At 39.6% G+C, this 130,054-nt stretch overlaps 4 protein-coding genes across 4 annotated transcripts; 2 read left to right on the top strand and 2 right to left on the bottom strand.

Moving 5' to 3' along the window:
• Positions 1 to 19,231: 19,231 nt before the first annotated feature.
• Positions 19,232 to 51,001, bottom strand: ppp4r1.S (protein phosphatase 4 regulatory subunit 1 S homeolog; the record flags this gene model as incomplete). The annotated part of the gene is given in 20 exon segments (NM_001093600.1): positions 19,232 to 20,290; positions 21,069 to 21,210; positions 22,955 to 23,089; positions 23,581 to 23,701; positions 26,098 to 26,198; positions 28,709 to 28,870; positions 28,993 to 29,178; positions 29,264 to 29,350; positions 29,667 to 29,845; positions 31,753 to 32,264; positions 33,088 to 33,215; positions 34,728 to 34,886; positions 35,390 to 35,455; positions 37,321 to 37,428; positions 38,425 to 38,571; positions 39,192 to 39,334; positions 39,442 to 39,548; positions 43,419 to 43,554; positions 49,721 to 49,765; positions 50,771 to 51,001. Coding segments are annotated over 20 exon segments (2,835 nt in total). The 3' UTR covers positions 19,232 to 20,126.
• A 4,710-nt stretch (positions 51,002 to 55,711) lies between these two features.
• Positions 55,712 to 56,489, bottom strand: LOC121395149 (extended synaptotagmin-1-like). Its single transcript, XM_041567808.1, has 3 exons — positions 56,308 to 56,489; positions 56,060 to 56,146; positions 55,712 to 55,963 (listed from the first exon to the last, which is right to left on the bottom strand). Exons 1-3 carry the CDS (start codon positions 56,392 to 56,394, stop codon positions 55,775 to 55,777), a joined length of 363 nt encoding a protein of 120 aa, XP_041423742.1. The 5' UTR covers positions 56,395 to 56,489; the 3' UTR covers positions 55,712 to 55,774.
• Positions 56,490 to 60,279: 3,790 nt separating this feature from the next.
• On the top strand, positions 60,280 to 82,515 carry rab31.S (RAB31, member RAS oncogene family S homeolog). The gene is made up of 7 exons (XM_018223642.2): positions 60,280 to 60,643; positions 67,434 to 67,513; positions 69,139 to 69,220; positions 78,708 to 78,779; positions 79,025 to 79,131; positions 80,549 to 80,658; positions 81,913 to 82,515. The coding sequence occupies exons 1-7, from the start codon at positions 60,608 to 60,610 to the stop codon at positions 82,008 to 82,010; spliced, it is 585 nt and encodes a 194-aa protein (XP_018079131.1). The 5' UTR covers positions 60,280 to 60,607; the 3' UTR covers positions 82,011 to 82,515.
• A 14,832-nt stretch (positions 82,516 to 97,347) lies between these two features.
• LOC108695252 (vesicle-associated membrane protein-associated protein A) lies at positions 97,348 to 113,661 on the top strand. The gene is made up of 6 exons (XM_018223641.2): positions 97,348 to 97,748; positions 107,531 to 107,683; positions 109,077 to 109,180; positions 110,115 to 110,195; positions 112,052 to 112,201; positions 112,733 to 113,661. The coding sequence occupies exons 1-6, from the start codon at positions 97,667 to 97,669 to the stop codon at positions 112,868 to 112,870; spliced, it is 708 nt and encodes a 235-aa protein (XP_018079130.1). The 5' UTR covers positions 97,348 to 97,666; the 3' UTR covers positions 112,871 to 113,661.
• Positions 113,662 to 130,054: the final 16,393 nt, after the last annotated feature.

The raw sequence follows: 130,054 nt of genomic DNA, 5'->3' as shown, positions 1-130,054 counted from the left end.
TCAAAATCTGAAAAGTTCTCACTATTTTCTAAACACTACTCAAACCAAATCTGCACTGACCTTTTCCCTCTATTTATCAATACATTTTCATGAATTTTTCTTGTGCTGAATAAAAAGTAAAAAAAAAATTTCTGGATTTGGCACATGATTTTTTTCCGTAAAATTGGCCAAAAGCTACTTTTTTTTTAGAAACCAATCACAACTCAGAAAATCTTCCAGTTGTTAAAGGGACATCTGCTATTGCCTTTAACATGTTGTCGGCAGGTCTGAGTTGGAATACTTTTTCCATCTGACTTAACACTAGACTTTAATAAATCCCGGAAAAAAAATAAATAAAGTTTGTTTTTTTTTCCTGAAAAAATTGTATTTTCCCCTTTTAAAAGTCCAACGAAAAAATAAGGATCTTAAAAAATAACCCCTTTAGAGTAGAACTGACTTAGGTTTTTCTTTAAATGCTCTGGGTTTTGCAAAGGGACAGTAAGGGGGTCATTTATCCCAATTCAAGATGTTAGTGTAATTAGAGTTTCAATTGCAAAGAGCGTGAAAACTCGAATATAAAAATTCTGCATCAGTTTATGTAGAAGTCATTTGGCGTGTGTTCCAAGCTCTTTAAAGTTTGCTGCACCATGAATTGAGGTAAAAGTGCTTAAGATCTCTCATGTTGAGGTCCCTAGATTACAGGAATGGTACTTTGTTGTACCCAGACCAAGCCATACTGGCAGAATAATATAGGGAATAATGTAACCCTGTTGCAAAATATAAGAGTAGAAGTCCTATAAATGACACAAGGTTGCTAAGTTTTTTAATACAGGTCATAGAACTCTGAGATACGTTAAAATATCCTCACATTCTAATGTAGGCTGTGCAATATATATTTAAATATATATTTATAAACAGTTGTGTTCAGAATTATAGCAGTCCAACATCACTAACTGATAAATCACTGTATTTGGAAGAAATTATATTTCTACATGGCAAATAATTTACTAGTAGGTGTAGTAGAGTAATAGAAACCCAACAGCCATGACATGCATGCTGCTGATTCTGTGTAATTGAATCATTAATTGAGGCTTGTTCAAAATAATAGCAGAGTTCAAAATCATAATAGCTTGTTCCCAATAATAGCAGTGTGGAGTTTAATTAGTGAGTCATTCATTCTGTGAAAAAAACAGGTGTCAATTAAGGCAGTAGATGTTGTTCATGCTTGTTATAGTGCATTTCTGTCTGAAAAATGGCTCGTTCCAGACATTGTTCAGGAGAACAGAGTACTTAGATTAAAACTTTTACTGGAGAGGAGAAAACATATAAAGAAGTACAGAAAATGATAGGCTGCTCAGCTAAAATGATCTTAAATTCTTTAAAATGGCAACCAAAACCTGAAAGACATGATACTGTTACAATTAGAAGATGTCTATGTGAAGCCAAGCTATTGGCAAGAAGCCCCCACAAAGTACCATTTGTTGAAAAAAAGACGTGCTGAAGAGGCTACTATTTGCCAAAGAACACATTGACTGGCCTAAAGAGAAATGGTGCAACATTTTGTGGACTGATGAAAGCAAGATTGTTTGTCAGACGACCCCCAAACACTTAATTCAAGCCATAGTGCACTGTGAAGACCATAAAGCATGGTGGCACAAGCATCATGATATGAGGATATTTCACTTACTGTGGGGTTGGGCCTATTTATCACATACTAGGGATCATGGATCAGTTTCAATACTTGGTCATGTTTCCTTATATTGAAGAGGAAATGCCCTTGAAATGGATGTTTCAACAAGACAACAACCCCAAACACACCAGTAAACACACAACATCTTGGTTCCAGACCAACAAGATTGACGTTATGGAGTGGCCAGTCCAATCCCTGGACCTTCATCCAATAGAAAACTTGTGGGGTGACATAAAAAATGCTGAGGCAAAACCAAGAAATTCAGAAGAATTGTGACAAGTAATTCAGAAGAATTGTGCAATGTAACAAGTGCTAGAAGTTGCTCAACTCCATGTAACACAGATGTGCAGCATTTCTCAGAAACACTGATTATACAACTAAATTAGTTCAATGATTCAAAGGAAAGCAAAATCTTGAGACATTTTTCAGTTTATACAGTGAATGTTTGAGTTTGTAAAGAAGAATGCAGGCACTGCTATTTTTAAAAGCCTAATATTTTATTTTCTTCTTTCTGGAAAGGATACATTTTTCTTCGTGTTATGATTTAGAATAGAATGTGCAGGGTTCGTAATGCATTGTGTGTAAGGAAATAAAAGCTAATATGCGGATTTTGAGCTTTATTCACTTTTTTAAGCACTGCTATTATTCTGAACACAACTGTATAGTTTCAGTGTGCAGAGTGACATAATGTAGCACCAATTATAAAGGTACAATATACATATTCTTTAAATTGTATCCTTATAAAGAGCGCTTATTAATGTCATCAGTTATAATTGGTTCCAAGTAGGGATGGGCTAATCTGTGAAGAAGTTGCCAAATGCATTGAAGTTTGTGGGTGGCAAATATTTTTGGCGTAACTATTTTTTCACCTGTTGGATTTTATGGGCGTCTTTTCATGGCAAAACCTGTTGAAAGATTGTGCACATCACTAGAGCAAATTCATGTAATGTGCATCACATGAGTCACTGAAATATGTGTATTATAACAAATAATGTGCCCCATGTTGTAAAATATGAGGATATTAGAAGTCACCTTGGATTCCCATGATCTGTATAAAAACACTTGGCCTTCGGTTTTGTGACTTTTCAGGGTCGTGGAATTCTTTGGTGATAATACCCTTATAGTTTACAGGAGGGAGTACATTATCCTTTTTATTATAATCCTTCCCATAAACCAATATTTTTCTATGTAACCCATTTAGTGTCACTTGATTGAGAGGTACCATAGTGCCAAAACAATAGATTTTACGGTTTCAAGCTTCTCTTTGGTCTGTGCTGCGCCACATTTCTGCGGCTCCATTGTAATAAGAGGAGGCTCGCTGCAGGCACTGCATATTTTTTTCTTTTCTTGCTGATTAAAATAGGATTACAGATATGGGATCCATTATCTGCTTCAATTTGCAGAATGGTTGTCTCCCATAGACTCCATTTTTTCTAAATAATCAATTTTTTTTAAGTTGATTACCTTTTTCTGTAATAATAAAACAGTAGCTTGTACTTGATCCAAACGAAGATATAATTAATTCTTATTGGAGGCAAAACCAGCCTATAGGGTTTATTTAATAGATTTTCTAGTAGACTTAAGGTACAAAGATCCAAATTACAGAAAAAAACGTTATTCAGGTCCTGAGCATTCTGTAGTAGATTTTTACCAGTTCTGTGACAAGTAGAGCATATCACTTAATTCAATCAATATTAAATCCTTTCTTTTCAGTTTTACAATGTATTTCTTCTCCTCAGATAAGTAACCGTGTCCTGTATGTGTTTTTTACACACGTCCAAGAGCTCTTTGGGGGAGTTCAGATAAAGCGAGTGATTAAGCCTTTGCGCTGGTCTAACATGGCTACAATGCCGGCATTGCCTGAAACACAGGAAACCATCAAGGAAGAAATTCGGCGGCAGGTTTGTCCCCTGTATTTTAGAATCATGCCATAATCATTAAGTCTGCAGTTCCATGTTATTGGACATAGATTTAATAAACAAAGCACAAGATATACGCAAACAAAACTACAGTGTAAAAAAGTGTCCAAATAGGGAAAGCAATGCTGACTCTAGATAAATAGGAAAGTTCTTGCTTATATGTTAGTCTGAGGCTGACCTGCTGGATGATCAGCAGAGACTGATATAGCTATCCACAGACATTTTTATGACCACCTAGTTTGTTAAAGGGCTTTAGTTTTTTTTTTTTAAATAAACATGAGGTATAACAAATAATTGTCTCACTACATGTTAAAAGTCAAACAGCAGTGTACTCAATTTTTTTCATGTACTGTTCCTAATGCAGCTATATACACCATTGCTCCCATGAGCAAAATGTGCTCAATTATGTCTTCCTATTCTTAAAATTTACAACAAGTGTCTTCATGTTTAATTATAAAGTGCTAAGGCATCATACTTCTTACTACTTCCCTCTTCCTCTCTGTGTAATCAGAGAGTTATTGTACTCTGTATAAAGGAGCCCTTTCTTTTCCCATTTGGCATGATGGGGGCTTACAGATAAATAAGGATCAGTTATTTAGCTTTTTATTCAGCAGCTCATCAGTTGCATCTGAAGCAATCTTGTTGCTAGGGTCCAAATTACCATAACAACCATGCATTGATATTAATAAGAGACTGGAATATTAATAGGAGAGACCTGAATAGAAAGATGCGTAACAAAAAGTATCAATAGCAGTTCATCTGTCGCCTTACAGAGTATTTGTTGTTTTTAGATGCGGTCAGCAACGCCCATTTGAAAGCTGGAAAGAGTCAGAAGAAGGCAAATAAATCAAAAACTGTATAAAATAAATAATAAAGAACAATTGAAAATTTGCTTAGAATTCTATAACAAACTAAAGTTAACTTAAATCAGTGTAATGGGCAACTCTTCAAAAAATTTAACTTTCTGTTTTAAGTAATTAATAAAAAGTCCAGTGTAATCTTTCTAGTTTCCTATAATCATGTTTTCATATGTTTCGTATGTTTGTCGCCCGAAATCCTCAAACCTCATTGTCAAACAGCGCAAAACCCTCAAATGAAATAAGGAGAAATCTGCCATTGACTTTTACACAACTTTGATAGGTTTTAGCTGGAGTAACTTTTGAATTTGGATTTATAGCAGCTTTGGAGCATAATAAATAAAATGAAGTTTTGCCCTTACAAAATTGAGGGTCAATAAATCGGCTCCTAGGTGTCTAATTAATTGGGGCAGCTGGGAAACTGACAATATGTCTAGCCCCATGTCAGATTTCAAAATTGAATATAAAAAATCTGTTTGCTCTTTTGAGAAATGGATTTCAGTGCAGAATTCTGCTGGAGCAGCACTATTAACTGATGCGTTTTGAAAAAAAAAATTTTCCCATGACAGTATCCCTTTAATGAAGAGAAACTCTACATTATTTTATTTTTTTTAATATCACTGAAACCTCCACCTAAACCTGTCATTAGACACCGTGCACAGAAAAACAAGAATCTCCATGTTTTTTCTAAACAGAGTTGCGATTCTACTGACTAATGTAAAGTCTGATATATTTTCTGTGTGTGTGTCTCTTTCTGTATTCTTACCCATACATAGCATTATTTTCTATTGCACAGGAGTTTCTTTTAAACTGTTTACATCGGGAACTCCAGGCTGGAGTAAAGGACCTGTCCAAAGAAGAGCGCCTCTGGGAGGTGCAGAGGATTCTGACTGCTCTGAAACGGAAGCTCAGAGAGGCCAAAAGACAGGTGTGTGTCAGGTCAATATTCCTCTCCTGCCAGGACAGCATCTCTATAGCATGAATGTGGCTTGTGTGGCTATTGGACAAGTACCAGAATACAGGATATATGTCCAATATTATTCAATATCAATATTATTTTCTTGATTACTTTTGAACAAATTCTAAACCCTTCCCTGCTTCTACTTCTTCCCTCAAAAGAGAAAGCTGCTGTAGTTAGTGTTCACAAAAGAACTGACTTGTGACAGTCTGTTTAGTTGTTATATAAATACAACCGTAGTATTTAGCTTGACTGGGAGAAACAGGATAGGCAGGGGTGGAGGAATAAAGCACAAAGGGAAATTATATAATACTATGACATAAAATAGTTAATTTAGTATGGATGTAAGGCCCACTATCTTTCTACCAATATTTCAGTAATCAGTGACCATAACTGCAAACTGCAACTGAAATGTGAAATGACCTTGAAGCGGTTTATATATGTAATGGTTACAGAAGCAGAATCTCTGTTCTCTTCTATTCTCTGCACCACTGCTTCTGACTCCTGCAACAATGTATCACAAGAGAACTGATTGACTGTGTTTTAAAGGAGAAGCAAAGCTACTGAAGCAGTTTAATGCCAATAGATTAGCCACAATAGTGCAAGTTATAATACTATATTTATTCTGTAGAATGCTTTAGCATACCTAAATAAACAGCTCTAGACATTCGCTCTGTTTGTTTGGGTTATCAGCTGCCATATTAGCTTGGTGTGACATCACTTCCTACCTGAGGCTCTCCCTGCTTGCTCATAGCTCTGGGCTCAGATTACAGCGAAGGAAGGAGGGAGAGAGGAGCAAACTGAGCATGCTCAAGCCCAAGTCCTGGACAGGACCGGACTGGCAATCTGTGGGTTCGGCAAATGCCAGAGGGGCTGCTGTATGGCTCCATAGAAAGTTACCATATTGTGGGCTGGTAGGGGTCTGTTTGGGCTGGTAGGAGGCTGTTTGGGCCTCTGTGTACTTGGAATGACAGGGCCTATTTTGACTCCCAGTCCAGGCCTGGTCCTGGAGGTTTAAGATTAAAACATGAAGTCTGATACAGAAGTCCATGTGTACACAATAGAAGGAAAGAAATGTGAGGTTTCTTTTGACAGACTCAGAGCAGCATTATGTTGAGGGTTTACTGGTGTATTTATATAGACCTTTCGGATAGAGCTTACTTAGTTTTAACCTTCCCTTCTCCTTTAAGAGTCAGAACCAGGAGCCTGATTTGCCCAAGGCTTGAGGGGAGGTGGTGGTGCCAGTGAACCAGACCAGAAGGTTAATTGGCATATTGACGGCCCAAAATGAATCTTTGCATGGTTGAGAGAATCAGCATTTTTGCCTTCTGCTTTACTGCTGCAAATATAAGCCTATAGTGTGCTGGGTATTATTGAGAGTAACAGACCATGTTCCTTCTTGTCAAAACTTATTGGAGTTGTGCTCCCTTAACAGTGCAGCTGCCACATATGTGGACTCTTTGCCATAATGTGTACACTGAGTGAAGATTTCATTATTTTGCCAGGACTGTGAAACAAAGATTGCACAGGAGATTGCCAGCCTCTCCAAAGAGGATGTTTCAAAAGAAGAAATGACCGAAAATGAAGAAGAGGTTCTCAATATACTACTTGCACAGGTATATTCAGTGTATGGAAGAGTTCAGCAGCAGATCTTTATGTAGCATTTGCCATTCACTATGTCTATTTCACTAACTGCTCTGCTGACTCGTCCCGTATAGGACTGTGCATAAAGGGACATTTTCTGCAGATGTATAAGTTACCCCTAGTTATGTTGTAAAATATATAAATGTTTATTTTTGAATATAGAGTCACTGCTGGCCAGAACTAGGGTAGAAGGAAAAAAAGACAAACAGTGGGAACATCACACTTAAGACATTCACATTCAGTGAATATGAAATACGTTTACATTAAAAACCCCTGTAACTCTATATGTGATAAATAGCAGAAAGTTTGCCCGAGTGCAGTAACCAATGGCAACCAATCAGAAGTTTGCTTTTTGGGCCATTAAATCATGTAATCATTGTAGCATTTCTTGTAGCTTTTTATATGTGTTAGGCATGCCTTATACTAGACATGACAGAGGATCTAATGTTTTCCAGGAGAATGAGATTCTAACAGAACAGGAGGAACTTGTGGCAATGGAGCAGTATCTTCGCAGACAAATTGCTACAGAAAAAGAAGAAATAGACCGCCTCAGGGCAGAAATTTCTGAAATTCAGAGGTATTGCACACTCACACTAGAAACAGCATTTTCTAAACACAGAATACTGGCATTTAATTAGTATCTAGACTATACACATGACCATGTAAAAGCTTTTATACAGGTCATATAACTCCGAGGTGACTTCTAATATCCTCATATTTTCCAACAAGGGGAACTTTATTTATTATAATGCACAAGTTTTAGTGAGTCATGTGACAAAAATGACATCACTACTCACCGTTTATAACTTCACTAGTCACTGTTTATAAGGATATGATTTACAAGATATAAATGGCTTTTGTGTATTATATAGTGAATAAAGTACCCCCTCTTGTAAAATATAAGGATATTATTAGTAACTTCTAATATCCTCATATTTTACAACTGGGGGTACTTTATTTATTATAATACACAAATTTTAGTGAGTCATGTGACAGAAATGACATCACTACTCACCGTTTATAACTGATGACATCACTACTCACCGTTTATAAGGATATAATTTACAGGATATTCATGGCTTTTGTGTATTATATTTAAATAAACAGCTCCTATAGTTACTTTATTGCTCTTGGTCCAAGCAAAACTAGAAATAACAAAACTGCCAAATATCTTCCAGCCGCCAACAACACGGTCGAAGTGAGACAGAAGAGTATTCCTCAGAGAGTGAGAGTGAAAGTGAGGATGAAGAGGAACTACAGTACATTTTAGAAGATTTGCAGAGGCAGAATGAAGAGCTGGAGGTAATGTTAAATAGGCTTTACTGTGCTTATATATGTTCCTAGTTCATATATTTTCTGGGTAAAATAAATATTGCAGTTATTGGTGCACTTTTAGCATACACATTCCATAGAAGCTTGCTCTGTGTCTCCTTAGTTTTTGAAATACTGTAGTAAGAGCTGTCACATTTGAGTAACCGGTCACCTCTCCAGTCCATAATGAACATTGCCGCCAGGCTTATACACCTCAGCAACCGCTCCTCCTCTGCCGATCCCCGCACTGGCTTCCACTACCTTTCAGAATAAAACTCAAATTAATGACCCTGACATTCAAAACACTTCATAACTCTGCCCCACCCTACAGCTCGTAACCCTATATACTCACCTAAACGCTTACTACGCTCCTCTACTGACCTGCTCCTCAACTCTTTCATTACCTCCTCACATGCTCGCATTCAAGACTTTGCAAGGGCTGCACCCCTACTCTGGAATTCTCCCCCACAATTTGTCCAACTTTCTCCCAACCTTTCTGCTTTCAAAAGATCTCTTAAAACATTTATTTAGAGAAGCCTACCCTCATTCAGTTTAGCTACCAAATGTAATACTAAATGTTACATCCCTCACCTGCTTATTTCTGATCTTGCCCATTCCCACACCTTGTGTCTCATTCCCTTCCCCTTTAGATTGTAAGCTCTTTTGCTCAGGGCCTTCCTCACCTTTTGTACCAGTATTGGTCATGATGTATGTAACTCTGTATGTTCTATGTATGTAATTCATGTGACTTCTTTGTATAAACACATTCATTTTACAGCTCTGCACAATAAGTTGGCACTCTAAAAATATATAATAATAATAAGAGCTATATTGTATTCTCAGTGTACAGTAGGTAGTCTCTATAGACATGGCTCAGTACTGTAGCATGTTCCTGTACAAATGGAAGTTGAAAGAATCACTGGGCAGAACTAAAAAACTTATAACATCTTTTTACATTTCTCTCCAAGAAAAGACTGTACTCTTTATAAATCATCGAGTGTGATCATTCCTGTCCTTGGATTTCACATTCATTAAGAACGCTGAGTTATAGTCAGGATCTGTACTGGGATCAGTGACTTATGTTGTGTACTTTCTCTTTCATCAGATCAAGAATACCCATTTAAACCAAGCAATTCATGAAGAAAGAGAAGCCATCATTGAGTTGCGGGTGCAGCTCCGGTTGTTACAGAAGCAGCGTGTGAAATCCGAGCAGCTGCAGGAGGAAGAAGAACTTGGCAAACAAAATGTCCCATCCCAGCTGCCCAGAGACAACCTCCCCGAAACAAAAGCCCCAAAAGATCAGCCAAAAGCATTGATGGAGCAGATGAAACCATCGCCAATTAAAAAGACTGGAAAGAAACTCTCCTCTGAAACTCTCATCTGAAGCTTATTCTCCTTACTAACCCATTGATTTACTTTCTGTGCTTTGCAACACTTGTGCCCTTGTTTGTGGGGAGACTTTCACACACACAATATCCTCCACCACTGCATGGGATTAGGCTCCTACTAAACTAAATACAGAATGAATACAAACTATATAGGGCAGTGGTGGGGAACAAAAGGGAGCGTCTATTTTCCTTAAGGAGAACTTGTATCTATACTCACTGGGCCGTGTGGTTATGAAAATAAAATTGCTTTGTTTTTACTATTGCTGATTTTATATCTACTGTTTTATGATCTAAACAAATGGGGCATCGGTTATTTATTCAGGGCATCTATCTTTGTAGCAGGTAACCTAATGGGTTTTTATTTATTTGAATCTTTTATTTTCTGATGAAAGCAGGGACTTTGCAGCTGTGAGTGCAGCAACTGGAGACTACTATTAATTTATACTCACACTTTTGCCTTTATTTTAGGCTGACACTTTATTGGTCTGGTGATGGCCCTTTTCCCCTAGACTCCCCTCTGTTGTACAACTGGCACTGAGCTGTACTAGTGTTTGTACTAGTGTTTGGGAGACATCACAACACCAGCAAAAGTGCTTATCCTTTGTGCTAATATTCTTTTACATGGAAAATAAACAAACATTTTGTTTTCATGCTCACATATTCTATCACAGAGTATTGAGAGTGAGTTCTCCTTAAGGCATAGTTTGCTATTACAACCATCCTGCTCTCAGACCTTCTCTCTTGTGGAGAGACTCACAACAGCAGTGTGTTACCCTTCTAAACCCCTTTTGGTGTATGTAGGCAGCAGCTAGGCTCAATGCGTTTTATCTTTCAGCTTTGAAACGGCAAAACCAGTCGCCTCACTCACCCACTTTTCTCTGCATTTTGGCTCTGCAGATTTCAAGCGATTACATTTTATTGCAAAGCCTTAGTCATCTCATATGGGGGTGATCTACCAAGAAATGTTACATTGCACCAGTGCAGCTGCCCATGGCAACCAATCACATCTTTGCTTCCATTTTCTAACTGCCAGTAGCCTCTTCACAACAAATTGCTGATTGGTCGCTATGGACAGCTGTATGATGTTCATCAAGATCTCAGCTGACAAGATGTTAAAGGGATTCTGTCATGATTTTTATGATGTAAGTTTTATTTCTAAATTACACTGTTTACACTGCAAATAATTTCCTCTACAATATAAAATGTAATTCCTGAACCAGCAAGTGTATTCTTTTTTAGTTGTAATATTGGTGTGGAGGCACCATCTCAGGTCATATTGCCTGGTCATGTGCTTTCAGAAAGAGCCAGCACTTTAGGATGGAACTGCTTTCTGGCAGGCTGTTGTTTCTCCTACTCAATGTAACTGAATGTGTCACAGTGGGACCTGGATTTTACTATTGAGTGCTGTTCTTATATCTACCAGGGAACTTTTATTTTGTGTCAGGGAGGTGATATCTGGTTACATTCCATATTTTCTGTTGTTAGGCTGCTGGGGGGGGGGGAGGGGAGGGAGGGGGGTGATAACACTCAAACTTGCAGTGCAGCAGTAAAGAGTGGCTGAAGTTTATCAGAGCACAAGTCTCATGACTGGGGGCACCTGGAAAACTGACAATATGTCTAGCCCCATGTCAGATTTCAAAATGAAATCTAAAAAAATCTGTTTGCTCTTTTGAGAAACTAATTACAGTGCAGAATTCTGCTGGAGCAGCACTAGTAATGATGCGTTTTGGAAAGAAGGAGATTGTATACTCACTGTAAAATCTCTTTCTCTCTGGTCACTTGGGGGACACAGGGAACCATGGGGTATAGCTAATAAACCAAAACATTTAATATACATAACCGTATAACATTATCACACGTAGTCACACATGTATCACACAAGCCCTGTGTCCCCCAAGTGACCAGAGAGAAAGAGATTTTACAGTGAGTACACAAAATCTCCTTTTTTCTAATGTCTGCTTGGAGGACACGAGACCATGGGGACGTACCAAAGTAGCCCCTTGATATATATGGCGGGAAGGAGGCCCTAAGTGGAAGAACCCACTGCAGCTTGAAGCATCTTTCTGCGGAAGCATGTCATGTGCTGCATATGTGTCGAAATGGTAGAACTTTGCGAAAGACTGGATTGAGGTCCACGTCGTTTGCTTCTTTAATCTGGGCTGCCCAATTGGAAAGTTCCTGGTGTGGAGCTCCTGAAAGTATGGCTTGGATAAGGGACTCCGACCAGGATTGTACTGCCCTGCTAACCCAGGCTGTGGCCAGGATTGGGCGAAGGAATGTGCCTGAAACAGAGAATAAAGACTGCAGTAGTCCGTCCATCATTTTGTCCATGTGATCCTTAAATGAGGAGGTGTCTGGTACTGGAAGAGCTGTGTGGTCTTGACGCTTGAGCATCCACTGAGGGTGGTGATGACCATATTTAGGTGATTTCTGAAGAAAAAGGGTAAAGCACGAGGAATCTTCGGTTTGGTTGAAAACGACCTTCGGGCTTGTCCCATTCTTGTTGAATTATTTGCTCCATTTGGGAGTGAGCAGGAAAATTGGGTGAAGATCTGTTGTTGCTCTTAAACAGGGTCTTTTTCCTGGAGCCTCTAGCCCTAGGGTTGTCTAGGTGTAAAAGAAGTTTGTTGAGTGACAGTGCTAGCTTGCGTATACCATCGGCCAATTGTGCTGCCCTGTCTGGAATGGCTGGGCCTACTGCTGCTAGAGAGTCTCCTTGAGTGGATGCTGCTTGGCTGTGGGTGGCCTGGTCAGCATGAGTAGGAGCAGGACCTGGGATCTCAGTGTCGGGCTCAGCTGGTTTACATCTAATGTATAATGGCTCTTTGTGCCCTGAGGGCAATCTTTTACGGCACTTGGCACACGCTAAGGGCTATTCCACACGGGGAGATAGCGCCGCGTTTGCGGTCGCGGCGACGAAGCGCCGCGACAGTCGCCGCGACAGTCGCCGCGACCGGCGCAGGCCTCGCCAGGCTTTTTCAGGCGACTGTTGAAAAGCGCATCGCCTCGTGTGGTTAGCACAGGCGTTTTTACATAGGCGCCCATACAAAACTGTCGCCTGCGCCGGTCGCGGCGACTGTCGCGGCGCTTCGTCGCCGCGACCGCAAACGCGTCGCTATCTCCCCGTGTGGAATAGCCCTAAAAACTTGACAGAGGTGACTGGTGTCCCTCTGGTAAAAAGGGCTTCTGTGTTCCCCTCAGACATGTTGGCATGCGCCGACCGGTATCTCACCTCTCTTCTGGTGCAAATTGAAAAAAGTCTATGTAGCACAGATAACACCATTGTGTTCTACAGAGCTTATCTGCTGTGTAACCTGAGCCTTTTCTCCTTTAAATAGCTGCCCTTATGGCTCCACAGCAGCTTATTTATATAAACTTGTGTTTCTGAAGCAAACACACCAGTTTTACCAGTGCAGGGCAACACTGCATTGTATTTTTATCACTTTAATTTTTTGATGTTACTGTTCCTTTAATCTTTGTAAATCCACTCAGTTGTTTTTCAGCTATTTTGTCTTGGAATAAATTGTTATTACTGTATTGAAGAGGCTGCAATTTCCAGCTATAGGGAGCGGTGATTCATGCTGAGGTTCATTGGATCCCACTATGAACGGCATTTGGCAGCATGTTGTCCTGAAAGAGACAAATCTCACTGTTGTTGTAGGACCATACGAGTTGTGATTCCAACTCTCCCAGGAGCTTCTATATATGGATGTACATGTTCTGTATTTAGATCAACACTGAAAGGGGCAACACGTTTTTATTCCTATCAACTGGAATGCACTGCTCGAAGAAATAGATCTACTTATTCAAGTGCAGGAATGAGGATTTGAATGAAGCCTTTCCACGTTACCTGCCTCATAATGATCTTCTACTTCACTGGTCGGTCAACTCCATAAAATTAATTGATCAACATTTTCCAACTACTCATCTCATTCTGACGTTGATTCCTAAGCAAGACGTGTTTTCTGCTTCCCAACTTTTTTTTGTAGGACTTTTAGTTCATGTTTCTTAAGACATCGTTCAACAAAGCAAATAAAGCCTCCGTATTAAACTGTAGATTGTGTTGGTGTCTAATTTGGAATGGTATTTTTCTGGGAACCTAATCTCTGTAAACCCCATACAGCAGTTGCTCCCCAACTGGAGGGCTGGTCATTGAGGGGGTTTAGATCAGTAGTGGTGTTTTAGCCTGAAGGTCAGTTAGGGTAAGAATTAGGGTGAGTGGCCTTTGGCCCCATAGACACCTGAAATCTCAGTTTAAAGGCCAGTTGGTGTGAGATTTGGGGTAAATCTGATTTTGGTGTCTAAAGATGGCTATAAACGTTAAGACTCTCTCCCAACGACCAATTAAAGAGCAATCTGATAAATCCATCAAATTTTCGTGTGGTTAGCGGGCACTGAATGACCGTGTGTCTAACGATTTTTCGTCCGACACCGGTCACAAAATCAACCTGTCATATTAGAAAATGTTCACAGTGAAATGTGTCCAATTGTTTGCAGGGCTTTAACTAGACAATATCACTTGAAATGGTCTTTTTAGTTGATGGACAAATGGTACTTTAAAAAAAAAATTTCAGGATAACATTGGTACTACGACAACGAAAAGATCTTTAAAAATCTATGGCCACCTTTAGATATTCTCAAAGCTATGGCTGAATAGCTTACACTGGTATGTTCCTAAACAGTGTCGGACAGGGACACCAGGGACCCACCAAAAAACCTTAGACCAGAGGCCCACCTACTCTCAGTGCTATTATTCTTCCTCTCCTCACTCAACCTCTATTCTCTTAGTCTCTTTTCTTTACATACTATAACCTATTATTCCATCTATTTAGCATCTTTTTCTCATAGAAATAGGGAATGACCATGAAATAAACCAAATGTTTAGCAGCATGAGGGGCCACTGACACCTGGGCCCCCCGGGAGTTTTCCTGGTATCCCGGCAGGCCAGTCCGACACTGTTCTTATATTTTTTATGCGCTAACAGGAGCCCTGACCAAAGGCTGAGCCCTCCCAACCCGAATCCAGCCCGGCAAGGCAACTGTTTATTGATCTGAGCCCAAGGATGGCAGGACAGGCCGAGCTCACACCAATAAATAGAGGCTGGCAGAGTAAGGTTGCGGGCAGGGAGACTGGAAGGAAGAGCTCAACCCGAACCTCCCCGAGACCCAGCAAACTTGTGCAAACAGTAAACTGCGAGGAAACTCCACGAGGGAGAACGCAACGCCGGCTAAAAAGTTTTTTTCCGCCAAGAACAAGAACTGGTGATATCTGCCAAAGACTTACTTATGTGACAGACTGAAAAAAATGTCAGTGGAATATTTTAAAATTATTTTTAACCTTTTAGAAATAAAACAGTGTGACACTGAGATTTCTGTATCTTTATATTGGAGCCTCACAGTGGTCCGTGGAGATCATTGGTGATTTTTACTACATGTGTTAATCTTACTACAATCTTGTAAGTGGGCACTTTAGCCAAACTTGGTGAAGGTCTTTGAAAAAACTGATTTAACTATATACATAACCAGAACAAAAAGGAAAGTCTCTTTTAAAGGGGAACTCACACTAGTGATTTCTATACTTCCAGCACAGGGTGCTCCAAAAAGAACAAAATACTACACCATATTTTTGCTTCTGTTTTTTGCTTTTTCCCGTTTGCTTTAGGCGCTGATCCAACATTTTTTTATGTGACATTTTTATGCAGCTGAGAGACTGAAAAGGAACAGCAGGAGAAAGCCAATCAAAGGGATAACTATTCTTTATTCGTATTTAGTGATGGGCGAATCTATTTCCACGTTTCGCCACCGGCATAAAAATTCACCGGCGTCAAAGTTGTTTTGGCGCCGGAATCGATGGCGGTGTCAATTTCGATGCCAGCGTCGATTAACAGACGCCTATTGACTTTAATGGGCTCCGGTGTTTCACAAACTTTTAGCCCATTTTGCGAATTTTGTGGGAAATTCGTGGCCAAGCGAAATAGGACAACAACACTATTCGTATTGGTTTATTGGTAAACTTGTGCAGAAGTCAAGCCCAACTCATCCTACCTGCAAGTTTCAGGCAAGCACACATATCACTAGTAGGGGTAATGACAACCTCCCCCCCAATGTAGTGAGTTAAACCCGTCTCAGTAACATCTGATTTAACACAAATTCAAAGTATTATTTTTACCTGACAAGGGGGCTTTTTGTTACATTTACCCAAACAAAAAAAGCATTTTTATGAAAAGACACTTCCTCTGGGATGCCCTTAAATGAATCCCCGCTGAAGCAGATAACTCATCATTTCAAGTAACTGTTCCACAGTATGAAAAGGAACACAGTGTGAGTATTTAGAACATTCCATTAGGACATGAAGAATAAGTGAGGGGTCAGCCTGGACCTCATGTACAGTCACTACAAAACAACAGTGTTTTATTTTGGGGGTTATTTGTCCCTTGTGTTGAAAGCTGGACCCTTTAGCTGTTGATATTTGTGAATTCACAACTGTCTGACATATCAAATAATTGGTCTAGAAATGTTGGACAGATCCATCAGAACTCATGATTCTTTAACTGCTCGGCCCTTACAATTTAGCTCATGTCCATAACTCTTCCCAGCAAGTGACATCTTCATTCCCTCAAAGCCTTTGGCAACTGATCCTTATCAATAATGTGGATGGGGGGTTAGTTTCATCGCCAGACCAAGCTGGCAATTTATTGGACCAGAAATGGGAGCCTTCCAGTGAGCAGGATTGAAAACCTGTCAGTATGTTCATGCTGTCCTTGACAAGGACTCTCCATAGGCCAGCTAAAGGTCAACCTGTAGATCATGATCTAGCTGATATGTACTGTACTTGGGAGCTGTTGATTAGTATTAAACTAGAGAACAATCCACATCTGTATTCATCATCATATTTATCTTGCAGCCAGATGCCCATACAAGACAGAGCAATGGCAACACTCACTAGAGCATCTTCAGTGTAAAGGCTCCAGTACCAGCACCATCACTTACTCCACATTAAAGGAAAAAGTTACCCCCAAAATGAAGTTAGGAACTTTTTAAATATAATCAATTAAATATTCTGCATTGTTTCTAAAATAATCACACTTATATTCACTATCCCTCTGTCAGCATCTGTTTCTCTTCATTCTGTCTTCATGCAGCAGTTGGGTGTCAGATGAATGATCCAATATATCTCATAAGGGGGCTCCCTTTCCTAGCAGATGTATTAGAGCTCACTCAAATAACTGATTCCAGTACAAACAAAATCTAACAAAATAACTGCCCTTTGCACAAATTCTGCATGTAGAGAGACAGTATTTCTGGCGATTTTAATAGAGTGAGCTCTAATACATCTTCTAGGCAAAAGGAGCCCCCCTATAAGATATATTGGATCATTCATCCGACACCCAACTCCTGCAACAAGAGAGAATGAGGAGAAACAGATGCTGAAAAAGGGATAGTGCAGATAAATTGATTATTTCAGAAATAATACAGAATATTTAATTGATTATATTTAGAAAGTTTCTCATTTCAGCATGAGGAAGCTTATGTTAAATGTTCATTTTTGCAATAGTTCCCCTTTAAGCAACAGTTTACATCATATTAAGTGGCATATTAAAGAATCTTACCAAACTAGAACTAGAACTTGCCCTTTTACATCTCTTGCCTTGAACCACCATTTCGTGATGGTCTGTGTGCTGCCTCAGAGATCACCTGACCAGAAATACTACAACTCTAACAGGAAGAAGTGTGGAAGCAAAAGACACAACTCTGTCTGTTAATTGGCTCATGTGACCTAACATGTTAGGTATGTTTGTGTGCACCGTGAATGGTACAATCCCAGGGGGGGGGGGGTAGCCCTTGTTTTTTAAAATCGCAATTGTCTATTTATGATTGGCCAATGGCACATACTACAAAAAAAGTATATTATTATGAAAATGGTTTATTTACATGAAGCAGGGTTTTACATTTGAGCTGTTTTATGCAATATCTTTTTATAGAGACCTACATTGTTCGGGGGTATACTTCTCCTCAGGCTGAAATGTGCCACCTCCCCGTTAGCCAGAAAGCAACCCAAACATGGAAAACAAACTAAAGGATGCACCGAATCCAGTATTTGGTTCGGGATTCAGCCTTTTTCAGCAGGATTCGGATTCAGCCGAATCCTTATGCCTGGCTGAACCAAATTCTAAATTGCATATGTAAATTAGGGGTGGGTTGGGAAATCACATGACTGTCACAAATTTTTACTTTCCTGCCCCTAATTTGCATATGCAAATTAGGATTTGGCTCGGTATTCAGCCGAATCTTTCACCAAGGATTCGGTGCATCCCTAAAACGAACCTCCGCTGAAGTAATAATCTGTTTCAGGGTTCTCAACCCAAGGGAAATGTTGTCCCAGTCGTATTAACCAAAGCAAGCGAATGGGTTCACTAGAACAGGAAATAGCGGCATAGTGAAAGGTTTCTATGGGTTGTGCACAAACACAGGAAGAGTTGTCCTTGAACTCAGACCCTTACGTACTTTATTATACACATACACATATACACACACATATACACACATACACAGGAACTCGCCAGATCCTCTGCCACAGACACAGGTGGGGGGGGGGGGGCTGGTTGAGTCTTCAGTAACAACAGCAAACATATTGCAACACTCTGTTGTACGAACACCATATTTATACCTCCCTCTTTATTATTACAAGTGATCTCGATTGTAGGGAAACCATCGGCATCCTTTCCATTGGAATTCTGAAAAGCTGAAGGGGTTAAAGAGATACTCTGACCCATTACTGGCATCGCCATATTTAATCCCATCCTACAGTTACTCACATTTAGGCAAGTATAATGGTTTTTAATTATTTGCTTCTTTATGGCAAACTTATACGTGCTGTTGTGTCTATATGGGTGCAGTGAAGCAGTGGCCAAGCTGTGTGGGCTAGCTATAGTCAGTGTGGCCTGTCTGTGCATTTATTGCCTTGTATTGAGGTTTCCCTGCAGAAGATTTCATGTCCCACATCTTACAGCCATTGAATCTCCAGTCAGTGAAATGTAAGATGTATGAATGCAGCCCAGCGTACTGATCCATTGATCCTCAGAGAATGGGTGTGCACAGTATATAAAACATCACTGAAGTAGCCTTATCTACCAATATATTGCCATTGAGAATGTGGCTTAATAAAAGATACTAGACCAGTGATCCCCAACCAGTGGCTGGCAAGGAACATGTTGCTCACCAGTAGCCTCAAGGCAGGTGCTTGTTTTTGAATTGTGGGCTTGGAAGGAAAGTATGTAGCAATAAAAAAAAGTATACTGTCAAACAAAGCCTCCTATTGGCTGCTAGGGGCTAACAAATAGCCAATCACAGCCCTTATTTGCAACCCTTGGAACTTTTTTTTTTTCATGCTTGTGTTGCTCCCCAACTCTTTTTACATTTCAATATGGCTCACTGGTATATAAGGTTGGGGGCCCCCATACTAGGGAAAAAGATGAAGAAAATGTGTATTGAAACGTATTACATTTTATTCAGACAAGCAAATCTACTTGTATTCCAACATGATTAAAGACTGCAGCACTCCAGGGAGCACAGGCAGATATGTACATGAACACTGCAAGTGAACGGGATCAAGTTAAAAAAACCTGACTTGAAGCGCTTGAACGAATACATTTCCTTGAAGTCGTGACCAGCGTGAAAACGAATTAGAGCAGAGGCGCTTCGCAGCAACGTTGCCTGCCAATAAGTACAGCAATATGCTGCATTAAAGAATTAAAACCAGTTTGTAATGTAGTGTTAGCACTGAGCCCTTAAGGAAAATACTACTCCCGTCTTCTCATGTCTGTTTACACACATACCCCAAAAAAAAAATAATAATAATAATATTCACACGTTAAGAAACATAGGGGGAATAATAGCTCTAATAAAACTCCAATTGCACCCAATACTGGAAATTCTTTACAATGGTTTGGAGGAAGATTATAGGGAGAGTCACTGCAGTTTGAGGCTTTTTTACTGGGCAATAATGTGCCATACAACAAAATGCTTGTAGCCCATCTTTAACATCTGCCAGTGCCAAAACATATCCCCTGCTAATCGGCACAGCAATGTAAACTATATTCCTATACTGGCCATGCCTTTAGCATTGATTTCAGCATTCAGAATTGTAGACGAATAGGAATAACTTCCTTCCTCCCTAGCAAATTTAAATGAACCCATCCACCAATTCAAGTTTCACGATATCTCAGGAAGACAGAAGAATTAAGGCTTTGGTGGTTATCCTCTGAGAGTCTGTAGTTACTCTTCCCTCCTAACATACAGTAGGGAAAGAAAGAAAAAGGACAGTGATAATGCTGCCGTGTGTTTAAAGTTTAAGAAAGTCTTTTGTAGAAAGGGAAGCGGTTTAGTACGTGGAAGAGGCTGTGCTCAGGGCATCGTCGGTGTGTTTGGTGCTAGCAGGGTGTATACTGGCAAAGTATTTCACATCACTGTCAGGATCCATCTGTAGAGCCATAATGGTCTGTTCCACTGCTTCCTGGTGAGAGTTGGCAGAGGTCAGGAAGTATTCTAAACACAGAGAAAAGAGCATAGAACATTAAAGGCATTCTGTTGTTGGAAAAACATTTTTTTTTCAAAATGCATCAGTTAATAGTGCTGCTCCAGCAGAATTCTGCACTGAAATCAGTTTCTCAAAAGACCAAACCATTTTTTTATATTCAATTTTGTAATCTGACATGGGGCTAGACAGTCATTTTCCCAGCTGCCCCCAGTCATGTGACTTGTGCTCTGATAAACTTCAGTCACTCTTTACAATCACCCCCCTCCCTTTCCCCCCCAGCAGCCTAACAGAACAATGGGAAGGTAACCAGATAACAGCTCCCTAACACAAGATAACAGCTGCCTGGTAGATCTAAGAACAACACTCAATAGTAAAATCCAGGTCCCACTGCATCACATTCAGTTACATTGAGTAGGAGAAACAACAGCCTGCCAGAAAGCAGTTCCATCCTAAAGTGCTGGCTCTTCCTGAAAGCACATGACCAAGGCAAAATGACCTGAGATGGCACCTACACACCAATATTACAACCAAAACAAAAAATACACTTGCTGGTTCAGGAATGAAATTTTATATTGTACAGTGAATTATTTGCAGTGTAAACAGTGTAATTTAGAAATAAAAATTAAATCATGAAAATCATGACAAAATCCCTTTAAACAACATACTAGTTGTGGATCTCTGAAATATTACAGGGAATATAATTACACAGCAGTTGCTTCAGACTGAAGGCAGAGTAAACATTTTTATAAACAGGACAAAGCCTGAGACAGGTACTATGGCACACACCTTTTTCCAGAAGGGTCTGCTTCAAGGTCTTTGCAAGGAGGACTCTCACGTTGGGAACTCTGTCTGAAGCTAAATGCAGCAGATGAGGCATGACATGAATGGCAAACTGGTCCATAGGAAGGCAATCATCTTCAATAAGAGCCTGAAAATGGAAGCAAACAAAACACAATTACAGTATGTACTCATTATAACATTGGACATTTAGAGCAAAAGAAAAAATTGACCACAGGGATGTAACAGCATATTTTATATGTCTGTCTGCAATTCCTTAAAGTGATTCTGATTTTTATGATGTGGTTTTTTTATTCCTAAATTACACTGTTTACACTGCAATTAATTCACTCTACAATATAAAATTTAATTCCTGAACCAGCAAGTGCATTTTTTTTAGCTGTAATATTGGTGTGTAGGCAGCCATCTCATTTTGCCTGGTCATGTGCTTTCAGAAAGAGCCAGCACTTTAGGATGGAACTGCTTTCTGGCAGGCTGTTTCTCCTACTCAATGTAACTGAAAATGTCACAGTGGGACCTGGATTTTACTATTGAGTGCTGTTCTTATTTCTTATATTATTGTTCTGCTGACGGGCTGCTGGGGGATAAGGGAGGGGGTGATATCACTCCAACTTGCAGTACAGCAGTAAATAGCACAATTCACATGACTGGGGGTAGCTGGGAAACTGACAATATGTCTAGCCCCATGTCAGATTTCAAAATTAAATATAAAAAAAATCTGTTCGCTCTTTTGAGAAACGGATTTCAGTGCAGAATTCTGCTGGAGAAGAACTATTAACCGATGCATTTGAAAAAAAAAATGTGACAGTATCCCTTTAAAGTGAGGGTTAAAATCGTCCAAGTTTTGTTTGTAGGGCAACGCAAAAGAATATGGGGCAGTATCCTTTTTTATCCTTTCAAAAGCAGTCTGTAGCGGTGATCATGATCAGACAGGGAGGGGGTGATTTTTCACCCCATCGGTGCTATGAAACGGTAACATCTGAGTATGTATATTCTCCAGATACTGAAGAGATTTAACATACAAGCCAGGGGTCCCCAAACTTTATATGCGTTATGAGTCAAATCTAAATTTAAAGAGAGTTGGGGAGCAACACAGAAATTTAAAAAAAGGTTTCTAGGGATGCCAAATAAGGGCTGTGATTGGTTATTTGGCACAGTCTACGTGGACTGGCAGACAACAGGAGGCTCTGTTTGGCAGTACATTGCCTCCAAGCAAAATTCAGAAATAAGCACCTGCTTTGAGGCCACTGAGAGCAACATACAAGGGGCCTGTGAGCAATATTATGTTAGTAAGCATCTGGTTTGGGATAGGGATATAAGCAATGCACTGGGGACATCCTACTGTTAAAGTGGTCAAAATGACATCCATACATCCCAAATCTAAAGAGCAGAAAAAGGCCAAGATTGCGCCCAGTCCCAGATGCAGTAATGACCTTGAAGCAGACCCTTCTGGAAAAAGGTGTGTGCCATAGTACCTGTCTCAGGCTCTGTCCTTGGTATAAATGGGAGTTTCATTATTCCCAACTGAAATTATTCTTTTTTTTTTTCAAATTTGTTTTTATTGAGTTTTAACAATCCCACATACAAACAGACAAAAATAAAAACAAAAAATAAAACACAGATACAAAGTCACACAGGTGTATATAACAGTCAGCATAGAATTCAGGTGTCGTGTATCATTGAGACGCTGTCCTGTTACCAAGACAGTAAACAGGAACTGAAATTATTCTTAGAAGGAAACACCATGAAATGTTAATTTATCATCTACAAATTCAGCTGGACCAGAGCAGAACGTATGATAAGACAGATCCACACACGTACAATTCACACCTGAGAATTCGGGCAGTACATGGAGAACAATAAAGTCAGCTCACCTGGCAAATGAAAACAAATGTCTGCCGTCCGGACCATTTAAGACTTTGACAAAACTGCTCCACGAGTTTATTCAAAAGGTCTAGAAGTAGTACAGTGCTGGAAGCTTGGTACAATGTCTTCACCATTTCACTCACCTTCAAGGAAAATGAATTAATAATAGCACCACGGTCTTTATGGGTAGTTCGCTCTCACAATAAAAGCATAACAACAAAGGTATATATTAATATATATAACAATATACATACTCCCAATTTATACCCATTTCATACATTTCAATAGAAATTACCTACTTATAGATTATTACGAAGAGTTATAAAACTTGAAACAGCTACTGGGCAAAATGAAAACATGGGAATATTGTTGGTAAAATACCACTAGTTGATGTTGCGTAAACCCCTCCATATATTTTCACAGAGCTGAAAGATTAAGGCAAGTATGTTCACTCCCTTTTCCCTCAATATAAAATAGTGGTATTTATAAAAGAACAGCAATAGCATTTTAAGTGAGGCAGCATTTAATAGACTATTATTTCAGCAAAGCTGAAGGAGTTCATCAGCATAGCTGCGGGTAGAAAAAGTAGCACTAATAGGAAGTATTCAAATAAATGAACAAAAATGGTTCTTACCAGCTTATAGGAAATCCAACGAACAGAAGAGATTTTATCTCCACACAGATTAACAGCAATTGGCAGTAAGTAATCATAAATATCTCTAGCACTGTACAGTTCAAGAAGCAGAATGAGCTGCCTGGTAAATGAAATGAGAAATCAGTCATACAAACAAGAAGGGGTTTGACACAAGCGATCTGTATTCATATAGCAGGTTGTATCCAAGGACAAACTTTGGTTTCCCCACAGTTCAGCACTTGCAGGTCCTCCTCCACCTGTTTGAGACGATCTCCAAGTACAGAAAATAAAGTGCTAGAATCCTCAAAAATTTATTGAGGAGGGGGATTTAACAGAAAGAATAAAATATAGTGTAGTATTTTTTCAAAAAAAATTTTTTTTGTTATTTGTTTTTTTTTTAAGGAATTTCTTAAACACCCACCGTGATTATTGACAGTGATGATAGTGTTCTTTTATTTAGCTTAGAAAAAGAGAGCCCAAACTGTGATAGTTGTGAAATAACAAGTGAAAAAAATAAAAAATGAAAAATAAAAAATAAAAATAAAAATAAAAAATAAAAAATAGAAAAGAGTGAAAAAGTGAATTTGTTCAGTGAATTGATAAATACCAACGATTTCTTTCCAAGTGATAATAAATGCAGTGTTATTCATTACTTAAAACACATTCAGTGCAGTAGGTGAATATTAATCTGATTAGTGAATATTTAGTGTGGGTTAAACTTCCCCTTAGATTTTTCTCGTTTGAGATCCACACTCTATGGATTAGAGGAAAGGTAACGTAAAATACTTTGCCACAATTCCGGTACAACCGGTTGTGCAGCTCACTCACCAAATGTGAGTTAAGGGAGAGCGTCTGATAGGTCCTGTTCGCGCTGTTTCCACTCTTTTTCTGCTATCCAGGTTTTTGTAAGAGGGATAAAAATGGAGAGGGGCATGTGCAGGGATCACTTTAAAACAGTTTAATAGAATAAAAAATACACTCACAAACACGATCGGTAAAACTGCAAAAGGATTGGTAAAAGTCCCGCGAAAGTCGCTGTGTTTCCTTGGCGTCCCTCGGAAGGTACAGACGTCTCTCTGGGTCGGGTACTCCTGCAAAAGGTTAGCGTGGTCTTTTTCGCTTACGCGTTTCGCTGGAACACTTGTAAATAAAGTTGTTGGAAGTTTGGTTGAGAGCGCACAGAGAATAAAGGGGCAAGAAAGTATGTGGACGTCATCGCTCAGGAAGAAGCCAGCCAGGCGAAACGCGTAAGCGAAAAAGACCACGCTAACCTTTTGCAGGAGTACCCGACCCAGAGAGACGTCTGTACCTTCCGAGGGACGCCAAGGAAACACAGCGACTTTCGCGGGACTTTTACCAATCCTTTTGCAGTTTTACCGATCGTGTTTGTGAGTGTATTTTTTATTCTATTAAACTGTTTTAAAGTGATCCCTGCACATGCCCCTCTCCATTTTTATCCCTCTTACAAAAACCTGGATAGCAGAAAAAGAGTGGAAACAGCGCGAACAGGACCTATCAGACGCTCTCCCTTAACTCACATTTGGTGAGTGAGCTGCACAACCGGTTGTACCGGAATTGTGGCAAAGTATTTTACGTTACCTTTCCTCTAATCCATAGAGTGTGGATCTCAAACGAGAAAAATCTAAGGGGAAGTTTAACCCACACTAAATATTCACTAATCAGATTAATATTCACCTACTGCACTGAATGTGTTTTAAGTAATGAATAACACTGCATTTATTATCACTTGGAAAGAAATCGTTGGTATTTATTAATTCACTGAACAAATTCACTTTTTCACTCTTTTCTATTTTTTATTTTTATTTTTATTTTTATTTTTTATTTTTTATTTTTCATTTTTTATTTTTTCACTTGTTATTTCACAACTATCACAGTTTGGGCTCTCTTTTTCTAAGCTAAATAAAAGAACACTATCATCACTGTCAATAATCACGGTGGGTGTTTAAGAAATTCCTTAAAAAAAAACAAATAACAAAAAAAATTTTTTTTGAAAAAATACTACACTATATTTTATTCTTTCTGTTAAATCCCCCTCCTCAATAAATTTTTGAGGATTCTAGCACTTTATTTTCTGTATTCATATAGGCCAGGGATCCCCAACCTTTTGAACCCGTGAGCAACATTCAGAAGTAAAAGGAGTTGAGGAGCAACACAAGCATGAAAACTGTTCTTGGGGTGCCAAATAAGTGCTGTGATTGGCCATTTGGTAGCCTCTATGTGATTTGTCAGCCTACATTGAGGCTCTGTTTGGCAATACATCTTGTTTTTATACAACCAAAACCAAGCCTGGAATTCAAAAATAAATATCTGCTTTGAGGCCACTGGGAGCAACATCCAAGGGGCTGAAGAGCAACATGTTACTCACGAGCTACTGGTTGGAGATCACGAGTATAGACGTTACCAGCTCTAGTCCAGATATTATGATTGTATGAACAGTCTTTTTGCCTAAGAACAATTTGATAGAGAATTAATACATTTAAACAAGAAAACACGTACTCTGCTAGTTCTGCTCTAAAGCGCCAATTCCTAACATTATCCGTGACCAGGAACTCTTGTAGTTGATAAAGATACTCTCTCCTTCTGTCCTGTTGGAGAAGCTGCAAATAAAAGTAAAACGCGTTACATGGACAATAATAAAATCTCTGGTAGAATTAAAATAGTGCATGCAGGATGCTCAAATTTGATATAACCAATGGCTTGTGCTGATCCGAGCTTCTTTACAGAAAAACAGATTAATGTAGGGCACTCTTATATAGCTCAAAAAGTTTAAAGGGATACTGTCATGGGAAAACATGTTTTTCAAAAAACATCAGTTAATGTTGCTACTCCAGCAGAATTCTGCACTGAAATCCATTTCTCAAAAGAGCAAACAGATTTTGAAATCGGACATGAGGCTAGACATAGTTAGTTTCCCAGGTGCCCCAGTCACTTATGCCTGCACTTTAGGATGGAACTACTTTCTGGCAGGCTGTTATCTCTCCTACTTAATGTAACTGAATCGGTCTCTGTGGGATTTGGCTTTTACTATTGAGTGCTGTTCTTAGATCTTCCAGGGAGTTGTGATCTTGTGTTAGGGAGCTGCTATCTGGTTACCTTCCCATTGTTCTTTTGTTTGGCTGCTGGGGGGAAAGGGAGGGGGATGATATCACTCCAACTTGCAGTACAGCAGTAAAGAGTGACTGAAGTTTATCAGAGCACAAGTCATGGGGGCAGCTGGGAAACTGACAATATGTCTAGCCCCAAGTCAGATTTCAAAATTGAATATAACAAAATCTTTTGAGAAATGGATTTCAGTGCAGAATTCTGCTGGAGCAGCGCTATTAACTGATGCGTTTTGAAAAAAAAAACATGTTTTGCCATGACGGTATCCCTTTAAGTAAGGTGTATTAAGCCCCAACAACACCCTCATAAGGTAGTTCAAAAGTACTATTTCAAATTAAGGGCTTGCACACAAAGAGATATAGAGGAAACAGACTAAGGTTGTAAAAATCTTTATATATAGGTCGTACATTTAATAGTGCAGCAAAAGTTTTACATACAATACATGTATATAAAGAAAAAGAGTCAAATCAATAATAGTATCAAATAGGGATGCAACGAATCCAGGATTCGGCCTTTGTCAGCAGGATTCGGATTCGGCCGGATCCTTCTGCCGGTGGAACCGAATCCTAATATGCAAATTAAGGGCGGGGGAGGGAAATCGTGTGACTTTTTGTCACAAAACAAGTAATGTTTTTCCCTTCCCACCCCTAATTTGCATATGCAAATTAGGATTTGTCTATATCTTTCGTGAAGGATTCCAGGGTTCAGCCAAATCCAAAAGAGTGGATTCGGTGCATCCCTAGTATCAAAGTACATACCACCAAGTCATAACCAAAGGGAAAAGCTCTACAAGGAAGCGGATACCCTTGCTTGAAAATGAGAATTACCCAGACTTTTCATTGTGTAACCTTTATCAAGGATATTGTACCACCTCAGTCTCTTTCCTCTTTTTTTCTTAAGTGTGCAAGCCCTTAATATGAAATACTACGGTGGTTCTTTCCAGGACAAATATTCCTTATCTTATTCCGTATCTGTTCAAGGATGATCCCATTATACAGAACTAGGTGTACGGTCAATTAAAGCTACTGTTATTGAAACTGAATACTCTCTTCTAATTGGTTTTTGTGGGAAATCTAATCCACCTTAAAGCATAATCATTAACTAATTCTGTATGTTCTTGACCTATAAATGAAGGGTCTGTTCGCCTATATGGTGAAACAGAACAAAGAGATACCGTATATACCCGAGTATAAGCCGAGTTTTTCAGCATCCAAAATGTGCTGAAAAAGTCTACCTCGGCTTATACTCGGGTCAGCGGTACCCGACCCGAGTAGCTGAGATTGCAGTCACTTTCAATCATTCCTATACCAACAGTTCACTTGGGAAGAGATTGCAATATCCCACAATGCCCTCTGTTGGTTATATGAAAGAATAACAGTGCACCCTCTGTTGGTTATATGAAAGAATAACAGTAACTGCAATATCACACAGCGCCATCTGTTGGTTATAAGAATAACAGTGCGCCCTCTGTTGGTTATATGAAAGAATAACAGTGACTGCAAAATCACACAGCACCATCTGTTGGTTATATGAAAGAATAACAGTGACTGCAATATCACACAGCGCCCTCTGTTGGTTATACAAAAGATTAACAGTGATGGCAATATCACACAGCACCCTCTGCACATGGTAGTGGGACAGTGGGACAATGCACACAGTGATCCATTTGGCAATTCTCTGTCACCATCAACTTTGCAAAGAAGTCCGTTTGATCGCTGGGGGGGGGTCGCTTTGGCAGAATGTGCGCTGCTGGGAGACAGGGCTGTAGTTGTGTCTAGGCTTATACTAGAGTCAATAAGTTTTCCCAGTTTTCGTAGGTAAAATTAGGTACCTCGGCTTATACTCGGGTCGGCTTATACTCGAGTATTGAGTCTGGTCTCTGCAATATTGCATTCACATTCCTGCAGCTTGACAATCCATTTTCATACTTGGCAACGACTTTCCCCCAAATTTAATTGGGAGTATATTGCAGCATGTAGACTCAAAACTACTACCACATACATACCTTCAGAAAGTCATACAAATGCTTTAGGATGCCTATTCTAACTTCATCCAGATCTTTCAGGAATCCATTGAAGATGGGTAACAAGTCAGCAGCAGTCAGAGAATCACCAAGTATCAATGCAAGTTCATGAATTGAGAAAGCAAGAGTTCTCCGCACTTTCCACTAGCAGATGACAAATGCAAAAGAGCAGGATACTGGGTCATTCCCAACACATTACAATATGATTAAAGGCTTAACAACAAGTACAGCTTTGACTTGTAACTTCTTCAGAATTGTATTTATACCTGCATGTCAGCTGCCAGCGTCTCATAAGTGTCTCTGAGGCAGTGCCAGTTGTGTCTGCCTAATGTGAGAGCTACCCCTGGAATGCTATAGGCACAATGTTTGGCAATCTCTGTATCAACAGTCTGTGCACGAGATGGGTCAGTCATGGATAAATACTGATCCAGTATGGCTTGAGGTACAACATCCTGAGGTGAGGGAAAAAATTCAGTCATGCTCTTACATTGAATCTTTTAATGAAATATACCTGGTAGCGAAACAATTTGTTCTTACTTGTAGTTTTGACTTTTTCTCCTCATCTGGGCTGAAGGTGCTTAAATCAGAATCGTTATGGATGAAGCGCAATGTGGACTGTATACACTGCAAATAAAACACATGCACTGGCTTTGTTACATTAGTTAACTACAATAAAAATGGAAATTATCTATATAGCGCAGACACATTTATGCAGCACTTTACAGAAATGATACACATTCACATCACTGCTCCCTATCACATACACCAAGTAGGTCAGTTTCGTTTGGAAACATTTAACCTGTCTGTATGTTTTTGGAATGTGGTAGAGAATGAGACAAGGCACGGGGAAACATACAAACATCTTGCAGATTGATCAGGTTTGGCCCTTACAGTCACAATTCTAGTCATAAATAAAATAAATAAAAAGTAGTATGTTTACCTCAACAGAATCACTTATAAGAGGAGCACAGTCATTCCGGGAGATCTTACAGTTGAACTTTCCTGGCTCAGACAGATCATGGTGATAACCTATTTCCATGTTTAAGAAAGACAGTTTCGATTCTTCCCGAGTTCCCAGGCTGGATGCTTTTAGGGCTGCAGTAAGGACATCAACTTGTGCTATAACAAAACAAAGTAAACGTGTAAAGCAAATGCAAAGCCTTTTTAATCACTATCGATGCTGTGAGAATTTAAGCAATACATAAGATTGATGCATCTGGTGAGAAGAGAGCTAGAGAATGCAGCGAGAGGTATTGTCTGTGGGTGTGGTAAGCATTTGATACGACATCTCCTAAACACCAGTATCTGGCTTTATTGTGTATGAAGATGCTGTTAACCAACCAATGTTGCTGGCACAACCTAATGTGGATGAATACTGGTTGGCTTAGCTTCTGATCAAAAATGCTGGTCGGAGCTTTAGTCATTCTTTAATGAATTACAACGTGGTCTATAAACCTTGAGACGTAATTTCCGGAACAGCAATTGCTTCCACACTAATCAATAGCTGCTAATGGTTAATAGGCACGCTTATTACATCTCATAGAAAATGGTTTCTCTTAGGTGCATCTTCCCCTGCATAATAGCTTGCAAATCAGAGATAGTGGTAAATAAATAATTTTTTCTTATTCCAGATAAACTAGTTGAAATTTTACTGGGCTTTCCATTTTTTCCCCAGTGGTCTCCCAACAGGATATTTACATGGCTTTCAGTAGACATACTGTTCTTACGAAACTTCTTACCTCCAAGATGTTGCTCTTTATGTTAATTATTTAAAAATTTTCCTACCTAAGGATCAATCTTGCGACTGTTGGTCATGTTATGCAAGTTTGGCCAGTTTAACACAGGAGCACACAGAGAAAATGGAGGGCCCTACTATCGGATTGACATCAGTATCTCTCATGGTTACTGTAAGAGGTGATGGGTACACTCACACAATAAGATACACAATTTTCCAAGGGGATATCGGAATGAAAAACAAAGGGGCATCTTTTGGCCTAAAAAAATATGGTACTGGATCTCAAAAACATATAAACAAACTAGTTCTAGCAAAATTAACTGTGATTTTTAATGACGACTCCTCAAAACTGTGAAAAAATAATTAATTTCTGTTTGTGCAGTGGAGTAATGCCAAATAGGAACAAATGAAGATATCTTAATTCACAAATACTCCTCCTGCTATTCACCTTTGCTACAGAGTCAAATAGAACTGGTATGTTGGGGTCATTAGATGACCCTACAGAGCAGAGAAAAGCTTTATTATGTGCCTTCAACCTTTGCATGACAGCTTCCAGCATCCCTCAACAGGGTTTTTGAGCTCTTGTTCACTCTCAGAATGAATAATGAAAGTTCGACAAAGGCTCATTAGAATTTAAAATGCTCATTATAATTCTCTGCATTCTTTGGCTGCACATACATTCCCCCCCCCTCCAACGCTACTCTCATTCATTAAAGCATATACATTGTTTTCGGTCAAAATATAGAATTATTTTTGATGTTAGTTTCTGCATAAAAGACAAAAAAAGTTGCCGGATTTTCAGCCTTTACAAAAGCTGGACTTGTAGGTGTTATGTTAACAGCAAACGTTAAAAGAAACACAAACCCTTGCATGCCAACAAAGTTTCAAATTTCCTCTGCTCTTACTCTGCAGTTTGAGTATATGACATAGTGGCCATTGCTCAATGGGAGTTTAATGCATAGGGCTTGTGCCCCCATACTATTTTAACAACAAACAAGTGAACACACTTTGAATATTGGGAAAAAAGGTCCAGGTGCATCCAAGAGAAATGAACATCCACAATAAAAAAAAAATTGAGAAATCACCAGACTTATGAACGAGTTAAAAAATGTATGTTCTGTCGGTTTTTTGGTCCTGCTAAAAGGAGGTCTCTCAAGACGTCTTGAAAAAGGTCCTCTTAGCTGGACTGGAATTTTATAAGAAATTCCAGACAATGAGTGTTTTCACATTTACAGCCTATTAATGGGGGCATTACTAACCCAATGTTTATGTAATAATTCTCTTGAAGTACCTTTAACATCAGGATCATCTATATGTGGTTCCAGATTTTCTATCATCTCCTCCAGCTCCTTCCTAGTAGCCATTGTGATATTGGGAGACCCTAAGGAGGATTCTTTGTGAACTTGTCTTTCAGTGCTGCATGCTTTACTTTCGGACTGTCGCAACTCCAAATCGATATCAATATCAGGGATGGGAGTCCTCCAGTAATGGAATGAGTTGTATAACTCTTGCTCACTCATAGCACGGTTTGCAGTCTCTACCTCTGGCAATATATGTGCCTGTGTGCCAGGACAGTTCTGCTCCAATATTTCAGAGTCAACTGTAGACTCCAAAGTGCAAAGTGAAAGAATGTTATGCTGGTGAACAGTGTCCTTCGAAGCTCTATCGGATTCCTCTTCATTGTCTGCTTCTAACTGCACACTAAAGTTAACAAGGCTATCACTTGCAGTACAGTCTTCTGTTGCAATGTCAGCATCCACAAACACTTTCTCATCAGTTGTATTTATGGCCTTTTTGGAATTACTGCAGAAGAGAAAAAGAAAAAATTTTACATCAAAATTCATACTTTTAACCCTCGACATTGGGCAGGCTGACAAAATGGGTTGAGTTTTAATTTTACTAAACTTATACTACTTGTTCTTATTATTTACATTATCATAGAGATTACCCTATGCAGATATTTTTAAACTAAACTTCAGTATTTTTTTTCGTTACAGCGCCCTTAAACTCCTTAGGATACGCGGTTGCTACTCTTCTCTACTCCTGATGAAGTAAGAGAAGTGTATGAGCTTAGCGGCACTTCCAGTATCTGCATTTAAAATAACAGTAGCAGCGTGTGTGTGGATACAGAAAGCAGAGATTGGCCTGAAAAATGTGAAAAAAAAAGGCAATATAATCCGATCTCTCCTCAGCTCTGTGTAGTGGCACACAAGTGGAAACCATTCTTTTAAATGCAACGCTGATTTTAGCACATCTGTTTGTCAGCCTAATTAATATTCATTAGGCGGAGAGAAGCGCCCAATGAATGCCCTCAGCCCAACACCTACTACCTGGGTTCCACCAGGGAAGCCCTTTCTACAAACGCAAGACTTTCTCAGGCTGCAGTGTACTGAATGTGCATGTATTGGCATGCTGCACCCACCACTTCATCTTAGAAAAAGGATTTCAAAAGGCAATCATTATCAAAATGGTCACATATTCCATATAAAGTGTTAATTTGCACCACTACTTTTGAGTCCTTGCTGGTGTGCAACAAACAATAGTGCTACTGTGCCATGCAATGGCAAATTGCAGCATTTTCTTTTAGATTTACTTAAAACTGTATAACCCTGCTACATGTACAAACCTCTCATCTGTTTCATTTGATTTTTCATTCATGGTGTTCGTACATTCTTCTTCTTTGAAAAACTGTGCAGATGGGTTTGCAAATGTGGATATAAAGGGTCCTAGGGACTGAAAGGCAGCTTGGCGGACCTGGCAGAAAAAAATATTAATACTTAGTTCATAGGGCTACTAAATAATTTTCATATTCACTTTCATAACGCTCGCCTTTTAGAAACCTGACACTGAATATACAGGATTTAAAACCCAAGGCTTCAAAGTCCAATAAAGTTCACGGTGTAACACCAACAGACACATAGTCGGAGACCATAGTTCTCAAGTCTCATATATTATACCATTTTTTCTCCATATTGTAATTCTAATGGGTTCTACTTTCAGTTCTCCTTTACTAAACTTCTCTATTGTATACCTAATAAGTGACCTGTGTTCAGTAAATTGGGTTTAAAATATACGATTGTTTTTCTCGTTTTATAATATACAGTATGTAGTCCGACAGTTAAAATTGCCCTGAATATTATATCTCTCTCCTGTATGGAGGTGTACAATACACTTGCACTCTGTGTTATAACATACACAACTATAGCATTGACAACATCCTAATCTCTGAACAGGTCTCTCCATTGTAGTATTTGTGGACACAGAGGCCACTCATACCAACAGGTCCTTCCTGGTGTAGGGTCATTTTTACTTTGTTACACAATAATGATTACTCACGATGACCCTTCAATTAGTGTTAACCAGCTGATGAACCAATCCTGAGCTTGTCATATCTTTCAACAAGAGGTATCATTTTTTGTTTATGTTTTTATCTACTCCTGTAAAACCCTGTTTAAAATCTTCGCGGAACCCGTTTTCTAAACCATACTTTGTTGCAACCCGCAAAATCTGGTGCTGTTACATGACAAGATTTTGTGGGTCTGATAAAGTCGAAACAATATCTGATGAAAATCTTCAGAGTAGTTTAGCTCGTACATGAAAACCACAAAGGCGTACATATTATAACAAACAAGGTTGGAGAACGTTCTTCAGAGCTGTAAGGGAGATGGCATATAGGAACAATTAAAAACAAAAGTACCACTAATATTACTGTAGCCTCCCAATACTGATAATAAGAATCTTTGAGCAGCATAGACCCGGAGTATATTGTCTGGGGAAAACACAATGTTTCAGGCCGTCAACAATTTCGGCTTTCGGCTTTCTAAGCTACCCACATCATTACCAACACAAATCAGATATTAACCACAGCACACCAATCACCACTATCTGATGCAGAAATCATAACATTTCATGTGCAATGACCCCAAGTCTCACAAAATAATTACCAAAATTTAAAAAAAAAACCACACACACACGAGACACTTTCAGGAACATTATTCTGTTGGAAAAACACAGAAGAAAGACTAAAAATAATTGAAGGGGGTGTTTATGTGTCAATGACCATTATTAAGTAGACATACCAGCCTTACACATCAGATACAGAAACGGCCATCTCCCCAAGCAGTTTATACATTGATGAGACCAAATGCATTTTCCAACGACTTTCAAGTGTGTACACAAAATTGTGTGCATTGCATTATAAACAACAAAACAAAAATTAGATCTTCAAAACATGCATTTATAAATGACTGTATCCAACAAGCATACCCATCTAGAAGGGTCACTAATTAGGTTAATAAAGAGAGCAGACAACTTGGTTTGACGGAGTTCTTGAGAAGTTGCACAGGATACAGCCATGAAGCATTCAGCACAGGCTTTCCGGACGCCCCAAACATTATCGGAACACAGCTGGAAAAACCGCGGTAACTAAATGGAAAGAGAATTTGAAAGCAGGATATTATTCATGTAAATAAACAGTATATGCTAACTCAAGGTAATTTGGCAACTGTTAGCTGTATTTAAAATCAGCTGTTAGAAATTCGATAGTTGGTTACATATAGATGCTGCTGAGAAATGTATTAACTAATGCAACACAGTGAAACAGTTCAGAAAAATGTTAAATACAAAAAATTAAAGCATCGGTCTTTAAACTACACAAGTGAGCTGCAAAAAAAAAAAAAAAAAATTAAAAAAAAAGTGTTCGCTGGGTGACCTACCACTTTAAATCTTAAGCCTAATAATATTTTTTTGCAGGTAAATGACAAGTTACAAGATGCACATCAGTAAAATTTTAAAGCTAAAACGTATTTGTATGCCTTGTTTTCTAGATGCAGTTTGTCACATTTGGAGAAAAAAAAAAATTCTAATAGCCTCAAATTTTGAATTTGCAGCATCATTTCATAACTAGCTCGACCTCTTTTTTTACTTACCAGCATTTTTTCTGTTGCTTCTTGCCCGACAACACTGCAAATATCGCCAAAATTGGCTGCACAAACCTAGGACAAAAAGATAAAAATATTCAATCTAGGTTAAGAAGTATTCAGCAATCATGACACTACCTAGTTTGCAATGATTTGTTTAGGGTGAGTTGGTGAGAAGTTATACAGGTAGAGGACCTATTTTCCAAAATGCTCTGGACTTGGGGTTTTCCGTATAAGGGGTCTTTCCGTAATTTGAATTTCCATACCTTAAGTCTACTAAAAATAATTTAAACATTAGAGAAACCCAATAGCATAGTTAAGCCACCAATATGGATTAATTATATCTTAGTTGGGATCAAGCACAAGGTACTGTTTTATTATTACAGAGAAAAAGGAAATAGTTTTTAAAAATATGAATTATTTGATTAAAATGAAGTCTGTGGGAGATGTCATTCGGAACTTTCTGGATAATGGGTTTCAGGATAACAGATCCCATATGTGTATTGCAAAAACTACGGTTAAGGCTACAGTGGTAACAAGGTCGCCCTGATTTGCCAAACTGTTGCAGTTAACGGATCTACAGCTTGAAGGGACCACAGAAGTAATCATCGTTTGTTCTGTAATTCTACCTAGTGCAAGTGTGATTGGTATTCAGTGCTGGAAACTGAATGCAGAAAGAATAGAGTTCAAAATGTCTTATTCTGTGTTTCTTTCATTTTGAACATACACAGCTCCCACTGAGAGCAAGAAACTGAAAGATTCTGCCTCATTTCATCTAAGAAAACATAGCTTTTGCTGACCAGACAGATTTAATACATTCTTAATATTTAAAACATTCTTTAAAGGAGAAGGAAAGGCTAAAATTAAGTAAGCTTTATCAGAAAGGTCTATATAAATACACCAGTAACCCCTCAAAGTAATGCTTTTCTGAGTCATCTGTCAAAAGAAACACAGCATTTCTTTTCTTTTATTGTGTATACATGGGCTTCTGTATCAGACTTCCTGTTTTAAGCATAAACCTCCAGGGGAGGGCTTGAGCATGCTCAGTTTACTCCTCTCCTCCTCCCATCCCTGCTGTAATCTGAACTCAGAGCTGCAAGTGAGCAGGGAGAGACTCAGGCAGGAAGTGATGTCACACCAAGCTTATATGGCAGCTTCTATCCTAAACAAACAGAGACAGTGTCTAGAGCTGTTTATTCAGGTATGGTAAAGCACTCTGCAGAATAAATATAGCGTTCTAGCTTGCACTATTGTGGATAATCTGTTGACAATATATTGTCTTGGAGCTTTCCTCCTCCTTTAATTAAGAAAATGCTCCCAATAGGCACTATTGGGATGGTTAAAATGAACACTTATTTGGAAAGTCTGCTGAAATATTAAAAGAAATTATTCTAAAATAATCTGGCTTTCCAAGATATCCCTTAAAGTAGAACATGAAAACTAGCCTAAATCTTTGCAATTGGTTTAACCAGCCTATTATACATATTATAACCATCCCACCCCAAAAGTTTTAGAGTTTATTTGTCATTTGACAGCCCATCCTAAAACTAAGTTTAATAAATTCTAAGATGCAATGGGCACTTGTAAGCACATATAGGGCAGCTTTTTATAGCTGAACAGAGGTGAAGAAATAAAGAGGAGTCAGCATCTTGGGAGAGCCCACCCCAAAAAAAAAAAAAGTTGAAATAGAGGGAGGCCCCTTCAGGTGTCACATGGCATGACCTGGGGTGTCTTATTCAGACATTGGTAAATTTTATAGCCATTCCTGCACTATGAATATCAGTTTTGGAAAGGAGAGAATTATGCAAAAAGGTTTATACAATTTTATATTCAAACTCACCAAATTTTTCAATTAGCCTATTACCCTTGCTGAAACAGAAAAGTATTAGAGGATAAAGGACTTTCTTACAAGAGATTAGGATAGAAACATTTTTCTGTACCTTTCGAACATGAAACATTCGGCAGTCACAACACATTTCACAGAATCTCGGGAGGATTAGCCTCTCTGTGATATCTTTTCCCACCATTGGTGCCATTTTACACATAATCTAAAGGGGGGAAAAAAATAACCTAATAAATAAAGCATATAGAGTTATATAGCAATATTGATATATGTTGGTCTTAAAGGTACTATAGCAAGGCTTTTGCTTGAAAAAACAAACAAAAAACATTCAGGTCAATAGAATACAGGTATGGGACCGGTTATCCAGAACGCTTGGGTCCTGGGGTTTTCTGGGTAGCAGGTCTTTCCGTAATTTGGATCTTCATACATTAAGTCTACTAGGAAATCATGTAAACATTAAATAAACCCAGTAGGCTGGTTTTGCTTCCAATAAGTATTAATTATATCAGTCTGGATCATGTACAAGGTAGTGTTTTATTACAGAGAAAAAGGAAATCATTTTTTAAAATTTGGATTATTTGGATAAAATGGAGTCTATGGGAGACGGCCTCTCCAAAGTTTCAGAGCTTTATAAATAACGGGTTTCTGGATAACGTGTCCCATACCTGTATGGTGAAACTTGGAAGCCATTGTCAAATTACTAATAACTAACAAATATGCGTGCTATTGAAAAAAAAACAAGTAAAGCACAGACTGGTGGGAGCTCTAGTAGCTAGCCTGTAAGCCTTAGCACCAGCTTCTTTAAATACCTTGCTAGCCCTGGCAGATTTCTTTGGAGGCACAGTGGGGCTAATCTTACTTATTCCTATGGCTTCAACTCTGCACATGTGCAATAATTCTGCTGAACTTGCTCATGCACAGTACTGCTCCCTTCTAAACGCACTCTACTGTGTATGTGCCTCAAGAAACCACTACTAGAGGAGTCAAAATATTGCCTCTGAAAACTGGAGCAGTGGGGTATTTAAAACAGGTGCCTTTCAGCAAAATCTATAGCAAATTGAAACATTATTTGTCATCATTTTTGGAAAACAAAAAGCCAGTGGCATATCATCAGAAAATACAACATTGCTGTTCTAACACTCTCCTGATTGATTTAGCCTATCATGTATGCAGAAATTAGAAAGAAAGTCATTTAACTCACTGCCACAGCTTCAGTCTTGACATCATCGTTGCTATCAGGGGCAGTGAGATCAATTAGGACAGGGCACACTTTACTTTCAACATCAGACCTCTCTATAATCTCCTGTTCAAGTAACACAAGCAAAGCTGCTTGGCTAGTCTTTCGAACCTAGAGGAATGTGAACAACATAAATGTAAACAAACTTCACAGCCTTTCATTTTTATAATTCAATAAGATCCAACATTAAAAATCTAAGCAAATTAAAAGGGAAGCATTAGTGTAATTTATATAATTATATATTATAATGGCCTGACATTTTAAGGTGGTGACTCATTATATCATAATCGTAAATAAATAGTTATGTTGAATTGCTGAAAGTCAGTCTTATCCACAGGCAGCATAACCTATAAGATGCAAATAATTTGATGTGTAATACAATAAAAGTAGAATTATTTAGAAACAGTGCTGCTCATTTTTCATTCAGCAGGAGTAACTATAAATTATACATTTGAGTTAAGAATATCTGGTACAAAACCATTAAATATAACTAGGAATGGATAGGCAAATCCAGCTGTTACAGAATAACATTTGCCTAATAGAAGTAGACAAGTAGTAGGGAGAATAATGTTGACAATTAAGTTCTCAAGTTGTAAATCTTGCCATTTCTACATATAATTTCCATACACAGGTGATCCCTTAGCCTACGCGAAGACATTTCATGGCAGGTAAATGACTCATTTATTTCCATTTAAAATGTGGGAGGGGGGGGGTGAAACAAAATACTGAACCTGGTTATTCTGGTCAGCAAGGTATCGAACTACAATAGGCAGAAGGTATTTGGAGAAAGCATGTGGAATAGGTGGTCGGTTTTCTTGGCAAAACATTGCAAGATGAGGCACTTGTTCCATAAGTTCAGCACGCACGGTGGGCTCTGTTTAAAAATATTCCCAGTGAAAAGCACTTTGATAAAAAAAAAAAAAAACTTTCTAAATGTCAAAAAATACGCATTTTTCTAATTACTTGCTACATAATGCATACCTGAATCCTCAGACAACCTTGTTACTCTTTCTAAAACAGCAATACAATCCTTCTCATCCTCACAGACTTCTTTTAATGTATCCAGCAGACTTCGGGCAACCATTTGTCTAATAAAGCAAAAGGAGGTTTAAAAAACAAGAGCAATAATAATGTACTTCAAGCAGAGAACATACACAAACATGAGAATAAATGAAGGGAGTAAATAATTGAAATCAGTTGCTTAAGTCTACTATATGAACATGAAAATGTATACAGATGAATTCCTTTTTGTGTATCTACTTAAATATAAGAAAAAACCTTCAAGCGGGATTTTTAAATAGAAATGACATATGCAGTTTATATTGCTTTTGCATATCAGCAACACACATTTCCTCTTCTTTCAGGACTACAGTTTCTAGAGAGCTCTAAACATTTGTGCATATTTAAAAGAAGAGGAACGCTGCCAAGAATGTTTAGTCAAGGACAAAGCACTAAGGACACGACGGATACATGGTCAACTCTCTGGGTGCTTTGCTCTAAATGTGCCATTTCCCTTTGATCACACTAATCAATTTTTATGCAGAAGGAGCTAGAGGATGAAATCAGGTAAATTTGTGACATCCACCAGGAGGCATAGGGTCTGTTTGGGAAATGTTATGTATTAATATTTAAAAGGGTTGATTGTACCTCCGGTTTCCAACACCTGCACTTGGAAAAAAAACATGAATAGCGCATCACTATCATTCACATTACTCCTCCTACTCCTCTGGTGTAACTATTTTAATAAGGAAAGGAATTCCAATTTCATATACCCTAGAAGCAATACAATCAGACCCAAATGGCCATTTCCTTAGAATACATTGCATACCAGCGCACTGCCCCTTAACCATTGTTTGCATATATATACCGCCCCCATCAACCTAGACCTGCTACATCAGATCTCCTTTAAACCGACTAGTTTCGATCCTAGACCCATCCTTATAGCAGGTGACCAATCATTACACAGAAATCTGGTCAATTAACTTCGGAAACCAGAAATAACATGGGATTCATACAAAGCCTCACTAGAGGAGCATACATCTTTATCATCAAAGCCCACAGATCACGCAATAGACAATATAGCGAAAACAGAGGCCGATACCCTTAAACACCCCACTTCTAACAATCAAGCCCACCTGTAAACAACAACAAAAATAAGTTTTTTTTATTCCTAGATACCACAAGAAAGTACTTAAAACAGTAGGGCTCACCAACTATACGAGCACGGAGACAAAATGCAAAACATATGTCCTTTTTGACTGAAGAATTACACCCCTCCACTTTAAAGGAATTGTTCAGTACAAAAATAAATACTGTGTAAATAGATAGGCTGTGCAAAATAAAAAATGTTTCTAATATAGTTAGTTAGCCAAAAATGTAATGTATAAAGGCTGGAGTGATTTGATGTATAACATGTCAGTCAGACACTACTTCCTGCTTTTCAGCTCTCTTGGTTTACACTGACTGTTACCTTGGTTACCAGGCAGTAACCAATCTGAGCTGAATGCTGAGGATCAATTACAAACTCACTGAACAGTTATGTACCATGTGGCCCCCCTTCAAGTCGCTGACTTACTCAGAGTTATAGAGCTGAAAAGCAGGAAGTTGGATTCTGGCTGTTTTATTAGACATCTGTTCACTCCAGCGTTTATACAGAACATTTTTGGCTAACTAACTATATTAGAAACATTTTTTATTTTGCACAGCCTATCTATTTACACAGATTTTGTTTTCACACTGAACTGTTCCTTTAATACCCTTTGTAACAATGGCACCAATGTCACGGACCCTCTGGAGATTTGCACAATATTTGCAGAATATTACACTTGGTTATACACCTCCAAGCTAAACAAAACAGAAGCAAATGTTAAACAATATCAGTAACTCTTCCTACCATAATAAACCAATAAAGATATCACAAAGCTCCAGCACATCATACATGGTAATAACCTTAAAGAGATTCTGTCATGATTTTTATTATGTCGTTTTTATTTCTAAATTACACTACAAATAATTCACTGTACAATAGAAAATTTCATTCCTGTAGTCAGCCATCTCAGGTCATTTTGCCTGGTCACGTGCTTTCAGAAAGAGCCAGCACTTTAGGATGGGACAATTGAGTATTGTTCTTAGATCTACCAGGAGCTGTTATCTTGTGTTAGGGAGCTGCTATCTGGTTACCTTCCCATTGTTCTGTTGTTAGGCTGCTGACGGGAAAGGGAGAGGGGTGATTGTAAGGGTAAGGTCACACCTGGAGATTTGGGGAGATTTAGTCGCCCGGCGACCAATTGCCTCATCTTTGGGGCAACCAATCTACCCAAACTGCTTCACCGTCTTCCGCCTGCTACAATGAAAAACGCCTGCGGCACGGCAGTCACCCTAAGTTGCCTCACGAGGAAACTTTGGGCAACTTTGGAAAACGAAGTGCCACGAGTGCCATGCCGCAGGCGTTTTTTCATTGTAGCAGGCGGAAGACAGGAGGAAGCAGTTTGAGAAGATTAGTCGCCCCAAAGAAGAGGCGATTAGTCGCCGGGCGACTAAATCTCCCCGAACCTCAAGGAGTGACATTACCCTAAAGAGTGACTGAAGTTTATCAGAGCACAAGTCACATGACTCTGGGCAGCTGGGAAACTGACAATATGTCTAGCCCAATGTCAGATTTCAAAGTTTAATATAAAATTATCTGTTTGTGCTTTTGAGAAACGTATTTCAGTGCTAGAACAGCACTATTAACTGATGCATTTTGGAATAAAAATTCCCATGACAGTATCCCATACCTGTACTTCCAACTGAAGCATGTCTTTTTATCACAATTCAGAACTCAAACTATCCAACCCAGAGAATCCTTGCTGGGAAAACTACTTAAAGTGATATTGACACTAAAAAATCTCTTTTCAAGATATTAATCTACATTAAAAGTTACCTATAGCTTACGTTGATCGTTTTTCACCGATATTTTTGCTTTTGTAAGTAATTGTTGCATGAAATTCCTAAACCCGACTGTTTTGCCAACCTGACTGTCCCTTCTAAACCTGTCAGTTAGAGTTTCTAATGTTAACGGACTACTGCTGCACAGATATAGCAGCCCTCTCATAGATGAGCAGGGTAGTAGTAAGAAAGATAATGCATCAGGCAAATACTTTTATGGCAAAATTCTAAATAGCATTCAAAGACAATGTTATGACCGATAATAAAAAAGGTTATTTACTGATGTCAGTATCTCTTTAAGACACAGGGACTACATCACCTTTACAGTGGCTTAATGGACCTAGCGCCAGACCCCCTGGAAAAAGTCAAAGCTCAAAGGAACCGTGATATGTGAAACATTGACCAGGACACATTGAAAAAAATACTCTGTTAAATAAAAATATCCATCCCTGCCGAAGACAGACTAATACAAATAAATTTCAGCCGCATTTACTACACCCCAGAAAGACTAGTCAAAATCTACCCAACAGACTATTGCTTACTCAACAGTTATTCTTTGCCAAAAATCTAATTCTACTCCACTGGAAAGACACCAAGCCTCCTTCAATCGGAGCATGGAAACAGCTTGTCAGTAATAATTTAATTCACATTAAAGGAACAGTAACACCAAAAAATGTAAATGTTTTAAAGTAATGAAAAAATAATGTACTGTTGCTCTGCACTGGCAAAATCAGTGTGTTTAGCCCAGAAACTCTAATGCAGTTCAAATATTTATCTTCCCCTTCCATATACAAAATTGCAAATCCTTTTTAACAAATCCTTCCTGAATGATTAGGGATTCAACTGGAAACCGAAATTATGGATTTGGTACATCCTTAATTGATTTACCATGTATTTTTGTTTTAGTGAGCGTAATCCTGCGGTGTGTGCCCTCCCATGACAATTATTAGCTCTGCACCCCTAAGCCTGACATCACTCACACAACCACACTATAAAGTAGTGTTGCTGACTGATAAATTATAAAAACATACCTGTTAAATATGTTCTCGCTTGAAGCGTACTTGTCCAGTCTTCCAAGAGGGGTCAACATTTCATCTTGCGAGATAAAGTCCAGGGCTGAAGGTATAATAATCACATCAGACTCTGAGCTGTAGTCATCCACACCAACTATCAGAGACATCAGAAACATGGCTTGTAAATCAAATTATTTTTCAGAACAAAATCCTGGGGCGAATAAGTACAGATATCTTCCAATAGGTATCTAGAGGCAAAGGTTACCAGGGAAAGGTAGATGTGACTGCATATACTTAGAGGACTATTTGATTAAAATTTACTTTTTCTCAAAAAATATTTTGACTAAACTCCCAAAACTGAATTCCCTTAATTGACCAATATTTATTCTCTTAAAAAATAAAAATTGGTGCAACAGAAAGCTACAGCCAAATAGAGCGTCGTTTTGAATCATGCATCATCAAACATCATTAACCAAACAAGCCTCCTGCAGCCTTAACCTTTCAATATATTTTCATCGGCAAACATAATTACCATAAACAATGTGAGTGGTATATTTAGATACCTCATTAACGGACACAGGTCCTACTAGCTATGGTAATCTTATGGTGTATAAAAGATGTTAAACTACTAATAAATGTTTATTTTAATAAAAATACCTTTTTTTAGCAATTTGATTTGTGTATACTGTTACTTTATCACCACTGATAAAAATGTAGGAACTTGCAGATAATGTAGGAACTTGCAGATAAGATGGAAACAAAGTAACAGATCAAATAAAAGGGATGGTGGGATGGCATTTGCGTTGATATGTTTTCCAAAATCACCAGAAGTTTCCATATGAGGCGACTTCGGAAAACTGAAGCGACGCGAATGCCATCCCAACGGCGATTCACATTCTTGCCGGTGGGAAGGCATTTCGCGGAGATTACTTGCCTGCAATAGTGATGATTTATTGCTTGGCGACTAATCTCCCAGTGTGCCACCAGCCTAAAGAAAAGGAAAATGGCGGAGACAGTGGCAGAACCTAGATTAGTTATGTAATGGTGATAGGTTCATTAGGTTAATGCGGTATGTACTACTCACATTTTTTATGGTAATGTTTTCTGATGTCATGACCTGTGTCTCACGTTTCCTTCCCAATACTGTGTGTTTATTCTAGCACGATTTGTTGGGTTTATACAGTTTGATTAAGGCTGGAGCATAAGCAGAAATACCCAGTCTCCACATTAAAAAATTTTAAGATATTTCACGCTAAGACCCGATTCACTTGCTCTGCTGGATACGTACTCTATAGACAGCACCCAGGCAACATTATAATATACTTTATGCGAGTGCCTGCCATTTTCCAAATTAAATAGAATATATATATATATATATATATATATATATATATATATATATATATATATATATATATATATATATATATATATATATATATATATATATATATAAAAAATGTATTTATTTATTAGGGATGCACCGAATCCACAAATCCTTTGTGAAATATTTGTGAAATCTTTCAAAAATCCTTTGTGAAAGATTCGGGCGAACCAAATCCAAATTTGCATATGTAAATTATGGGCGGGAAAGGAAAAGGTGGGAAAAATTTTTTTTTCTTCCTTGTTTTGTGACAATTCGCTTACCACAACTAATTTACAAATGCAAATAAGGATTAGGTTCGGCCAAGCACAAGGATTTGGCCGAGACAGCTGTCCCATAAATTCACCACAGATATGGTACAGTGTATACTAATATGGGAAATGTATAGCCAATTCCATACAATACTGCTTTATATAGTATCCTTTCAATCACCACTAACCCCCTAATCTGCATTAGATAAGCCAGGGAAAAGAGCTATATCAGTCCTGTTACAGTTTATTTAAAAACTGCAAAGCTTGAATATGTTACATCTCTACCTTCCTTTAAACTATATTATGATAAGCTAAATACACTAGGTGCTTGCCTATTCAGCAACAACCTTATGCAAGGACAATTGCACACAATTATCAAATTTGTGGAAGGAAACATTAATTTATGTGAACTTGCAAATGCATTTTACATAAAAAAAATGCAAAACTTTTTACAAAAATAAAATAATTTACACAAGAAGCACATTTGCAAGGACTGACTGCATTCTTTTTGTCATTCATTGCTTAATAAGGTAAACCCACAAAAAGATTGTTTACTTGACCCTATCACAGCCAGCTAGCCATTCAACACTGGCATAAAGCCCAAAGCCAGATTTTGATAGGAAACCATCTGTTTCCTTATTGGAAAAGAGAGCTTTTCCTTAGCTCTACAAAATAATATGCTGTGTAAGCAATGAGTTTCAGCAGGGTGCCCAGGTAATGCAATGGAGTAGCAGACTGTTGATTGAAAGCAAAACTTTAAATTATTTTCAACTCTCCCTCTGTTCAAATGCCTGTCATGAGTTTTATAGAAAAGAAAATTGTAAACATTTGCATTTTCAGACAAATCACCAGACACCAGTGCACTGGAACGAGCACATTCAGCTGTCCGAATGCAACGGAGGGTGTTTGGAACTCTGTAATTGGGCTACTAAAACGAATGTAATACCTCATTTAATAATTTTTATGAGTTAACACTTTTATGATGTTGGCAAAGATGGCAGCTAATTTTTCTCTGCAGTTTGGGCAGTTCCCAAATATGCAGCTTAGTATTCAGGGTGCTTGAAATCTTTGGTAAACCTGGAGCTATGCGGCCCTGAATGGTAAGATATAATTTGTTATTCTTAAAAATGTTTAAAGGACAAACATGAAAATTTCACTGAATGTGTTCTGCTACCTTAAGTAGGAATATATGCTGTTCTCAAGAACAGACATGTTTCAATCCTGAAGCATGAGTCAGACAACAACATTAAATTACAGGACAGCTGAGCAGACTACTGCAAGTTTAATACAAAACAGGCGATGCAATGACTAGTTCGGGCAAATCTTGAAAACTGTTGCATCCAGGGGGAACTTCTTGAACAACTTTTTATAAACTTCAACTTACTCCAAAAATACATAAATTACTGATTGAGCGGAGGCTCTATTATAGTATACGGCTGCTGCTGCTGGGAAGAGGCATAAGTCATTTGCCATTAAAAAAAAAATTCAGTGTAAAAATAAAAACTGGGTATATGGATAGGCTGTGTAAAATAATAAATGTTACTAAAATAGTTAAGACAAAAATGTAATAAATGTTTCTAAAATAGTTAGACAAAAATGTAATGTATAAAGGCTGGAGTGACTGGATGTCTAACATAATAGCCAGAACACTACTTTCAGCTCTTTCCACTGATTGGTTATCAGTGACTTGAGGGGGGGGGGCACATGGGTCATAACATTTGCTTTTGAATCTGAGCTGAATGCGGAGGATCAATTACAAACTGACTGAACAGTTATGTCCCATGTGCCCCCCTTAAAGTCACAGACTAACTCAGAGTTAGAGAGCTGAAAAGCAGAAAATGGTGTTCTGGCTATTATGTTAAGACATCCAGCCACTCCAGCCTTGATAAATTAAAGGGATACTGTCATGGGAAAAAAAATTTTTTCAAAATGAATCAGTTAATAGTGCTGCTCCAGCAGAATTCTGCACTGAAATCCATTTCTCAAAAGAGCAAACAGATTTTTTTATATTCAATTTTGAAATCTGACATGGGGCTAGACATTTTGTCAATTTCCCAGCTGCCCCATGTCATGTGACTTGTGCTCTGATAAACTTTAATCACTCTTTACTGCTGTACTGCAAGTTGGAGTGATATCACCCCCTCCCTTTTCCCCCCCAGCAGCCAAACAAAGAACAATGGGAAGGTAACCAGATAACAGCTCCCTAACACAAGATAACAGCTGCCTGGTAGATCTAAGAACAACACTCAATCGTAAAAACCCATGTCCCACTGAGACTCCTTCAGTTACATTGAGAAGGAGAAACAGCAGCCTGCCAAAAAGCATTACTCTCCTGAAGTGCAGGCACAAGTCACATGACATGGGGCAGCTGGGAAATTGACAAAATGTCTAGCCCCGTGTCAGATTTCAAAATTGAATATAAAAAAATCTGTTTGCTCTTTTGAGAAATGGATTTCAGTGCAGAATTCTGCTGGAGCAGCACTATTAACTGATTCATTTTGAAAAAAAATTTTTTTCCCATGACAGTATCCCTTTAAATGTTTGCCTAACTTTAATAGAATTTTTTTTTTTTGAACAGCCAATTTAACCAGTTTCTATTTTTTACACTGAACTGTTCATTTAAAGAGATACTATCAGAAAATGTCATAAGGAATAATGCATCACCATTGTACATAGAGATAGATATTAGACCTATTGGGACACCAGAAGACCATATAAAGAACAGGCTGCAGACCAGGTGCTTTTACACAGATAACTATGGTTAATTCAAGAACATATTTTATAAGAGAGTAGCTTTTTACATTTTATTTTTTCAATGAGCCCATTGGCACTAGTGAAAACACTATGTCCCTGTTTTTATATCAGTTATTCATTGCTCTTGTTTCATAAAATGCTAATTCAGATACAAACGTGTTTTACTTGTTCTGGATTGCCTATCTGGATTGTAATATGGGTGGGGTGAGCAATAGGGTGAATGTGATAAAATACTTTTTTAGCCTTGATAGTTAGTTTACTTACCAAACCAACCAGCATGGCATCCTCCATGCATTTAATTAAATCATAATTTGTAGATTAACACAGTATCATTTATGCAAAAGTTTATCTAAACCCTTAGATAAATATGCTATTAGAGCAAAAGGAACATCACTACCATTCTCCTCATATCCAACAGTTCATATTTCTTGAGATACACATCTCACTCTATGTGAACCAATAACTAGCAGGATGGATGAAAACAATGCGCAGGTTTAGAATCCATTGATAATCCATCAAAAGGTATTGTGGAGGCATACCCAGTAAACATGTACATACACCTTCAAAAGCAAATTCTGTGTTTTAAAATGTAAATAAGCATTTATGCAACATCAGTATATCATTTACATTGTAACTATTCATAGAAAATGAGGCATTACAAAAACTTACAACATTGGGTGCACTGAGACACACAGATTTCTGGAATATTTGGTTGTGAGGGTCAGGATTCAAGACACGCTTGATATAACCGTTTCACCGTGTAAGTTTTCCATCCCCATGGCCTGTGCAATTAATGAATTAACCAGCCAATGTTCAAAAATATCCAAAATATGTCTAAGCGCATAATTCTACTCTGTATATAGAACAAAGTAATATAGGTTGAAGACGTCCATCGAGTTAAGCCTTTTAGTCTAATACATCTGCCTAACTGCTGCCTGATGCAGAGGAGGAGAAAAAATAAACCCCTTTGAAGCCTTTCCATTTTACCTCAAAGGGAAAGAAAAGCCTTCTGAAAACAGCAGGTATTTTCATGCCTTGTGCCAAATACATAGCACTGCCTTAATACCCAAAATGAGATTTTAACGTTTACACAAAGTATTATGGGTGGAGACATCCAAACCACTCCTTTATGTTTCTATAGGACAGACACAACCTAATAGTTTAGAGCAAATATCCAAACTTGCAGATTGCCTTTTGTTAAATCTCATCAGTGCAAGATATTGGATCATGGTTTTTGAGAGCTGTATCTGTGCTTTAAAATCAGTGTTTCTGGATCATAGTTGGCCACAGGGACATAAAGGAGCGATTTGCATGTCTCTACTCATAATGCTTTATGTGAGAGTCAAAATCTCATATTGGGTAGAAAGGCAGTGCTATGTGTATAGCATGAGGGATGTAAATACCTTTTGTTTTCAGAAGTCTTTACACTGCATGTCTTGCATGTGAAGGGCTTTTTGGCTCATCTCTGTGCTAGGTTCTCGGTCTCAAAGGGTATAAATTCCTTCCTAAATGCAGAACGGCAATCAGGCCAGCACCTGGATTAACTTTTTAAAACTCTGTAAAGTGCATTCAATGAATAAAAACTGCTCAGTTTCTGACTGTCTCAATTAGAACCACTTATGCAAACAAACCAACGATTGAGCCACATTGCCACAAATCTGCATCTTATTAGAAAAAAAAAAAATGTTATTATTGGTGAAAAACCAAAGCACCTCAAATTAATTAGCACTTTGGTTACATAATGTGCCAACAGTTATACTGACATAGTTGGTGTGAATGATTTACATGCTTGGCTAATTCTGAAATTAAAACAGTAAGTTGTCACCAAAGACAAACAAAAAATATTTGAAAACAAAAAGTGTGTGTTTTTAACCACAACCAACCCCCCCCCCCCCCCAAAATGCTTATGTAAAAACCAAAGTGTGACTTACATCCATCTATTTCCTCCTGTACATCCTCCTGGAACAATGACAGATCTGAAAAGATGCAAAGAATAAAATGAAAGTGTGACCAGCAAACAGCTAGTAATCCTCATCAATAAACAAAGTTTGCAATACCTAAAACCTTTCCTCCATTCTATGTCCTTGGGTTTATGATCAAGACCATTTTACAGTAACTTCGGCTTACAATTGAGCACATAAAATGTAACAATCACTTGATTTTTCCCAATGGATAGATCTTACCATTTGGTTAATAAACACAACCAGGTCCAATGTTTACATTTTAAAACATGTGGAACAAACTCTGCAGAGTGAAGTGTTGAATTATCACAAGCTACGTCCTGACAAATATGCATAAAGTTTCTACTTTGCTTTGGAGAGAAAGGAAAAAAAAATGAAAATGTGCCAACTTGGCTCAGTCATTGCTACTAATGTATGTTAGCAAGCTGCTGATATTATTATTATTATTATTATTATCGCAGATATTTAGCTGTAAAGCAGGCATGTAAAACCTGTGACCCCTGAACAACTGGAAATCAAACTACAATTCCCATAAAGCCAAGAGATGATCTGCTGCACCGCACACTCACATTACTGTAAACACTTCATACCATCTGACTGGGCAAACCAATGTTAGAATGAAATAGCTGCATCTTCAATGTATCCTGTGGTTAGAAGTACACATGGGACTGCAGTACAGAGAATGGGGCCCAGGGTACAAATACATAAATCAGTATGGCCGAAATCAACAACCCCCCCTAAAATGTGTCTGCACTGCTATCACCAAACAGCCCACAAAGCCACAGCAGTACGGGGGGGGGCATGTGATTGTACAGGTTGAAGCAGTCGGACAATCCCAGCTGCACAGTACAATGTGTTACAGACACTTTTATTTACTTGTCCCCTGTTAAGGCACTTCCTGTTGTTGAAGTCCCAGAAGAGATTCCTGCACCTACATCACACGTCCAGCAGCCGCTAGGAAAAGAACACACTTCACGCCAAAACAAACCCCACGCTCACACACTGAGCCCTATCTCTCACCCGCCATCTTGTGCCTGGGGCCGCGCCGCTACATGGAGTCTCCAGCCAGTGCAGCGCCCACCTTGCCAGCGTGAGATGTCCCGGCGCGGAATGGGCTACAGGCTACAATATCTTGGCCTTGTTGCAGCTTTCAGGCGGCTCCCCCCTGATCACACATCACACATTTCAGTCGAACATAGCGCGCCACCTCTTCCTGTGTGCAGAACACTCACACACACACACACTGAGTACATCCTCTTCCCGGAACTAACCTTGTGACACGCAGCGCCTCCTCTTCCTGTCACATTCTCTCTTCCCTGCCTTATGTGCTTCTGTGGCACCTCACAGTCGGCCACTCATTCTCTCCTCACGGCTCAGTTAACTTATGTTCACGTGTCTCCTTAATAAACTATATGTACATTAACGTTGTGCCCTAGTCCAAATGAATGCAGGGTTGCTTTTAGAGTAATGAACATCATAGTGGGCCCATCTTTGTGTGGGTGTAAATAACTATGAGAAATTGTATTGGGTCAGTGTAGAGTCGCAGTTCCACAGCAGTTGCAGGGTAGTCGGTTGAGCATCCAAAGTGATTTCTCCTTAAAGGGGCTTTGCGTTAACTTCTAGTATGCAGTAGAGAGTAAAATTCTGATACAATTTGCAATTGGTTATAATTTTTTATTATTGGTGATTTTTGAGTTTCTGGGCTTTTTATCCAGCAGCTCTCCAGTTTGCAATTTCAGCATGGGTGGACTTTAATGAAGGCTTGGGAGGCTAAGCCTCTCCAAATTATCAGCATGGAAATTGCTTATTGCAGAGGAGGAGATGCAGCTAAAACACTTTAGTTATACAGGGGAAGACGCCTGCAGTTTAAGCTGGGCAAGAGGAGTTGGTAGATATGACTGACAGTTTACCAGTTCGCCAATCAGAAATAAAAGCAGCAGTTCTAGTCTTGTTTGTGTATGTTGTGTAACATGGAGTACAAAAGAATGAGCAGGAGGAATGCAGGAAGCACACTGGTGTCAGGGAAGAGCAATCTATGGGCAGAGATAAACTTTCTGCTAGTCACTGCCTATACACTGTAGTTAGTTTTGTCAAAGTTTCTAGCTAAACCACATTCGGGAACTAGACTGTCAGCACTAGCAATTAATGCTGCAATGACCTTCCCTTATTGAAGACGACTGCAGCATAATATCTCATATATCTCCTATCAGGAGAAAATGACACAGGCCAGGAGTTCTTCCAGTGAGCACCACGGATCGATCGTCTTCCTGCTTCTTCTCATGGCTGCGCATGCATAGTAGAGTGAAAAGCCAAACTTTAATAAACAAGTCGGCTATGTCGTTCTACTGCGCATGCATCTGCCCTGGGAAATTTGAAGAAAGAAGAAGCAGAAAAAATGGCTACTTCATGGTGCTCGCTGGAATAACCCCAGTTTTCTCCTGATAGGTGCACCAGCCTGGGGTGTCAGTTAAGTAAATGCGATACTTGGGGGTGCCTAACTTTTGGCACCCCAAGTAAAAAAACTTTCCTTCTCCTTTAACCTCATTTGCTAGTTTGATGCCCAATTATCCAATGTATTCAACACCCTGCTTGGAGCTCATACTTTGGCACCATTTGGCATCATCAGAGATATATAAAGAGAGCAATTACAGGGCCCACCACAAGGTCAGTTATGAGCAAATTTAAAAAGCAAAGTATCTGTTGAACCAATAGTCAAGATACCTTAATAAGAAACAAATAGCTTGTGAAGAATAATGTAATCTGGTATTCAGCACAAGATGCAGCAATTTAGAAATAGCTCCAAGATAAGAAGCAATACCATGTGCACACCTAGGCCTCTGTACCATGTGCTTGGTGCTCAGTATTCTGGGAGATGGCACTCCCTCTATAGAATCATTCAGAAGAAAAAACCACTGGCACACAAAGCCAATGCAAAAGGTGACTAGCCCCTAACATGCCAAAAGCACTTCCAGAATTGTTGTATGGTTTTGGAATAACAAAAAGTTAGGAGCTAGTCCCTTTGGATAAGCTTTGTGTGCCAATGGTTCTTTCTCCAGACTGAAGGAATAGGAATAGTTATTTTGTGCTTATGTTTTGAAAATGGGATTTTGTGGTTAGATGCATGGCCCGATTGTTAGAACTGAAATAACTGCTATGGGATTAGGCAGGTTAAGAAAAAGTAAAAAAAAAAAAGGAATTGTTATGCAACATGAAGCAAAGTCCCACCCATGCTTTGTGCTATCTAAAGAGGTTGGAATTCTGTGATTTCTGGAAGCCACAGAATGCCATTTTCTCAGCTCTTCTTTACCCTGCACAAGTGGAAGTTCCCCATATCAAACTGCTACAGGGTTGCAGGGGAAATTTGCAGAGCTTTCCTGGTAAAACACTGTCTGTGTACTTGGCTGATTGTAAGATGAAATCATGAGAAACATATAAACCTGGCCTTTTACATTAACCCTGTCATTGCATTGCAATTGTGCAGAATAGATACGTTTTAAGGACTGATGTCTTGGAAGAATTAAGAAGTGAGGATGCAAATTGCTTCAATATTATTTGGTTGCTGCAGTACAAAAAACTGAAAAAGTTAAAGTCCTGGAAAACAGCTATAGGACATAAAATGCAGTATCTGCAAACTTGAAGTTTCACTGCTTCCATACGGCTCTTCAAGTGTCTCAAGTGCAATCACCACAATAAAGAAGACATACAATACACAGAAAGAGACAAAGAATATGTACCCTGCCATCACCCAGCAATGGTCACAATGCAACAATATGTACTAACCAAAGTAAAAAGAGTAATAGCAATAATGTTGTGGTATAAGGGTTGCCACCTTTTCTGGAAAAAAAATGCCGGCCTTCCTAAATTCTTGCCATATTTTCCTATTAATAACATTGGCATCAATCATAATTAATACTAGCCAAGTGGCAACCTTATGTTGTGGTATATAGCAAACAAGTGCCTAAATAAAGAGTTTACAGAATAAATAATCGTTATATATGTGCCATTTGTTTATATATATATATATATATATATATATATATATATATATATATATATATATATATATATATATACAGTATATATCTCATGGGAAGAACCAACACTCCAGATTTGTGTTTCAATGTGCTAAGTCTTTATTTTACTTTGTGTTGCATTGGATGTAGAAAAACCAGCCTAATAAAAACTAAAACAAATAGTTAAAAGCAAACATTAACTATAGATATGGCAAGCTGCGGAAAATCATTTGGAAGTTTTGCAAGATTATTTATACCAAATGTAGGGACTTGTGGGGTTAATGAGCCCTACACTTACTGATCTCCCTTGTTGCTGGGCAGATGCCCATGTAGCTAGTTGCAATTTACATATCACAGTTATTGGCCAAGAGGTGTTGTGACCACATCCTGCAACACTTTGATATAGTGAGTGTGAAGGGGTGGATCTTCCTTTTTGGCTTCTGGATGCTGTTCCAGCAGCATGTTTACAGGGAGCCTGGGTACAACAAGGCCCAGTAAAGCCATTTTGCCATAGAGGGACCAGGGGGACTAGTACCTCTAGAGAGTAAAGTTGGGCAGCAGGGACCCTGTGAATGAGGCCAGTTAGAGATAGGATACTACATGTAATCTTTGGGAGATTAGATAGGTAGGTTAAATAGAAAGAGCAGCTTGGATCCAACTAGGAGGGATAGCAAGGCGGTAGTCCTCCCCTCAGGCAAGACTGGCCTGTAGTACAGCAACATAGCCTAATAGGAAGTTAGGGCTAAGGATCAGGGTGCTGAGATCCTCAGGGTTTATCTATCCAGGTGTTACGCTATCACCTTGGGGAGTTCCACTGTGCTGTGTCTGAGGGACATGTTGTAGCCATGTCATGTCTGCTGGAGCCTCTGTGTATTGTAAGTAATAAACATGTGGATCAGTTGTCTTGGACAAATAAACTGTACTAACCTGGTGCCCTTGTATTTTGTTTTTCATGCACAGTAGAATGTGGGAGTTGTAGCCTTCACTACTTCCACATAGCAAAGGCCCATCCTGAAAGTAACACAGGCTCAATGCCTATAGCTGGACATTAACTCATTTGGTCTTAAATAGCCCAAAAACCCATTACACAAAATAAACTGTAACAAATTATCTAGTCTAGTCCATTTGGGGATAATCAACGAAAAAAGTGAGGCATATAAAGTTATCTAGATAAAGCATAGCAGGTTGAGGATTGTTGTCCAGGCACTGTGTCAGCCACCAGAGGTCAGGTTTCTTGAGTACAACAAAGGGAAAAGGGGAGGTAGAACTATACCTCTCTACACTATTGGTATAAAAATATTGCAAAAATTGATGCAGTGTATATATATAAAGGGGGAAGCTTAATCCCAAAAGTGCAGCATGTGCTACATGATGATTTTTTGCTTCACATCATGTTTGAGGTTGGACATGATGCACTCTTGTCCCTATCTTTGTCCCTATGCTTTGATAAGCAAATGTTACCGACTGGCTACAATCTAAAATGTTAAAATTCAATCCTGTAGGTTGGGCACCCAAGAGAAAAGGGAACCTGTCTTACATTCAATTTCTCTCCTTCTCCCTCCTACCGCACCCTCCTTCCTACTTAAATAATGAGACATAGGCCAAGGAAATTGTTAGCAACCATTTGTTTATTTGATAAATACACTCAAAATATCCCGACTCTGCTTTCACTGACAAAGATGCTCCAGTCTTCCTAGATGTTCTGTTATCTGTCTGGTTGCCTGGTGTCCTAGCTCTTGGTTTATATCTAAATGTCTATAAACAGATCAACTGCAATGGTAATCATCTGGAAAAGAACTTTCCTTTCCTACACTATGTGGCAAACTCCACCTGCTTACTGCCTGCAGTTCTTCTTTAAGATGGTATAATAGAGTCTTAAGTCTACAGTGCTGTTTTTAGGAGCTGGGAGCCATTAAAGACTCTCCGGGTGGGACCGGGTGGGAATCTATTAAGGAATAAAAAGAAATAATCAGCACTAGATATGTATTTAGGGAGAACCCGCAAAACAATATTACTGTGCATCTGATTTGATAAGGGAACATCTTTTACTTACCCTCAACTCAAATCTTATCCAAATAGTGCCCTGTGGGAAAGGTGCTTCCAACTGATGCCAGCCTTGAATAGTTAGATTTTCGGCCGATAGGAGGTCAGAGATGTGGAGAGTGAAAGATCCCAGGATGCCATGGCCCTTTCCTTTCACCTGTAAAAACACTGCGTAAGAAAGGCAAACCCCACACAGGGCAGCGAGCCCCTAACTAATCTACAGATACAGATGGGACTGGCCTGTTATACTCACCTTTATCTTCACAATCTCTGTATGGGGCTTCTCCAATAGGAAGGACGACTTTGCCCTCCATTGTGGCGATGCAGTATTTGAGCATTCCTGGGAAATGGAAAGAGAGCAGGAATAAATAAATAAATAAATAAATATATATATATATATATATATATATATATATACACACACACATATATAGACCCCCCCACATTTTTTCTGCATCCATATATGTATATACAAAACATAACGTGATCTCCAAGCAGTACCTTGCCGCTGTGTGAATGTTTTCCAACCTTCGTCACTACATGGGATGTGGGCATCTTAGCATTATCCTTCACCTGTTGGAAGAACATAGAATCAATAAGTGAATATTCGGGGAATGAGACTGATGAATGATACAATAGGCTGTCAGTGTATAATGAGGAGTGTAAGTCTGTAAATGTGTTTGCTCTATTGCAACGTGGACACAGAACACACCGGCACAACATGGGTACTACTAGCAGGTATAACCTTGCTCGTTTATTGCGGATTGCGGAATATTAGGCACCCTGTTGTAACCATAGAGAGTTCTTGCAATGTAAATTAACATGCCCACTGAAGTACATTTAGTTAAAAAAGGATGTGCACCAAAGTCATTTGTACAGGATTGGGACCATTGTCTGGTAAGATAGTTCAATCAATGGTCAGGTGTTTTAAAAAAAGAGGCATAGCACCTCAACCACAGTAATAGATGCAACAGGTGTTAGAAAACATGAATTTTAGCAAAAACAAAACTGAATGTGCACCTACTGTATATTAGTAAATGAAGTTTAGCTCCATATGTCCCATCTCCTAAATCACCTGCATTACCTGTATATACTCCCCTCTCAAGAACCCACCACAAGCTCACTGCTCTGTAAACATACCCTCAGGCCCAGACTGGCAATGTGTGGATTCTGGCAAATGCCGCTGCTGTATAATGCCATAGCCAGTAACTATTTGGTGGGCTGGTTGAGGGCTCTTTGGGCATCTGTGCAGTTGAAATACCAGGGCCTATTTTGAATCTCAGTCAAGGCCTGCATATCCTTTCGCAACAGCAAACAAGAAACGGATCCGCACACACGCTATGATCAGCAGTTGGGGGGACACCCCTCTTTATTATATCACCTTGTGATCAACGTTTCGGGGGGATAAACCTCCCTTCATCCTGATGAAGGGAGGTTTATCCCCCCGAAACGTTGATCACGAGGTGATATAATAAAGAGGGGTGTCCCCCCAACTGCTGATCATAGCGTGTGTGCGGATCCGTTTCTTGTTTGCTGTTGCTAAGGGACCTGGCCGGGGTCGACGGAGAACCAGCACCACCAACGCAGTGAGAGGAAAGGCGAGTGTGCGGTAGGAACACATATAACTGCATATCCTTTCCACATGTCCAATAACATCACTGCAGTGGGTCCCACCAAACCAGATTTGTTTGGGAAATCTTAGGGCTACTATGTTTCTACTCATTACAGTGAGATAACATTTGCATGTACTTGAAGTGCTGGTGTGCAATTTCCTTCTGTTACTAAACAAATGTCTCAGATGATTGGTTTCATTCTTTCACAAATGGTAAAGTAAAATGTTATAGTGGCTCTTTTTGTACTTAATAATAATAAAAGCAAGTTCACTGTCCTAAAACAGTCCTAAAAATAAAGCTGATTTTCTGTGATTTTTATACTATTAGTTATACTTTAGGTCATTGTCACTTAGATATAATAATTTCTAAATCATTTTTATTGGTAGTCATTTTTTCTGTCAGATATATTCTACAGCAAGAAGTCAGAATTGGATCAGTCATAAAGAATGCCCTCAAATAACTGAAGGCTGCACACTGTGCACAGGGACACTATATGCCTGCAGACTAGAGTTACCAGATCATTTAGAACATGGATCCACAAGTTTTTTTTATTTTTTATTTTTACCAGTGAGCCACATTCATATCTAAAAAAAGAGTTGGAGAGCAACGCAAGTACAAAATAAAGGCCAAATATGGGAACTGATTGGCTATTTGGTAGCTCCATGTCTACTGGCAGCCTGCAGAAGGCTCTGTTTAGGAGTGTACTTGGCTTTTGTGCCTTAAACACTTGCCTAGAAGCCAGTAATTAAAAAATAAGCACCTGATTTGAGATCCCAAATATGGACACTGATTGGCTATTTGGTAGCTCCATGTCTACTGGCAGCCAGCAGAAGGCTCTATTTGGGAGTGCAATTGGCTTTTATGCCTTAAACACTTACCTAAAAGCCAGTTATTAAAAAATAAGCACCTGATTTTAGATCCCTGGGATCAACATTGAATTGGTCAGTGAGTAAAATGTTTCTCACAAGCCACTGGTTGGGGATCACTGATTTAAAACATTCAGGGAAATGTCTAAAAAGTCCAGTAAGAAGGATTGCATTCATTGCAATATAATTTAGATGCAATCCTTACAGCTCCACACCATGCATTTAGTAGATGTGCCTGCATTTCTATAACCATTCTGCAGACACTTGAACAGCTTGGAATATATTGAACTGTTCTGTTAGTAAAAAAATTAGATTCAAGTGCCAGTGAGCAGTAAGCGGTCTCAGCCAAACCCCCTGCAAAATAAAAAAGTTTGGGGGATTTATCTAACTCTAATAAATGCATACTAGTTGGATTTTGTAGACGTGTCCAAGAATTTTCAAGTGTTGTAGTAACTCTAGTGGTAACACATGCCATGGTGCAAGAACTATTCCTGGCCCCCAAATCAATCAAAAATAATAATGTTTTTTTTTTCTAAATTAGCAATGCTGTATTTCAGAGCTTTCTGGATAACCAATTTCTGTATAATAGATCTCATACCTGTAATTAAAGGATTGAGCTTAATCATCAAGCAGAATATAAGGTTGCCACCTGTGTGATTTCGAAAAGGGCATCAAAACTTTAAAACATTGGATTGAAATCCAGCCAGTTGCATCTAAGTGATGCAATAACCTTGCCCTGGTGTCATAACCACCATCATTGTGCCCACCTCTGATGTCATCATGCCTGTTCCTACATCACTGCCTCACCCCCGATGTTATCTGCCCTGCCCCCCATGTTCGGGTTTAGCCATCAGCAAAGGTGGCCACCCTAACATAAACCTTAAGGTGGCCATAAACTATAAGATCCGCTCGTTTGGCAAGGTCGACAAACGAGCGGATGTTAACCCGATATGCCCACTAACGGTTGGGCGATATCGGATGAATCCGAACGCTCGGCCCTCGGATTACTACAAATGGGCTCCGACGGGTCGCAGGACCGCATCAACTAGCCGATGCGTTCCTCGATCATACAAAAAAAAAAAATCAAACTTGACCGATCGATAGATGGCCGATTTTTGGCCTGATATCGATCGGGAGGACCCGTCGGGAGCCCCCACACATGGCCAGATAAGCTGCTGAATCAGTCTAAAGGACCGATATCAGCAGCTTTAATCTGCCTGTGTATGGCCACCTTTAAGATCCCCATAGACGAAAAGATTTCTCTTGCCGAATGACCAATTTTAGCAAAGTCCCACTAATCCTTCGAAATTATTGTGCGGTTAGTGGGATTCGAATGATCGAACATCTTACGATTTTTTGGCCGACATCTGTCAGGAAATTGATTGGCCAGGTTAAAAAATCTTTGCCGGTCCCAGTGCAATCTCTCTATGTTTGCAGGGCCAAGCAGGCAGCTCCCCTTTGTTTTCCTGGCAAAATGGTCTTTTTAGTTGATGGACAATTCGTACGATCGTTCCGAGATAATCGTGGTCTCACGATGATGATCAGATCTTTTTTTTTTTTAAATTTGTTTTTATTAACTTTTTTCAAAAAAGACATACAAAAGTACAGAAAGAAACATAAGAATGTCTTACAGTTGTCTACCTAGATTAATCCAAGGGTTACGATTAGGCGCGATGATTGGATCTTTTAAAAATCTCAACATATGGCCATCTTAACTCGTACAAGACAGCAGTTCCACATCTGCTGCCTGTTTTTCTTGAAGTGCCAATGGCATGCAGCAATGTATTACATTTATTATATATATAGGTTTAACATAATTAAAGTTCAGGTATTCCAGCAAAGCTTACAGTTATGTAGGAAAGCATTTTTTCTCTGCACTCATCATTTCCTGTTTTGTAGAGGTAGTTCTGGAGAATGTTAATGTGTGGGAATATAAGTGCTGTGTTTGTGCCAGGGCTGCATATTAGGGAAGTAGTGTAGTTTAGCTAGAGGAGTGCATATAAACACACTGCTGCCTGTGATGGGGAAACATCCCTAAACCCTGGATCCCCCTGCAGATTTTCCTACAGATGCTGCTGCTGCATTTCTGAGGGATTACGAAATGATTCCTAGTCTGCGCGCCATGTGACAAACTGCCCATAAAAATCCCAGACTGGTTTCCGTTTGTTTTGGAGGAATTAAATCCTCCTCTTTTTTCTCTCCCCCCCCCCCTGTGGTCAGGAAATGATTGCATGCGATCTGCGGCAGAAAAGTGGAGCTGTGTTTTGTGGAATCCTATTGTGCTGCTGCCTGGGATGGAATGTTAAAGAGACACACTAAAGAATGGCCATCCGAGAACTGAAAGTTTGCCTTCTGGGGGTGAGTGTGCTTGTCTTTCTTCAGGGTGGGAGGGAGCGGATATAAAGGGACAATAATAGGATTGGGGTGGAGGACTGATGTCCTATAGAAGTGTATACAGAAGCTAACTATTGGGAAATGTGAGGTCTAATCTAAAACATTTCCTACTGTGTGACACACAAAGAGGAACTACAACTCCCAGCTAGGACTGCATTACCAACCACTAACCTTAACACATACTTTCTAGCTTAGCTACTTTTTGGATTTTTTACTACCATGAAATGTATAAAAAAAGTTAACCCCTTTATCCCTAGCTGACCAATGTCATTGAGTTCTAACACTCACATGCAAAAGGCTGAAGTTATTGATTTTATGGTATTGTGACAGAATTGCAAGAACAAGTCCTTTGTCAGAGATTAGGGAAACAGCACCAAAACAATTAGAGGAACAACACCAAAACAGGTTTTTTTTTAATATACAAAATACTTTCCAATGTACATCAATTAAATATTTTGAAAGTTTTTTGCTTTTTTAAAGTGACTGGACTCCCCCTCCATTGTTCCGGTGTGTACCCACCATTTCATATACATTTTCTACAGCATTTTCTTTGTATGTTATATTAATCGATGCAACACTTAAAGTGGCAGGCAGCGCAAAACAAATAAAGGAATCATGCACACATGTAATCATAAGCAACACTCAAGAACTGCTTCTAAACATACTGCATGTCATTGCACTGTGCCGGGATGGGTGCAGATGGCGTTTAGAAGTAGTTGTTGCCTTTACATTACTCTTACTTCCCCCCTCAATTGCAAATGTGCACACATCTGCAAGTCTTTGTCTAGAAGGAAACTGGAAATTGTGCTGTAACTTTATCCCAAGTCGGAGTTGGATCACCTTCTGCAAACTCTCAACCAACTTCAAAACCACTAAATTGGAAGCAAGTTTTACTGTACTGAGCCGAGCAAAAAAGATATAGTGTGCTCAAGACCATTCTGATGGCACCTGGAATTGAAGGCTTAAGGGCCAGGGCATATCGCAGATCAACTGAGCTGGGTCACGGAGATGATCCGATTCTCTCAGCCTACAAATAAAAAACAGGCTGAGAGTAGCAGAGTCAACACTCCATGTGTTGTGCTCTGGGTTTAGCTACACTCTGAACATAATAAATAAAAACAAAACTGGTGCGAGGTGCAGAGCAAAGAAACCTGCTGCAATATATTTAAAGCTGGAAGGCAGGGTGTAAAGTGTAAAAAAATGGCTGATTGCACCCTTTTTTTGCACTTTGCACCAGTTTGTAAATAAGTACTTTATTCTGTTTGTAATACAATAACTGAGAACAGATAGGCCCCAACTAGGGTTACCACCTGTCCGTTTTTGACACAAACAGCCTTGTTTTATCAAGGGTTGTTAGGGTCTAAATTAGGAAAACCGGGCAGGATTTCCTGGGATTTTCATAGCCCCACCGCAGACATTACAGTCCCGCCCCCACTATGTCATGGCCCTGGCCCGCCATATCACTGCCCTGCCCCCCACTGCATCACGGCCCCACTTCCTTCTGGAGTTCGTCGGGGGGAAAGATGACAACCCTAGCCACAACGTATAACATAAGTAAAAAATTTTAAAAGGAACTTGAGCAATATTTTGTTGATTCAGTTCTGATTCATATAGGGTTTACTGTAAGTTGGTGTCTGTTTTCGCCTATATTACAAGCCTATCAGGAGAAATATTTTGTTAATTCAGTGCTGATTCATATATGTATATGATTTACTGTAAGTTGGAATGTGGTGTCTGTTTTCACCTGTATTACAAGCCTATCAGTCTTGTAATTAAATTTTGTTGTGTACACATTTGAAATAACTAAAGCTTATAAGGGATCATTTACCAATGTTTTGGCTGGAACATGCCTGGTCCTTACAAGTCCTATACCTAATATTTGCCATAGACAGGTAGTAAGTAAATGGTGCAAAATTTGGAGCAACTCTTTGCTCTTGTCACGATCAGCACCCAAAATGCTAGGCTCCCTGATCTCAGCTCTTGCTTCCGCCTTTAACAGCTGCCTTTCACCTCGGGTGGAGCCCTCGGCTAATTGCATGCTGCCCGGTCTTAAAAAGAGAGGAGCCAAGCTAAGGGCTCTGGACGAGCAGAGGGGCACTATCATTAGATTGTGGGCAGAAGGTCACAGTTCAAGAGCAGACAGAAAAAGTATTCACAACAGGCCGTGTCGGTGCGGCAGAATACAAGTGGAGTCAAACAGGCAGAGGTCAAATCCGGGAGATCAATCAAGAATGGTCAAACAGGCAAGGGTCGGAATACATATATCAGAGTAGACGGTTTACCAGGCAGGGGTCGGGATCACAGTTAGTCAGGCAGGCAGGGGTCAAAACAGGTATCAGATATCAGGAACAGACAAAATAGCACCCAGGAACTCAAAGAGATAAACCTATAACGGGCAATGAATCAATTACCGAAGTCCCTTTAAATACCCTTTGAATTTCGTGCCATTGCAGCTCTCTATCTTGAAGTACAAAGAGTTGCATTGCAGAGTGCAAAAAGTAGAATAGGATGCACATTACAATAAATATAATACTGTGCAACTTTAAACCTTATCTTACTATAATCTCCAGTAAGATGACAAAGGGGACATTTTAAAGGTTTCACAGCACTGATATAGTTAATGAGTCAATTACCCAATTTACCAAATATTTGGAGGCCTAAATTAGAATGTTAATGTGAAAATAGGGTCTGTGCAGTTCATATCCAGTGCACTAATATACACAGTGTACAATAATGGCCTTTCTTTCAACAAATGTGCTGTTTTGCATACAACTTTCTGCTTTGGAATATATAAACTTTACATGAAAAAGATTTCTTGCAGCTGCTGGGCTGAGTGGAGGTGCTTATAAGGCTGTGAGTTGGTGAATGCACATGTAATAGGAGCAAACAACTCAGCTGGCTTATTGAAAGCAGACCATGGAAAGAGAAGCTCCTTGGGCATTTTGCCCTATTCTCAGTGTATATAGCCAGTAGGATATTTGTCCCATGGTGCACTGCTGTGAAAGCAACTTGCAATAATACACAATGCAAATATTGATGCTATTGAAACAGACTATCGCAGAGGCCACCAAATGCAAAATGCTTGTAGATTTAAAAAAATGACCTTTTTATGATATATATTAAATTTTCATAATGTAAACAGCATGCTTGCCCTCAAGGGGACCCCGCATTCACAGACATAAAGGTATGTGTGTATATGATACACAAGATCCATTAATATCCTGCAAATGTTGTTAAGTGCAAACATTGCTAAGTGATGTTAAGAGTTGGTGATTAGTGATATACAATATCTGTCACATGACTGAAGCTTCTACCCACTGTCAAAAATGTGACGATATTAGAAATCCGTTCAATGGTCTATATAAAAGTACTCACCATTACCTTCTCATGCCTTCTAATATCCTTATAATACACAAAAGCCATGAATATCTTGTAAATTATATCCTTATAAACGGTGAGTACTGATGTTATCAGTTATAAACGGTGAGTAGTGATGTAATTTCTGTCACATGATTTACTGAAACGTGTGTATTAGAATAAATAAAGTACCCCCTGTTGCAAAATATGAGGATATTATAAGTTACCGAGGAGTTCCATGGCCTGTATAAAAACACTGACACTCTTATTTATATAAATTATATCTGCAATGCCCAGCTCTCTCCAGTGACTTCAGAGGTGGGCATGTCAGACGTGTATATAAATTATCGTGGTGGCTCGGATGTTGGTACTTTGGGGTCGGCATGGGCTGAAAACAGCATCAGTAAAGCACAACTTTGTACAATACTCAACCTACATTTGGCTTAAATTATCCTGCATTAGCATTATCCTGCCTAAATATAGACCACTAGGAAGATTGTAATGTCATTCCTCTCTTTGCAAGGTGTTCTTTCTCTTGCTGTGAGGAGCTTGCTATGGAAAACTGGTATGGTGCATATTCTCTCCATATAAAAGCCTCTATTTTGTTTTAACTAACAGTGAGATATCACACAAAGCATTAACTTCTTACAGATAGAGCCATGCACTTTGTCTCTCTTTTCATTGTGAGACACCTACATTGTGTGAGTAATTTATTTCTGATAGACAAGGAGGAATGCAGATCTGGACTCAGTGCTGCCACAATCACTTCCTTAGAGACAATTGAATCAGGTTCAGACTTCTCTTGAGGGCATCAGCTTTAGCATTTCTTTCCCCAGGTCTGTAGGTTATGATGAAATTGAATCGTGTAAATAATAATGCCCATCTGGCCTGTCTATGATTTAATCGCTTAGCAGACTAAATATGCACAAGATTTTTGTGATCAAAAAACACTGTAAATACATTTCAAGCACCCTCCAAAAGATGTCTCCACTCCTCCAAGGCCTAGTCATTCCCTGTTACCAATATCATAATTCAGCTCTGCAGGAGAGAACTTCCTAGAAAGAAAGCACAGGGATTAATTTTATTGGTAACAGGGTATCTCTGAGACAAAACTGCTCCCACTCCAATCTCAGAGACATCTACTTTCTACCAAGAAAGGAAGGGTAGAGTCTGGACGCTGAAGCACCGGAGCTGAAATAAATGCCTCTTTCATTAGGCCTTTACCGCCTCTTCTGGCCAAATATTAGTAAGGGCAGTGATAGGAGCAACTAGCATAGAAAAATTCTTGATAAATTGCCTGTAATATTTGGCAAACCTTTGAACGGCTCACAGAGACAGGGGTTACAACCAATCTACAATGGCCTAAACCATGCCTTCATCTCTATGCCCTTTTGAGAAAAGATATAACCCAGAAATTAAACAGAGGGTACTTCAAAAATTCAATTTTCAATCTTCAATATAACTGATTTTGCCTTAACCTGAACATGGGCACGGTGATCAGCTACATTAAAATAATCATCAGAATATCATCTAGGCACACCACTAAAAAAGAAGTCGACACCTTATAGACTCTCTTTCCGGTTTTTCTTTATATACTCTTCCATGGCCTGAGATCCTGGAAGTGAAAGAGTATGTCCTTCCCTTAGGGGGAGAGGAGCCTGGAGTTAAATCAATAGAACAGGCCTTATGACTGTGCTATTGATTTAAACCCAGAACAGATGCCAAGGTTCGCGTCATGCTTCTGCCTATAACCACCACCTTTTGCTACAGGAGGAGCCCTCCGCTACTTATATGCTGCCAGGTCTTAGAGTGAGAGAACCAAGGCAAGAGTTCTGGGCAGACAAGTGAACCGGAACGTGACAGAAGGAACAGGGAACAGGAAGTCAAGGGGCAGGTCGAGGTCAATACCAATCAGTGCAGTCCGAAAACAGGAGCCAGGGACATAGTAGTCGAGACACAGGCCAGGCCGAAACCAATCCGTAACACGGTACAAAGTCAGGATCTGAGAGAACGGTCAGTAACAGGAGAATGTCGGTACAAGCAGCGAGTTAGCAGAGGTCAGGGACAGGCAAGTGTTAAAGAACAGTTAATCAGACTTGAATCACAACCAGGAACTACCATAACATAAACCTACGTTGTGCAATGAGAATAAGGTTGTGGTGCCTTTAAATATTTGAATTTCACGCCAGCGCAATGACATTGCATGCTTTGATGCATGCGGCAAAAAAATTACACGGATAGTGACGAGCACCCCCGCCACCCCATGGACCACCAGGTATCCTTACATATACGATGATCTGATTCTCAATACCACACCCCACATAGTGGCGATTATGATCCAATCATTGTCTTAAGGGTCTTAAGATCAGATCAGCCTGATATTGCCCAACTTAACATGGCCATATCGGTGAAAGATCCACTCATTTGGTGACCTCAATTATAATATAGGGTAGAAGGTATTTACTTGCCTCATGTTACACACATAGCACTGCCTTCACACCAAAACATGATTTTTTTTGGCATAAGGCATTATGGGAATAGAAATGCAAATCACTCCTTTATGTCCCTGTGACCAACTATGCATCCAGAATCGTTGGTTTTATAGCACAGACACAGGCTAATAGTTCAGAGCTAAATAAGAGTTAAAATCCCATTTTGGTATGATGGTAAATACCTTCTGCTTTCAGAAGGCTTTACGCTGCATGTCTTCTGTCTACTTTGCTAGTATACAGGTATGAAATCTGTTATCCAGAATGTTTGGGACTTTAGGATTTTTGAGAGTAAACCCTCAAAGTAGTGCTGCTCTGAGTCCCCTGTCAAAAGAAACACTGCATTTCCTTCCTTCTATTATGTACACATGGGCTTCTGTATCAGACTTCCTGCCTTCAGCTTAAACCTTCTTGCGCCGTGCGTGAGCATGCTCAGTTTGCTCTTCTTCCCCTCCTCCCTTCTCAGCTGTAATCTGAGCCCAGAGCTATAAGTGAGCAGGGAGAGACTCAGGCAGGAAGTGATGTCACACCAAGCTAATACTGCAGCTGCTATCCTAAACAAACAGAGAGCTTCTAGAGCTTTTTACTCAGGTATGTTAAAACATTCTACAGTATAAATATAGCATTCTAGCTTGCACTAATGCAGCTAATCTATTGGCAATAAAATGCCTCCGTAGCTTTCCTTCTCCTTTAAGGTCTTTTTTTCCATAATATGGATCACATACCTTAGAAAACATTTCTGTCGGCTATTGCTTGTAATATTAACCAGGGCAAAGCACCCTGTCTGATGGACATGGAGCAGGGATAGGTGGACCTATGTGTGTGTCAGGCAATGTGTTTTACATCAAACATTTTATTAAATATGAAAGACTTTTGTGTTCATGTGTGTATAACTTTATTTTTCACAGGATACAGGAGTTGGAAAGTCAAGTATTGTTAGCAGATTTGTCCAAGATCATTTTGACCACAATATCAGTCCAACCATTGGGTAAGTCGGCTACAAATCTTTATGATTAAATGTGTAATTTTCTTTGCAGGATTATGTACATTCATCTGTTCTTGCCTCACAACTGACTTACAGGTACTCAAGAAACACATGGGGAGTTATTTACTAAAATCTGATTAATTAATAAAAAAAATCTGACCAAACTAGAATCCACGATTTACCCTTATTTATCATTAAAAAAGCAAGAAAGGGCCAGTGCCAACTGACGCAAATTGCCTATTTGCAGACTAATACGACATTGTTCCCTAGACCTTGATTTTTGGGTTTTAATAAAGCATAAGGTTCACTGCAGAAAACCCCACAGGCTTAAATGTGCAGTAGATGGATTCTAAGGTTCTTTAGGCTCTTGCATTAGTAAATGAGTCCTACAGCTTTTAAAGGGAACCTGTCACCCAGACAAAAAAAGTTGTATAATAAAAGTCCTTTTCAAATTAAACATTATTAAATCCTAATTAAAACATCCATACCTTATATAAACTTGTTTAAAAGTCACAGTTGTCACGTCTTAGCCGTAGAGGAGGGCAGGCAATTACTTTCACTTTCCATTCTGCACTCCCTAGATGTAACTACACTCGCCACATTCCTCCTTCCAAATCACCATCTAATTATATAACCAGTACCTGGGCATGAGGTCCCTTATCCTGGCACATAAACAAGATTTTGCATGATGTGAAGCTTGCCTAAATAACAGAGTCCACAAAATTGTGCCTTCCTGCTTTCTGTGATTGTGAATTCCGAGAATAAAAAAACAAAATTTAAATACAGGTATGGGAACTGTTATTCGGAAACTTCTAAATATGGAAAGGCCGTCTTTCATAGACTCCATCATAATCAAATAATCAAAAAGTTTTAAAATGATTTACTTTTTCTCTGTAATAATAAAACAGTACCTTGTACTTGATCCAAACTATATAATTAATCCTTATCAGAAGCAAAACCAGCCTCTTAGGTTTATTTAATGTTTACATGATTTTTTAGTAGACTTAAGACATGAAAATCCAAATTACAGAAAAGAACCCTTCTCTGGAAACCCAGAAGTCCCGAGCATTCTGAATAACAGATCCCATACCTATATATATTATTGTGTGAAGTTTATTTTTTTCTTGACTATAGTATGATGTCGATAGTATCCCTTGGGTCCCTTGTCTGTAATAGAGTCCAGAGGGTTTTATTCTAAGAGATATACAACTGAGGAAGTATAGTAGCAATGGGGAAAAAGTTAAAGTGAGCTAAAGATTAATCTGTTGTACAAATAATAATGTGTAAGACTCTCTCCTTCTGCCCATATTTCACTGAAATAGGCAACCTTCCACCTGCTTTCTGATGTGCCAAAATGTAACTATTTCCCATTGAATATCAGTAAGACAGTAAGGTTCATTTACCACCCTGAACAAATTTGTACATGGACAGTAATCTATGGCAATCAATTCACTGTTCTACCAGTAGTCTGAATAAAGCTACGGTTTACTCCCCATGTGCATATTTGCCCAGTTTTGGTAAATAAGCATCATTCTTGCTCTAGACTGTTAAGCTGATATTTGCCCCCTTGTTATGTACAACCACTATATTTTGTCCACTATAAAACGGATTATTTTTCTCTTACATAGGGCTTCGTTTATGACTAAGACTGTTCCTTCTGGGAACGAGCTACATAAATTTTTGATTTGGGATACTGCTGGTCAAGAACGTGTAAGTATGTAAATGTTTGTAAGGTATTTTAATGGAATAACATATTTTTTTTACAAAATGCTTCAGTTAATAGAACTCCTTAACCAGAATCTTGCATTGAAATCTGTTTTTCAAAACAGCAAACAGATTTTCTTACATTATATTTAATTTTAAAATATGTCATGGGGCTAGACAAGTTGTCTTCCAGGTGCCCGCGGTTATGTGACTTGTGTTCTGAAACTTCAGTCACTCTTTATTGCTGCACTGCAAGTTGCAGTGATATCACGCTTATCCCTTTCTCACTCCCTAGCAGCCCATCAATAGAACAGTGGGATGGTAACCAGATAAAATCTGCATTGCTAAAAATGCTCCCATGCCCCACCTATTGCTAGATATCAGAACAGCACTCAATAGTAAATATCCAAGTCCAGCCAAGTCATGACTCCTCCAGTTACACTGAGATTAGAAACAATAGCTTGTTGGAAAGCAGTTCCATTGTGGAGTGCTGGCTCTTTCTGAAAGCACATGACCAGGCAAATGACCTGAGATGGCTGCCTACACACCAATATGACAACTAAAAAATACATTCATTGATTCAAGAATACAATTTAAATGGTAGAATGATTTATTTGCAATGTACACAGTATAACTGTAAGGCCAAAGGCCTCAGGAGTAGTGAGGACCAAGGGAGGAAATAACAATGTCCAAGTTCGCAGTACAGATAAGGATGAATCAGAAGAATGGTCAAACAGGCAACAAGATCAGTCCAGGCAGAAGAGGTTCAAGGTCGAAGTTTTCAGGCAAAGGTCGGTACACAAATATCAAGAAGTTTCACAATGAATCACACCCAGGAGTAGTAAACTAAACCTATAATTGGGCATTGAGGGAATCCCAGAGTTGCTTTAAATAGGCCAGGTTTCGGCGCCAATTTTGGACGCGCTGACGTCATGACGCCGACGCTGACGCACTGACGCCAGTGTCCTGACGTTGACGCACGTTCTGACGCCGGCGTCCGTTCTGACGCCGGCGACCAATCCGGGGACGGAAAGACGCTGACGTCATCGTGCTGCGACCAGCAGGATCCAGGGGGCTGCCATCTTGGACGCCATCTTGGGAAGGACTTACGGTTTTCCTTACAGTACCCCCCTCCTCAGGGGGGGCCTCAGGACCACCTGGTCTGGACGGGAATCTCCGATGAAATTTTTGGACCAAGAGAGGAGCATGGACATCGGAGCTTTTTACCCAGGAGCACTCCTCAGGACCGAATCCTTTCCATTCAATAAGATACTGCAGGGTGCCTCTAGAAATTCGAGAATCCAAAATCTTCTTTACCTCGAACTCTTGATGCCCATCCACAACGACAGGAGCTGGGGAAGAAGCAGAAGAAGAAGACGAAACTGCAGGTTTAAGTAAAGAAACATGGAAGGCATTGGGGATCCGCATCTCAGGAGGAAGTTGCAGGCGCACAGCCACAGGGTTGATGATCTCGGTGATAGGGAAGGGACCAATAAACTTGGGACCAAGTTTAGGTGAGGGAACTTTGAGGCGGATATTGCGGGTAGACAGCCAGACCTTGTCACCAGGAACATACGGAGGGGAAGAAACCCTTCTCTTGTCAGCGAACTTCTTCTGTGCAAGCGAGCTCTTCTCCAGGTTGACAGTAGTAGCCTGCCAGATGGCCAGCATGTGGGCAGCCTGATCGTTGGCGGCAGGGACATTTGTGAGCAGTAGATCTTGAGGAAAGGCTAGGGGGTTAAGACCATAAACACAAAAAAAAGGAGACTTTTCAGAGGAAGAGTGTATGGCATTATTATGTGCAAATTCGGCCCAAGGGAGGAGGTCAGCCCAATCATCCTGACACAGGGACACATGACACCGAAGGAACTGTTCCAGAGCCTGGTTAACTCTTTCTGCCGCTCCATTAGACTGGGGATGATAAGAAGAAGAAAATTGGAGAGAAATGTCCAGGGCTTTACAAAGAGACCTCCAAAACTTTGAAACAAATTGGGACCCCAGAGACAATCTCAGCAGGAAAACCATGGAGACGGAAAATGTGTTTAATAAATAACGAAGAAAGTTCTGGAGCTGAAGGGAGTTTCCGGAGAGGGATAAAGTGTGCCATCTTACTAAACCTGTCAATCACCACCCAGATAACGGTGTAGCCAGAGGAAGCAGGAAGATCCACGATGAAATCCATTGCCAAATGGGTCCAAGGGCGGGATGGAACAGGCAAAGGTAAAAGTAGGCCTTTAGGGGGAGAATGTCCTGATTTGGATACAGCACAAGTGGAGCAGGAAGAAACAAAATCTTTAACATCCTTTCTTAAGGAAGGCCACCAGACGAGACGAGATAAAAGTTCAGTCGTCTTTTTAATTCCCGGATGACCGGCCTGCTTAGAACTGTGAGACTGGATCAAAATGGACTGACGAAGCTCAGGAGGAACAAAGGCTACGCCCACAGGAGTTTCCACAGGAGCAGAAGATTGAATGGACAAGAGATGCGAAGCAAGGGAAGGGAACAGGGCAGCAATGATCTTTGTAGGAGGCAAAATGGATTCTGGGTCTTCGGAGATGGGATCTTCAGGGATAAAACTTCTGGAAAGAGCATCCGCTTTCTTGTTTCTTGAACCAGGACGAAAAGTTAAGATGAAGTTAAAACGTGAGAAGAACAATGCCCATCTGGCTTGTCGGGGGTTGAGGCGCTTAAGGGTCTGGATATATTCTAGGTTTTTTTTTTTTTTTTCACAAATGTTTTTATTTATTTTCTCAACATATTAATAAGATGAGTTAAACAAAATCCTAACAAGAAAAATAAAATTAAATAACAATGTCAGTGTCAAGTGCAGAGTAAAATGGTATCAACATTTTTAGTTTTTGTCAAGTGACCATAGGAAAAGGGCCGGAAAGATATTTCTCCATCCACAAAAGCTAGAAACAATTCGTTGTTCTATCTGTATACAAAATGGAAAGTCTGCAAAGTATTATACTCACGTTAAGTGCTTGTTAGTATTCGATTAAGGATGTGACTCCTGGGGGGTCCTGTCGGAATTAGTTGTGGTGAATTACCCATACTCATCAGCTGCAGCCCCGCCTCACGGACTAGATCGGTTCCCGTCAGCAGTTCTCTTTCATACCATGCGGTGTTTTGAAAAGTTTGAATGGTTAGTAATTTTGTAGGTTGTGCGAGGGTATGTATGTATGTCAGCCAGGTGTCGAAAAAGAATCCCGTATTTTTCTCTTTGTTTGTTAAAGTTTCAATCCAGTCTAGATGAAATATGTGTTGCAATTTTTGTTGTACCATGTGTATTGGCGGGGGGAGTCGGGACAGCCAGGTGTGTAAAATGGTCTTCCTGGCTGCCGCCGCCACCCTTTCCGCCAGGGCCTTCTCTGGTTTGGAGAGGTGTGAGGTGAATTGCAGTTTGCTGAACACGGCCCATGAGGCGTGAATGTTCAGTGTCTTTCCCGATAGATTTCCCCAGTAACTGGCGACCTCCTTCCAGAATTGTTGTATGATTGGGCATAGCCATAAGCAATGTATCAGGTCAGCTCTAGACTCCCCGCATTTGAGACAACAGTCTGAGTTTGTCGTGCCAATGTGAGATCTCTTTAAAGGTGTCAGATAAGTATGGTGCAGTATTTGTAGGGACATTTCCTGGTACATGCTAGCTGGCAGTCTAGGTTTTTGTGGTCGGTGAAGATGGTCACAGGGACCAAAGACCCTTCAAGAAAGTGTCTCCACTCGTCTAGAGCAAGCTTGACGGCCAGTAACTCACGGTTCCCAACGTCATAATTCCTTTCGGAGGAGGAAAACTTTTTGGAAAAGAAGGCACACGGATGCAGTTTACCATCAGAAGAGGATCTTTGGGATAATATTGCTCCTGCTCCAATGTCCGAGGCATCTACTTCGATGAAGAAAGGTTGGAGAGGTTCAGGGTGCCTGAGGATTGGGGCAGATGAAAAGGATTCTTTAAGAGACTTGAAGGCTTCCAAGGCTAGAGGAGGCCAATGCTGTGGTTTACCCCCTTTTTGTATAAGAGCAAGAATTGGAGCAATTTTTGACGAAAAACCTTTAATAAACTGTCTATAATAGTTAGCAAAGCCGATGAATCTTTGAACAGCCTTGACACTGGTGGGGAGAGGCCAATCTTGAATTGCCGAAACCTTGGCTGGGTCCATCTTGAAGCCTTGTTGGGAAATGATGTATCCTAGGAAGGAGATGGATGATACTTCAAAGGAACATTTCTCCAACTTGGCAAACAGGTTGTTCTTTCGAAGACGAGAAAGTACTTCTTGAACTTGAAGACGATGCTCAGCAAGATTCTTGGAAAAAATAAGGATATCGTCCAAGTACACCACCACATACTGGCCCAGTAAATCCCTGAAAATGTCATTCACAAATTCTTGGAAGACCGCGGGGGCGTTACAGAGACCGAAAGGCATGACAAGGTATTCATAATGCCCGTCCCGTGTGTTGAAAGCGGTCTTCCATTCATCTCCCTCTCTGACCCGGATTAAATTATAAGCCCCACGAAGATCCAACTTGGTGAAAAGACAAGCCCCTTTGAGTTGGTCGAACAGTTCGGAGATGAGAGGAAGGGGATAACGGTTTTTAATTGTGATTTTATTTAAACCTCTATAATCAATGCAGGGCCGCAAACCTCCATCTTTCTTCTCAACAAAGAAGAAGCCGGCTCCAGCCGGGGAAGAGGAAGGACGAATAAAACCTCTTTGCAGGTTCTCTTGAATGTACTCCTTCATGGCACAGGTTTCAGAAGGAGAAAGCGGATAGGTGCGACCCCTGGGAGGCATGGTTCCAGGAAGAAGTTCGATGGGGCAGTCATAGGGTCGATGGGGAGGCAGGACTTCGGCAGACTTTTTATTGAAGACGTCAGAGAAGGCTTGATAAACAAAGGGCAAAGAAGAATTGGAAGACACAGATGAAGCTTTAATGATGGATTTGGTGGGTAAACAATTTTGTTGGCAGAAGGAACTCCATCGGGAGATCTGAAACGAAGCCCAACAGATTACTGGGTTGTGAATATTCAACCAGGGCAAACCAAGTACAATGGGGGTAGAAGGACAATCAATTAAAAGGAAGGACAATCTTTCAAGGTGCATGGATCCCACAATAACGGAAAGTTCATCGGTGGAGTGGGAAATTGTAGCAATTGCAATTGCCAATGCACGAAGAGGAACAGCCAGAGGTCGCAGGGGAATAGAGTGGCTTTCAGCGAAGACTTTATCCATGAAATTCCCAGCTGCGCCGGAGTCAAGGAAAGCTTCAGAAGAAATCGTCCGGGTTCCAAAACGAATCTGCACAGGAAGGAGGAAGCGTTGAGCAGAAGAATGGGGAGAGGGACCAATTCCACCCAGGTAAGTCTCCCCAGTCTTACCTAGGTGTTGGCGTTTCCCGGCTTCACTGGGCACTCATAGGCGAAGTGGGATTTTCCACCACAATAGAGGCAAAGTCCAGCAGCCCTTCTCCCAAACTTTTCCTGTTCGGTCAGACGAGCCCGTCCGATCTGCATTGGTTCTTCCGAAGGCAGGGAAGAAAAAGCAGGAGCCGCAGGATTTGGAGAAGACAAGGTGGAAGCCGGGTTGAGAAGAAAGGGTCTTTGAAAACGAGGAGCCAGAGTAGGTTGGAACCTGTGGAATCTTTTGGTTGGGGAGCGCTCTCTGTCGAGTTCAGCTTGAAACTCCCTCTGCCGAGTATCTACCTTTATGGCCAGGGCGACTAGATCTTCCCAACGGGATGGAATTTCCCTGGACACCAGATCAGTCTTTATACGTATCGCCAGGCCGTTGTAAAAGGCAGCGTGATACCCGTCATTGTTCCACGAAGTCTCTGCAACCAGGGTGCGGAATTCAATGGCGTACTCCGAGACTGAGCGAGTTCCCTGTTGAAGATGGAACAGGCGTGCGGAGGAAGCAGTGGCATGACCCGGAGCATCAAAGACCACTCGAAGTTCTCGAACAAAGGCTCTAGCATCATCGATAATGGGATCCTCCTTCTCCCATAGAGGCGAAGCCCATTCCAGTGCCTTCCCTTGCAAACGGGAGAATATGAAGCCCACCTTGGCACGTTCAGACACGAACTGGCTGGGTGCGAGTGCAAAGTGGACCTCGCACTGGTTGATAAACCCACGGCAGGCTGTAGGATCACCACTGTAGAGTGGAGGGGCCGGAATGCGGGGCTCGGAGACGTGAAGCGGGGCCGCAGGTACAGGTGCAGGAATAGGATCGGCGGGTGTTAAAGCCGACAGCTTAGCAAGAATGGTCTCCAGAGCCTGGCCAAAGTGAGACTGCTGTACCTCATAGGACTGCATCCGGGAAGCCAGACCACGAAGCGCTCCACCGACATCAGGCGGCGCTGGATTCTCCTCCGAAGGGTCCATGGCCCGATTATAATGTAAGGCCAAAGGCCTCAGGAGTAGTGAGGACCAAGGGAGGAAATAACAATGTCCAAGTTCGCAGGACAGATAAGGATGAATCAGAAGAATGGTCAAACAGGCAACAAGATCAGTCCAGGCAGAAGAGGTTCAAGGTCAAAGTTTTCAGGCAAAGGTCGGTACACAAATATCAAGAAGTTTCACAATGAATCACACCCAGGAGTAGTAAACTAAACCTATAATCGGGCATTGAGGGAATCCCAGAGTTGCTTTAAATAGGCCAGGTTTCGGCGCCAATTTTGGACGCGCTGACGTCATGACGCCGACGCTGACGCACTGACGCCAGCGTCCTGACGTTGACGCACGTTCTGACGCCGGCGTCCGTTCCGACGCCGGCGACCAATCCGGGCACGGAAAGACACTTACGTCATCGTGCTGCGACCAGCAGGATCCAGGGGGCTGCCATCTTGGACGCCATCTTGGGAAGGACTTACGGTTTTCCTTGCAATAACTTAGTAATAAAAACTACACCATAAAAATCAGGTTAGCTGTACAAATAGAAGAGGGGGATGGTGGTTAGCACAGCTTTTCCAAATATGCGTCCAATTCCTAAATAGTTGCTCTGTGCTGCAACTGCTTCAAATGATCCAAGTATAAGAGAAGGAAGAGGAACTCCAGCAGTGTTACTGCAAACAACTTTTTGTTGTTTGCAGTAACACTGCTGGAGTTCCTCTTCCTTCTCTTATACTTGGATCACAGGTTAGCTGTAGGCACTATTAACCTATTTTCTTCTACTTTAGGTTAAAAGAGAACTAAACTCCCTCAGTAACAAAAGCCCCCCTTAACTGCCTACCATTGCTCCCCTCTCCCTCTCTGCACTGTGCATTAGTCAAAAAGTTGCCCCTGAAAAAAAATGGAACCCTAAAATCAGGGGAGGGTAGTTCTCTTTTAAAGGGTATCCATATTTCTTTTAACGACTTAATCCCAGCCCTGTGTACCTCTTGCAAAAAGAAGGTGCATGTTTCCAAACATATACTTGCTCTGTGCATATTAATGTGCTATAAACATCTAGTTTTATAGCATGCCAGAGTACTGTTATGTAGTAGATAATTAACAAGGACCTCTATATGGATAATTCTGCCTGGTGCATGGTCCCCTAGACAACATTTCCACAGTAGCATACAAGAAAAAGCAGGTATGGGCACTTGAAGGCATATCAAAACACTTGACAAGCCCATTTTTACTATTATGTGTCTGCACTCCCACACAGACTCAAAGATCTATTTTTCACAGTTACAGATGACAGTCTTAGCTTAAAGTGGCAGTACTTACAAACACATTAGCAAATATAAATAGTAATTAAGTGAAAAAAGTATTGTGTATTTTTTAATGTAAAACATATTCTGCCCTTATAAAGCACTTATGTAAAATAAGGGGGCTATCTTTAATTTGCATCATACATCTGTTAAAACATTTTAACAATTAAACAAAACCCAATAGAATTGTTTGCCACCAATACAGATTTGTGATAGATTAGGTAGCATCAAGTGCAAGGTACTCTTTTATTAGTATCAGTACAACAATTGTTTTTGTAAGAATTATTTGCTTAAAATGTACCCTGTTTTGCCAACTCATATTTTGGAGCTTTCTGGATAACAGATCCAATGCTTGGTGACAGATAGCACCTGGAAGATACATAACATTAGGGATACTAGAGGGAGGCTCTTTATTTAGGGGTCAGAGGATTATACGTGAGAGAATGATGTCCAAAGAGTGGATGACTGAAAGGAAGACCTTATTCAGCCAATGGCTGAGGCCTAGAGCAACTGCTTGTAAAAAGGGTATAGAGAGAATACACTGTAAAATATACACTGTATAGGGTAAATTATATCACCTTCTGCAGTTTAAATAGGGCATAGTACTGTATATCACCCTGCTGTATATCTGAAGGATATTATTACCACCAAGAATTTTCACTGGCCACACCACCATAGGCAAACAGATGTGTATTTCAGGAAATAAAAACAAGCATACAAAAGATATATGGAAGCCCAATCTCAAGGTTCCTTTGCAGAATGTTCCTGTATTTTGCACCATCCAATCTTCCTTCAGTGTTGGATTTCAGTTAAATTATGGTCTGTATGCTTTGTACTTGAAGTTGATTTTCTATATAAATTTACCAAAGGAGGTTTAAAGGGGTACTAAACCATGCTGCATTGCACTTATCAACCATATTTACTCAGTTGTTGCTGCACTAAACATAATGAAGGTTGAGACATGCTGAGATAAATACATAATTATCTCTATATGTAGGAGAACAGCAAGATGGCTGCCATAGGGCTGGGAATCACCATTCACATTGGACAGTTCTTTTGCATTTATATTGAGGTTTTTGGTTAGGAGAATTCTCATTGGTGAATTTTCTTGCATCTGTTAGTATGTTTTTTTCAACAACTTCTACAGCAAAACTAGGGGGCACAGTGGGGCAGCATTATGGTTTGGTTTATATCCCCTTTAACCGAATATTTAGACCCTGACAACTTCAAATGGTCAATCTTTAAAGGAGAAGGAAAGGCTTGCATCACTTGGCGGTGCCAAATGTTAGGCATGTTAGTGATTGTAGTTACTTACCTGAAACTCCGGCCCGGTGCTCCTATCAGCAGAAAACTGCACTGGCCCGTGTTTATACCAGTGAGCACCACGGAGCGATCCTCTTCTGTCTTCTTCTGTCTTCAAATTTCCCGGGGCAAACGCATGTGCAATTGAACAAAATAGCTGACTTTTTAGTTGAAGTTCGGCAGTTTGTTCTACTGCACATGCGCAGCTGCGCAAAGACGGAAGAAGATCGCTCTGTGGTGCTCACTGGTATAACCCTGGGCCAGTGCAGTTTTCTGCTGATAGGAGCACTGGCCCAGGGTTTCAGGTACGTAACTACAATCACTTGCCTAACATTTGGCACCCCCTTTCCTTCTCCTTTAAATAAGTCTGGTTGTGCCTGGGAAAAACACCCATACAGTATTACCACCACAATATGAATTAAAGATTTAATTCTCTTAACTTTGCTGTGTTTTTTTTATTTTCTTTATATATTTTAAATCAAACATAAATATGTCATTTTAGTTTCACTCCCTGGCACCAATGTACTACAGAGGCTCTGCTGCTGCAGTCATCGTATATGACATCACAAAGCAGGTAGGTTTGTGAATATAATAGTATATACAATATGGCATTAACACTGTGACAATTAAATAAAATCTAGTCATATATATATATATATATATATATATATATATATATATATATATATATATATATATATATATATATATATATATATAGTTATCTGCTTTTTGCCTCATGCTACCCCAATACACAGCTGCTCATACACCCCTATAATAAGGAAACATTTTTGTCTTCCTTATTATGTTGGAAAACAGGATACCTTTCATACACTGAAGAAATGGGTAAAAGAATTAAAAGAACATGGACCAGAGAATATTGTTATGGCCATCGCTGGAAACAAATGTGACCTGTCTGACACTAGGTAATTAAATCAATATATTTTTTATTTTTCTTGTAGTTGTATTGGAAACGCCATTTTTTCTATACAGTTCCTTGTACAGACATAATAAAGAATTTCAAAATATCAGCATGATGTTTAATTGATTTTGTTTATTAACATCAATACTCACAGTCATTCTATTGTTATATAAATGTTACATTAATAAGGTTTAAAGTAAGAAAAATAACAGAAGAAGCAAAGAGTACAGGAGGGGAAAGAAAGAAAGAAACATATTTGAGGAAACCATGGGTCCGTCTGACATTCATGCCCTCCTAATTAGGAATGAGATAAATAGGTGGCTCTTGTAATACCATTCTATCCCCATACCACAAAGGTTTGAAAGCAATTATGGCTTTGGGTTTAATTTCCAGTGACCATGTATCATTGTAATATTCCTATGTGAAAACAATAAAAACTGGTTTTAATCGTGTATTTCAAATAGTAATGCAGTCAAGATAAATTTTGCTTCCAGATTAGGCATAATCCCAGGTTTATTTTTGCAGGATTTAAATCCAGTGAAACCCATGGTTACAAAAATATTTGATTCTTTGCCCCTCTAATATTAAAACACAATTTCCGTTATGGGCATTATTGATTTATTGCAAAAAGAAGGAACTGATGCCAAGCACAATAAGGCACAGAAATGTTTATTTCACACAGCATCAGCTTCAAAGAGTGAAATGTGAACCTTCAAAAACACAGTAGCATAAAAATTGCTCACTTTTGCAATTTACATTAATTATTTTTCAAGATATTGGTAGTTTCGAAACTGCAAAATATAATGAATTTGAAACAACTGCACCACCTACTGGTTGTTGCTAATATTAACTGAAAATGAATGGGGATAGAACTACACGGACAGCTATGCATTTTCAAGGGATCCGACGCGCTGCGCCAAAACGCAGGCGCCAAATCTGATGCAACGGAAAATAAGGTAAGAAATACAAATGTTGTATGCTGCTTCTGCATCCGACAGTCGTGACGTGTCGGATGAACGATGCGACAAGAACTGACATTTATATTTCTTATCTTGTTTTCCATTGCATCTGATTTGACGCCTGCGTTTTGGCGCAGCACGTCGGATATGCCGAAAACGCATAGAAGTCGTATGTGTAGTTCTACCCTTACCTGAAAAAAGAAATGTCTTTTGATGTTGCCGTGCCAGAGAAAAGTTAAACACTCTTTTCTGCTCACTAACTTCATTTTCTCCCTAAGCAGAGCAATGTCATAATATGTTTCTTTTTTTTCTATTCTACACAGCTTTATTAATATGTCATAAGGAACTATGCAAGTCAATGATTTATAAACCACATACTATGGCATAAATAATGGCACCATTACTAACGCTTAGACTGTATAAACTATATGGTATTTGCTGAATTTTTTAAAATGCTTACAGGGAAGTGACTTTGAAAGATGCCAGAGAATATGCAGAATCCATTGGGGCAATAGTTGTTGAGACCAGTGCTAAGAATGCCATTAATGTGGAGGAACTTTTCCAAGGAATAAGTGAGTATTTTATATATTACTTAATGCTAACAATTCTAAAAGTGTATCATTAGTTTGGCTGACAACTGTTGATACACTTTAATTATCCACATTCCTCAGTATCTGAAATTGCACAGGGGATGTCCCTGCTGTAGTGAATGCTACTTCAGTGGCCACCCTCATGCAGTGCAGAAGGAATACGCATATTTATTTTTTTTCCTATTGAAGGGGTAGTTTATTTTTTATAATTCAAAATAATATATAGCCTGGATTAAAATGAGGGGCTCTGCAGTTCTGGGGTTTTCATTTAAAAGTTATTCCAAACGTTCATTCTGTTCCATTTGATCGGTCGTTTTGAGTGGAGCAAAATTATTAGTGTTTTCACTGTTTTGGTGTAGCTCGTGGTAGAGCCCTGTGCAGGTCCAGTTGGGCAACCCGTACCCAACCCGGACAAACTAGTGTAAAAAGTGAACCTGGACCTGCTGGCCCTCTATAAATTCCCCTTCTTCCTGATCCCAAAACCTACCCACAGTGCCCTAATTTTAGGGCTGACATGGGACCCGCCACCATCTATCTGAAAACACAAACACATTCCCAAACCTTCAAATAGCCAAACATATTAATCTTACTAATCTGAACAAAACAGACACACAACAGTATACTGGATATGGGTATTCAGGTTAAAAGGTGAGAAGAAACCAAATTTATAGCCTGAAGAATTATACTGGTAAGGGACCTGTTATTCAGAATGCTCCCGACCTGGGTTTTCTGGATAATGGATCATTCCGTAATTTGGATTGTCATATCTTAAGGCTACTAGAAAATCATGTAAACATTAAATAAACCCAATAGGCTGGTTTTGCTTCCAATAAGGATTAATTATATCTTAGATTGGAACACGTACAAGGTACTCTTTTAGTATAACAGAGAAAAAAGGAAATCATTTTTTAAAATTTGGATTGTTTAGATAAAATGGAGTCTATGAAAATCGGCCTTTCTGTAATTCTGAGTTTTCTGGATAATGAGTTTCCGGATAATCCCATACCTGTACTGTTCAGCCTTATCCTACAGGGTGAGATATATTTCCCTGTAACCAGAGACAGAATTACCACTAGGGGACCCATTACTATATTATTGCAATATTACTTGATTTTACAATGATTTCCAATGAAATAGGGTTGTCAGCACTTTATTTTTGTACAACTAAAATTAGGGATTAAGGAGTATTCAGTAAATAATGATGCCATTTTTTTAACTACTTATTTTGTGTTCCAGGTAGGAGAATCCCACCATTGGATCCCCATGAGAATGGCTCCAATGGGGCAATGAGACTCGGAAGGCAATCGTTACAGTCAACAACTAGATGCTGCTGATATAACCGATAAAACAGATGAAGAAATTGTCCCATGTAGCAAATAGCTCTCATCAGTGAGCTCTGCACTGAAACAATGTAAATCCTGCCTCATATGACATAAACACAAAAGGACGCAGTGAAAGGTTTTACTAAGAGACAAACCTGATCATCATAAAGTGAGATATGTGGTTGTTTACAGAAATGGCCACAAAACTGTGTTGAGAAAACATGCAGTAGTTAAGTAAATTGTAGATAACAGTATCAATCATTTAGGGGCTGATTAAACGGTGGTTGTTTTTTTTTTCAAGTGGTACCAATAGGTGTCATTCCAATTTCAGTGCACAAAATAATTGGATGAATTCTTAATCTTGACCTTTTTTTTATTCAGGGTTAACAAATTGGGTTAGTAGGGCTGCTGCTTAGGTCCACTAAGCACTAATGGTGGCCATACACGGGCAGATAAAGCTGCCGATATCAGTCGTTTGGACCGATTTGACAGCTTATCTGCCCGTGTATGGAGGCTTCCGACGGGTCTTCCCGATCGATATCTTGCCACGATATCGATCGGGAAGGTTTGATTTTTAACCGACCGACCCGTCGGAGCCCCTCGGCGCATTGTAATTCGATCGTTCGGCCATACGGCCGAACGTTAGAATTACCCCCGATATAGCCATGCCGTTAGTGGCATATCGGGGAAAGATCCGCTCGTTTGGCGATGTCGCCAAACGAGCGGATCTTTGAGTCTATGGCCAGCTTAACACTGCATAAAAGCTTTTCAAAGTAGTCAAACACATTAGGACAAATATATTCCTTTATCAGCTTTGATAAATATGTCTGTTTATTCAAAACTTTTTTTTACTGTCTGGAAAGTAAGTTTTTGCTTCATGGGGAAAACAGATTGAACAGCTTTCTTAAGAGCACTTTTACATTTACTCCCATTCCTGATATATTTTCTTTTCTTAGACCATATTGATAGACACTTCAAAAATGATTTCACCATACAATCTTTTAACCATATTTTGTAAGGTGAAGAAGTACACAGGAAAATACTGAAGCTGTGGTCAGATTAAGTTGGGAATTATTTTAATTATCTTGAATATTTTATATCATTGGAATGTAGAATATAATTGTTACTGGTCATTTCAAGGGAGAGACCATTTAACTTTTTTAGGGTACCCAAAGACAGAAGGATTGATTTACACCCTAATTAGTTGCTATTGGCAATTTAGCACCTACAGGTATGGGATCCGTTATCCGGAAACCCGTTATCCAGAAAGGCTGTCTCCCATAGACTCCATTATAATCAAAATGTTTAATGAATTTCCTTTTTCTATTTAGTAATAAAACAGTACCTTGTACTCGATCCCAACTAAGATATAATTAATCCTTATTGGAAGCAAAACCAGCCTATTGGGTTTAGTTAATGTTTACATGATCTTCAAATAGACTTAAGGTATGAAGATCCATATTACGGAAAGATCCGTTATCTGGAAAACCCCAGGTCCCAAGCATTCTGGATAACAGGTCCCATACCTGTACTTGTAAATCAGCCCTTCAATTTCTTTAAACTTCAAAGGGTTTTTTGGGTGATTATAGTCTTAATGCATGGCATACAATAACATTATTTTCAGTACTTTACAATAAAACATACGAAATAATTGTTGATTTTGACACTGGTGGTCAAAGCTCATGCAATATGGTAAACTAATAAGCTGACTACATTGCGTTAGAATCAGGCTTATGCTGACTTAAAAAGATGTTACAGTGACACTATTATCAAAATAGATGAAATGATATTATCCAAACTTTTAGACTCCTTCCCCGCAAAACTTGTTCTGCAAATTTTTTTTTTTTAAACCTTTATATCTTTACTGGAGGTGCTCCATGCAGGCCATGCCGCAAACAAACTGCCTTCTTGTACTCAAATTCAAATGAAACATAGGAACACTCCACACAATGCTTCTGCAAAAATTGAAAAGTGCTTCTTTATTTTAGTGATATCCCAGCAAACGTTTCGGGGACATGAGTAGCACTTGATGAAGGGGCAAGTCCCCGAAACGTTTGCTGGGATCTCACTAAAATAAAGAAGCACTTTTCAATTTTTGCAGAAGCATTGTGTGGAGTGTGCCTTTGTTTCATTTGAATTTGAGTCGATGAAACGATAAACTGATAAGATAAATCGTTTTTTTCTTTGGGTGGGTGGCGGTATGAATTAATTTTTTATTTTTTATTCCGGACTGGAAATGGATTTCTTATTGGTCATATGGCTACCTTTAGCAGCTCCTCAGAGAGGCATTGCAAATGCTTTGTCAATTTGTGCTTTTCTACAATAAGACCACCCCAGTTCTGAGAGCAGTGTAGTGGTCAATAGGCAAAATGTGCAATTACTTTTATGTCTCATAATTTGGATGTTTTCAGTTATAACATAAGGAATCCTTTATAAAATGATTTAAAAGAATGTAGATGGTCTGCAAGATATTGGACAGCCAGTCCATCGGTTTGGCACCATATCAGGTCCAGTAAGCTGCCATCTCGGTCAGGAGGGACTGAGTCAAACCCTAAAATGGCCGGTTGCTAGTTTTATTGTCCATTATGCCAGTGTACTAATAGATAATTAAAGAGTGAACCTCAAATTAGAATACAGATTAATCAGATTCAAACTGATGAAACAATTCTAAGACAAAATGATGGCAGACAGGGAGATTAGTTGATAAATCTTCTCTTCTTCGGGCGACTTATCTCCCCGAAATGCCTTCCCGCTGGCAAGAATATGAGTCTCCAACTGGAAGGCATACGAATCGCTTCGGATTTCCGACGTCTCCTCATGAGGCAACTTCGGGCGACTTTGGAAATGTATGCCATCCCGCTGGCTATTCGTATTCTTGCTGGCGGGAAGGCATTTGAGAGATTAGTCGCCCGAAGCAGTGTCGGACTGGCCCGGCGGGATACCGGGAAAAAACCCGGTGGGCCCCCGCCGGGCCAGAACCCTTCTCCAGATATTTCCAATCGGCAAAAATAATTTTTTTTTCGGGCGATGCGCGCCGAGTGGTGCGCCGAACGGCGCTGGTGTGCATGCGCGCCGAGCGGCGCTGTTGCGCATGCGCGCCGAGCGGCGCTGTTGCTGGCCCGACGCGTTTTAGTAGGGGGGCGGGGGTCGGAGGGGGGCACCTGGACAGCAGTCCCGGTGGGCCCCGGGCCCCCCAGTCCGACCCTGCCCCGAAGTAGGGGAAATTTGTCGCCGGGCGACTGATCTCCCCGTCTGCCACTAAACAGAACTTGCCAATAAGTGCCTGAAATATACAGTATAATAACCAGATGGTGCTTGGTCATTAGGATTTGTAGAATTAGCAAGCAATAAAGCAGTTGTATGATTAAAAGCAATAAAACATGGCAGGATCATTTCTAGAAAATATTTTACACTAAAAATGAGGTTTTGCATTACACCACAGGTCTAGAGATGGGATCAATGGAAATGGAGATAACACACTATTTATATAAGCAAAAGCACTATGAGGAAAGATCTCCATATCTTTATTGTTATTAATCAGCACTGCTTGTGAGATTTTCTGAATGACCATAAATGGATCACTTAGCCATGTCCTTCTTCATACTACTATAGCAGGATAATACTAATGTTATTTCCACAAGTATTTATAAGACTTGGATTATATTACGCATTGGTTTTTTTTTTTCAGTCGACTGAGCCAACCCATCAAATTCTTAATTCTCCTGTGCTGCTGCCACTGTCACTTTCACTTTTTTAATATACCGATTATGAAGTAAAAAGAAGATACCAATGCTGGATTTTAGCATTCTATACAGTGCTTTCGTATTTTCCCTTTGTTTTAGCTGGTTTTAACCATGAATTGTTAGTGAACATATATACTTACATTGCCATTGTTTTTTTGAATGTGACTGGGCTGGTCCCAAGTTTTGTAATTGTAAATGTGTAATACCTAGAACACATGCTTATTATCTTTTTGTATTCTATTTGCATATGAGTCTATTAAACATTTATATAAACAAATTAAGATGTTGCATAATTTATTGAGAAGTTTCATTTTCTTTCTGTAAGTTTTCTCTTTGCTGTAAAATTGCCACCAACACCTTAATGACCCATTATTTTTACAATCCAATAAATCAGAATCAGATAGCAATACTTTTTCAATTACATGACTCACTCAGAGTCTATTCTTCAGAGATACATCAGATTCTTCTTCATCTCCCTCTGAAGGAGGTAAGATCTATCCCAATATGATCAACCCAGTTGTATATATTAGGGTGTCTGTAACTACATGGGAATGTATATTTGTTGTAGTAGTAACCTGTTTAAAGGTGCTAGTAGTTCAAGGGTTTGTAGAGTTTGTGAGGGGTCTTTCATATGTTTCTGGTGGGCTCTTGTCAGCATGCTGAGGGGCCTATAACTGCCTCTCGGCACAATGTTGCATAAAAGATGTTTCTAAACCCCCACTCCCCTTTAATATATCTCCCCAATTTGTGCAAAGAAGAGCCCTCATACCTATGATTCTTTATATAATTGCCTGGAGTGCAGAATCCAGTTCTGGTACAGTGATAAGTCTAGGGATGCACCGAATCCACTATAATGGATTCGACCGAATCCCAGAATCCTTCGCAAAATATTCGGCCAAATAACTAACCGAATCAGAACCCTAATTTGCATATGCAAATTAGGGTTGGGAAGGGGAAAACATTTTTCACTTCTTTGTTTTCTGACAAAAAGTCACAAGATTTCCCTCCCCGCCCCTAATTTGCATATGCAAATTAGGATTCGGTTCAGGTGGCCAGAAGGATTCCTGCTGAAAAAGGCAGAATCCTGGCCGAATCCCGAACCGAATCCTGGATTCGGTGCATCCCTAGATAAGTCCCTTCATATCCACAGGGGAAACACTCAGTAAAATCGGAATCATACAATTATTTTGGATTTAGTTTCCAAAAACTGTGAGTTTTTTGGATTATTGCCCGAAAACCACAAATTATTCGGATTATTGAATGGAGTCCAGCAAATATCTTCCAACTGTAAACAGGACATCTGCCATCTGAGTATTTTTTTATTCAGACTTTTAACACCATCTCGGCTTAATAAATCACAAAAAATTCGAGTGTGCGCTCACACGAAGAGGAGGTCAGCCCAAATAAGTAAAAGGAGGCATCTTCAGGCCGAAATCTGCTGTGTGTGAGCACATGCAGGCATAAACTGCTCAAATAAATGGAGGAGAGGCACAGGGAAGATCTGCTCCTCTCAGCCTGTAAAAATACGCAAGCTGAAAGCAGCGGAGCCTATAGCTATGTGTACCCATAACTAACAAATATTACTGTTAATCTACTCACCTGGTTACAGGCAAAGAACTTTTCTGGATGACAGATACTTTGATGCACAGTCACAAGTACAGAAGATAGAAGCCCTGGCAATATAGGAGACCCGGGCGTAGGGACTAAGGGGCAAATTCACTAAAGTGTGAAGTGCCTAATTCTAGCGCAAATTCACCAGCGTGACTTCATTTCGTTACTTCGCCAATTTAATTAACGGGTGCTGGCGTAAATTCGCTAGCGAAGTGGACCTACTCTAGCGCTACTTCTCACCCTTACGACAGACGAAGTTTGCTATGGCGATGGGACGTAACTATGCTAATTCACTAACTTGTGCATTTTACGGAACGTTACCGCTTGCACCAGACTTGCCTTTGCCACCTCAGACCAGGCGAAGTGCAATATAGTAGATAGGGATTGCTTCAAAAAAAGTTTAAATTTTTTCTAAGTCCCAAAAAACGCTGGCGTCTTTTCCCTTTTTAAGGGTGATAGGCTGAAAAAGATCGTAAATGTTTTTGGGGGTACCCTCCTTCCCCCCTACATTTCCTAACATATGGCACCTAAACTATACAGTGGGCACATTTGTAGGGCAATATAACACCTCTATTTTATTTCATGAAGGTTTCCCAGGCTTGTGTAGTGTAATGTATACGTCCATTGCACTTTAACTTGGCGCTGTATGCAAATTAGGCATCGCTAGCGTAAATTCGCTTTCTTTGACGAATTAACGATAGCGCAACTTCGCTACCGTTCGCCTCCCTGAGGGCAACTTCGGATTTTAGTGAATTAGCGGCACCCTGGCGAAGTGCGGCGAAGCCTGCGCTAGCGCAACTCCGAAGGTTAGTGAATTTGCCCCTAAGTGTACAGACCAAGGGTAGAGAGTATTCCCCTCAGGTTCCATTTAGGGAAAAGGCTGAAAGCTGGGTGTACCTCCTCAAACCTGCATGTATTGTTCCCATCTCTGAGGAGAATCACACTGACCAAAGGTGCTGTGAGTACTGCCTATTCAATGTACTGTATGATCCTGCAAATGTTCTCTTTATGTACACTCCACTGAGGAATGTATGCTCAATAAATCTGTTCTATGGTTAAGTTATAAGAACCACTGGCGCCCAATTATTGCACCCTGAATACAGTTACAGTTGCACTACACCTTCCACATCGCTGCAAAGGTTCACTCCCTAAGGTTTTAAGGTCTCATCCGGAGCATATGTACTGGGAGTGAAGCTTATAGTAGAGTAAGGTGCACTCAATTTACTATAGCGCTACACAAGTATGCAACCCATTTCCAAAAATGTGTTACATACCCAAACTACCATAAAGCTTTCCAGAAGTGGAATACATGACCATCATACATTTTTTCTAAAGAAGCAGGAAAGTGAAAAGAACCGAGGACAAACAGGGCAATAAACCCGCGTGAAGCCTCTCCAACATGCCTCAGAGTGGAAAAAAAAATCTTTCCTGACTCCAAGATGGCAGACCAGGCTTTGGATCAAATTGGTACAAAGAACTATTTTCAATAACCCTGTATTTACTGTCTTTTGTAACAAAATTGACATTGTGCATGTTTTTGTAATAATGTGAGTCAACAGTAGATGGCACCATGATGTTATATTATAAATTGTTACAAATGTGCTGTTTCAGCAACTTTATAATAGACCAAACAGGCCTGAAATGTTGCTGTTATAGCCAATATTTGAAAAAACTTTTTTTATGAAGTATGACTATGAAGATTTTCATTCATCCAGGTCATGGTATATCTAGTATAGGTCAATCTTAAACAACTGGACTTGCTGAGTAATCAATGAAGACGTTTCACTACTCATCCGAGCAGCTTCTTCAGTTCAACTGACTGGTGTGGGAAGTTCTCGTCATATAAACTCTTCCACTAATCCAATCACAATGGCACATTGTAACTCTTCAAAGAGGTGAAATCTGAAAAATCAGATGTTGATTCTGTGTAGTTACTGTGATAGGATTATCCAATGTGTCATGCAATGCTTAGAAACAGATGTGTGAAGTGTTCTGAAACCACTGGGGTACAGATGTAAGAACAGCATTGTATGTAGCAGACAGGTGGTGTCGAAGGCCCCCGCCTCTGTTCAGAGATGGTCTCTCCACCTTGACATGAATCACCTCTTTCACAACTCGTTCAAACCAGCAGTCTTCTTTATCCAAGATTTGGACATTGCTATCTTCAAAGGAGTGTCCCGTGTCTTTTAGGTGTAGAAAGACAGTTGAGTCTTGCCCTGTAGAGTTCACCCTCCTATGCTGAGCCATTTGCTTGGTGAGCAGTAGTTTGGTTTCCCCAATGTATAGATCAGTGCACTCCTCGCTACACTGGACTCTGTATACCACATTGCTTTGTTTTTCTTTTGGTGTTGGAACCTTTGGGTGTACCAGTTTTTGACTCAGTGTGTTGCTAGGTTTGAAAAACACAGGGACGTGGTGTTTCCTCCTGAGTTTCTCTGACACTCCAGCTACATATGGGATGACTATGTTTCGCCTACTATGTGTCTTCGGGCGGTTATTTCTATTGCTGTTCCTGTTGGGCTTGGTTGCTGCTGTTTTGACAAAGGCGCAGTCTCAGTAGCCACACACTTTCAAAGCTTCTCCGAGATGTTTTTGCTTTTTGTCTTTGGACTCTGTATCAGTTGCCACACATTCCGTCCTGTGGTGCAGAGTTCTAATGACACCCAGTTAGTGTTCCAGCGGATGGTGGGAATCAAACAACAGATATTGATCCATATGAGTGGGTTTCCTGTATACTTCCGTTTTCAAGTTACCCCCCTCTTGGATGCATATCAAACAGTCCAAAAAGGCAAATTTGTTCTCGTGGACATCTTCCCTTGTGAACCTGATGTTATTGTCCACTGAGTTAATGTGTTCTGTAAAGGCCGCCACTTTATTGGATCTGATTTTAACCTAAGTGTCAGCCACATACCTGAACCAGTGACTCGGTGTAGTTCCCTGGAATGTAAGTAAGGGCCTTCTTTCCACTTCCTCCATGTACAGGTTTGCTACAATAGGAGAGACTGGAGAACCCATTGCACAGCCATGTTTCTGTCTATAAAAAAGGTTCTTGTACTTGAAGTATGTGGTGTTAAGCAACAAACATACTTTGTAAGGACTGAGCTTCGATCTGCTGCTGAGGGTGTTATCTTGTTGCAGTCGATTTCTTACAGTCTCAATTGCCTCTGTCGTAAGTATACATGTGAACAATGAAGTGACGCCATAAAATACCATAGTTTCTTCTGCCTCTAGTGTAACACAGTGAATCTTGGTTACAAACTCTTTGGCATTCTGGATATTATGCACTGTATTGCCTACCAACGGGTCTAAGATGTTAGCCAAGAATTTTGCAATGCTATATGTCTCTGAATTTATGCTGCTGACAATGGGTCTTAGTGGGGCTCCTTCTTTGTGTATCTTGGGAGTCCGTATAAGCATGGTGTGGCTACTCTGGGGTACAGGCGGTGGTATAAAACTCGATCAATGGCTTTCTCCTTTTCAAGTTGTTGTAGGCAATCTATTACCTTTTTATTGTAACTGCTGGTTGGGTATTTCTTTAAGGGTTCATATATATTGCTATCACTGAGTAGTGTGGTTATCTTGCAGTGGTAGTCAGTTGTGTTGAGCACAACTGTGTATCGCCCTTTATCTGCTGGCAGGATAGTGATGTTCAGGTCCTTACCTGAGCGCTCTCCTCTCTGTGTAGTTACTGTGATAGGATTATCCAATGTGTCACTCCTAGAAACAGGTGTTACTTGTGAGAGTTGCATGAATGAAATTTTTTTTATGAAGATTCAACTGCAGTGCTGTCTATCCATAATGTTCCTTAATAAACACAGTACCCCTTTTGCTTCATCTAAATTAGCAATTAAGTGCTAAGTAATACATTAATTGTATTAAATAACATATTTACTGTAGAAATACACCTAACCATTTTGATTGTTGTAAACAATGTTATGTTCAGATTTCCTAAGTAAATTGAATGTTTATGTCCTACACGACATGGCTAGCTTGTCATAAAATGTGTGAAAAGAATATTCTTGCCAGGTATTTGGTTATGAACTACAATGTTATGTATACCCACATTTTCATGACATACAAATTTCTTGAACATTCATTTACACTTTTATTTAGAAATGTTCCAAAGATTGTCCAACCTTCGGTTAAAGGCAACTTCTAAAAATGACAACATTAATTAGTAAGCAAACTTAAACACATATTACATGTCTGATATTTACTTAACTACAGAAAGAGAGTGGCGCAGGGTAGCTAAGACCTGTACAGTGCAAGGTGTGTGCATGTTACAATCTGCTGGTCTCTCCTTACATCAGTATCACTTACACATACATTATTCATCGCAGTTTGTCAGTTGTTGGACTGAGTAACATTTTGCTAATTTCCAGCCTTTGAGATGCACTATTTAATAGAGAGAGTGGAGAAGTGGGAAAGTTTTGCAAACCATGACCCAGGAACGTAACTATTCATCATCGGGCCCATATAACATACTTATTGCAATAAGTATTACAGATGCAGGAGTGGTACATACATCATTCAACTTCCCCAGGGTATGCTCCTGGCCTGCTTCCCACCAGGGACTCCATACTTTGTCAAATTTACAGGAGGTGCTTCTAGCTTCATAAGTAAATTTAATTTTAGGTATTACAAAATTTACTAGATTCATCCACGAATCCCTTGTGGGAGGGTGTGGGACCAGTAAGTACTTCCAGCTGACATGTGGGTACTCATTCCGATTAGAAGAAAAGAAGTTCTGCCTAAATAGTCGGAAGGATTTTTGTTGAAAGTGAGAGCTGTGCAGATGTGGAATTCTCTCCCTGAGGGAATACAGGGTTATGGAATATAGCTCATAGTACAAGTTGATCCAGGGACTGGTCCCATTGGCATGTTGGAGTCAGGAAGGATTTTTGCCCCCTCTGAGGCAAATTGGAGAGGCTTCAAATGTTTTTTTAACTTCCTCTGGATCAGCAAGCAGTTACTGGTTACATATTAACTTAAAAGGTTGAACTTGATGGACGTGTGTCTTTTTTCAACCTAATTTACTATGTTACGAAGTGTCAATAATATATTTGCAGATCCATTTTCCAGATTTGCTTTATTTTCCACTGTGGGTAGAGATTTTGCACCTGGGCTTATGGAGCTATAATTATGTTGCTGCTATGGTTGCGATGTTTTCCTAGAATAATATACTGGCCTTTCTCCTATCAGTGTCGTCTTTGTTCCCTATTGATAACATTAGCTTCAAATACAGAGCTGGACACTACATCAGCTTAACAAGCCTTTTCAATTTGTGTCTTTTTAATAAGGCACAAACTACCCCCCAATTAATACATTTGATTTGTGTAATTGCATGAAATTGTTTTCTTCTTCATTTTTAGGTCATAGTGTGTGCCAGTGTGAGAGGAATTTACAAATAGCAAAGAAGGGTGCAAAGTGCAAAAACAGGGAAAAGCCTTTTATTTTTTATAGGTACATTTTATTGACTTGTTTTAGAGTTGAAGTTTTATTTTATACAAGGCATACAAGGCTAGAATTCACACATATTTATCAAATAAACAATTCTAAAATGCTTATACATGTTGTCAAGGCTGCCATTTGGGGGGCATTGGGGGGACCCATGGCATCTGTATATTAAGGGGGGCCCGGCCATACTGCATTTCCTGGATTAGCTGGGCCTCCCTTGAGCTGTCAAAGTAGGAGCCAAGTTGCGCCGAAGTAGGAGCTGAGTTGCGGCGAAGTAGCAGCCGAGCAGCTCCGAAGTAGAAGTTGCCGCCAAAGTAGGCGTTGAGCTGAAAGCCGAAAGGAGATTAAAGCCGCAGAAAGGAGAAGAAGAAAGGGTTCTACTGAACACTAATGGTCCATTTTTTTTACTAGTAGGGGGGGCCCGAGCCACCAATCTTTTTTTCACTTGGGGGGGGGTCCTGGCCACCAAGAGGTGGGGGCCAAGAGAATTTTGTTGTCCGGGGCCCTGTGAATTCTGATGGTGGCCCTGCATGTTGTACACACTGTTTTGAGATACATTAAAGGGGTTGATCACCTTTGAAATAATTTTAGTCTGATGTAGAGGCTGATATTCTGAGACAATTTGCAATTGGTTTTCATTTTTTTATTATTTAAGTTTTTTGAGTTATTTAACTTTATATGCTGCAGCTCTTCAATTTTAAGCTATATGGTTGCTAGGGTTCAAATTACCCTAGCAACCATTCATTGATTTGAATAAGAGACTGGAATATGAATAGGACATGACCTGAATAGAAAGATGAGCAATAAAAATTAGCAATAACAATATATTTGGAGCCTTTCAGAGCATTTGCTTTTTAAAAAGGGGTCAGCAACAGTTAAAAGAAAGAGGCAAATAATTATAAAACTATAAAAAAGAAATAATGAAAACCAATTGAAAAAGTTGCGTAGAACTGACCATTCTATAGCATACTAAAAGTTACAGTAAAGGTGAACCACCCCTTTAAACACTGAGCAGTACCAGAAGTGTATAGACAAGGCCTAGACATCTTTAATCCAGGGTGTAGCAATTCTTAATGAGCTTCACCCCAACCAGACCTGGACTGGTAATCTGTGGATTCTGGCAAATGCCAGAGAGGCTGCTTTAAAATGCCATAGACAGTCACTATTTATTGGGCCTCTTGTGTATTTGAAATGCCAGGGCCTATTTTGAATCCCAGTCCAGGGCTGCCCCCAACCCAGCCTGCCACCACATACACCAGAATTTTCAAAACTATTTAGGGCACCAGATTGTCTTTTAACCTAAGAATACTGGGCAAGGGGCATTAGCATACTGGATAATTTTTGATTCTCTATTAGGAACTGCGGCCCAGGACCTAGCCGCTGGTGGGCTCTGCCAGGTTACCTGCAAAAAGTAAAAAAGGTTTTCAGGCAGTTTTAATGTATATGGAGGAGTGTTTTTATGCACATTTGTTCCTGCCCATAAGGGTGACAAAAAATTCTCAATCATGCCATGTACAATCACCATAACATTGTTTGAAAAAAAGACATAAAGAGAATCATGGGAAAAAGAATAAGAGATCCCATTAGGCTCAGTTAATATGAGTAATGCAGCTTAAGAAACCCTGTGATCAGGGGCGCTCCGCCAATGAGGCAAGTTGAGAAGCTTACTTCAGGTCGGAAGAGCCCCCCTGGTTGCCAAAAATGCCGCTCTTGGTAACTAAGAGTTAAATTTCAGTTTTTTCAAACCTGGAATCTGGCTCTTCTAGTGCAGAGAGTGAAATTGTGCTCTCTGCAATAACGACGTAGACGCCCCCGACCCACTTCTGCGCTGATAAATGTGAGTGCTGTGGGGAGAGGCAGCAGAACAAAGGCTGCCTCGAGTGGCAAAATGGCCAGGATCGCCTCTGCCTGTGATGAGCATAGGCATACCTCCCAACTTTTGGGCGGGACAGTCCCAGTTTTGACAGCTCAACCCGCAGTCACGCATTTGTACTGGTAAGTCCAGATTTCTCTAAACTGAACAGCTAAAAAAGATACATGTTTCCAACTTAATTGGCTCTTGGCAGAGAGCACAAATTAGGTACTTGAGATACATTTGTAACAGTTTTGTGCCTTGGTTAGACTCACAGCTTAAAGGGCAATTCACCTTCACTAGTAAAACTATAATAAAACATAAAAACTACAGAAATGTGTTCAAACTTTCATAACCTGCCAAATTTTGTAAAATTGGCATGGTAATTAGGAGGTGTGGCCACAAAAAGGGGCTTGGTCAAAAAAATGTCGCCACGCTCCGTATGGCAAATCTTTTTGTCCCTCTTTTCCATTTCGAGAATGTTCAGAGGGTTGCCATCTTTTCAGGAAAAGAAATACCGGCCTTCCTATATATTTATCTTTTTTCCCTCTTTCCCTTCACAGTATTTTGGGAGGTATGAGATATTTATCTTTTTCGCTATTAATAACATTGGGATCAACCATCATTTTTACCGTCCAGGTGGCAACCCTAGACAGGGCCGCCATCAGGGGGGGACAAGAAGGGGGGCCCGGCAGTGCTACAGTTTTGAAAGAGCTGGGCTAAGTCTCGAATGCGGAAGTGTCGAGAAGCCGAAGCCACGAAAACAGCCGGAATTGAAGTCCAGAAACGCCAAAAAGACCCAAAGTCGCGAAAACAGACGTAATTGAAGTTCTGAAGTGGCGAAAAGAAAAAAGGTTTTCAGGCAGTTTTAATGTATATGGAGGAGTGTTTTTATGCACATTTGTTCCTGCCCATAAGGGTGACAAAAAATTCTCAATCATGCCATGTACAATCACCATAACATTGTTTGAAAAAAAGACATAAAGAGAATCATGGGAAAAAGAATAAGAGATCCCATTAGGCTCAGTTAATATGAGTAATGCAGCTTAAGAAACCCTGTGATCAGGGGCGCTCCGCCAATGAGGCAAGTTGAGAAGCTCACTTCAGGTCGGAAGAGCCCCCCTGGTTGCCAAAAATGCCGCTCTTGGTAACTAAGAGTTAAATTTCAGTTTTTTCAAACCTGGAATCTGGCTCTTCTAGTGCAGAGAGTGAAATTGTGCTCTCTGCAATAACGACGTAGACGCCCCCGACCCACTTCTGCGCTGATAAATGTGAGTGCTGTGGGGAGAGGCAGCAGAACAAAGGCTGCCTCGAGTGGCAAAATGGCCAGGATCGCCTCTGCCTGTGATGAGCATAGGCATACCTCCCAACTGTCCCGTTTTGGGCGGGACAGTCCCAGTTTTGACAGCTCAACCCGCAGTCACGCATTTGTACTGGTAAATCCAGATTTCTCTAAACTGAACAGCTTAAAAAGATACATGTTTCTAACTTAATTGGCTCTTGGCAGAGAGCCCAAATTAGGTACTTGAGATACATTTGTAACAGTTTTGTGCCTTGGTTAGACTCACAGCTTAAAGGGCAATTCACCTTCACTAGTAAAACTATAATAAAACATAAAAACTACAGAAATGTGTTCAAACTTTCATAACCTGCCAAATTTTGTAAAATTGGCATGGTAATTAGGAGGTGTGGCCACAAAAAGGGGCTTGGTCAAAAAAATGTCGCCACGCTCCATATGGCAAATCTTTTTGTCCCTCTTTTCCATTTCGAGAATGTTCAGAGGGTTGCCATCTTTTCAGGAAAAGAAATACCGGCCTTCCTATATATTTATCTTTTTTCCCTCTTTCCCTTCACAGTATTTTGGGAGGTATGAGATATTTATCTTTTTCGCTATTGATAACATTGGGATCAACCATCATTTTTACCGTCCAGGTGGCAACCCTAGACAGGGCCGCCATCAGGGGGGGACAAGTGTCCCGGGCATGAAGGGGGGCCCGGCAGTGCTACAGTTTTGAAAGAGCTGGGCTAAGTCTCGAATGCGGAAGTGTCGAGAAGCCGAAGCCACGAAAACAGCCGGAATTGAAGTCCAGAAACGCCAAAAAGACCCAAAGTCGCGAAAACAGACGTAATTGAAGTTCTGAAGTGGCGAAAAGACCACAAAGTCACGAAAGCAGGCGAAGTTGGAAGTCCTAAAGCCTTGAGTTCAATTCTACTGAACACCAGTTTGTGTGTGTGTTTTTTAATCCCCTGGCCACCAATGTATTATTTTAATATTCTAAAGGCCCCTGCCACCTATTATATTATGGGGCCCCAATTTTTTTGTAACTTGTAAGGGGGCCCTGACCCTAGGTGAGCGAAGTAAGTTTCCGAGTTCATCACAAAAATGACGCCCAGACTCGAGTGAAACAAATTGTTGCGCGACAATAAAATGTGACGTGCTGCATTGCGCCCATCACTGTAACCCACTTGACAGAATCCTCGGTATATCAAACGTAAACTTATTTTGGTTTTAAATTCCCATAGGCAAGTTAGTACTGTCCCTTCACGTTTGCTGCAGCACAACTGGCACAGCTGTTAAACTAAGTCCCATTTGTGAGGTAAGGAGGAACCTTCGTGAGGGAAGAATGGATCGAGAGTGGGCGTTCCACAAAACAGGAGCTTGTTACGAGCATGTGCGTGTTGACGTCACACAGTCCGTGACGCGCTCTGAGCATTACGCGGTTGCCGCACTGTACTGTGTGTTGAGTCAGCGGTGACAAGGAGCGCAAGGGGGGAGGTGGAGGAGGAAAGAGCCGATACTGAACTGACCACAGTAACCCGAGCCTCGGAACCCACACCGCTTTGCTGTGCCAGCTTTGGCCCGTTCTCCCCGTTCCAACACTCGCTGCCTCTTTAAGCCTCCCCGCTGCCATCCTGCTGGGCCTTCATTTGACATCTCCTGTTCGGCCACGTAACGCAGAAGGGCCTCCGCTTAGTTTGCTTGTTGCGGGCCTGCCGAGCGGTGGATGGCGGTAACACCCGGGGTCACCATGTCCAAACACGAACAAATCCTTATTCTTGACCCGCCCAACGACCTCAAATTCAAAGGTAACAGGACGTAGAACTAGCTGCTTCCGGGAGGCCACAATCCCCGGGGTTCTAGCTGTTGCTTGTTGTAGGGAGAAGGCCGCACATGAATGGACACAGTGGTGAGAGCGGAGCTTCCCGGTGCTCTGGTGGATCGGGGAGGCTGATCTCAGTCACATTTATACCTGGAGCTGCAGTTCAATTAAACACTGGAGGGTTGCGACTTGGCTCTATAGTCTGTGGTTCTATAGTCTGAGGCTCTATATCTATAGTCTGAGGCTCTATATCTATAGTCTGAGGCTCTATATCTATAGTCTGTGGCTCTATGTCTATAGTCTGTGGCTCTATGTCTATAGTCTGTGGTTCTATAGTCTGTGGCTCTATAGCTATAGCCTGTGGCTCTATATCCATAGTCGGTGGCTCTATAGTCTGAGGCTCTTTAACGTGTGGCTCGCTCTATAGCGTGTGGCTCTATAGCCTGTGGTTCTATATCTATAGGCTGTGGTTTTATAGCGTGTGGTTCTATAGCCTGTGGCTCGCTCTATAGACTGTGGCTCTATATCTGTAGTCTGGCTCTGTAGTCTGTGGCTCTATATCTGTAGTCTGTGGCTCTGAAATGGAGCAGCGATGTCTAGTTAGAATATGGCTTGCCTTACTTGTAATACGAATAGTGAGTAACAGCCTGACACTAAGTTCATTAACATGTAATGATAAAATACCAGCATGTTTCATACAAATCCTCACCAAATACAGGAGGCATATAGGGCCCTATAATCCAATACTTATTGTGCTCTAGCCAAATGCAAGTTCACTTTGAATGAAATATGTTTGTACTATGCATGGGTTTTCTGCATGACCCTGGCCCAGCACTCATACTGGCATTTTTAGTAAGTAATTATCTTAGCCTTGAGGTGTGCAACGGGTATTGAACCTTTGATTGTAAGCAGTGTGCTCCACACAGTCATGTCACTAGCCAGAGATTGCATGGGCAGCTATACAGAAATATTTTCATTGAACATTGCTAAATACGCTGTGTAACATAAGAAGACAGTAGGGTTGAATCCACTCTGCACCAATATAGACTATTATCCCTGACATTGGATTGGCAGAAGTAGCCTGCTGACATTTGAGAAGGTTCAGCATGTTTGGGGGGTTTGATGCATTCCTAGTTACTGGCACTTATATGAAAAAGCAGTTCGTAAAACTGGCCATACATGAGCAGATTTCATCTGCTAATTTCAGACCAATTTGGCAGCTTTTCTTCCTATATATGGACCCTCCCTGACAGATCAGGCAGGTTTAAAACTCCTATCTGGTTGCGGATCACACTGGCTCGTTAATGTGCTCCTCTTCCAATGCTTCTTCCTTTATCATGGATTGGGCCAGCCTGAAATGGCACAGCACATAAGCGACTTTGTGCTGTGAGTAACACACCATCACCTGCACATGTTGTGTGCTTCTTCCCTTTACAAACTTACTGGATAATGTGGTGTGGAGACAGCTGGGAATTGAATGCACCCTGTGGAAAGCAAAAAAAAAAATGGTGTGCTGAAGAAAAGTTCCCATGCAGCAGACACATAGTGGGGCAAATTCAGCAAAGATCAGCTTCTTTGACATGATAGTAGATATTCTTAACAGACCCAAATAAAGTGTTAATATTGACACACACCATACACATTTTTGCTGTCCATTTAGAGTTTTTTTTTTTTTTTGTAATTGTGGGGAACTTTGGACTCTTAGGGCTCAACTCCACGGTGCGATGCGTTGTGCTGAGAGGAAAATGCAGGCGACCAGTCGGAGGCACTGAATGTAATGGAAGTGATAGTGATATCGCAGGTACAAACTACATGTATCTAACACGACACAACAGTAGGATGTGACTGCTGTGTCTTCATACAACATTCGTGTTGTGTGTAGTTTAAACCTGCAATGTTTCTATCACTTCCATTATATTCAGCGCCTAGGTCACAGAAGGCTGCCGGTGTCCGCAACCATTACTGTTATGGTAGGACTACATGGATGATTTCGGCACCATCCGACGCGCTGTGAAAAAAATGCCTGCGACAAGTCGCATGCGACAAAAATAAGGTAAGATATAGAAATGTCGGATAAAGTCGCAGCATTGATCTGACGCGACACGACTGATGTCGGACTATAAATCCAGTGTAGGGCATTAATATTTGCATCATCTGGGAACACAAATTTGGCACCTTTCAAAATTACTTTAAAGATTAAAGACTTAAAAGAATTTGAATTCTTTCAGCTGAACGCTGAAGATTAGTTTTGCAGGGATCTTGGCAAATCCTGAATAGTCTACTGAATTCAGTGCATTCCCAATCTAGTGGTGCAGTTATTTTTGTATTCAGCTGACAAACACTTATAGGGGAAAGAACGCCTCTGCTTGTGCTTGCCTAATAACAAATTTAGCACTAAGGCATTTGTGGCTGCCCTAGGCCATGCTATCAGTTGTGTTGGTTGGTATTTTTAGATATTGTTTCTGCATGGGGATGGTACTATCAAATCTTTATATATTTTTCAGTTCCATAATGTTAGTGAGGGCCAGTCTTCATGGTTAAGGATGGAAGGTGGCTACTACTGTATGGATTCAATACGCAATATTTGAATCTTCTAATATGCCATTCCACGCAAGACTAGTTACAAACAGCATGCCCATTCTTCCCATCCAGACCACCATATTAAGAGCATGCCGTATAGCCAGTTCTTAAGACTTCAAAGAATTTGTTCTACTTTTGATGAATTTGTAATACAGTCTCGCCAGCTACGAGATAGGCTTCTTGATAGAGGTTACAATATGGGAAATTTAACTTTAGCCTTCTCTAAAGCCTTACATAAAAAATGGTGCGATTTGTTTAAGAAATATAAAGTCAGCTCTAACAATGAGTTCACTCTTCTCTCCACTTCCTTTGAATCTAACAAAGAAACTTCAAATAATTCTGAAATGCTGTCATGTGTTCTGACACATAGTGCTCATTATAATAATTTAGCTATTCTTCATACTGATCCAGCATTAACTAAAATTTTAGGAACAAAATGCTGTTTTGTCCCTAGACGTTCCAAGATCATTGGTGATCTGTTATCCCCAAGTCTCATACAGAGTACTGAACCCATCATGATACATGGCTGAATACAGAAGGGATGTACAAGTGTGGAGCTCTTAGGTGCATCACATGTAATTATGTTAACAGAACCACTCATTTCTCGTCCTCTATATCTAATAAAACCTACAACCTACTTTGTCACCCTATTTAATCTACATTTATGCTGTTCAACTGCTAAAAAACATTTTGCAAAAAATATTTCTAACTTTTGTAACTGTTGTTTATGGACGAAAGTTATCATTTCATACTTACACTTAATTTATATTGATGTGTTTGATCGATCACTCTAAGCATGTCTCCAATTATTCCACACTCTATACTAATTTGGATTGGCTATAGGATACATGCTTGTGATTGGTCCTTTTTCATTTAAATATGACTACATGAATTGATGTTTTTAGCCTATGACTATTTGCCCCTAAGGCACGAAACGCGTAATTTTGTAATGTTTTTTGTTAAATAAATAAATACGTTTTTTTTTATAACTACATCAAACTCAAGGAGTGTGATCTGGTATGTGCCAGCCATTTATCATCTTTTTTGCCTCCCCGAGCTGAAGGTCTGGGGCTTGAGCACCTGGACCCCCCTTTTTTCTGGGTAAGTCAACCCCTTTAAATTCACTGCACTTGACACTGAATGCTTTTTTATTTAAACCTATTGTAGCTACAAAAAGCCACATACATTTGAAAAAACAAAAAAAAAACAGTCAGTTGTGTCCGTTTTCCCCACAGAATAAACACAAGGATATATGAGTTGACTTTGTAATAAGAGGCAAGAGATCAAAGAAAGAGAAGATGTAAAACATAGAAGGAAGCCGCCAGTAGTCTCTAGAGGATTCTTGATTTTTTTTTTTTTTTTTTTTTGTGCTTGTGCATGGTCAGTGTTCGTGAAAGGACATGTAAGTCTATTTCACTTGGGGGTTAGCAATCTATTTACTGGGGTGTCTAAAGCTGGCCACAGACACAAAGATATAATTGAATGAATCAAAATTTCATACGGTTTTTGGACTGTGTGTGGATCATCCGGACATTTTCGGGCCATGGCGATCGGACAGGTTAAAAGATTTCCATTGGCTAACGATAATATCTCTGCATGTATTGCCGATGTCTGGTGATCTCAATGGGAGCTTGTCACTACGATTTGTCTGACATAACTTTTGTACGATTGCTGTCACGGGCAGAATATTGTCTGATTTGCTCTTTACTACTTTATTTTATCTGAATGGTTAGTGGTAGGTCGGGAGATTGATTGCATGAACGTTGGTCCTATATTAAGGCTATATCTGCATGTCTATAGCCAGCTTATGTTTGTACAGGTATAGGATCCCTTATCCGGAAACCCGATATCCAGACAGCTCCGAATTACAGAATGGGCGTCTCCCATAGACTCCATTTTATCCAAATAATCCAACATTTTTAAAATGATTTCCTTTTTCTCTGTTATAATAAAACAGTACATTGTACTTGATCCCAACTAAGATATAATTAATCCTTATTGGAAGCAAAACCAGCCTATTGGGTTTATTTAATGCTTAAATGAATTTCTAGTAGACTTAAGCATTAAGACCCAAATTACGGAAAGATCTGTTATCCGGAAAACCCCAGGTCCCGAGCATTCTGGATAACGGGTCCCATACCTGTATTTTTAAATATTTGTATAACAGGTATATGATCCCGATATCCAGAAAGCTCCGAATTACAGAATGGCCGTCTTCCATAGACTCCCATAGACTCCATTTTACCAAATAATCCAAATTTTCAAAAATGATTTCCATTTTGTCTGTAATAATAAAACAGTAGCTTGTACTTGATCCAAACTAAGATATAATTAATCCTTATTGGTAGCAAAATCAGCCTATTGGGTTTATTTAATGTTTAAATGAATTTCTAGTAGACTTATGGCACGAAGACCCAAATTAAGGAAAGATCCGTTATCCGGAAAACCCCAGGTCCCGAGCATTCTCGATAACCGGTCCCATACCTGTATTTGGATAAAATGGAGTCCATGGGAGATGGCCTTTCTGTAATTTGGAGCTTTCTGGATAATGTGTCTCCAGATAATGGATCCTATTCCTGTATTTAATTTATTAATAAGAGCTGTGCTATACTCAGTGTGCTTTCTTAAAAAGAAATTGCTCCCTTGTGCTCTATAACTGGTCATGTCACCTTTAGTAACAACAAGTCCTTATAGAGTTTTAAAAATGCACTTCACATGTGCGCTCAAATCCTACAACCTTTTAGGGGCACATTTACTAAGGGTCGAATATCGAGGGTTAATTAACCCTCGATATTCGACCAGGAACTAAAATCATTCGACTTCGAATATCGAAGTCGAACGATTTAGCGCTAATACTTCGATCGAACGATTATTCGTTCGATCGAACGATTAAATCCTTCGAATCGAACGATTCGAAGGATTTTAATTCATCAATCGAACGAATATCCTTCGATCCAAAAAACATAGGCAAGCCTATGGGGACCTTCCCCATAGGCTAACATTGAGTTCGGTAGCTTTTAGCTGCCGAACTAGGGGGTCGAAGTTTTTCTTAAAGAGACAGTACTTCGATTATCGAATAGTCGAACGATTTTTAGTTCGAATCGTTCGATTCGAAGTCGTAGTCGAAGGTCGAACTAGCCCATTCGATGGTCGAAGTAGCCAAAAAAACACTTCGAAATTCGAAGTTTTTTTTTTATTCGAATCCTTCACTCGAGCTTTGTAAATGTGCCCCTTAGTGTTATTAATAATATTATTATGCAGGCTTAATTCCTGCAGCGCTCACCCTTTTACTAGGCGGGTCTCGCTGCAAATGCCCCCAACCTATTGCTTAATACAAGACATTCAATATGCATTCATAGTATACAGGTCACTCACCACTCCTGGTCTCTAGCCCGGGTGCAACGCCCTGAACCCGCAGTTTTGGGAGGCTTTCTCAATCGATACAATATCCTTTTGGCGGGCACTCGACAGATCAGTAGACAGCAGTGAAGTAAAACAGATTTATTAACCAGAAATTTTCCCTAAAGCGTTTCGTGTGATCCCACACATACTCATAGGTACTTATGAATACTCGTGGGATCACACGAAACGCGTTGGGGAAAATGTTTGGTAAATGAATCTGTTTTACTTCACCGCTGTCTACTGATCTGTGCCCACCATAATGATATTGTATCGGCTTATTTCTCATAGTTATAGCAGTCTTTTGCAGGACTACAGAAGAACCCCATTGTAACTTAAACTCAGTGGTGTTTGTGGAATGTTCATTTGCTAATTCTGCAGTTTACCTGCAACCGTTCAGATTTGTACATGTTTGTGTTTTGGATTATCGTTTTGCTGCATTACTGAGTTGTGCTGTAACTCATGGCTATTTTCCTTTAAAATTTCCTGATGCAGAACGTCTTTCTTGCTTCTAAAAATATGTCCTTATTAGTGATGTGCGGGTCACGGATTCCCTGACCCGCACCTGACCCTAAACCGCCCTGCTGCTACCTGCACCTGCGCTTCCGGGGTCCTTTTATAGATCCGCGTCGACCTGATGATGTCACAAAAGGGATGGGGCAAGCAGATGCGAGACTATAAAACCGGAAATCGGCATTTGAAGGTGGCCCGCCACCCGCGAGGACCAGTGCGAGGCCGACCCGAACCTGCCCGACCCGCGGGTATCGGGTCGGCCCGCACATCACTAGTCCATATTATATTGTAGAATGTGACTTTACAGTTTCAGCCTTTGCCCTGTATAGTGCAGGAAATAAAGACAAATGAATGGTTTTTGTGTTCAGCAGAAGCCCAGTTCATTGAAATAATGTTGAAAAGGGGTGGTATACTACCCCTTTGTTAATAATATTTAAATGTTTTTAATAGACTGATTAATTGTTTTGCAATTAAAATTGATGTATTCTTGTCTATTTACCTTTAAATACAAGTTACTTCCTATTAAAGAGAAAAATGGTAACAGTGGGCAAAATGGCATTCGCATATTTTGGAGCTTTAGAAATAGGTTTCTTGATAATGGATCCCATAGCTGTCCCTTAAAATAGATTGAGTACAGGCATGACCTTAACAGGGTTTGTAGGAGTTATGTGATATCACTTCCACTGTATTACTTATAGCAAGACTTCTTCCAGATTGTCTCATGGTATCTTTAGAAATCCAATCTTAAGGGATATGCTTTACTAGAGATTTATATAGTGGATATAAAAGCAATTCTGTTCTTATACTTAGTGACTGCACTACAATTTGTAGACCTCGTTTTCACTCTATAAAAAATAATTAAGGGCAGATTAATCAAAATACAAGTTTGTTGGGAGGAAAAAAACTGCTGAGAAAAAAAAAACACCTACAAAACATTTGCAACTTTTTTCCTTGAATGCTAGCGACAAAATATTCGCGTGCGTTTATTTGCAGAATATAGTTGCATACCAGCAAGAATCGCATTGTCCCATTCATTTTCAACAAGTCTGAAAATCTTGAATGTTTTAATAAACTTGGAAAATAAAGATGTTAGAAATCATTCCAATTGACTTCTGTAAAACCTTGCCAAGTTTTATCTGGCGACTTTTCGAGGAATTGTTTGTGCTTCTGTGATTTTTGTCTTGAGAAAAAAACGCCAACTTGTTTTTTGATAAACCAGCCTCTTAATAGTGACAATATAGGTTTGTTTTGATTGCATAACTGAATAGAGATATTGTTATGAGCACTTACTGAACTAGTGAGGGGTAGCAATGGCATTCTTACCGAGTAATACAGGTATGGGATCCGGAAACCCGTTAGTATATTAAGAAAGTTCAAAATAACAGAATGGATGTCTCTCATAGACTCCATTATAAACAAATAATCCAAATTTTTTAAAAATAATTTCCCTTTTCTCTGTAATAATAAAACAGTACCTTGTACTTACAAATTAAGATATAATTAATCCTTGTTCGAAGCAAAACCAGCCTATTTGGTTTATTTAATGTTTACATTAAATATTAGACTTATTTTATTAGATTTAGGAGAATTAAAACCCCCTACCAAAAGCCTCTTCCCCCCCCCCCCAATCTTGCAGGCATTGCCCCCCTCTACCCACCCTCGATGTGCTTTAGTGTTAAAAAAAAAAATTACAAATTCTGACCCTTAAATGGAGAGAAATGCAGCTTCCGGTCGCCATCTTAGTGATCTTTGAGTCTCTTCGACGTCACTAAGCCTGCATTTAAGGGTCAGAATTTTTAAAAGGGTATTTTTTTTTTTTAACACTAAAGCACATCACAGGGAGGGAGAGGGGAGTGGGCAATGTCTGCAAGATTGGGGGGGGGTGGTTAGTTCTCTTTTAAAGGAACTGCAACACCAAAAAATGAAAGTGTCCTAAAGTAATGAAAAGCTAAAGTACTGTTGTGCTGCACTGGTAATACTGGTGTGTTTGCTTCAGAAATACAACTATAGTTTATATAAACACCTGCTGTGTAGCCACGGGGCAGCCATTCAAAGCTGAAAAAGGAGAAAAGGCACAGGATACAAAGCAGATAACAGATAAGTGCTGTAGCTTACAATAGAATTCTTCAGAACTTATCTGTTATCTACTATGTGTCCTATGCCTGAATGGCTGCCCTCATGGCTACACAGAAGCTTGTTTATATAAACTATATTCTTTTTCTGAAGTAAACACTGCAGTTTTACCAGTGTAGGGTACCAGTAGATTATATTTTCTTTTCATTAAAACACTTTTTTAAAAAAAACATTTTTTGGTGTTACTGTTCCTTTAAGATATGAAGACCCAAATTACAGAAAGATCCGTTATCAAGAAAACCTCAGGTCCTGAGCATTCTGGATAACAGGTCCCATACCTGTAATAATAATGTAATAAAGTATTTTGCTCACATCTAGTAACACATAGCAACAAGCCAATTAGATGTTTGTTTTTGAAATGCTAACCAGTAAATGGTACCTGCTTGTTTGTTCCTATGGGTTATTAGACAAGTAGTAGATACTGTATTTACACCCTTAGTGCATAATCTACACATTCATGTCCCTTTTCAACTAATCTGCAATTCCTCACTTGTGTTTTGCCTCTGTCAGTAGCATGTGATGGATTTGTTAAACGTTTGACGCCATTTAACGTGTTTGCTAGGTTTGTAAACTGTACAGGTATAATGAAAAAGACCAATAAAATTCTAAAGAGAACATGCACTAAGGATTTAAAGATTACATTGATCAATGGCCCGTTAAAACCATGCCAATTAGTACAATTCCCACAATGTACTTGGCATTTTCACTGCATCTATGGCAAATAATGATAATGCTCAATAGTTCTGATTTGCCTTTGTAGATGCTGATGAGGACCACAAGCTTTGTGAAATATGGGTGTGTGTGATTCCTTCCAAACAACCTGGAATAAACTTTGTTGAATGGCTTTTTGTTAGGTTTGGTTGTGAGTTTATTTATGTTTTTTCGAATTTTCTTGGGTTAGTTTACTATGTTCTTTACTCCCTTGATCCAGATGAAGGAAAAAAGTGAATTTAAAAGGAAAAATCCATTAAGTAGGTTAATCATTTGCAATCAATGTACATGGGAAATATTTATCATAAAATCTCCGAACAGTGTGATACGTTTTTGTGATGATTTATATGCTTTTGGATGTTATAAAGAATTGTTGCCCTATAAGGCAGTACATTTATAGCTCAATAACTAATTATGTTATAATTTTTGCAGGTCCATTTACAGATGTGATCACAACAAACCTAAAACTACGGAACCCATCAGACAAAAAAGTATGTTTTAAAGTCAAAACTACAGCTCCTCGACGTTATTGCGTGAGACCAAATAGTGGCACAATTGACCCTGGATCCACAGTCACAGTTTCAGGTTGTTGTACTTCCATTTTGTTACTTTAAACTTATGAAATTAACGTATCTATTTATTCTTGTTCTTAAAGGGATACTGTCATGGAAACATTTTTTTTCCAAAATGCATCAGTTAATAGTTCTGCTCCAGCACTGAAATCCATTTCTCAAAAGAGCAAACAGATTTTTTTATATTTAATTTTTAAATCTGACATGGGGCTAGACATATTGTCAGTTTCTCAGCTGTCCCCAGTCATGTGACTTGTGCTCTGATAAACTTCAATCACTCTTTACTGCTGTACTGCAAGTTGGAGTGATATCGCCCCCTCCCTCCTGCCCCCCCTGCAGCAGCCCATCAGCAGAACAATGGAAAGGAAACCAGATAGCAGCTCCATAACACAAGATAACAGCTGCCTGGTAGATCTAAGAACAGCACTCAATAATAAAATCCAGGTCCCACTGCAACACATTCAGTTACATTGAATAGGAGAAACAACAAAAAGCAGTTCCATCCTAAAGTGCTGGCTTTTTCTGAAAACACATGACCAGGCAAATTGACCTGAGATGGCCTCCTACGCAGCAATATTAAAAATAAAAAAAAAATACACTTGCTGGTCCAGGAATGAAATTTTACGTGGTAGAGTGAATTATTTGCAGTGTAAACAGTGTAATTTAGAGATAAAAACTACACCATAAAAATCATAACAGAATCCAATTAAAGCTTAATTGCTTTCAACAACCTAAGTAACATGGAGTCCACTTTTACATTCATATTATTCAAAGTTGAGAAATTGAAGATGGTGTACAATTTTGATCATTCTGCTCTAAACCCCTCTGTGGACAAATTTGAAAATTGCTCTGCAGGCAAAATATATCCTGCTAAACTCCGTGTGTACCTCTACTAATCTTACAGTCCTAATAATTCTCTATAATACACAAAAGCCACGAATATCCTGTAAATTATATCCTAATAAACGGTGACTAGTGATGTCATCAGTTATAAACGGTGAGTAGTGATGTCATTTTTGTCACATAACTCCTAAAACTCGTGTATTATAATAAATAAAGTACCCCTTGTTGCAAAATATGAGGATATAAAAAAAAGCCACCAAAAATGGAATTGCCCTAAAAATGTTTTTATATAATATTCGCTTACCATTTTTGAAAACTCTGCCTCCTCTCTTGTAAAGGTTTTTTTTTAAATTTTATTTTAAAATTACCTGCAGTTTTTCTGAAAGGGCTTTTGTGTAGTTTATGAATATGTTTTATCTATGACGCCATTAAATACAATAGACTGGGGCTGAGAAAATACAGAGATAAAAGATACTTGAACACAGTAGTAAAACAGGATTAAAGCATTTTTTTCCATATTATTTAAACTGTCCCTGAAATGTTTGTATTTTGTTTTTATACAGTAATGTTGCAACCATTTGATTATGACCCAAATGAAAAGAGTAAGCATAAGTTTATGGTGCAGACCATTTTTGCTCCACCAACAATATCAGACATGGAAGCTGTGGTGAGTAAGACATTGGGGCAAATAACATTTGCTTTAATTATTTCAAAATTCTGTTTTAGACCTCTGCAGTATTATTGGCAAAATAAAAACAAATAGCATTTTTTATTATGGCATGCTAATTACATCATGTTTTGCATATACATATTAAGACCATGTATATACACCAGTCAAAAAGATATACAATGCTGCTCCACCTGAGACAGGTCTGAAAACACCTAGGGGCCAATTCATCAAAGTGTGAATTTAGAATTCGCCACAGAAAAACTCGCTTTCTATACATTACTATGGGATTTTAAAAAGTATATTTATCAAATGGTGAACTCCATTGAAATGTATTAAAGCTCAGACCTGCCGAGGTTGTAAATAGGTCAATGGGAGAGGCCCCTATCCTATTTGGAAGTTCTGTGGTCTTCGTTGGAATGGGCCTGAAAATTCTATACTATTTCGGGCAAAAATCCAAAGAATTAAGACTTCTTTTTGGAAAATGACAGGAAAAAACCTAGCAATTCAGGAAAAAAAATCTTAAAATTTGGTAAGATTTGGATTTTCGCTCATTTTTTAGTTTTCCCCCCGATCCAATTAAATAGTGCTTTTTTAATAATAAGTCAAATGGATTTTGTGGATTCTAGTTTCGTCGAACTTTTTTCAATAAAATACTCGGAAAAATGTGGATTTTGATAAATAAGGCCCTAAGATTCAAGTAACATTTAAATCTTCATGAATGGGACATTCATGAAGACGCTTCAAAAACTGTTGCACTTATATGTTGCTTTAGTGTAACCATAAACCAGTTGGGAATGAGCTTTGATCTGCTCAGGGTTACTGTTGTGGGTAAAAGTTTTATGCTTTCTTTATTAATCTCTTCTTGTGTTCTATTTCTGGGACTGTGCATGTTTGTTTTTTTTTAATGAAATATTGAATTTTATCCCTCTAGTGGAAAGAGGCAAAACCCGATGACCTTATGGATTCAAAGCTGAGATGTGTATTTGAAATGCCTCATGAACAAGAAAAGCCAGTAAGTTGGACAACATAAAGTTGTGCAGTGTGTGTGTGTCTGTGCATTGATTTAGAATGGTGCACTGAATGGATATATATCTTGTTGTTTTAGTAGCTACCAACACTATGTAAAATTGCAAGTGCAGGGGGTGAATAACTGCCAAATCCTTTTCAATTAAGGAGGATCCCAACATAATTCCCGTTTAATTATTATGTCGCCATATATAAATTAAATGAGTTCAGTTAAAACCAAACCTTTTGTAAATGGTTACTTGTGGTCTAAATAGAAGAAAGAAAAGTGTTTTAACATCTCATACCCTCTGGCTTCATTATTTTACTATTTATATTTAAAAAAAAAAAAATAGTTTACCCTTTCAATCCCTTTTCAGTTGCAGTTTTTGCTTGCCTATTTGTTTTTGTTTTTTGGGGGGGGGTTTACTTTTTTTTTTCTTTGTACCTGCTGAAACAAATGAGTGAACTTTTTGTACGTGAAAAATGTATGTTTAATGATTAAACTTTCTTATGTATTTCTAGTGAGCAATAACCGACACACGCGTCATTATATGTACTTAGCTTTTGTGTAATAGTGATTACAGAGATAGTCAATTCAGTATAATCGGGGTGCCTCTCATCCTTTTATTTGTGACTAGGGATGGGCAAATTTTTTTCACTTGTTTCGCTGTGGAAATGATGGCCATAGACTTGAATGGCATCAAAACAAAAAAATGACGCGCATCAAAAATTTTTTGACCCCAATAGACTTTAATGGGCGTTGGCGACATTTCGCCAGCGGCAAATTATTGCCAAGACGAAATGGGTCAAATTGCCTAAGACTATTTGTGACCTTCCGTTCCTGAAAATCTAACAATAATCAGAAATTTTAGGCTCTTATTCGAGTTTAGAGAGGTTACTAAACTCGGTGTAAGCTTTCTTTTACACTAAAGACCCCCACCCGCATGTACAAAGAGCTATCTTGTATCAGCAAAAATATGAAATTTTGGCAGGTCAGCAGTAGAGCATAAGTGCACCTGGCCCCATCAGAGTCGCTGAACGCTACAAGGAAATCTAAAGATAACAGCTTGTGTGTGTCCCAGAGTGGGGGGAGTGGGGGGCCCGGCTGCAGTTTTTTCACCTGGGCTCATGTTCCCCTAGTTACACTATTGCAGGTCAGCTTGAGCTTTGTCCTGTCTCTGAGTTGACTTCCCTATTCCTCCAATCAACGCCTTGATAACAGAAATCTACCAGCATTTTTCATTTGAAATGGTGCCTGGATCTCGTTCTCGTTAGTGCAGTGCTCAGTGCACTTCATGTTTTATTCAATGGCTGAATATTTTTAGTAGACAAAGAATGGTCCAAAAAACACCAGATCCCAAGCATTCCTGCATGGGATGAAATATACAGATCAATGTACAGGTATGGGGTCCGTCATCCGGAAACCCGTTATCCAGAAATCTCAGAATTACGGAAAGGCCATCTCTCATAAACTCCTATTTAACCAAATAATCCAAATTTATAAAAAAGTATTTCCTTTTTCTCTGTTGTAATAAAACAGTCCTTTGTACTTAATCCCAACTAAGATATAATTAATCCTTATTGAAGGCAAAACCAGCCTATTGAGTTTATTTAATGCTTACATTTATTTTCTAGTAGACTTATTGTATGAAGATCCAAACTATAGAAAGATCCCTTGTTCGGGAAAACTCCAGTTTCTGAGCATTCTGGTTAACAGGTCCTATACCTGGTTTTCTGCACATTGACCTCCTTAAGCATGTACAGCTTACAGTACATTTAGCCATTTTCCAAATCACAGGTACATGGAGAAACCATTTCTAAAAATGCAACAACTGACTATATCCTAATTATTTGTGTTCACAGACACACGATGCAGCCAAACTGTATTCATGTCTTCCTGGATCAAAAGGCAGTTCTTCCATGGATGACACTGAAACACGGAAGTTAATGGAGGAATGTAAGCGACTGCAGTCTGAGATGATCAAACTATCAGATGAAAACCAGCTTATAAAAGTAAGATCACTTTGTGTTGGTTACAAGTGTTTAATACATGTGCTTAATTGAATGGCATTGTTAGCCTTTCCAACTAACTGTAGAATAGAATAAATCATAAAGATTTGCTATGGATTTGCTATTATTTGCCACTGCAGTCCAATATTGTCCTTGAACCCAAGAAAAGTTTCAGCCCAGTTTTCTACCATCCATGGAATCTATCCATTTTATCCTCGGTCTTTCACTTTGTCATGATCCTCCTGCTTTCCATTATATTTGACTTTTTTGGAATCTACCCATGTGTCCTATTCATTTCTGTCTATTGTTTTTTAATTTCTAATGAGATGTCTAGTATATCAGATTCTTCAGCTCCCTATTTTTCAACACTTTTACGGCACAAAAAATTCTTCTGATTTTTCCTGCTTTCTCTTCTTTATGACTATTGGGGCTGAATTCATGCCTCTTTGTGTCACAAGGGGTTATATTTCAGTTGTATCTGTCTTAATTTTTGAAATACATCAATTGATATTGCTTTGTGCGTTTTATTCATAGGAAGAAACTTTACGAATGAGGAAGGCATCGGATAAATCAGGCAAAATGTTACGAGATCAAGGCATCCCTATTCCATCTCTTGTTGTCGTCATTGCAGCAATTTTCATAGGATTCTTTCTAGGAAAGTTCATCTTGTAAAGCATGCGATGAGCAATTTTTTCCCTCCTGGCCAGAAAGGCTCTTATCTACCAATACTTTTGGTAGAATTGTTCTCCAGGCTGTTTTGTGTACAGAATCACATAGGCACCACCTTAACAATCTCACAGTTGGGCAAACAGAATTTAAAAGAAAAAAAAACTGTGGTTATGGGACAATATTGTTCATTCATCAGCAGCAAGTGTCTGTCGTATGTTCAATTCTTTATGGTGGGGAGGTGGAAATAATCTAAAAGTTTTTCCTGTGGTTTTAATATGTTCAAACAGAGTTAAAAATGTCTTGTAAATTATTTTAATCCTTTTAAATTTTATCTGTTACCTTTTGCAATATGATTTCTGTAGATTGCTAATCTCATTCAGGTAAATGCCAGAAATATCTTGGGATGCTGTCTCTTCAGTGTAAATTCTGTCCTTTAATTTCAATATATTGCGGTTCCTATTCTTCTTGCGAGGCAATTGTGTGTTTTTGTTTTTTGTTTTGTTTTTTTATTATTTCCTTGGCATATCCCATTATATTTAACATAAAAAAAATAAAATCTGTATATACAATAACTATATCGTCGTGAAGGATAACCTTTTTCTATCTGCTATAGTTGAAAGGTTTTCGTGAAGTTAAATGTTGCTGATGGTGCCGATTGAAAATTGTGGCTTTCTGTTTATTTAAGAATGACTCTGCCTTCGGTGCAGTGAAAGCCTGTAAAGATCACATCAGTATTAAAGGGGCATTATACTAACTTGTTTAAGATGAGTTGAATAAATAGGACTTGGGCTGAACATACTTTTTGCCTATTGTTTTAATTGCATTAATTTCTTGAGTTAAAACAGGGAAATTGAAGCTACTCTGTGTTTTCATTCGTAGGTAGAAAATTAGGTTTTAATTCTCCAATTGTTGTGACTGTTATCTGTACACCAGAGATCTACCTCGCAAGCACCAAACATGGAGTAACTACAGTTTCCCTTGCTCAAGACAGGGCCGGAACTAGGGGTAGGCAGAGTAGGCACGTGCCTAGGGTGCAAAGGTGGAGGGGCGCCAGGCACGTACTTACTCCTACCCCTAGTCCGGTCCCTTCTCTGCCGACCGCCCACTGTCCCATGCATGCGTCAATTCGCGCGTGCGCAGAAGCGTTTTTCACGCGTGCGCAGAAGCGCATTTTCGCACATGCGCAGAAGCGTATTTTCGCACATGCGCAGAAGCGTATTTTCGCGCATGCGCAGAAGCGCATTTTCACGCGTGCGCAGAAGCGCTCATACAGCCGGCGCAGCAGCCGGGCAGGCTGCCTAGGGCGCCTGCCCGCCTTGGCCCGGCTCTGGCTCAAGAGATAACACAAGCCACAGATTTCATCATTAAAACAATAGATATGTTCGACCCAGACTATTTATTGAAGGCCTGTTGAACAAGGAGGCATACTACTCTTTTAACTTAGACAACAACCCCTTTGATGCCCAGGGGTATTAGATAACTTTAGATAAAACTCATGACTTTATGGCTTTACCAGCAATCAAGTTAGTACTTTGCAATTTTCTCATTACCTTTGTACGCATTTATGGCTACAAGGATAATGAGAGATAAAGAAAAATACCATCCTATATATTTAACAGGTTTCTCTAAGTTAATTTAGTGCAGCATGTAGGAATCATTGTCCCACCTGAAGTCTACATCTCATACAGAATTTAGAAGTATAAAGGGCGGTTACAAACCAACAAAATACTGGGTTTTGTTATTCTGTAACCCTATCATGAAGCCACTGTAAAGGACTAATATATTTGGTTACAAACATTATGTAATTTCGAATTCAATCACAAATTAATGTCTTGCCATCAAGTTTGAATAAAAAGTTGAACAAAATGTTAATTACTTTGTTTCCAAGCCTAGAGCGAAATCATTTTATAGGCTTCCAGTGTGCAACATATACCAGTATTTTAAAAAGGTCCTTGGTGGCTATACTCAAACTTTTTTTTTTTTTTCTGACGTCTGATACACATTCACTGAAGCAGAGATTTTGAAATCGGTCTCCTTTACAAAGACATCTGAGGACTAAACCTATATACTATATATATTTTAGACAATTAGGTCTTTTTGTTGCTGTTGTCTATTCATTATCACTTTAAAGTGGCCTTATTTAGTATTTTTATGCTGTTTCTCTTCCCCCCACCTTTCCCTTATCAAGTTTTCCGACACGATTAGTCAAATATAAGGTGGAAACTATTTTGTTACAGTGCTGATGACATAGCCTCTTTGGCACAATCACAACAACAGAAATAGAAGAAAATTGAGGCTTATTGAGGCATTTGTACAGCAACCGGCCATTTATAATCCCTTATAAAGTAAGTCCGTAAGAATCTGTACAAAGGCAAATTGAGTGAAAAGAAACATTTTAGGAAACCATTCCTTTATTGGTTTTATTTTGAATATTAAGTATAATTGCTAGATAATTTTTACAAACAAATTGATGAAGTAATTGCTACTTTTCATTTATTTTTCTTTTATTGGAATATTAAACATGAACCCAACAACAGTGTGTATTCCCTGTCTTGTAGGACAAAAGTGCAGGTGGATCTCTCAGGATTATCAAATGGCTTTGTGTTAAGACATGCGTTACCTTTTGGGGACATTGTCGATGGTATTTGGACAGGGTGGAAATCCATTGTTATGATTTCTCATGACCAATCAGAGGTTTTTAGTGCCAGAATATTCTGTTACTTGACATACTAGAACACTTTGCTAACATAGTAAGTTTTGTGGAAAAAAGACACACGTCCATGAAGTTCAACCTTTTAACTCTATTTTAACCTGCCTAACTGCTAGTTGATCCAGAGGAAGGCAAAACACCCCATTTGAAGATTCTCCAATTGCCTCAGAGGGCAAAAAATTCCTTCCTGAACCCAAAATGGCAATCTGACCAGTACCTGGATCAACTTGTACTATGAGCTATTTCCCATAACCCTGTATTCCCTTACTTGCTTTAAATCCACCCAACCCCTTCCTAAAGCTATCTAATGTATCAGCCTGTACAACTGATTCATAGAGAGAATTCCACATCTTCAAAGCTCTCACTGTAAAAAAAAAAAAAACCCTTCTGAATATTTAGGTGGAAGCTCCTTTCTTCTAATCAGAATGGGTGTCCTTGCATCAGCTGGAAAGACCTACTGGTAAATAAAATATTAGAGAGATTATTATATGATCCCCTTTTATATTCATGCATAGTTATCATATCTCCAGTTAAGTGCCTCTCTCCAACGTGAACAACCCCAATTTGGGCAGTCTTTCCTCATACCTGAGTTTTCCATAACTTTTAGCAGCTTAGTTTATCTACAAGGACTCCAAGGTCCTTTTCCATTATTTTTACATCCCAGGTGCATGACTTTACATTAATCAACATTGAATCTCATTTGCCACTTAGCTGCCCAGATTGCCAGTTTGTCAAGATCATGTTGCAAGGATGCCACATCCTGGATGAAATTAATTGGGCTGGATAGTTTTGTGTCATCTGCAAACACAGATACTTTACTTACAATACCCTCCCCTAATTAATTTATGAATAAGTTATGAATACAAATGTACCCAATACTGAGCCCTGTGGGACCCTATGAAGAACCTTACTCCAAGTAGAGATTTTACCATTAACAACCACCCTCTGTACCCGATCCTGTAGCCAGTTTCCTATCCACGTGCTAACGACTTCATTAAGCCCAACAGACCTTAGTTTAGAAAGCAGTCGTTTGTGGGGCACAGTATCAAATGCTTTGCAAAATACAAACAGATCACATCTACTGCTCCACAACCGTCCAGCTTCTTACTTACCTCATCATAAAAAGTAATCAAATTTGTCTGACATGACCTATCCTTCATAAAGCCATGTTGATTGCTGCTCATAATGCCATGCACTAGGACGAAATTTTGAATGTGATCCTTAGCAAGCTTTCAAATAATTTGCCCACAACAAAGTTGCTGGCCTATAATTGCCAGGCTGAAACCTTTTTAAATATTGGAATGACTTTAGCTTTTCTACAATCCATAGGCACAATACCAGATGACAGCAAATCTGAGAAAATCAGAAATAGGGGCGGTCTACAACTGAACTAAGCTCTATTAGAACCCGGGGTGTATGCCATCTGGCCCTGGTGCCTTGTATACATTAATTTTTGTTAAAGCTTTATGAATCATATCTTGAGTCAGCCACTGACTAGATTGAGCTGAGCCAACAGTGCATATATGAAGTGAGGCTGGGAACTCAACTCCTCTATTGTATACACTGAATAAAAGAACTGATTTAGCACATTTGCCTTTTCTGTATCTGTTACAGCCATACTGGTACAATTATTTAAAGGAGCAACACTCTTATTGATTATTGCTTTCACTAAGGAAAAAAAGACTCTTCACTATATATTCTCTATATCCTAAATATTGGTGTGTTTGCTAAGATCCAGTTTAAGGGGCCGATTCATGAAGCTCGAGTGAAGGATTCGAAGTAAAAAAACTTCGAATTTCGAAGTGTTTTTTGGGCTACTTCGACCATCGAATGGGCTACTTCGACTACGACTTCGAATCGAACGATTCGAACTAAAAATCGTTCGACTATTCGACCATTCGATAGTCGAAGTACTGTCTCTTTAAGAAAAACTTCGACCCCCTACTTCGGCAGCTAAAAGCTACCGAAGTCAATGTAACCCTCGATATTCGACCCTTGATGAATCGGCCCCTAAAGGTTGCAACATAAGATAAGAATATACAGAAATAATGTTCATTAATATTACAGCTACTGCAATTACCTGTGACCATGAGTTACTTTACAAATTACATGTTATTTCACTCCTGGTTTAACTTTATAACAAATAGTGTTATATGATCAAAATATAGAAAAATAGCCGTTTGTGATTTTTGGCCAGCAGAATACAAATACAGAGCTAGATTGTTTATGGAAAGGAAATAATTTTACCTAACATAAATTGTACCTCCCATTGAGCTCCATAGGCAGCACACTTTATATTTCCCCATTGTGTTCTAGTGTGATTGATAGCAACAAAAAGTTTGTTAATGCTGTGATAATTGTGCTTTAAATATCTAATGTAAGAGGATGTGCTTATTAGTGTAAATTTATAAGTAACAAGTTCTGTAGCCAATGATAAGCTTTTATCTGCTGCAAGTGAAAAAAGGGGAAAAATCTGCTATAAACAAATACACTAGTGCAATTTCAGCCCTTGGGAAATCAACCCCATAGTGTCAGTGAAGTGCTCAGACTTTAGTTAATGTCACACAAGGAGATTATTCAACGTTTGACCATGACAAAAAACTAATCTGATTAGATTCGAGTTTTCGCGTCAATCCCATTCACCCGAACTTGAAAATTTAGATTTTTTTTTTTTTGTGAAAAATTAAATATTTCCTATTTTCTTAATATTCTAACCCCCAACTGAACAGACACTGAATTGAAGCAATCAGTTGGGAGCCTGTATGGTGGGGAGCCCGGGGTATACCCATAAATAGCAGAACCGAGTCTGAGGCGCATTAATCAAAGTCCGAATTTATCTCAATATTTTCAGAAAACGACTCTGACCAAATCCACACAGGGTTTTTCTCCTTATTTATCAATACACTTTTCAGAGAAAATTGTGAAAAAACCAAATCCTACGTATTTTTCAGATTTTCCACCCGATTTACTTCTGATTTTTGCCCGAAACCACAAAATCTTCGGATTATTGCATGAAACCCAGCGCAGATCAAAACAACTTTTGAACTTCTGCCATTGACTTATATGCAACCTCGGCAGGCCCGAGATGCCGGATTTTCGGATTCTGACTTTTTCCTTCCTGGGAGTATAATAAATCCCAGATTTTCCCGAATGTACATATTCTCCCTGGATTTATCATTCACTCTGTCCTTGGATGAACAGTTTTCACAATCTAGGGCATGGGAAGGTAATCGCCATTAACCCATCTGCATTATTATAGGGATCTTTACTGAAGCCGAGTGCTGAATTGTGACGGATGTCCTAAACCAGTGTCATTGAGGTGCTGTAGTAGTTACACTGTCCCTTGATTCTCAGGGACTCACGGTTAATGTATATAAATATGTAATGCTAAAATATTTTGCAGTGTCTTTGAAGAAATCAACATAAAGTTATGAAACTGAATTAAACTACAGTATGTGTGTTCCTGCAGTGGCTAGATGTTTTGTTTTCCTTCCTCTATACTGTATATCACTTCACAATGTTACTACTGTACAATACACAGAAAGGCTTTTTATTGAACAATACATAGTAGGCATTTAGTAAGTTTACTAAACTGTAAAGTTAATTGGTAGGCAGCAACTAAGCTGTAGCATTTGCAGGGAAATAGTTGAACTAAGAACATGCAGGCAGTATGGAGTGTTTATTGGTTGTTACCATGTTTGTTGGAGGGCTTAAGATGGAAGAAGTGTGTTCCTGATAATCAAATAATCCAAATTGTTAAAAATGATTTCCTTTTTCTCTGTAGTAATAAAACAGAACCTTGATCCCAACTAAGATATAATTAATCCTTATTGGAAGCAAAACCAGCTTATTGGGTTTATTCAATGTTTACATGATTTTCAAGTCGACTTAAGGTATAAAGATCCACATTACAGAAAAAATATGTTATCCAGAAACAACCAGGTCCCAAGCATTCTGGATAACAGGTCCCGTATTTATAAAATATGCTTTATTACCAGGTAGGGTTGCCACCTTCTTTAAAAAAATTTAACGGCCAGTGATGGGGGGCGGTAATGCCGTAATATGAAAAGGGATGGGCCACGGGTAAATAGGCAGGTTGTGCCGTAAAAAGGGGCGGAGCCGAGTGCAGCGTGATGCAAAAGGGGGCGGGCCCCATCGCAAGAGGGGCAGAAGACGAAGGAGGGGTAAGTTTCTGCAGGAGGGCCAAGGGCTTTTGTTATAGGTATTACAAATTACCGGCAGCTACATTGCCGGTAAATTTGTAATACCGGCCCTGGCAGGTATTTTACCGGCTAGGCCGGGTGGCAACCCTATTACAAGCAGGATTTGTGGAAAGGCCACCTAGGCCCGGGCCTAGGGCGGCAGGATTTTAGGGGGGCGACATGCTGCCCAACCACACCCACATTAGTTCAAAAACACTGGGGATGCGCTGGAGATACGATCATTTTTTAAATCCCCTTTGCTCCGGTCCAGATGATGAAAATTTGCACGAATAAAGGGGAGGGGGGGGCGACAAACGGCAGTGGGCCTAGGGGCGCCCACTATGTAAATCCAGCCCTCTTTATTATAAAAGTTAAGGAGCCTAAAATATTTTTGCAAAGGGTACACTACTGCCTATGCGTATATAGGTATGGGAGCTTTCATCCAGACCGGGTTTATTTGAATAAGGGATCTTTCCGTAATTTGGATCAACATAACATAAAAAAAAAACATTTAAACCATAACCAGCTACACTTGAAAAGATATTTATGTATTAAACATTTGTAGAAAGGTATAGTGAAATGTGGCACTATTTATCCTCTGACCTGCATTAATCAAATACACCACCAGATAGTGCTATAGTTCAACTTATCTCTGTTGAGGTCATTGGCACAACCACACGCAAAAAAAAATTTTACTTTAGCAGAAGTGTTGGTCCCTTTGGTTGTGTTCAGTACCAGACCCAGACTGACAATCTGTAGCTTCTGCAAATGCCAAAGGAGCTGCTATAAGATGCCATAGACAGTCACTGTTGGGCCTATAAAGTTTAGGCATCTGTGTATTTAAATTGCCTGCACTTATTTTGAATCTCAGTCCAGACCTGTCCTATACGGCGAGGCCCATTTATCAAAGTCCGACGTTATCTCAATATTTTCTGTAACAACCCCAACCAAATTCGCGCAGGTTTTTTCTCTTTATTTATCAATACACTTTCACGAACATTTTGTTTGTGGGAAAAAAAATTTTTAAAAAATTTTGAAAAAAAAAATAATTTCTTTCTGATTTTCCACCCGAAAACTCATCTTTTCAGATTTTTGCCCGAAAACCACAAAATCTTCGGATTATTGCACGAAACTCAGCGCAGATCAAGAAATCTTTGGGACTTCTCCCATTGACTTTTATGCAACCTCGGAGGTCTGAAATGCCGTATTTTCGGGTTCAGACTTTTTCCATCCTCAGGGTATAATAAATCCCGAAAAATGTGTGTTTTTTTTTCAACCAAAAATGTGGATTTTATACTAAAGAAACACAAATTGTTCGGATTTCTGGCATTCGAAGTTTAGTAAATAACCCCCTATATCTACATTTTTATGTATGTTGTTGTGGGGAGGAAGTTCTTTGCTGTTAGAATAATACAATCTATTGTCTCTGGTTTAGTGGCCTATAGCAAGCCATACACAGGCTGATAAAAGCTCCCCACTTGGGAACTCCAACCCAGAATGGCAGCAAATAACTTCTTCCAGAAATAATATGTGGGGATTTATTTATTTTTTCTGCATCCTGTTCCTGACAGTCCAGGGTATAGGAGGGTTCTTGGGAGCTACTTGTGTTGTTATTGCTACAGATAAAATCACACATATTCCTTAGTATCAGGGCTGGTCCTGCCACAAGGCATGGTGAGAACCTTGACTCAGACTCAGTGTGCAGCAGGATACCAGACAGGGCTAGAACTAGGGGTAGGAAGGGTACATTGGCATAACTATAGAGAAAGCAGACTCCTCGACTGCAGGAGATCTAAGGAACAGGGGGGCCCAAACGCTGGTCTGTTTCCTATATATTTAAAGGGGAAAAAGTCTGAAATAGAATAAGGCTAGAAATGCTGTATTTTGTATACTAAACATAAACATGAACTTACTGCACCACAAGCCTAATCAAACAAAGTTGGCCACAGGCGGTCAACATCTTGTAACTTTGCAGGACCAAGACTGTGCACATGCTCAGTGTGGTCTGGGCTGCTTAGGGATCGTCATAAATTAACAGCACAAAAAATAAACAGCACAAGTCAAATAATAGCACTGCGTATCTTGACAGCGCTATATAAATAAATGATGATGATGATGATAATATCTGCCAGAAACTGATACAGCCAGACTAATTAATAATCAGAATATGCAGACTGCACTGGTTCTGTGTTGTCACGTAATCTAATGTGGATTTTATAGTTTTTGTATTGTTTAATACAAACTGTATCCAACTCTGCAGAACCAGTGGCTGCAGCAAAATAATCCTCCAAATAGAATCCCAGTTTATCTGTTTAAATCTGGATCCATGATCTTTTTCCCTGCAGCTCGAGTTGAAAACAGTAACGGGGATGTAAAGGCAAAAATAAAATCCTTTTTAAATTATTTGGATCTTGTTGAACTCAATTCATTGATAGAGTCCTGGAGGTTAAGTCCTCTTTTTTCACGTTTGATATTCAAAAATAAAATCCAATACAAATCTCTACACATTCGCTGACTGCTCAACAGGGAAACAAACAAAGCTGCTTGAGTTCAGCATGGCTGGAAAGTAAGGTGGGGCTCCCCCTGCTGTTCATAAGTATGCTTGTTTCCCTGCAGAGCAGTTAGGGACTTTCAATGCATGCAGTCAGGTTTCTTATAAAAAAAGGTACACATTTTTTAATTAAAGTATATTGGAAATAGGTGTCTTTTTCATTAAAGAAAGTAAATATGTGATTTTATTTTTTTGCCTTTACATGCCCTTTAAAAGAATACTCACTCCACAGCTGCTCTTTTACCTTCTCTGATGCAAGCAGCCGGAGGACGCGATTGGGCTAGTGGATTGAGGGGGGGGGGCTGGAGCTGCAGTGTGCTGGTCCCCTCTGAGGTTTTTTGCAGGGGGAAAATCAATCAACTTTGTAACAGCACTGACAGGGTAGGTGGCTAGGGCAGAACTTAAAAGGGGCGCTATTTGGGTGGGGAAAATAGCAAAGTTCATCAGTACCATCTCTGCACAGAGCACTCAGAATGGGGGGGGGGTTGATGGGAGCTGTGGCTTTGGCAACCAGTGGGCATGGGGTTGGGTCTAACCTGTGGTGATGGGGAATCATGTCTGGTGGATGGTTGCAAGGGAAAAGGGGATCAGGTCTAGCAGCTAGTTGCAAGGGGTGAAGGCGGATTGGGTCTGGTGGCTGGTTGTGGGAGGTGATGGGGCATTGGTCAGGTGGCTAGCTGGGAGGAGAAAGGGGGATCTGCAGTGCATGACTTGAACAGGTGGATGGGGGCAGCGGGCTGGAGCTGGCCTCTGGTGCCGGTAGCTGCCAGCTCTTATACCAGGGCAGAAAAAAAGGCACCCCTGATAACTTTAAGAGCCGGGGTCAGTTTTTCTTACTGAAAATTTGGCTCTTCTGGTGCATGAAGGGCAATAGCATTTTCTAAACTAGCCATATGCCCCACCCCAAGCCAAGTGCAGAAAAGCTAATAGTGGTGGCAGCATTGGGAAAGCTGCTTCAGGGTGGCACAGGGAACAGAATTGCTCCTCAATACTATCTACAGTATATGATACAGTATCAGCACTGCTGCATTTTTATAATACCAATCTATTGTTGACTAGCAAATAAAATCCTGGTGCATTTAACATCAAATTACAAAGAAAAATCAAATAATACAGGCTGTGAATGCCCACATTTGCTTGAGACAGGAATTGTATTTTAATGTTTCATGGTTTCATCATAAAATAAACTGTATTGTACAAGAGGTAACTGTCACAGGCTCAAAGTGAGACTCTAGTCATGCTTGCTTGTAGCACTCCAGTCAATGTCTGCCATCTGCTCATCTACACAGACACCTTTTTTCTTTTAGACACAGTTCAGTGGAGAGCTATGTCAGAGTCAGAGTAGGCTAGTAGCCTATGTGAGTGGCAACTTGAATCATTCACTGTTCTGAACCTACAACAGAATCCACCTTTCTGCAAAGGTGTAAAAAAATTGGGTTAAATGTATGTACGCTTAACTTGATTTATATAGCGCTACTAGGATACACAGCGGAGTGAAATACACAGCATTTACATTATAAAGCAGGTTATTATAAACGAATACACACACAAACACTCAATTCTTTGCAGATGTAAATATCCTGGCAGCTCACTCACTTAAATACAAACATAAGAGTGAATGTTCTGTACACAAACTAAGTTATATATTTCTCTATACAAGGTTATATCAATGTAAAACAAATATGAATTCAGAATAGGCAGCATCCAACAAGCACTAACATTTAGCCTTTAATTTTGCAGAAAATTCTACAGCAGAGTAAATGACCCAGATGTTTTGTTTACTTATGCCAAATACAAACTACAGGGTGTGTAAGGTTTGAGAAAAAAGCCCCGGCTATTAAGAGCAGTTGCTAGTATCATTGTATAGGGTTCTGCTGGAAATGATAACTGGCAGTTTCCATATGAGCGCCTGCAGGCCAGGAAAAGCATTTTTCCTTTAGATGTCTTTATCTTGGACACATCTGGAGCAGCGATCTCTCAAATCTTACTCGCTGCAGCACAAAAATTCTTCTAAACTGTTTTATGTCGGTTCAAGAAAAGAGCTCATAGAGAATAAAAAAAAAAAAAAAGACTTTCTGGCACCAAAAACTTCTCCCAAATATACAGCATAGAGCACATCATTGTGACCTTAGCCTGCACTATAGTTTCCACTAGAGAAAGCAATATCTTTATTAATAATAATCTTTTTTTTTCTTTATTACTGTTGTCTGAAAATGATCAAACTTTATTGCTCTCTGACACCTACTGTATGGGAAACAAAGCTGAACAAGATCCCTTTTCGAATGTCTATGCAAAATGACTGATACCTTATTTTTCTGATTATTATATACTATTAAAAAAAAAATACACCCAAGATACCCTTGGTAATTATTGGTAGTTTTATCCTTAAGATTAAAGCAGAGTTCTGATCTTGGTCAGTACAGTACAATTAATAAAATTTTAATAAGAGAAAGTCTCCTGCTTAATCAGTTCAACTCAAACAACCATGAAATCAGACTTATACCTTAATCAACACCCAGATAAGTAACAACTTAATTAATAGTATATATAGCAACCCAGTAGGAACCACCAGTGGTTATTCACTTGATATATGGATTTTAAAGTGCAGTGCAGGTTGATTAAAAACAGATCATCCAACTAAATCAATTTAAATATTAATTGAAACCAATCCCACAATTATTAACAATAATTAAAAAGGTCCCCTCATAGGGTTTTATCCCTATTAAGTTAATGTGCTACATGGTTTCTCCAATCAGTTATTAAAAAACAATTGATTTGATTAAAGCATAAGGCAGGACTTTAAACAATTAAGTGGTTAATTCATATATGTTTTCCAGCTGGGATTTCTGCTCTCTTTGCCTGTACGATCTTCCCACATTAATTCCTATGTAATGAGCCCAGTTTCCTTCAGCATGGTACTGAGTTGCGCCATGTAATACAATGGTTGTGTCAGAGCAAGGGAAGGATACATTATAAAGGCACCACTTAATACAATGGTCGTGTTAGAGCACACACATATATACTGTGTATATATATATATATATATATACTGTATATATATATATATATATATATATATATATTTAAAATTGATTCTTCTAAATTTTTATGGTGGGTGAATGAATTACAAGTATTAATGCTGGAACTATTTATTTTAAAAGGTCTCATGAATTTGTCTTTTTAATGCTTTTTTTAAATATAATTTTACATATACATTTTAATCCTCTATTAACATCAGTATCCTTCAGAAAGCCACATGCCCCAACCCGCTCTCACTTTTGTTTTGACCTGTTAACTAAATTGAATGTGCATGTGCACTTGGAGCCTTCCATAATGCGATGCCGCACAAGCGATGTAAATCCGGAGCTTCCATATATGTTGAACATCATATGGGCTGCAGAGAGAGCCTGTGCGCTGGAGTCATTTGTGGCTCGCGCTGAAGAAACAGAAGACCTGCTGGGCTTTTTTATACTGTGATTCTTGACGCTTCCTGGCACAGGTACAGATGGAGGCCTTGGTTGGGGGCAATATTGATGCTGGCAAAAAAGGCAAAGGCTGCTGGCACTGGTACAGATGGGGGGTTTGGCCCCTTTGGGGAAATATTTATGACTAATGGGCAATGGCAGCTGGCAAAGGTACAGATGGAGGCCTTGGACCTTGGGGGCAATCTTGGGGGCAATATTTATGGCTAATGGGCAATGGCAGCTGGCACAAGTATGGATGGGGGGCTTGGGTGCAATATTGATGGCTAATGGGCAATGGCTACTGGCAAAGATACAGATGGAGGCCTTGGACCTTGGGGGCAATATTGATGGCTAATGGGCAATGGCTGCTGGCACAGGTACAGCTGGGTGCAATATTTATGGCTTGTTGTGGATATGTTAAAATGTGATTTAATATGTTGTAAGCTTAATTTAAAAAAATGTAATGGTAAGGTGGGAAATGGTAATGCAGGATGGGGGGGGGGGTCACTGATTGATGAAGCCCTTGCCTAGGGTGCCAAACTACCTTGGCCCGGCCCTGGCTGTGTTTGATTCTTTTGACTTGCAATGGTAAGTACATTTCTCCACTGCTAAAGGGCCACAGTTAGGATACCCCTTGCAGAGCATTAAATGGTTAACACTACATTAAAATGGATTGATCAGCTCTACAGGTTTTTTCTTTACAACTATGTAGAAGCACTCAGAGACTAACACCTGTTTTCCTCTCTTGAATTTCAGTGCAGGTGTGGTATAAAGTACTTCTTACCTGGAATGTACCAAACCCCCAGGCCAGTTATCCAGTCAGCTCATCATTACTTGGCGTGAAAGCAGTCAACCTTGAAATGCATCAGGGCTGGCAATATGAGAAGTCATGGCGATTGACATGAATAACCAGATCCCTGAAACAAAGCATTTGTCTATGAAGCCTTTTATTTTTTACCTCGTGGGGTTTTGTGTCAATATGGATGTGAAATATAAGAGCATATCAGGCAACATTCTGAACAAAAGTTAATGAAGAATGTTAGAAAACATTACCCTGGTATTTATGGGTTGCATACCGGGCAAAAACATGAATGATATCAGCTTAAGAAAACATGTGCATAAAATAAGTGAAGGAATAAAAATAGAGTTTGTGTTGGAGCAAATGTTGTGCTTCCCAGTGTAGTTTCAGCCAGAAAAATATGTTACTATGGCCATTAAAGCCAACCAGATTTATGGCTGAAACAGGGAAAACTTCTGGGGTAAATTACAGAGATCCTATTGTTTGGTGGTCTTGACAAAAAGTAAGTGTATAAGAAATATATACAGGTATGGGATCAGTAATCCAGAAACCCGTTATCCAAAAAGCTTCGAATTACAGATCTCCCATAGACTCAATTTTATCCAAATAATACAATTTTTTCTTTAAAAATGTAATTTCCTTTTTCTCTGTAATATTAAAACTGTAGCTTGTACTTGATTCAAACTAAGATATAATTAACCCTTATTGGAAGCAAAATCAGCCTATTGTTTTTTTTATAAGGTTTATATGATTTTCTAGTAGACTTAAGGTATGAAGATCCAAATTATGGAAAGATCTGTTAACCCCAGGTCTCAAGCATTCTGGATAACAGGTAATGCAAAAAAGGGGGAGCACTTCAAGGCTAAGTAAAAATATATTTAAGTACAATGCAAGTGCTACTGATCTGGCCAAATTAACTAAAAACAGAGAAAAAGAAGGGGGGTTGATCAATGCACATTCCCTGGTCCCGTCTCATAAGTAATCCAGTATCTATGCAAGTGCATGTGTTTACAAAAACAGGGGTTTTTAGTTACAAAGTAACTGGATAACAGGTCCCATACCTGTAGTGTAGTATGTTATGATCAAGGTATGCACAATTGTACAGGTTTATGATCCATTAAAGGGGAAGGAAACCTAGTCGGCGCAAACCCCCACCCCCCTCCCGTTTGTTGCCCACCCTCCCTCCTCCCCCCTGGCCTACCCGTCCCGCTGGGCAAATGCCCCTAACTTGTTACTTACCCTTCTGCGCAGGTCCAGTCCAGGGAGTTCACAGACGACATCTTCTTCCACGCGATCTTCTTCCTGCTTTGCGCCGACTAGGTTTCCTTCCCCTTTAAGGTCTAATCCTAATTAGTCTTTATTGGAGGCAAAACAAGGCAATTGGGGTTATTAATGTTTAAATGTTTTTTTAGTAGACTTATAGTTTAGAGATTCTAATTATGGAAAGACCCCTTATCCAGAAAACCCCTGGATAAGAGGTCCCCTATATTTATGATTATGTGACAAGTGATGATTGTGCGACTACAATAATTGTGTATGCCAAAAGCGCACTGTGCTAACCATGCATGTGCAATGAGTGCTGTAACTGTACCAGTATTCAGTGTATGATGCTGCAAACTTGGTGAACCAAACTTCCTACTAGAGAGTAAATAACGCAGGCCAAACCAATATGTCACTGACAGAGATCACAATAGGAGGTAATAACAGGCAGTGTCAGACTGGGCCGGCAGGACACCTGGAAAAACCCGGTAGGCCCCAGCCCTGATGGGCCACCAGACCACCTCTCCCAATCTGCTAGCCCTACAAAAAAAACAATTTGTGGTGGAGCCCAGTGCCGTTCGCGCATCGGCTCCATATGAGAGGGGCCCCGGGGTTTGTAACCTGGTGGGCTTCATGTGCGGCATAGCAGAAGGGGCGCAGAGTGGTCCGACCCTGATCACAGACCAAAGCATATTGGAGAAAGGCAAGAAAAATTGCGCAGTAATTTTATGAAAACAAAATTTTCCCTATTACCATGTAGGCTAATTATACAATCAAAGATATAAACAAGCGTGGTATTAATTCTAGTAGCTACGAATGTTTTATGTGGTACACACCACGCTCCCTTACGAGAAACATGAAAATAAACCTAAAATGTTCACAGAGATGGTGTAGTACCACTAGTGAACACTGTAAATGGTGGCAAGTAAGAGCTGAGGAAGACATGTCTCGAATACCTTTATTTATTTTCCCCGTTAATGAAAAAAATTTTTTTAGCGCCATTGAAAATTAATAGAACAATGTGATTCTCGCTGGCGTGAAACTTTTTTTTCTGTGAAAAATGCGTGCAGGAATATTCTTACACAGATTCTTCTTAAAGGGGAACTATCACGAAAATGAATTATAAGCTTCATCATACTGAACTAAGAAACTTTCTAAATATAATCAACTAAAAATTCTGTACCGTATCTGAAAGAATCAAGTTTATATTCACTATCCCTCTCTCGGCACCTGTTATAATAAATATAAACCTTTATATCGGACAGTCGCTGTTTATTTTGTTGATTGTTTTTATGAGTGTCAAGCCCTTCAGTTTGCGCTTTGAATCAAGTGGATCACATGGATTTATAAAAGGGGTGTTAAGCAGGGAGAAGTGAATACAAGACTAAGCACGAAGATTCACCATGGTATTATTTGGAACATTTTGCTTGGGGCCTTTCTGTTTGGTGTGAATGTAAATAAACAGGACCTAAGACAGAATATACATTGTACATACATTACAGAATCATGGTTTTATGATTTTTCATCCTTATTTTTTGGTGGCGTAATGTACAGATTCCCTTAAAGGGATACTGTCATGGGAAAAAATTTTTTTTCAAAATGAATCAGTTAATGGTGCTGCTCCAGCAGAATTCTGCACTGAAATACATTTCTCAAAAGAGCAAACTGATTTTTTTTTATTCAATTTTGAAATCTGACTTGGGTCTAGACATTTTGTCAATTTCCCAGCTGCCCCCAGTCATGTGACTTGTGCCTGCACTTTAGGAGAGAAATGCTTTCTGGCAGGCTGCTGTTTTTCCTTCTCAATGTAACTGAATGTGTCTCAGTGGGACATGGGTTTTTACTATTGAGTGTTGTTCTTAGATCTACCAGGCAGCTGTTATCTTGTGTTAGGGAGCTGTTATCTTCCCATTGTTCTTTTGTTTGGCTTCTGGGGGGGGGGGAGGGGGAAAGGGAGGGGTGCTATCACTCCAGCTTGCAGTACAGCAGTAAAGAGTGATTGAAGTTTATCAGAGCACAAGTCACATGGCTTGGGGCAGCTGGGAAATTGACAATAGCCTAGGGGCCCATTGTGATCAATGGGTTCCACACTGGGAAGGCTGGGAGTGGAAGGCTGGCAAGCAGCTTGTGTGTGTGCCTGGATACACTGAGATCTATTGATGCCCCTGGTGCATGTCAGACCTGACCCAGCATAGAGAGCT

This window comes from Xenopus laevis, chromosome 6S (assembly GCF_017654675.1).
Source record: "Xenopus laevis strain J_2021 chromosome 6S, Xenopus_laevis_v10.1, whole genome shotgun sequence".
Lineage (NCBI taxonomy): Eukaryota > Metazoa > Chordata > Amphibia > Anura > Pipidae > Xenopus > Xenopus laevis.
The sequence above is the reverse complement of the archived record's forward strand: the minus strand, read 5'-3'. Positions and strand labels throughout refer to the sequence as shown.

Bases quoted from the DNA above. Each gene is read 5' to 3' on its own strand.
- LOC121395149 (XM_041567808.1), bottom strand. From the start codon at position 56,394: ATGTTCTTCCAACAGGTGAAGGATAATGCTAAGATGCCCACATCCCAT. The intron at 56,147-56,307 runs GTACTGCTTGGA...TCCATTTCCCAG, and splicing joins AACATTCACACAGCGGCAAG to GAATGCTCAAATACTGCATC. The intron at 55,964-56,059 runs GTGAGTATAACA...GTGTTTTTACAG, and splicing joins CAGAGATTGTGAAGATAAAG to GTGAAAGGAAAGGGCCATGG.
- rab31.S (XM_018223642.2), top strand. From the start codon at position 60,608: ATGGCCATCCGAGAACTGAAAGTTTGCCTTCTGGGG. The intron at 67,514-69,138 runs GTAAGTCGGCTA...TCTCTTACATAG, and splicing joins AATATCAGTCCAACCATTGG to GGCTTCGTTTATGACTAAGA. The intron at 79,132-80,548 runs GTAATTAAATCA...AAATGCTTACAG, and splicing joins TGTGACCTGTCTGACACTAG to GGAAGTGACTTTGAAAGATG.
- LOC108695252 (XM_018223641.2), top strand. From the start codon at position 97,667: ATGGCGGTAACACCCGGGGTCACCATGTCCAAACACGAACAAATCCTT. The intron at 109,181-110,114 runs GTGAGTAAGACA...TTATCCCTCTAG, and splicing joins TATCAGACATGGAAGCTGTG to TGGAAAGAGGCAAAACCCGA. The intron at 112,202-112,732 runs GTAAGATCACTT...TTTTATTCATAG, and splicing joins ATGAAAACCAGCTTATAAAA to GAAGAAACTTTACGAATGAG.